The sequence below is a fragment of the Sparus aurata genome, chromosome 12 (genome assembly GCF_900880675.1).
Source record: "Sparus aurata chromosome 12, fSpaAur1.1, whole genome shotgun sequence".
In the NCBI taxonomy this organism is placed as follows: Eukaryota; Metazoa; Chordata; class Actinopteri; order Spariformes; family Sparidae; genus Sparus; species Sparus aurata.
In genome coordinates this window covers 7,401,945-7,539,305 of record NC_044198.1, presented here as the reverse complement: position 1 = coordinate 7,539,305, position 137,361 = coordinate 7,401,945, and the positions used below count along the sequence as shown (strand labels likewise).

Genomic DNA, 137,361 nt, shown 5'->3' with positions numbered 1-137,361 from the left:
GCCGAGAGGATGGCTTTAATCGTGAAAGGAGCGGCGTGGTTTCCCTGCCTTGCTCCGGATCCTAATGCTCATTTCATCATCAGACAAACTGACACCGATATATTTACATGGCGCAGAGACGGCAGAGGAATTTGGAGGCATGTTGCCGTGGAGATCAGAGGCCTGGTTTATAGAATGGAAGGCAGCACAAACAAACAACAGCAAAGGCCCCTGGCTCTGCACACACACACACACACACACACACACGCATAAACACAGACACCCACAGACACCCACGCCTATATACACCTGAGCGGAGGCAAACACACTCTCCCAGGTTTGAAGTTTGTCTGGAGTGGCAAGCCGAATAAAGCGTGTGAAGCGTGATGCCAGGTAGGAGAGAAAACCAGCTTCAAACGGTTATCAATACAATTGGCTGTGCCAGGCGCAGCAGTTTAACCTCTTTAGCACGGCGGATGTCTGCTAACTGGATGTGACGCTTTCTCTGGAAGGCGCCTTCTGTGGTGTCGTCTTCACAGAGACTCACAGGGGCCTGATGGGTACTGAGAGTCCCAGTTTAACTGTGCGGCGCCGCGTCCCTTTGACAGTCCCCAAACTCCACCGTAATAACGCCCCGAGAAAACACAACAAATTCTCCCACTTGCCGGGGAATAAATATAAAATTGAAAATAAATAAATAATAATAAAAAAAAAAACGGAAAAAAGGAAAAACACAGGTTGTGATGTGCAGTGGAAATTTGCAAAACAGTAAATAGTGATTCAAGTGCCTCTCACAACAGATGTCTCAAGTTAGCCTGTTTATGGGAATCAACTTTTCCTGACTGCTCTCATAACACTTTTTCCTAAGAATATCAACATCCTCTTACACGCGGTAAAGGACAAACACCGTGAGCCATACAAAATAATTCCAACATATTTGTAAACATTGACACGAGTACAAAGATAAACAGGCTCCCTATAAAAATCCACCACATCAAGCGTGCTTCTTCACAGTGCTGCCGCGGCGTGATTCAAGCTCCGCGGCTCCATCTCGCTTGTCTTCTTCTAATATATATTATGCAATTACTTAGCGTGTAATCACCCGTAAACACACGGTTTTAGCAGATTTAAAAAGGCTGAGAGGAATTCGTGTCTCATCGAGCGCCCAGCGGTCATCAAATGGCATTCATGTATGTCACATGTCCTGAGGCGGCGAACAGGAGGAAGCAGGCAATAAAATAAATTCATAAGAGGAAGCCTCCGGTTTTTTGCCAAGACGGAGAGCTGGGAGGAAAAGGGCAGGGGCGCAGCCTGCCAAAGATGTGGCGGAGGCATTAGGGATTGCAGCTGGTGTGCAGTCAGGCTGGCTGGGCGCAGCGGCAGCCCCTGCACCCCTTGATCCTACGCAGAGGCAGGTCTCAGCAGACCTGCGGGTGCCAAGACGGCGCCATCCAAACCTGGAATCATCAGCCTCCACATGGACGCGTGAAAACAGAAGCGGGGGGGTTGGGGAGGTAGGGGTGGGGGGGACTGCACAGGGAGCACATGAGTCTACAGTATGTATATGCATGCAGGCACACCAACATGTCCCCCTTCGCTTTGAGCACACTCCCACACACACACACACGCGCGCGCACACACACACAACCTCTGACAGGCCCTACACAGATGTTCCCGTGATAACTATGACAATGTCAACACATACTGCTGCCTAACTCACATCCTAAGTCATAATGAACTAGAGCCACTGAGCCTCCATTTCTTCTTCTGGGCTTCTCTCTGACAATTTGTAGACTGCTTCTGGCTCCAGGTTGCATCCTGACCCCAGGGATGAGGAAGAGAAGAAGAGGGAGAAATAGAAAAGAGGCTCAGACAGGCTCATAACAGCAGGTGGGTGTGTATATATTTATATATATATATATATACACACACACACATATATATGCGGCAGGCTGATCAGGATGGAGAGACGTGTTGCTCGGTATTCGGACTCTCCATTTTAACGCCACACCGGCGTGTGACCCTGCAGAGCTACTGTCCCCTTCAATTAGGCATGGGACAGGATTAGCAGCGAGGGGAGGCAGGGGGAGATAGGGGTGAGACGGCTCGGAGAGATAGAGTAACTGGTGCAGATAACGGTGTATTAAAGAAAGGGAAGGTTGAGTCATAAGACGCAGCGGAGGGAAAGGTGAGGAGTCAGCAGGGGGTGGGCAAGATAGACCGGCTGATATGAGGACCCAGGCAGAGCTGGTACAGTGTGCTTGGGGAACACACACACACACACAGACAATACAGGAGGAGTAACTATAGCTCAATTGCATAATGTTCTGAGGCTCCTATAGGAAACTGACACACGCTGACACACAATCATTCACTGTCTGAGTGCAGACAGGCAGACTGGATGTACAGCAGATGGGGAGAGTGTCTCTTTGATTCTAGTTATCAAAATCAGGCAGTTCACTATTTTAGAAGGACTTTTTCAAAAGTGCATAAAAATAGAACTTGGCTGTGGTACTTTTGTAGAGGGGACACACATGCTGTGATGGAAAAGTAATAAGTGGGTAGTCTGTTGATTAAAAATCAAAGTGTCCTATGAAAGTATTGAGCAAGATATTTGACCCATACCTGACATGTTAAATAATCATACATATAGGATTCTTTACGTTCTTTAATTTGACCGGGCAGGATTTAGTAAAAAATGTTTTCATCAGGGGCGGAGCCTAAAGCATCCTCAAACCCACTCGGTCACCATAACAACATTTTGGTATTTAACATTTTCACAAACCATGTTTGTATTCACATTTGTATGCCACATATTGACATCTCAACATGTGTCATATCACATTCACATTACATGCATATGAGCTGGCAAGCCAGAGACCACTGTTCAAGACTGTGTTTCAACATTTGTAAGCTTGAACCCAGTGGATATTTTATCATCTTTCTGCCGAGTTTGGGGAGACACAACCAGGTAAGTCTTTTCCTCAGCCTAATTAGGTGTTACTTTGTCTAAAACTAACCAGACCATAAACAGTGTTATCACGATATTAAATTATACATGCAGAAACATAACTTTCAACACAAATAAATATAAAGAGAGAATTGCCAACGTTTGTTCTGGCAATTGGGTTGCCTCAAAGGTAATGCATTTTTTATTAGTTTACTGTTTTTTTAGAGATTAAAAAAAAAAAATAGAAAACACTTTTTTTAAATACTTTGTAGACATTTCTAAATTTGGAGTCAAAGCAGTTTAATGATTTAATTCCAGTCAGATCTGGAGTCAATTTCCTCTTTTATAACAAAGAAATTACAGATTTTCCCTTTATTTACCCTGTGCCCAGTATCTAAAAGTACAAAAGTACAACTCCATTTGAAAATAAATAATAAAATAATAAAAGCTTGTTGTCACCAAACAAGTGAAAGGGGTTGGACTATGCAACAGCAGGTGTTATTTTATACTGTATTATAATGAAAACCGCTGGTACAAGCTATAATGTTTATTTAAAGGCCCCCTCCAGTCCAAAATGTGTTTTTCTTTTTGCTCCTACAGATGAATGTTTGGGCTTCACTATGTAGGATAACAGATGTGGAGAGTGCTCAGTTTATGTGCTGGATACATTGAAGTAGGAGACATTTTGTGTCCAGCATTTAAATTTGTGAAATGAAATGTTTTAATATTAATATATTTGGGAATTTTTAATGAGGGAAAACGAACAGGTAACAATTTGAGGATTTTAACGTAGTAATTATATTCATCTCCCAGGTAAAACAATCAAAAACAAAATCAGTCAGAGAATTCATATGCATGCCGGAATACATATGCTGAGGGAATCGTTAAGCATGACCTGAGAACACTGAAAAGAAGCTGACCTTTGCCCTTTAATTCAGATTTTGAGCCACAATCAAGAGAAGCTGTGGCAGCTCTACCATGAAAACCCAGCTCCACAACAAAACACTGAGTTGCTTTCCTGCTGCTCATCTCCATTACGGTGAGCCTCCGCCACGATTGCCAACAAGGGAGCACTGCGAGGCCTCAGCACTGAGAAAACCCGCTCTGACAGCTCCACTAAACCTGACGGAGGGGATGGCGGAGCGGGAGAAAGCCGCAAAGAAAACCTATTGTACAGCTTCCAGCATCTGCGTACACACAGTTAAATCAACTGCTGCTTTTTTATTTTGGATGCTTTTATCACTTTGGATCGCTCACCTGAGCTCCCCTCGAAGCTATTAATTTTAAGCCACAAAGTTTACTGCCAGTGCATCATCGCCTTACATTTCCGCCTCCGCTAAAAGAGGGGAGGGTAGAGGGGAGGAGAAAAAAAAAGGCAAAGAGTAACTTATTGTTTTTATATGAGATCTATTCCCCTGGTGTTCTGGTCAATAATGACTTGATATATCAGTGACTGCCTTGCTATTTGCACTGTTTTCGGCGTGTTGTCTCTCCCTGTGATTGAGCGGAGCTATTTTCACGCATGGAGAGAGGTGGTTGAGGACCAGGGAGGCTAACGTCTGTTTGATCAAAGTTTATGTGAAATTTCCCGGGGCCGCCGGGGGAGTCGCTGTTTATGAACTGTAATAAAAAGAGTCATTTTGACGGCGTGACCCCGGTGCACAGGCAAGGGGGGGGGGGGTGCAGGATTTGGTTATGTCTCTGTTTGCAAGGAGGAGGAGCTCTCGCAGGCCTTGGAGAGCAAGATGGAACAGAGGAAGGGAAGGGATATGGGAAGCGGAGTGAGGAAGAAAGACGAAGAGAGCGCAGAGGTGAGGGGCTGAAAAGGCAAAGCGCATGCGGAGGATGCGAGTTAAAGATTAAAAAGGATAGAAAGCGAAAAAGTAAAAAAAAATAAATAAATAAATAAAAATTATAAGTGAGGGAAGGAGGGGAGTGAATGGAGGGATTACACCCCCCTGTTGTCTTAGCAGCCAGCCAACGGCTCTTAATGAAACACTTTGGTTCAATTTCTGATTCATCTCGCACAGCGTGATCAGCTTTGTCCCCAACAATCCTCCTCTCATCTGAATTTAATGCATCGTAAATGAGATATTAGAATGCACACACTCCTGCGGAGAGGAGGACAAAGAAAAAGAAAATGAATGTGTGCCATTCCCGCGCGCTGAAGTATGTTATGAGAAAACGGCAGTCGATAAATACGTATAAATAGTAACCTTTGAGAAAATCAAATAATGTTGACCTTTCTCTCAGTCGATAGTGTAATCCTCTGTGCTTCTGGCTGCCTGCGGAGACACTTAAACAGTATCACACTTTTAATGAAGAGATGATTGGTCTCCGGTTTGAGGAGCTTACAGCTGGACTTGGACAGATGCTCTCCAAAAGCATACTAAATGATAGGTTAACGTCACATTAGCAAGTCCTCTCGCAAGATGGAATCTTAATTTAGCCTGTTTCTTCATCCTGCTTATGGCTCCTGCAACTCTCCCTTTGTTTTTCTTGACTCATGCATATGCGCTGGAAAAAATTAAAAATGAAAACTCAATGCAAGAAATCAATGATCATTCTAATTGGATTGATCAATAGTACCCCCTCCCCGCTTTCAGCTCACGCTCAGAGGAGGCTGAATTGAAAATGTTTAGCAGCAGATGTAATTAAAACACCCACAGACGACACCTTACAGTGCCACTCTGCACCGCTTCTCTAAATAAACCTCCCCGGGTCAGTGAAACTGCAGGAGAAATCACTGCGTGATCCAGGGAAGCTTTGCTGTGACAACACTCCTGTCTAGTTCCTGTCTGAGATTTATCAGAGGTTTCACAAAATCAATGCAGCTCGCTGTAAGAAAGATCACAGCAAACACTAGAGACCCATCAGCAGTAATAGCCATCTCGACACGGGCGGGGAGGAAAAAAAAAAAGGTGTTTGTCAGAAGTGGCGTATTACAGAGAAACACACGAGACAATGAGTTGAAATGTATAAGGTGTCATTTCACAATGCCGCTCTCAATATATCAAGATCTTAAAGGTGAAAAAATAAACTCCTGGATTTCAGGCCGAGCATAGAAGATTGTGTTTGTGCATCTATATGTTGCACACGCGTGATTAAAATTCGTGTAATGTGTCCTGGACTTCCTGCCAGCCCCAAACACAGACACACACATCCATCACACGGCACACCTATGGGTCTGTGGCTGTGTGCCACACACACACCCACACAAACACACGAACACACAGGCAGGCGGAGGATTATTGAGGTAGTATCAAACAGGAATAATAAAGCAGGTTCTTAAGATTTTAATAAGAATAAAATGAAACAGTAACCACCGAGGGGCCAGCAGGGTTAATCCCTTCTATATTACTGAAAATAAAAAAAGGATAAAAACAGACAGGAGGGCAGAGCTGGAGCCGGAGGAGAGAGAGAGAGAGAGAGAGAAAGAGAGAGAGCGAGGCAGGGAGAGAAGGAGAAGAAGAAGGAGGAAGAGAGGGGGCTGTGCCGATGAAATATAAGAATAGTGGTCGGCTGGTGTCAAAAGTAGAGCCGGTTAAAAGGGATTGAAATTAACATGCGGGTTTAAAATAGCACAAGCAGGCTTATAATTTCCTGCTCTTGTTTTTATTTTATTCTCTCTCTCTCTCTCTCTCTCACACACACACACACACACACACACACACACACACACACACACACACACACACACACTAAGATGACACTGTTTGACTGTGTTTAGACTTGATGAAAGCTCGGTTCATTCCCTATGCGTTCAAACACCCGTGTCAGTTCAGCAGCATATTTCCAATGTCAAAGCACGTGCGCCGGCGGCAGATGGCATGAAACAGTTGGCAAGAGCGAGCGAGCGTGAATATCTGTTTACTAATAACCCTTTAATTACTTCAGATGGGCAATGGGATCAAACATCCAGACCCACACAGGAATTAGCCTTAAATGAGACTGGACTGAAAATCTAGGCTAACCCCTTATGTTGCCATAAAGACCTTTGCCGTGAGAATTGGCGCTTGGAAAAACCCTTATAGACGGAAAGTGAAGACACTTTCAATATTCTCTTTTCCACTTAGAGGGCTTTATTTATAATCAAGCAACACAGCAGCTGCTTGTATATTAATCTAAAGTGGGGGGAGAGGAGGAACATCCACATATGGCTGAATTAAATGATTATTTTCATGTATTTTTTAATTCAGCGATTAATCATTTAATCTAGAAAATGTCAGAAAATAGTGGAAAAATATCCACCACAAGTCCCCGCAGCCAAAGGTGATGTTTTTAAATCTTTTATTAAAACAGAGCGAAGCAGCAAGCAAATCCTCACATTTCCGAGCTTGGATCCAGATACAATCTGACGGTTTTTGCTCCTGAAATGACTTCAGAGCCGCAGCGAACAATTGTTTCAATTATCTGTCCATCTGTTGATTATTTTTCTCAAACAATCAGTCATTTAGTCCGTGAAATCTCGATGAAAATATTGAAAAATGCTCATCACACCAAGGCTACATCACAAAACTGCTCTTCCCAATGAACTGGGCAGAAAAGGGGCATTCAGGTTACTGTCAAATAAGACAAACTGAAGCAACAATTTCTCAACACGTCTGTGTGCCACAGTTACAAACAAATTTTTAAAAATTGCTCTTTTGACTAAATTCCTACGGAAACATGATTTATAAGAGAGGTGAACAAAATATGATAGCCTATTGTTACATCTGCAGCTCATTTTTAAACAAATACATTGAAAAAAAACCCCAATAAGGAACTCTTAAATTCTGTTGTGACAAAGATACGTGCTGAGCGGGACACGTAACAGTAGAAAAATCCACCTGTCACCTGACTGTATTAGCAACACTGCTGCTAAATTACATTTCTACTTATTGGCAAGTTGGCAGTCACGTGTACGTTTTTTTTTTTTGGCCGGCACATAAGCAAATACAACCCAACCACACAGCAGTTCTTAAAGCCACATTATATAAAAATTGCCACTTTGTGCGATTTGGCGCCCCCCCCCCCCCCAGTTTCTGAGCGCGACACCACTGTCATTAATACAAATCCCAGGTCTGTAACAAATGGTCGGATGTAATGTTGGTGCTAACTACAAACAGAACACTACGTGATAACAATTCTGTGTTGAAAGCTTGTATTTTGTAGTAAGCATGTATGTAACGCTGTGGAGAGCGAGACAAGACACAATACCATCAAAATGATTTTGAAGCTGTTATTTTAAGGTAGATACGTGACATAGTGTTGCTTTAAAAATAGTGGCGACATTTAATTTAAAGCATCAGCTTTCATGGGCATGAATTGTCCATTTTTTGACAAAATGGAAAATGTGTCCATGTACATGGATTCTAAATATTACATTTGTCAGTTGTTCAACATTTTTGAGAATTGTGAGTTTCATGAACTGAAAATATCTGCCTCAGCCTAAACCCAACCACAGACTGGATATGTACCCTGGATGCTGGTGTGACAGTCCTGGAGTCTATAAGAAGAGTCATTAAAATTATTTAAAATCTATCTCCATGTATTTTTATCCTGTAAGTTATCTTTCCTGACAGTTTAAAGAACTGCTAAGTTGGTAAATACCAGTACACCTTTGATTTTAGAATATCAACCGATTGATTTGTTGGACAGCTTTACACGGATCCATCCCCAAAACCAACATATACAATTTCAAATTTATGTCAAATATCATAATAATATCAGAATACAATATTTTGTGAAATTATTATAAAGTGTTGTTCCCTTCTGTTTTCACTCATTTAAGGGTCATTGTAACTGCTAACAATTATAACGTATACCATGTTACCGTGAAGCTGTGATATTTTCTCAGATGGTTATTATACAGTGAAAATCTCATACCATTGTCACCCTACTCTTGACTGCAATTGAACCAAATTTAGCATCGTTACTTTTTTACATCATTAAAAAGTGTGCATAGCATCCTCTGAGCGTGCACTTCCTTGAACAAGGAGGCACCTTTAATATTTTGTACACTTAATGCATATGCCACTGCTCATATGCAGGGTAGTCAAGTTTTATGAGGGTGCTCCCAGGGAGAAAATCCCTGCTGTGTGTAAATGTCATGAAAAATTCCTTCATCTGCCAGAATAACGTTAACCTTCTCCATTTTGTTCCACTGAACCCACCTCTCGGGCAAATGTGTTACAAAGACGTGCTCGTCAGCCGGCACCTCGTTCTTCCTCTACGCCTTTCATTACGTGAACAGGGAGTGAATGCGACTTGCCGGCTGCCCTTTTTCCGGCGCGTTCGCGTTGAGAAAGCATACATTTTAATGACGGGACCTTTACTTTTGAATAACAGTGAGGAGGGAAGAAAATAAATTGCTGTTCAAAAGGAGATAATACTCCTGGCATTGTGGGATTGGCGGGGATTGGGCAGCTGTGTGGCGACGACCCCTGCGCTGAGACCAACCTGTATAAATTAAGATATAAATAGCCTCATCTAGAGAAGTATTACCAGGGGTGTGCTTGAGTGCTAGAGCACATGCTTAATATATGCATGTAGGTGTATGTTTGTGTGTGTGTGTGCGCCCTCATGAGAGAAGCGGAGAGAAAAAGAGCATGCATATGTCCATAGTGCAATCTGGTCGCATGACAATTGTGTGTGTGTGTGCGCACGCGCGTGTGTGTGGGCCCGCGTGCTCACACATACTTGTGACAGAGTGCTGGGGAAACCTAAATCCCACTCAAGTGTAAGGCAAACAGTGGTGGCAATGTGTGGTTATTGTATTTTCTTTGCTTGGATCCCAGTAAACACCCCCAGGCCTGCGCTGCCTGCCTGCCTGCCTGTCACCGCGGCCATCCTGCCATCAGTGGCCAGCTTCATGCTGCAGCCAGAGCCCTGGCGCAGGCCCCACAAGGAAATTAAAAGGGGATTAAGGCTGGCTGACACTTTGTGGCCGATTACTCATTTATTTTTTTTGTGTGTGAGAAGCGTAGGGCGGCAGGGTGGGGTGGCATCTTGTCTTGGCTAGGAAGAGCTGGGTGGGGCCTGGGGGCCGGATACTAATGCGCCTTAGTGTGATCATTTTCAAATGCATCCCCACAGCAGACATCAGATCCGTGTGAGGATACTGGGGATGAGCATTGTTATAAATGTTTCAGCGCTATTCCCAATATGATACCCCAGCTTTGGCATCGTTTTTTTTTTTTTCAATTTGACAAATATAAAAAAGTTTTTTACAAAAGCCTTTTTTTTCATTTGACAGAAGAAGTTCTGAAATGTTGAATGCTGTCTAAACACAAGCTGCTGGAAAATGACTTTCCCTGAATAAAATGCTCAATGTCAACTTAAATTTAGGAGCTATCTGTTCAAAGGATAGGTAAACAGGACTACAAATCTGGCCAGACCCTCAGTGCTAACAGTCCATACTTGACAGTTTTAAATAGCTGACTGCTAAAAATCACATTTAGGTCAGTGTGAAAGAAGTACTGAGGTTTGATGCTCAGCCCTATAATTTGCCAATTAGGGCAAAATTATTCTAATCCCTAAAATCTAGTGTTGAGCAAGTACTCGGCTGAGGTATCCGGTACAGTAAATGTCCTTTTTACGAGTAAGATCATCCAAGTAAAATATGTCAATATAACTCTCCTGATGAAGAAAGATTGAAGATTTCTGATTCAAGTTTATCAAAGTTTATTTAAGATACAAAAATATATACATAAAGTTCAATGCTGAGGCTGTTATGTAAATAACTGTCTTTAAATATAGCAACTTCTGATCAACTCGTATCAATTTTTAAGCTTAAATCATCAACTTCTGGTTAACCTTCCTAGTTCTGTTGTAAGACCTGCCAATTCTGAAGTCAGATAACTTAGTGGGTTAGCGAACAGATACAGATAAAGGTGTACTCACTCACCTTTATTCATATTATAAAATAAAGCAAGTAAGTACTCGTTGATCAGTTACATGCTCCTCTGCAGGTAGATCAAGTGAAATACGCATCGTGATCAAACTACGAAGACCTGCTCTCCTGAAAAGGTAAAGGTGCAGTAAGCAATTCTGGAGAAATAAAGTTGATTGTTTAATCTTGATTGAGTCGTGCCAACAACCCAAGGCATCGGTATTTGACGACCCGGTAATTTGGCTTGACGATCAATCCGTTTCTCCAGAATCAGTCACATTCACTAACATGCGTGCACAGCCCGTCTCGCCATCGAAACAAACAACAGAGTGGGAGCTTGACTTTCTTTACTCAGGATGCCATTACTTTAAATTGCTGCTTGCTGCTGTATTATTGTTGTTCGAAATGTCAATTTAACCTTTAAAATTTGAGATGCAAAATTAGTTTTTTTTTGTGCATAGTTTTCTAAGCCAATATCATAATAAATGTTATAATGAGTAAAAGTTACTTCTCTCATCTGTCCATTGGAGATCTAATCTACCATTTCATCCTCCTGAAATCTGTTTTTGCCCTTTATTTGCCCTATCTGGTGCATGATCCTGGCATTAAGTATGCTTAGCAGCGAGTCCCCTTTGATTGTGATGCGCGTCAGGCAGCTCAGGTTTACTGCCTCTTTGTGTTAGAACTCAATATCATCGCTGCAGGGAAAACAAACTGTACAGATGCCAGTGTTTGGTCTGCTAATTAGCAGTTTGTATTAGTAATTAATAGGCATTACCAGTCAACCGGGCTCCTGCTCGGCAGCCTCCAACAGCCTGTGAAGGAGATCCAGGCAGCGCGCTCCCCCCGCAGCGGCACAGCCCTGCGGCCCAAGGAGAAATCTCAGCGTCGAAGTCACTCATGTCAGGACGAGGGAAAGATTGTCTGTCCTATCTGACAGCCATCGCTATTTTTTTAAAGGGAGAATGCAGCTTGAAGACTAGAAGGCTTAGATGTCGGGGCTGGGTATCAGATCTCAGTTCTTTTTGAGGACTTTGAGGACCAAAATGATAATTTTTTCTAATTGTATAATATTTTATGTAGGCTAAGTTTTTGCACAGGTGCGAGTGTTTGTGTTATTTTGTCAAAAGAAAGATGTTTTTGTAGAAAAATATATTTACATTCTTAAACTATGGAGTTCAAAAAGCACTGGCACTAATGCTATAGTGCAGTATTGGCACCAGTATTAGATCATTTCAGAGACCCAGTCCTGCTGGAAATACAGTAAAAAAGTATAAAGTCCATACTTCCACTTTTCTCACTAGGAGTGAAAAGATATTTCTACGGTACAACACAACCTGACAAGCTTTTAAATCTGTGCAGTAATGTGTCCACCACTTATTTGGGTGGATGATGAGCCGACGCGTGGTGGGCACGAGGTGAGGCGAGGTGTGGTGGAGTGGCAGAGTTATCAATTATCCAGAGCGCAGTGGCACTCTGGCTTCCTCCAGATCTGGTGTTAAATTAAGTTGTCAGCGCTGTCTCTCCGATTTCCCCCATCACATGAGCAGTCGGTGATGGCGCATGACGGCCGCTCGCCGGAGCTCCTCGCCGGCTGCCGCCCCGCATCTCGCCTGCAATTCATCAGCTTCTGAGCACACTGGCCCAGCCTCAGTCCACGCCAGCGCACGCCGCGTTGCACCGGAGCCAGCCAGCCCGCCAAGCGCAGTGGCAGAGGAAAAAGGATCGGATCACCTTCCAAAAACCCGCCGTAGAGGACAGGGTGCAGTGGACTTTTGCCCCCGTGTCTGGGGCAGGAGTGGACTGTTTGAACTTGAGGGGTGTTTGTTTGGGTGTGTTTGTGCAAAAAGAGCTGGAAAAGAGTGTGGAGGGGAAAAGAGATGAAAACAGCGGAAGGGCATCGTCTTGGTAGGTGCATAGTGCACAGGAAAGCCTCTGGCCCTGCTGTCCCGTTGGGGCAAAGCCTCAGGTGAGGGCAGAGAATATGGGACACAAAGCAGGGAGGCTTGGCACATGGGCACCAACCACCAGCTCCCTCCCAGCGCACTACTGTGTTGAAGGGCACCGCAACATTCAGTCACAAAAGGGAGAGCGAGGCGGCGAGGGGAGGAGACAGAAAAAGGACAACCAGGTGACAGAAATAATGGATAACTGTAAAGCAGCGGGGTGCTAAGCTCTCAGTGCTTAAGTATTTATTTGTGATGAATAGTAATGACGGCACACTTACAAAGCACTTGTTTAATATAGAGAGGGCTCGAGAGGGGGCGAGGATCGCTCCCGCGCTCCTTTAACAGGGCCGGCGTGCTCGGAGGCGACCGCGGGGAGATGCCAAACTCTGCCCAGCCCTCCACCTCCCATCTGCATTCAAAAACACTTGCCGTCCCTTAACACTGTCCCTGCCTCGGTGCTGAATAAAACATTAAACAACATTCTGAGATATTAACCTACTTATTGAAAAATAAAAAAAGTCAGTGATTTATGTCGATTTGGTTGGCTTTCAATGCTGCCCAGCTGTCACCGCCGAGCCTGTAACCTAAATTATCCAGCGATGCTCTTTCACTCCAGTTAAGGGAATAAGCACTCCTTTAACACTTCAAAAGGCCTGACTGCGCTAACTCTGAGTTGTTGTTTTATTTTTTTTTCCCAGACTTCTTAAGTTTAGTAATTATTCAATCTGGGTGATAATGAGCGCACAGTTGACCTTGCGGATAAAGAATATTTTTCTTTTATGTTTATGCTTCATGTTTTCCGGGCTAATTTAAGAAAACAGTGCTTAATCTTTCACCAAAAGCAGCAAAACACCGGGCCCTCGCATCCTCTGAGGCGCAGTGGGAGGACCCCTCCGGTTAATAAGCAGCATCCAGGCCCCGGTGTATAACTGGCAATGGGTTCGGCAGCCATGGATCAAACAGTCGTAACCTCCTGTTCCAAAGGTAAGCTGCAATCAGATCTGCGGGGGATCTTTAACCAGGGAGGAGAGTGTGTTTGTGCGAGAACGAGGCAGAACAGACGGGGGAAGTAAGCATGAAATAGAATGAGAGGGTGGGAGGAATGTGTACGTATGCGAGTGTGTGTGTGGTTCGCGGGGAAGATGGCAGCCCGCTCATCAGTGACGTGCCTGAACGGAACCCAGAGGGGGGCCCGGACTGAGCCCCTGCGCTTAATTGGGCACTCAAATGTTACCAGGTCCCTTCCCAAACGACTTGGAGGTGACACATGGCCAAGTGAGGGAGTGGAGAGGAGCTTGTGGAGAGAGGAAATGGAGCAGAGGGTTTAGCACCTCCCGCGGCCAAGTTTTTTCTCTCCCTCTGGGTTTTTCGGTCAGGACGGCGGACGGCGTGAGTGATAGTGCATTTGGCCTCTCGCTGTGCCAAGGATGACAGAGCAAAATTAACCCCTCTGTGGTGGGGACAGATGGAAATGAGGCTAGTTTCACTTTCGGCTTTGCTTTTGTCGCGGACTGAACACATTCATCTGTTGCAGAGGCAGATGAAACTGTGGAAAGAGACTCGCCTCACGAAAAAAAAATGTCAACCCTAAAAATGTAATCCGTGCTTTGAGAATGGGTTAAAATGAAATTTAACACCAACACTCGCCTATTTGATCACACAGGAAAGCAGGAAATACGCTGCAGTTTTCCTTTAAAAAGACAAGGACTTCAAACGTGCACTCGAGCAAGATGGGAGCAAATTCATAATTTTTTTCCAGTTCATCAAAGCCTCCGTCGGCTAATCCCTTTCTTATATAAATAGCTCTTTTGGTGGAGAGGGTAGCTGCCGCATAGAGCTCTAACCCTTCTGTCCCTGAAGCTACAGCCAGGATAAGCTGTGTGTTGGATTGGCACATCGGGCTGCCTGGGGCCTGCTGCTGCGCTGGCCGCCAGTACAGATGGAGGGCAGGGCTGGGCAATGCCAGCTTGTCAGTCGGATTAAAACGACTCATTTATTCACTGAAGTATCGTGCAAAGCGACCGGCCAAAGCGGGGTGAGGCGAAAGGGGGAGAGGAGGGTCGAACAGCGGCGAGACGGGGGCAGCCTGGATATGAGAGAGGGTCTTCTGCTCTCTGGCCCTCAGCCCTCCCTCTTCATCCCGCTCTCCTGCCTTTTTGCCTGTTACTTATCTTTCTAGGGCTGCCAGAAGCCATTACCGCAGTGTACGGAAGGCGGCCGGCAGGGTGGCATCTCCTAGTGCCCGGGTGACAGATTGCCGCTCGGCATTGGCGGCGGAGGAGGTGAGGGGTGGAAAGTGATTGGCTCTGATGGTCAGGAAGTGGGCACAGAGGGCTGGAGAAGGAGGTGGAGGAGGGCAGAGAGTCAGGGAGAGGATGACAAGACCTGGCTGCGTGACCTTTGGTTTCGCGCGAGTTACTTAAAGGGGCACAGGCCCTGCTTTTAAGAGCATGCTTGGCAGTGGTGGCCGCCGTGGTGGTTGCAGGCCGAACACGGATGCCAGGGCAAGTAGAGGTGGCCCCAAAGCTGACCTCTGTGGTTGTGCCCCGGACCCCGCTGTCCCTGCAAAACCTCGGCGAGGATAAGTAGAGGACAACTGGCAACGTCTGCAGAACCATCCAAGATAGTTCACTGTGGACGGACTCACCTCTGCAACGTCAGAGCCGCTGCCAGCATCAATCTTAGAGTCCTCAAAGTCATGAAGTGTTTCGATGTCAGGCTTTGACCCAAAAGAGAGATGAAATCTTTAGAACCAGAGCAAAGTGTTCAATATTTTAGAGACCCTTGTGGTAGAAGTAGCAAAAAAATAGCCCTAATTTGACATTAAAAGAAAAAATTGTGAAGACATTTATTGATCATTTAAAAAAAAAAATGTTCTAACCAAAAAGCTCAGGGACTACAGTCTTCTTCTTCCTCAAAATGGCACACACTCAGGTCACTGACAGGCCAGAGCTGTGTGTGTGTCTGCAAGTGTGTCAAGGGGGGTGAGGCTTGGAAGGGTTTTATCGGGTCTAATTACTCCCGATAGCTGTAATTTACAGGTTGACAGCAGGGAGAAATCGGCAAGATTCACACTTCTGCGGGTCAGCATCTGTCGCCATTACTGCGCGGCACACGCTGCCGGCCAGTCGGTGAGCAGGAGGAAACAGTAAACAACAAACGGCGTGTGACAGATTAGCAGCGCGGGCTAAAGGACCTTCCACTGACACATCATTTCTCTCGCTCCGCGAGTTTGTTTCGCGGCAGCTGTCACCAATAAAATGGAAAAGCAGGAGATGGGGAGGGGAGGTAGCGGCAGCGGAGGTGGCTTTTGTTCCAGATCCAGAGAGGTGGGTGGTGGAAGGAGAAGGAGGAGGAGGAGGAGGAGAAGGAGGAGGAGGATGAAGACAGGGTTGAGGAGGAGAGAGGGGGAAGAAACTGAGATGGGAGGGAGGGCTAGCAAGTGTGACCCGTTTAAAAACTCTGGCCTCACTTTGTAATGGAGTATTAGGAGGGAAAACCAGGGCAGGGCAACGTCAAACTGTATTTTTCCGCTGACTGTAATTACCCTTGCTATTTCTCCCTTTTTGGGTCTGCGGTACAAATTGCCAGTGTCACCATGAAGTGGTAATTTTAGTCCCGTTTGCATCAGCCTGTGTGGTACAGTCAGCGAGGAGCACAGTTATTCTAGAGGGTAAGCATTATCTCAGTACATACAGTATGTGAACACATTTGTTAACACTGCAGCACTGCAGACCGCTCCAGCACACTTCCCTCTCTCCTCCCATCCCATGTGGCTTCTCCTTCTCCTGGTCCCACGCAGTTCAGAGAGGAGCCAGGTCGGTCCAGTGCCAGAGAGGGCTGGTGGGCTACACTGCTCTCCCCCTGTCCACCTCATTGCCTACACACAGCCTCTCTGGCCAGCTCCTGTACACAGGGCTAACACTGCGTACATCCTGGCAAACTGATTTTTCCTTGACCTCCAAATAGAGGACGTTCTCCAAGTTGCTGGCTCATTAACCTGGACTGTTTTTGTCGACCAGCTCCACAGAAACAAAAGTGAGGCCTTTGGAATAGTTACTGCAACTGGAGCACAAAGTCTGTCTGAAATGGGTAGTTTTACTATCTGCGTGAAGATGATTATGGCACTCCATTGGATGTAGTTCGCATTTTCTTGACAACGGCTTGTACTTTACATTATGCCCAACCATGTTTGTTAGGACCAGGTACTCGTCTTCATTTTTTGAGTTACAACTGTATTCTTCTGCCTCATGATTCAGAGGATTCCTGTCTCTCTTGGGTCTGTCTTGTCTGGGAATTGATTTCTACTTCAGCATAGCACATTAGTTTCCACCATTACAATACCAGAGAATTGTTTTGTACATTATCTGTTCCATGGCTAATTATTGTACAGATTACAACCAAATGACGTGATTTGAAAAAGGGAAGGTTTGTCTTGTGCAAGGGAGAACATTTCTGTTCAATCACTACTAGCAGAAATAATTGTGCGTATTTTTTCTTTCTCATTGTAATGGAGAGTGAGGAGTGTGCAGAGGATTTGCAGTGAAAGTGGCATACAAAGTACCAAAATCATAATATTCTACTCACAATGCTTGTGTGTTTTTTAGCTTTTGTTTCCCACATCATGCTTTTAGACAGAGCGGTTTTCGGCATGTCATCCTTCAGGTTGTTCCAATATTGCTACAGGTATCGGAAATGCCTCCCATACGGCTTAAAATGCTGGCATTGATATCGGCAAGTACACGAGTCTATGCACTGATCTGATAACTAGTAATTTATTTATTGGAAACAGGACCCTGCTACTTCCCAGCAATGTCACATACACCTGTAGTAGCCAACATCCATAAACATCAAGCGACTTATGTCACTTCAAGCACGCCCATGCAGAGTAGCAGGTGTTAAAACATTTTTTCAAATGCAGTGGTTTTGGATTGGTACACCGCATCAGCCAATACACAAAGTTCAGGCATCGTAATCATATAGTCCCTTCTCACAGCAGACATTTTGGCTTGACAAAGCAGAAACAGCACAGGTGTGACCAATGACGTTAGCGATGGCTCCATTCTTATGATTGTCCCAGTAAGCCAGGCCAGTGAGTGAGCATGCACAATACCAGAGCGTAGAACTAGCTCACTTAAATGGAATGCAGACACCATCATGTTATAAATCCCACCTGTGCTTCTTCTGCTTTGACGAGTCAAAATGTCTGCTGTTAAAAGGGTCTTTCGGGAAGGAGAAAATGGCGTTGGTGTATCACGTGCACTTAGGGATATTTTTTTGCTCTCAACTTCATTGTGCAATCACAATGTAGATATCAAGGCTATGCAAGTTGTTCTACATACCAAACACTGCCTGGTAAGTAGTGAATCTACTGAAAACCTCAACATGTTTTGGTCTCTGGTTGGCAATAACTAAAAAACATTTTTCAATTTATAGCCAATGGAGTAAAACATTCTAAAACAATGGTATGGTCCTTTGTGTGCAGATGGAAGTCGCTGGTGCAGGTGTGTCTCCATCCCCACCAGCAAGCACATCCATAACGCTGGGTGGTCGTGGGGTGATCACGTAGGTCTGGCCCTGTCCTGTTTAATTTCTAACGGCAGACTGCCTGGTGACTCCACGTGCCAACCTCCAGAGCCCCCAGTCTTCTCACAAGTGCCATATGGGCGGCCCAGCCCCATTCCATTAGCGGGGCTCGAGCAGAGGCAAGAGCAGGTCTGGACCCCAGCCCTCCTGGCCTTCCCCTGGCACTGCCACAGGGCATGTCCTGCCCACTGCCAGCTGCCCACACTAGGTCAGAGGACGCAACAGCCGCTGCCTACCTGAGTCTGGCAGCAACCAGCCACTGGTTACAGTGAGAAACATGCATCAATGAGGAGGAGAGAATATCCAAAAAATCTATTCCAGGACACAACAGACAAAATGGAGTTTGTTGCAGAGCCATCTCACACTATCAACAACAGCTGTGTTTAAAGATCCTTGTTTTGCATCACTCACAGCAAACATAAGCAGTTTCTCCTTCATTAACCAACCTGTAAACACTACAGTCATTATGTTCTATTACTGTACCTCCGAACAACCTCATATCCTCTTAGAGCTCTAAGATAGTAAATTTTTTTAACATTATTGATGCTCTCTGTCTAAAAGTTGTATCAAGTATAATAAAAGATTGCCATTAATTAAATTAATTTTGCAGCAAAGCTAAAATGGTAACATTTCCACACGTTCAGAAATGTAAAATGTTTGTGACATTTCCACAGGTCTCTCCACAAAATGATGCCAGTGCTTTAGACATGGCCATTTGATAATACTGATCACACCTGAGTCACCATAATAATGTTGGCAATATACATCATGCAAAGTTGGATATGTTTAAACTTTTTGTTTCCTTCATTCAATTATGAATTTTATAGTGACAACGCTGTGCTTCTGGTCGATCCCCTAAACCACTTGGTCAGTGTTAGGACAAGACCATGTTTTCACTTTTCCTGGTTCCATTGCCACAAATCATCTCAGCGTTAGAGCATACAAATGTTGAAACACTGTCTCCAACAGTTGCCAAGATGCTTAGCTTTTATTCTGTCAAATGAGCAGATAAGCTTGTGGTTTTATATGAAAGCATGCTGCACTGTGCACTCACTAGCAGCCATCTTCTTCCTGTGTGGCCTTGTTGTTCTGCAGGTTTAATTCTATACTGATCATTGCACGTCTATGTTATCATATATTCTAAAGGTTCTACAAGAGCAAACTTGAACTCTCCGATTCTGCTGTAAGAACAGTCATTGCATGCGGTTTTCATTTCACTGTGACCTTTATGACATTTTGAACAGTAATAAGCCCAACATATTTCAACAGTCTATTTTGAGTTTGACAGACTGGTTATTTCTATTCATCTCCAGGGTTCTTCTGTTTGATGGTATACTGATGCCTGATGTAATCATTCATAGCTGATGGCTCTATCAATTTTAGGACAACAGGGCCAAATATATTAATTCTTTCAAATGACAATCAGTATACCAACACCGTATATTTTTCTGTGGTAGAACTTATATGAGAATTGTACATGCACCTATCAACCAGCTGAAATATTATAGACCCCATACAGGCTGAAGCAAGCCATGACAACTACCTGAACTTGACCTCCAGTCTCCTTTTACACACGATTACCAGGCCCAAGTCTTTCACCTCATGTATACATGTGCTTTAGGTTAAAATGTTGGGCGCACAGGCATGTAACTTGTGTGAGGGCACTTTCCCTAAAGACATGCATAAGGAAAGCAGGAGGGGGGCGGGCAGAGGCAGAGACATGCAGCAGATCACATGGGAATGTCAGCGTGTGCCTCAGCAGCCTGTACCTGCCACAGGACCTGGGGCCTTTTTTAATTAATCATCACAGGATGAATAATTCAGCCATTATCGCTGGGAATAAATAGAAAGGCTCCTGAATCGCTCAATCAATTTCCATGTTTCCCTTAATAATTTACAGTTTAGGATTAGGGTCTGACCTCAGGTAAACATACCTTCTAGCTAATAGGTAGTGTCAGTCATTCCATATGACATTAGAACAAGACTGATATATAACGGTCGGCCGACATTAGTGGCTGATATTTTTTGATCATAGATCGGCACATATATTCTAAGATATTATTTGCTCCCTAATATTACCACAGGCCCCAAAAAATGTTTAATCAGTAAAGCTCTAATTGTTGTTTGGAAACAGAAAAGAAATGCAGTTTCGAAGTTTTGAACTTTGGATTTGAAGATTGACTTGTACGACAAAGATGTTTTGCCCTAAAGGCATTATTCTATTTCGAAACCCAAGCAAAGTCAAAGATGGACAGCGGTGAAGCAGTGAACCAGGCTAAAAGTGCAGGGATGAAAAATGTCACCAAAAGGACATTTGAATATCATGAACATTAATAGATGATTTTAAAAGTTGCAATGGGAGCAGTTCTTAAGTGTGTCAGTGAGTGGAAGATGAATTTTGGTGAGAAGCAGCTTCCCTCCACAGAGTCCAATAAAAAAAGCTTGGAGTCCACAATTATATGGTATGTGGGCAGCACCAACAAAGGAAGCAGCAAGTGTTTGCACATTGTTTGGAGAGAGCGACAACAATATATGGCTTCAAATAACTGCATCTGATGCCAGTTATTATGTGAAATCTACTACGCTGTCGCCCAGTGGCCTTTTTCCAACTGCAAACATTCAATGAAATACACTCTGTGGTTAACTTTGATGGATGAATCTGCACCGAGCAGTCTCCCTGATATACTGTAGTGTAGAACATCTGTCGCTTCTTAAAAAATGTTGGCCTATGTTGTGCTATGTTTCTTATCTCTGTGCAATGATGTTCACCTTCATCATAACTCTGAAGCAGAAACCAAGTTACAGTGATCCACAGTAAGAGGACTCCCACCAAAAACAACCAGCAAAACTAATTTAGCGTAATGCCAATCAAATCATCAGCATTAAATCGTCTTAATCCCAAACAACAACCAAAACAAAACGTCTTTGCTACTGACTGAAAATAACTCACGACTCATGTCTAATTCTTTCTTCACCATGGACATTATAACTTGTAACTGTATAGTAAGAAAAGCACAGGTGTCACAAATCACATCAACGAGTGAGCTACTCTGCACAATACCAGGATCTTGAAGCCAAAGCTGCTGAAAAGAATTGAGTCATCGTTAATTGTATTATTCACACCTGTGTTTTTCACACTGAGACATTCCGAAAATGTCTTCCTTGAAAAAGGTTTAAGAGGAAAGCATTTTGCACCAGTAAACGCAGAGACAGCCTCAAGATAGTAGAGGAGCAATTTGTAAGATATGGTTTGTTTTGGTTTAAAATACTACTGAACACCCTCGGAAATCAAGTTTCTCTCTTTTACTGAACTAAGATAAGCTTAACTGTCCTCTTCTTTCAAACTCCACAAAGCCATGAGCTAATTAGCTAACGGTAGCTAGCTACAATCAAGGATAGCTGGCAGAGAGTGGCAGTTGTCCCTTACTCTGGTGAAATGTTGCCAACTATGTTTTTTTTGGCTACCTTGAAATATACCTTGCAACAGTGCAGCTGAATTCAGTCATGTATAATTTACACCTGTGCTTATTGCACGGAGACATCAAAATGTATATCATAAAATTGCTTAAAAGTGCAAAAATTTGCTCCAGAAAACACCAAAACAACCTCAAGATAATAACACCAACAAAACCCACATGTTAGCACAAGCAGCAGTTAAGCTAGCTACTCACCTGGATGAAGTGGAACATGTCCCTGGTGTCACAGATGATGATAAATCCCTCTTTTACAAGTTTACAAGACTCCGAGGATTATGAAAACAAAAAAACTCTGGCTTTCAGTTTGAAGTGGTGCTTGAAAGTATTTGTGAATGCTTCATGAAAAGCAGCTGTAGCAACAAACAGTAATGGATGTTTTAACGTTTTTTCCTTAGCTTCTAAAGGAGCAGAGTCAGTTGTGGAGTGGGCGGGGCATACCGTCTGAACAGTCCGCCATATATGGGCATGTTCACCTGCAAATAAAGGGTCGATTCACGGAAGTTGGATTGTTATTTTTTTGAAACATTTTTTTTTTATCGTGAAACCCTAAATGTATGACTAGATGTCAATATTAGGCCTGAACAGAACTCTCCCTCAAAGTGAAATCCGCTTTATTTCAGAGACGAAGACACCCATGGCCCTCTAGTGTTATTTTTAACCAGCGATCATTGGTTTCCCTCTGGCCTACAGTCTGTTGAAACAGTTCCCAGCATGGACTGTTATTCCAGCATGAAGCTCTCCCTCTGATCCTAACATCCTATCACCTTGACCTTTAACAGGTGACTGAACATCCCTGAGGGGAGATAAATAAAAGGCCAGCACTGCGTTTCCTACTGATGTCGCTGATGTGATATCAGTAGTATCTCGTAGAGAGGGGGATTTGCTGTTGCTTTTCTGGTGTGTGCCTCTCTGAAATGCACCATAAGCCCAGTGAATCTCAGAGCGTCGCCTGGAAGAGGCTGTCAGGATGTATAAAGGGGGATGGGAGGCCTCCTTGTCCCTTCCCACTCCAAGGACAGCATGGGGGGGCAGAGGAGCACTGATTGAGAGCAACACCTGTCAGGTGAGGCTTTCGCAGTTGACGGCGCTGAAGGAGCGCCAAGTCGACTGCTATGACTGCTAATCTCTGACGTGGCAACCTGCCGAGCTCTGCCGGTCTCCAGAGGGAGAGCGCCAGGAGCCCGAGCTTTTCCAGGGCTGCAGTCCTGCTAATGTCTCCCCGAACAGAGTGAACCACGCTGATATGCTCTAAATACATTTCATTATCATCATCATGATTATATCACTAATTGTGTGTACTCGGTAATGTGCTGCAGCAGCCCCCTCCTGGGAGGTGTCTGAGAGACTGAATGATTAAAACATGTATGATGAACCATGCATCAAAACGTCCCTGCGGGCTTCCTCACAAGATACATGTAAGCAGCTCCAGTGACACTCGGAGAGAGCAAACAGCAGAGGATGTGGTCTACCGAGGGTTGAAAGGCTGAGGAGGAACCTGCAGGCAATAACAATACAGCAGGTGGATATTAGAGATGCAGGGGATTGACCTGAGGTGACCCCATCCATATCCATAAACCCACACAACATAACCTATATACCCTCAGACATGACTGCAGTGCAGCCTAAATAATTCCAGTGGCACACAATAAGTAAACCAAAGGGCTGAGGTTCAACTCATGGCTGGGCTACTTTGGCCTGCACAGGGGCCTGTTTCTGCCTTTATGTGCGCTTGACAGGAGAGGATAAAGTTTTTGTGACAGCATTTGATGAATGTTTAATCCAACATTCAGGCTGGGACCGGGTCCCCAGTCAAAAGCCACCAAAGACACACAGCAGGTGTGTGAAATATTCATTCACTACACGCTTCATTAAGAATGAAACATACCATGGTCCCCGTTCATTTATTCATTTCGATTATCGAAACAAAAGACAGAAAAATGAGAGATTAAAACATGGTGGGCGCGCTATTCTATATTTGTCTCACAGATTTGTAACAATTTGTTTTGTGACAAATAACTCTGCCTGTTGAAATCCCGCTGTCATCTTGCTGAGAGTCAGGCAGCTACTGCGAGAGGCGCTTTCATGTGAGGGCTGCAACAAATCACTGTCTGCCTGGGAGTCTCCAGCTCCACATCCCACCGCAGCAGTTTGACCTTTGACCGGTCCAGGAGCGCCCGGTGACTCAACGCATAAAGCATGCTGATATATACCTGAGCCATCAACTGAGGACAGGACAGTCTTCATATTTTCATTAATTAATGATGAAATATGACAATTAACGATCTCTCTCTCTCTGTGATGAGCGACTGCACTCGGACAGATGAAGTGACTGATGTGTTGCCTGTCAACGATCGAGCTCATTCTTTCTTTTTTTTTCTCTCTCAGTGTGGTGAATATGTCATTGTTGAGTGTCAGCGCTGCTTCAACAGAGACTTAGCCTCTTTGAGTGAATGTGTCACATAGATTACAGAATTTCCCCATGGAGATCATTAAAGTTTCATCTAATCTAATCTAATTAAAATAAGAATGTGCAAGTCCTGACACGCTGTCCAAGGCTGATGTTTTGTTCTCAGACGTTGTGGCTTTGTTGAAGTCAAAACACAATCGCTGTCCAACATACAAAAAAACCCAAACATATTTACTGTTCGTTTGAAAGGTAACGAAACAGAGTTGTAAAGAAAATGTAAATATGTCCACAAGGTATGTTACTATTTTTTACTAGTGTGACCACATGCCTAGCACTGATTTATGTTTCAAATAATTTATAAGTCACAAGCACACATGTATACAAAATACAACAATATACAATATTACTGAAAATATAGTGAAATCTAAATATTGCATGATTATAAAACATTGATGGTTTGATTGCACACATGTATAAATGTTGGATTTCATTGCTGTGATATGAAACAAATACCTTTATAAATGTAGTTATATTCCATTAAGTGGAAGTCAGTTAAATTATCAATTGTCATAGCACATTAATGGAAAAAATTAAATGGCCTTTAACATGTTTTCCCCTCTCTTTAGTTGTAACTACAGGTTTGTGACTCATAAAATTGTGATGCTATTCAAATACAGGGACAAAGGGTCATTAGAAAATACAAAAAACATACAAATTGCAAACAGTGTATGGTGATAACATAACTCATTACTAGATTTGAACAGGGTTATTGATTATGGTCAGTCTGTCAGGCGGTAATGGCAGATTGATTGGCACAAGTAAAGAAATCAAAGATGTTTTTTTTTTTACATTTGATCCAGTGCTAGTTTAACTGATAGCTACAGAGGGTTAAAGGTCAAAAACTGTAACGATCACCTTCATGTTTTTACATTATCATACCTACACCTGTCTTTATTATATAGCAGGAAGAAAAAGGCTGTACACCGCACGTTTATCTGCTCACTCAGAAACGAGGTGGTCTTATGTGTTATTTGTTGCTTAATATGACGGCTGAGCTTATCAAATGTTAGCAACCAATAAAATACATTATTACACATCTGTATCCCTGCATGATGATATGAATATTATTTGTTTATTTATTTAGCAATTTATTTGACAGGGACAGTACATGTACGCATTGTTACATATAATTGAAAAGCCGCTACTGCAATGTATATAGGACTTGTTGCAATCACTTATATGCAGTTCTTCTTTGCATGCTTACACTTTTGGGGAATATAGACAAGATTCATCTGAGGTCAAAGACATGCATGTTGTAGTCCCTTTATGCGTCTTCAGCTTTCTTAATGGTTCCAGGAGGTCTTTTCTATGCACTCAGTTCCGTCATTCCCTGTTTTCATGTTTTGGAGTACTGGCACGAGACTAGCTGTTATTATGTTACTATTCATCTGTGTTCGTTTGGTAATGCCTCGCTGCATGTTTAGTATGCAGCTGTTTTTTGTCTGAAATAGTGAAGTTTCATTTTGATCGAAAGTAAAGACAGTTGCGTGCATTAAGCTCTCTCTCCAGCGTCTTTTTTATACACAACACTAGCGACACCCGCTTATTGCATTTTCGCGCAAGCGCAGAACGTACACGCTACTGTGGAGTTGGCAGCACGTCGAAGCGGTGTGTTCAATGCAACTTTTCTGGCGAACTGGTCAGACGTGAGGCAACAGAGTGGTCGGATAAAGGCCGTCGGCTCTCGGTTTGAGTCTGTGCGGTGTGTGGGGGCCTGCAGTCTTCTACTGAGATGGGAAGCTGGACCTTTGTGACTGAAAGCTCTGTGTGTGAGTTCAACAAAATGTTTTCATTTGTATGAAACTGACAAGGTCATGTTTTCACCCAGTAACTCATATTTGCTTTGCAGCAGTTTATCCGCCGAAATCAGGTCCCTCTTAGTTTTAGCTGGTTTTAGACTTGTTATTTATTACAATGTCAAAACATATGACTGTTTATTTGGTACCCCTAACTAAAAGTAATGTAGTCTAATACTACAGTCCAGCAATAAACGTATTTATTTTAATCATAAAAACAGATGTTGAAATTGTACACACTGCACTATTTAACTTGGCGGAGGAAGTCCCTCCTTTCTCTCCTCCCGCGCTCCCCCACGTCACTTCCACCCCGCCGAAAACATGGCGGCCGCCAGTCCGTCAGATCCAGTGCTTTCACTGCCCCAAAATGTAATTATTAAGACAGAGCCAGAGACCGAGGACGGTCCACTCTTCGTTCCGGAGAATGTGCCTGTTAAGCGGGAGCCCGCCGTCCCGCTCCTGTCTCCGGTGAGCGGGCTGCAGCCGCTCGCCTGGTCGCAGGACCACCGCCTGGCTGTCTGCACCACCAGCTCCCTGTCGCTGATGGAGCTGGTGTGCGATGTACACAGCAACAAACAGGACCTGACGCTGCACAGGACCTCAATACCCGTCCCCAACGAAGCATACAAAATGCGGGTAAATATGCACAAATGTTCCCCCTTTTCCTCCAGAGCGTGAAGGAAACACGATCAAGGCTGTATCATTTAGCTTAGCTTAGTTGACACAGCTTTAGCTAACGTTAGTAAACATGACTGTGCTGGTTGTGTACTGAATCTCCAGCCAGACAACCGGCTCATAAACCTGATACGTACGCTGTTCATGCTCTCTCATGTTGTATTGGGACAAAATAACAACCAGTGCAGCTGACTCCTGATCTGTTAGCATCGCCCCCCTCTCTCTGCAGACAAAGAGAGGGAACCAGAGAGAGGGGGGAGTGTCACCACTCAGATCCTCTGCTCATGATCTGGCCTCAGGCTCTGCTGACGCATGTCAAAACATCAGGTTGATTGTAGTATGGTGTTAGTGAAATTAAATCCATTTTACTTTCTGTAACATCCCATGTTTTCTTTTTCAAATGCTTCAGATGCACTTTGAATTGCGTTTTGATTGGTTTGGAAGGTGCTGTTGATGATTTGTTGAGATTTGAGCTGTCATGTTGACACCATGTCAAAACCTAAAAATAACTAACGTTACTCACTATCGTACTCAGCTGAGACAGAATCTGTCAGGGAGATATACTTATACTCCACTTGACAATTATTTGTCTTTTCAGGTTCAATTAACTGGTTCAAAATTCATTAACTTATACCTGATCCTTGTGCCTCATGAAACATTTAGAAAGCTATGACTATGCAGTTATTGTCAGTTCCAAGTTTGTGTGATATTTCCAGTATCAAAAATGGAATCCTAAATTAAAATGAGTTATTAAGAGTTTTCCAAAATCACACTTTTTAAGTTGCAAACTCGACCATTAACGGCTTTCAAAATGTTTGAAACAAACATAATGATGCTCGTATGTACGATCGGTGTCCAATCTCCTTTTTAAAAAAAATAATACAGATTACGTTGTGATAATGGAAATATTCCGACTTGTTGGCGTAATGATGTCATGCTGTTACGTACTTCAACAACAAGCACACAATGAAGTGAAAGAAATATAATTTATGCACCAAAATTTGCGCATGTCTGCAGGTTTGCTTGGCACTTGGGTCCACAAATCCACAAAAACTAGGTGATTCCCTCCTTCCCCACTGATGGGTTTGCCTTTCTAACTTCTAACTGGTAGAGAGCAGCAGATTGTATACCTCATCAGATTGCATGCTGAAGACATTAAAACTTGTTTCACAAAAGCCTCAATAACATTCTGACTCAAACACATAGGCCTATTTTTTTGTTGATGATGGAAGTAGCTAAGCTGTGAGCCTTCTTGCTTTCTTCTCACCTCTGTTGAGAGTTGTACCGGTGCAATATCAATTAATGTTTGAGTGCTGCTTGAATGGAGACTGATGGAAAAGTGATTATGTGCCAGCATCCTTAAAGAAAACCAAAGATGTTAGCGGGTATTATGGGGTTTTTATTATGCCTCCAACAGCCGACAGCAGTGGGCAGTGGCGTTATGTCTTTGGGTTGTCTATTCGTCTCATGAACATGATATCTCAGGCATTCCATGGGGGAATTTCTTCAAAAGGGCACAACTTCCCCCCGGACTCAAGGATGAACTGATTAGTATTTAGCAGCCAAAGGTCACTTTGACCATACAAATCATGTTTTTGATCAAGACTTCATACGTTAATAATGGCAAATGACACACAAATGTCTAAAAAAAAATAACATGATGAAGTGACAACATATTGTATTCAGATGTCACTGTAACATCATAATGTCCTGCCATTATCCAGCGGCAACAGAATGCAAGCTTGTGACCATATTTCACATTTGGTCAGATAATGAATTTGTGATACCAGTCTCAGTCTATACCGCTCACTTTCACAAGACAGTGAACAGCCACTTTTGTCTTTTATCAGCTCCTCCAAGCACAGAGTATACTGATCTAATGTTAGCATGTTGCTAGCTAACCTAGGAAGAGCGCCAGGCTTTCCTGGGGGCTTGGAAAACTTTTGTAGTGGCCAAACCATTTAATTACAATGTTGGAGCACAAAATGGCTTTTTCCCATAAGCTTACATTGTGAAAGAAGCGTCTGTATAACATTTTTGTTGAGCGACACAATCCCCAGTAAACATAATTTAAGTTAAGAAGAGCTGCAAGATTAAAGCATTTTATCTCTATTCAAGTTAGCCAGACGCTAAACCAGAAGTTAGCTGGCGAAAGTGTCTATGGGCCCCACAACACGGACAACATGGTATTTTTTTCTTGGGGCTTCATCTGCCACTGAGCAGCTTTAAAAGGAACGAATGTTGCTCAGAGTCCAACACTGTGGTTACCCATCTATCAAAAATGTTAAAAACACTGCTTACAAAATCGGTAAACTATTAACCAAATATACAAATTTATCTGTTAAAGGTCTTTTACATAAGTTAGGGATGAAAAATCACTAAGATAACTGTTCATTTATAGTGTAGCACTGATGCAAAAGGACATGCAGTTTGTAAAGTGGTTATACCACACTAAATTGTACAAGTGGAGAACTGAGCTTCAGATAATGGTTGTTGCACTCTTTGACAAAGCACTCAGTCCTCTGTACTCCCATTTAAATAGCCTTCTTGTGAAAAAAGCTTGTTTCCCACCGGAAATTATTCACTAGAATCATACATGTCAATATAGTAATAACTTTCATTTAGCCTTTTAATATAGATATCAGTCTTCACTAAATGAGTCTGGACCGACATGGATTCCAACTGCAACTGTGCTGGTTGATGGAGGCATACAGATTATTCTAGTTAACAGAGTTTTTGGACAACATGGGTGTATTTTGCAACCAAAGTGCTGAAACATTACAAGTTAATACCACTGCTAACAAGTAACAACTGTGTCTGTAGGTGATTACTGATTAACAAATGACATCTGTGAGTCTACTGGAGTAGTGTTACGACAATTTGTGTACTTGTTAAGCAATTTGTGTAAACATGCATCAGAAACACAGCCAAGCTAAGACTCACTTGTGTGCTATTAGCTTGGCAGTGGTGGATGTTTCTGTATTTTCATTATTTACTGAACTGAACGAAAGATAATTAAAGTGATGAAATACAAATGTTGATGAAAAGAGAAACAGAAAAACAATTTTGCTGCAGTAAATCTGTCACCATGCAGCTGCTCTAGTGTGTAAACATGATTGTTTATAGGTTCGTCTCCACTCCAAAAATCCACTTGGCAGATAAAATACTGGATGGAGCTGAATTTTATAATCCACTTGGTACAGTGGCAGACAGCCAATGTTGGATTCCTGTTGTCCTTTATAGATATGATTAACTGCTTGTACAGTCAATGGCACTCAAAGCAATTTGATTTTTAGAGGCCACATACTATCTGTCTGGTGACACTACATGGCCAGAGTAAGTGGACATCCCACTATCACAGCTGTATGAGTTTATTAGGCATCACATTCTAAAACTGTGGCCATTAATACCATATGTAGTTGGATGGATCCACCCATCATGAGTAACACAGCCACCACTCTTCTGGTAAGGCTTTTCACAAGAATTTGGAGAGTGTCTGTGGGAATTGGTGGCCACTCAGCCAAGAGACCATTTGTGGGGTCAGGTATCGATGTTGGACAAGAAGGCCTGGCTCGCAATGTGCATTGTGATTCCTCCCAAAGGTATTCAGTGGGGTTGAAGCTTGATGCCAGTGGAGTTCCTCAACACAAAATTTGTCTAATCGTGTCTTGCTTTGTTCACGGCACAGTCATGTTGGAACAGCAAACTGTTGCCACAAAGTTGGAAGCGCCCAATTGGCTAAAATATCTTTGCATCCTGTTGCATTAGGACCCTTCACTAAAACTGAGGGACGTAGCCTGAAGACTGAAAAACAGCTGAGACCATTATGCTTCATCAAACTTTACAGTGGGTGTGATGCCATGAGGATTTTCTGATATCACCATGTCAGTGGTGGTCCCAAAATATTATAATTAATGTTGCTTCAGGACCATCATTTTCGCTTACAAAAAAGCGTCCACATATGGAGCAAGCCATCGCGGCTGAAGGTGTCAACTAGGGCTCTAATCTCCTAGTCGACTGGTCGATTTATTGGTCGATACGTTCTGGCTCGACCAAAATTCTGATTGGTCGATTTTTGGCGTGTTAAGTCGAAATTTTAGGGATTCGGTCGACCAAGGATTTCTTTGGTTGACTACAGCCCTAGTGTCGACTACAGCCCTAGTGTCAACTACAAGACTTTCAATCAGGAGACCGAGACCCTTTTCTCATTTGGAACATGGTTTGGTTAAAATTAGACCCTTTTACACCATTCTCTTCTCCCATGTGCATTTTTTTCAGGTCTTTATCCTTATATTGCAAAGCAATGACATTACAAAAACGTGTTTGGTTAGTGCAACACCAACACTGCAATATCAGATTGTGTATGCCATGTGTCAGGCAGTATTAACTTGTAATCAGCTGAAGCCAGATTTGTCTATCAGAATGCTAGGAGGTGAACCGTGTTTTAACAATCCAAAGAATAAATTTCCACTGCTCCTGAGTCCAGTTGCATCTTGCTTTAAACCACTCCAGCAGACACCTGGAATTGTGCATGGTGAGGTGAGGTGCTTGGCCATGGAAACACACTTCATGAGGCTCCTGACACACAGTTCTTATACTGATTTTGCAATGAGATGCAGTTTGGAACTCTGTAGTAAGTGATGCGACAAGTGATGGTCAATTTACACGCATGCTTCAGCACTTAATGGCTCCACTTTGTAAGATTGCATTGTCTGCCTTCGAGGCTGAGCTTACAATTGACCGGGCAGATCTAGTAGGGCAGGTATTTCACACAATGTCTTGTGGTAAAAGAGGCATGCTATGACAGTACCATGGACAGAGTCACTGAGCTCTTTTTTTCAACTCATTCTAAATGATTGTCTACGAAGATTTCATGGCTATGTGCTAGATTTATGAACCTGTTACCAACTGGTTTGGCTGATTTGTCAATGATGTTGTCTTCCCACTTTTAGGTCCCAACAGTCCTGCTGCACATACTGTTTCATATAAAGTTTGTTAAACCTGACCTTTAACCTTAATTATTGCTTTTGTTTGTGTTTTAATCCTTTAAGGTAGGACCAGCAGCGGAGCTAGCTCAAGCAATGGAGAAGTTCACCACACATCCGGACCCCACAGTAAGGCAGAATTTTTTGGCCGACACAGTGATGAACCCAGCAGTAGGAGTGCAGAAAGGAATAAAATATGCCAGTTGGTCTTCTTTAGGTTGCGACTCAAGTGGACGCTGTCTGCTCGCTTGCCTAACACTTGATAACAGACTCACCATTCATAACAGCCATAAGCGACTCGAGTGGAACATGCTTGTCGATCTCACCAAGAAGTATGGTGAGAGGCTAAAAGAGCGAGGCTACGCCAAAAAAGACAACAAGCCCCCACAGGCAAACCTACTGGACTTTGATGAGCTGCAGCGGCGCTTCCGTATGCAGACTCCTCTGAGAATGGAGTGGTCGAGCGTTTACACGATCAAACAGGTTCAGACAGACAACACATGCGTAGACATGGAGATGGTCCTCCTCTCCGTCTTAATGGAAAACGGTGACCTTGTGTTGTGGAAGTTTGTGTTGCCCTTCATAAACGGGGCAGATGTCATGTTTTATGATATCATTGAGTCAGGTGTGACTAGACCAAGTGACCTGGCTTGGTGGGAGTATGAAAGCGCAGATCGCCGGATGAGTGGACTGATCATCGGCAGTGAAGTGGGACCTGTCAAGATCATGCCGGTCAGCCTGTCTGGAGTAAAGGGCTACTTCACTCTCCGGCACCCTGTCATTCTCTGGAAGGAGTGTGACGAAATCGCTGTTGAAAACATCAAATGTGTCCCGATGATCCACCCGATCCAGAAATCCAGTTGCAGCCTCATTGTGGCCTCACGCGGCTGCTACGTCTTTTGGTGTTTGCTCATGATTTCGCCAGCTGGACTAAATGTACACAACTCACATGTGGCAGGGCTGCACTCGCTCCCTGTGGTCTCGCTAGCAGTCAGTCAACATGGTGTCACGGTGTACACATGTGCCACAGACGGGTGGATTAAAAAGCTGACACCAACATTTACAGAGAACACTTTGATTTTTAAACAAGAGGACATGCTTCAACCGGAAAACGTTACAGGGAGGAGGATACATGGGATTGCGGTAAGCCGCAATGGAGCATATATTGCGCTTGCCAGCACACAAGGTATGGTTGACGACTTCCATCCCGTTAACAGGACATACCAGGTTCACTTTGTGACCCTGAAAACACCAGAGATGGCCACAGCACTGCTGCTTAAGTCCCCCACACAGAACTTGTACAAAATGACCGACCTGCTTGACCTCATCAGGTGGCAAATTCTGAAGAACAAGTGCATCCCTGCGTCGCTGCTGGAGGAACTTGATCGAAAGATCCAGGAAGTAGACTCACCCTACTTTTGGCGTTTCAAGCTCTTTTTGGTGCGTATGCTGTACCAGTCACTACAGACACCACCCACAGACAACCGCTGGAAGCCCACACACGAAGAGAGCAAGGTGTTTGTCAGGGACGAGGAAGAGGAGGATGGAAAAGATGAAGAAGATGCCTCACAAGAAGAAGGCGAGGCTGGTGGAGTAAAACAGGAGGCCAATCAGGAGGAGCAGCTGGCGGAGGTGCAGGCTTGGATCAATGCTGTTGAGACCCACCTGATGAGGGAAAACATAAAGAAGGTGCTGGGGGTGGTGTACCTCAACACCTGGATTACTCAGAACACCAGCATACCCACCTGTGGCCTGATGGAGTTCCTCTCCAAGGACACTAACGACAGAGCTTCAGAGGTAAAACTTGATGGATAATTATTCACTTTATCTTATTACCCTGAATGTTGTGATGTTATATTTTGCCCTGATCAGAGTGACTCAGTGTCATGTATTTGCTTATGATCCCAAAGTGACATACATGCGATCCAACATATTGCAGCTGCACAGCGTTCACTTAAAGCACATTAAGATTAAGCTAAGAAATTCCAGATAGCATAACGGCTGCTTTATGAAAAATGTCAGCCTGACAATTTTCTATGTTATTTCTCAAAGAAGAAATGACATTCGACTCCTTAAAAAGAAAACTTGACTGATAAAACTCACCCTCACTCAGTTGAATACACTAATATTTGCTACTACAGCCCTCCTTGGTCTGGAATGCCAAGTATCTCATGGGGGCAACTGTTAGCTGACTTTGGATAAATATTGTCTTGTGTAGCCATTATAGATTCAATACTAAATCATTCATTACTCAGTGCCGCTTCACTGCACTACATGGTCAGAAGTACACGTCAGTCACACCAAACTAAGAAAACAGGGTCTGCCTCATCGAAAAGTTCACCCAGAAGTGGAAGTTAAGTCATTTTCTACTCGCCTTCATGCCGAAGTAAAGGTGGGTGTCATTGTCTGCAAAATTGTCCCGAGCTTCAGAGCAAAACGGCGTCTCAGCATTGCATTCTGCCGAACAACTAAAGGATAGGAGACCACAGATAGATTGATGGAGACTTGGTTTAAAATGTAAAAACAAACTACAATAAAAAAGGCCTCCATACAGCATGTCCTGTTTAACCCAAATCTCTGGAAGCCCAGAGTTCCCATATTGGTTTGAAAATAATTTTTTTACACCTTCAACATGAGGTGTCGAGCTCACGCACCTACTTCAGATGGAGTGTGCGCTAACATTTTTAGTTTAGCAGCTACAGTGAAGATTTCATCTTAAAAAAAACAAACATCTTTTCCAAATCGGTGTGGACTTTTTGGGGGGTTGTTATTTTTACATTTTAAAATTCCTCCTTTTACTTCAGTTGTTTGCTGCAGTTGCAGTGCCTTAATGTGCTGCTCCAGAAATGTTTTATGAACTATGAAACTTCACCTGACTTTCCATCTGCATTCAGAGTGAGAAGATAATGACTGAATTTTTTATTTTTGGGTGAACTTATCCTTAAAAGGTACCATGAAATGGCCTTTTAATGGCCTCAAAGTCCTATAGTCCTTTTTTATTGTCCGCACCCCACTCAAAATAGATGCCTGTTCTGCATTAATGTTACAATGCAAATTCTACACATATTGCTTTAAAAAACATGTAATCCTCTTGTATCAAGAGCTCTTGCCTTGTTTGTTTATAGGCACTTAAAAACACTTAACTTTAAAGATGGGCCTAGTCCATCATTTAATAATTGCCACAGTGCTAAAGATACGTCAACTCTGTGCAATGGTTTATTTGCTGATGCTGATTTTTATGATTATTTTTTTTATTTTCATTTTTTTTACTGACACATCTCGTATGTCATCAGGTGAAGACGGATTACATTTGGGTTAATAAAGACTGTTTAGCCACTACTGCTGATCAGCTCTCATATTATTTTTTTTAACTGTGTTGTATTTGTCTTCACTTTGACACCCTGTGGCTTTGTGTGTGTGTGTGTGTGTGTCATCCGTCACAGGTCCTGATTGGCCACGTCAAGAAAAAGATGAACAAGCAGACGTTCTTGGAGCGCTGCAGCCTGTGTCAGGCGGCGCTGCCCTTCTCGGACCACAAACAAGCAGTCTGTAAAAACGGTCACATGTGGCTCAGGTACATAGATCATTCTCTTCCATGAGTTTAAATCTAATCCACTTAAGATGTTTTTTATTAGCTTTAGCCTCAACATGCTGTGCGGGGTTCAGATGCCACAGTTGAGCCTGACAGGACATGAATTGAATCTTAATGCCAAGTGCCTTCTTTGACGGTTTATTTATCTTCACAGAGCAGTAATCAAGCCTCCCACCTTTTGATATTTACCCATACACCACTCTCATCATCTCATAAATATCCTCTGTCAAATATTTCTCCTGCTAGTGAGAATGTGCTGCCTCTGGTGGGCACTGGGAGGGAAATCTGTGCCCGTCAGTTGGCCCTCAGTGCTGTTTCTGCTCTACTTTTGTGTCTGTGTGTGAGTCTGTGTCTACTTGTGTGTGCATGTCTCTGTCCCTGCCAACCTGCTCTCTAATGCCTTTTTCTCTCGGTCTCCTCCAGGTGTGTGTTGTCATACCAGGCCTGCCAGACGCTGACGTTCAGACGTTGCCTCCTGCTGGATAGCATCGCCAGACTGCCACAGCCTGAGGGTAAGCGCCACTTTCCATCTCTCTTCCCCTCCATTTCACTGTCTCACTCTCCATCAGCCATCTCCTCCTGTCACCTTCAACGTCGGCCTTCGTCCCGCTTCTGTAGCTCGAAAACTTCATACTTAAAAAAAAAACAAAAACATGAATGACTGTAGAAATTAGCTGTGTTGTTGTTGTTTGTTTTTCTTCATTGAAAAGTGTTAAAAAAGGATTGTTTTGTCTGTTTTTGTGACTGTCTGACTTGCAATCTGTGGTCAGGCTGGGAAGGTACTGGCAGGGTGACAGGAAAGCTCAATATGGCGACACAGCGACACATCCTTGTATTCTAAATATTTCCATCCAGAGTCTGCACTACAAGAACCAGGTTACTCTGGTGCATGTTAACAGTTCTGCACAGAGGTGGAAGAGGTACTCAGATCTTGTACGTAGTAGCAATAACGCTTTATAGAAATGCTCTGTAAAATCACGTATTAGATTTTTAATAAACGTGCAAAAGCATTAGCTCCAAAATATACTTGAAGTACCTATAGCAAAAGTGCCCACTATGTAGACTCACAAATTTGAGAATAATGTATATTATATTATTATATTATAATTACTGATGCATTAATTTATCACTTAAACATTTAAGCTGGTTAACTTCTTTGTACTGTACTGTGTAAGTCCTCCGAATTTCTCCTCTAAATCTTTTAAATATCATTTATTGTATTTTATTTTGTGTTATTAAACTAAATCTGCAAATTAACTAGTAATGAACTTGGTCAAGTAAATGTAGTGGAGTAAAACATACAATATTTGCCACTTAATGTGGTAGAGTAGAAGTTTAAAGTAGCAGAAAATGAAAAGTAAAGGTTTTTTAAAGGTTTTTACACAAGTATGGTGCACGGTGGAGTAAATCACCCGTCGACTTTCCAGCACTGCACGTGTGTAACCAGATTTCTCCGATTTACCTGGTGTCTCTTGAGCAAAACATGTAAAAGCACCGACGCTGTGGATGAAGCCAGATCGATTTGATTTGTCAATCATTTCTGTGATCGTTCTGACCAATGCTCCAAGTACAAGTTACATGTTTCTGACATCTTTCCTCTCCTGTATCTGTATGTAGCACATTATCATATTGGTGTATCTAAGCCTGTCTCCATACCTGCTTTTGTTGGATGATATATTGCCTATTGTTGAGATAAAGGATAATTGTAATTGTAAGGTCATTTTATACCTCTAATATAATTATATAATAGCATAATAATTCAAATACACTCTTTAACTTTTAATTCTTAAGAATATTCAGACATTTGAATTTGACACAAATACCAAATATCCTAAATAAATAAAACATAAATAAGTAAAACCATACACCCAAAACAATAACTAGAAACATACTCACTGGCTCCTTTAACAGAAATTACCAGCAAATACAGTGGGAAAAATCGAGACCAGCAGAAGATTATTGGCCTGGCCAATGTTTATCATTTTTTGTATATTGGTGTTTTTCATCTCCAGTTGGTCTCAATCAATGTCCTGCCCACAACACATCTGATTGGATACACGTCACCAGTGGTAGTCTATCAATACTGAATAATCTGCATCTGCAAAGTAAGCAGTACATTTATCAAAGTAAGAGTAAGGGACCTCAAATCGTACTTCGGCACAGTCCTTTGGTAGATGGTATTTAGGTTCATTCCATCACTGGTTGTTATACATTTTGACACAAAGACTTTCATTTTAACTCTAACTGCAAAGTTTCCAAATATTGACTATCTGTCTCTTTGATAACTAATCATCAGAATGGGCCCTGAGAAAACATACAAGTTGATTCTTAGTAATTATCGTGACAGACTTTAGTGCAATGTGATATCACACAGTAGATTGAAGCAATCATTTTTATTATTAGAATAATGAAAAGCCTATTCATTTATAATGAACCCTGACCCTCCCTCCGGCCATGGTTTTGTTTGGTGCTGTGTGGTCTAGTGGTAGTTGTGTGTTTCCTGCCGTGGTTACAGTCAGGACAGAACCACATTGTGCCCATCAGTGTTTGAGGGTTAGCTTCATCTGACTGCTACGTGCATCCCAGGTCTTTCAATCAACATCATCCCAGCTCCTGCCTCAAAACATCCAACACATTTTTTGCCTGCTATGTTTTGTTTTGAAACCATGTGTTGCAATTATAGTTGGTATTTGACAGTAATAAACCCTTCTGAGCTTTCAAACAGGTTGAGTTTTTGAGTAATTATCAGTATCAAGGAGGAAGGCTGCATCACTGATTGCTTTTCAAACTTGTTTTGCAGTTGTCAAGGGACAGTTGTCATGTTTTCTCTGCACTGCAAAAGGGAGAGAAATCACTTTGTGCAAAGTGATCTGACACGAGACAACTTAAAGTGGCGCATTCAGTGTTTTTGTGGTTTTAATAAACTGATTTATTATCTTTGAGCATAAGAAATTAGTTTAAAGTTAGAAGATCAAGATTTGTTTTTACAAAAAATAAATGTAGAATTCATTAGACCGGTCTCAAGAAGGCGTTACAAGATTCGATTTAATATCTTTGTGTATTTAACTTTGTGACAATATCAAATTCTGACCTGTGCTGAGTGTGTTTTTGTAAACTGTAATGAGGTACGGCCTAGTCAGACTGCTGTCTTTGACTCTTGTGGGAAAAGCTTGTAATCAGATCTGAGACCAGTAAAATTCACCCCAAAGTTATGTAGCGAAGTGCAAGTTTGAAAGTGGCTGTAAAAAGTCTCGATAATGATATTCATATTTATAAACCTCCAGTTCAAACACGACTTGTTTTCTTTCCCCCACAGATCCAGAGTGGATAAAGAAGTTACTGCAGGCACCGTGCACGCTCTGCGACTCGCCCATGATCTAGAGCCGAACCGTGGGAGGAACCTCAGGGCTTCCCTGCGACCTTCAGAGCTCCGCGCTCTGACGCAGGGTCCAATTTTGTTAGACAGCACTGCTACAATTTTTTATTTCATGTATTTTGTTCATGTTTTTATCCCTTTATATTGGTATCTTAAAAATGCAAATAAAAGGCTTTGATTATATGTTCCAACTCTTATTTCCTCACGAGTACAGCCTACAGAGTGTTTAGAGAGACTGTGTTTCCCCCTGCAATGGATTTAAATTAATATTTTACTGAGGTAAAACATTTTGGACTCAAACTTTACAGATTTCTTTATTTCCTCCGTACTAAAATTAATTCCCAGTCAGACACAGTGTTTGCACAAGGGGTGCAAAGAAACAAAGTTTCAAATGTGGAGGTTTCTATTATTCAGTAGGACTTCAGGGCACCATAAATAAGCTCCCTCATTTTCCTTATGTTGACTATATTTCTGAACCTTTTGGTGTAGTTTTTTATTGCAAGTAAGTGGAACTTACTCTGCTAGTCCTATTTTAGTGAGGCCCCTTTTTCCTTCTTTTTTTCAGCGCAACAAATAATACACTCTGAATAATACATACTCTGGAAAAAACTCAACATACCTACTTTAATTGGCACTGTAAAACAATTTCCAAGCTCTGGAAGGAGGAGGGTGGAGGGAGGGTTGGTGGTGCTCAGTCATTCTCTCAGATGAGGACTTCCGCTAATGTAAACGCAGAATAGAAGGAGCGGCGAGGCAGATGAGATGAGCAAGAGGCAGGAAGAAAGCGAAAAGTGTGCTTAAAAACCCGGCGCGCTCCCTCCCACGGGAGCGGCTTGTAATGAGATTCAGCAGTAATGAGGGACAGAACATGGCGCCAGATGTGATTCTAATTCTAATCAAGGAGGGGAGGGAGGTGGTGATGGAGGGGGGGGGAGGTTAGAGAGCATATTGTTAAATACAATTAACCCTTTTTTCATATTTGGAGGGAACAAGGGCTGAAGGGAGGGGATACAGGCTCAGCGGCGTGTTCCCCCGGCCCCGGCTCCTTGTTTTGGAGACATGGAGGTCGGCGGCCGGTGATCAAAGAGGAAGCTGGACCTGAGAGACTGGGCCTGCAGCACCGCCAGCCCCTCTCATCCCTTCCATCCCCTCGGCCCCGTCAGAGGTGGGGTGGGGTCTGGCCTCCCTCTGGTGTCACTGGAGATGATAGCCTGCCCCGGGGCGAGGGGAGAGCAGGCGGCTCAGCTCCAAACACTCAGGACTCTCATGAAAGGGGGACTTTTTTTTATTTCATTCCTTTTAAACCACCACGTTTCTTTACCCAGTGGTGGCATTTATTGGCCCGAGACCCAGCGAAGATTCAGTCCAGCCGGGGGAAGAAAGGGATGTCTCCCATTTTACTAGAAAGTGAATCATTTATCACATTATCCTATGCAGGAGGAGAGAGGGCTGTTTTGGACTCATGGTGAGATTAGTTTAAAGAGTACAGCTCCATATTTTTCAAGAGTAAAAATAATACCAGTAAAAAATCCTATCGAGTCAATTTACTACTTGTTTAAACACAGAGCTGGGCAATATGTTGATATGATGTCTTTACTGTGATGTGAGACTGTATAACTTTATATCGTGATATGACATACGTGTTGTCTTTTCCTTTCTTTTAAAGGCATTTGGTCACAAATATTGTAATATTTGATTTTGTCACCCAGTCTGAGGACTAATGAAGTGCTTTTAAGATTATTTAAAAATATCAAAAAATATATAGTGTATTAACATATTACTTTGAAGTCATAGTGCCCAGCCCTATTTTAAGTTGCACTACTTAGTTTTGGAAAGAGATTTTAGTCAGAAGAGAAAGATCTTCAATGACTTCATGACTGAATAAATAAACCGACCTTAAAGGACAACACAGTTTAATACTTTGTTTATATTTGGCGGACCCTGCCACCTTTCTAGCTTCAAACTGTGTTATGGGGAGTTTGGGAGAGAAAAGCTTGTTTATACAGTCACGTAAAAAAAAACAAAAAAAAAACTTTATACTTACATTAATACCTCGCTAATATTTCAAATATTTAAATTCTGAGTTCCAATTTCTTCTTCAAAACTATATACATGTATTACATGTAGTGCCCCTTAAAACATGGTAATTACCTGGAAAAACATAACTTGCTGAAGCTACTCACTCTAGCTCTTTTGAAGAGTATTAACTAGTTGGTCCTGATCTCACAAAATCTCATCGTTTTTAGTGCAAAGTTTCGTAAAATGCACAAAAAATGTGCCGACCATGTGGCACTGTTTTCAACAATGCATACAACAAAAATGTATAAAGCAGTCGAGTAGTTTGATTTGGAAAAAAGGAAAATCAGATTAAGGTCAGGTTAATAGTGTCTCTCCAAAACCTGATAACCAATTAACTAATCAATTAATCGTCAGTGAAAATAATGATATGATTTTTCTTATATAAATATTTGGCATCCGTGGTGACTTTAACATTTTCTAGAGGAACTAATTATCAGATTGCCAAACATAGGCACAGCTGAGCCTTTGTGAAAATAAGTTCACCAGCACTTCATTAAAACTGCTTAAGTTTAGTTTACAGTTTTAGGCAGTAAGTTATGTGAAAAGTAACTAAAAGCCTTGTAATGAGCGCTCCATCAGGCATCTGGCTGTGTTAGGGGCTCAGGTTTCTTTTTGTTTTCCAGCCTGGGGATTTGGTGCTCCGTGTTATAGTTTGTCAAGTGGAAGTGGCTCCTCGGGTTGTAATGTTCCTGTCACTGATAGGTGGAGACCAGCACTGTTAGAGGTTAGCTGTGTTTGGTTGATCCTCCTCCCGCTTTAGTATAATAATCCGTCAAAGAGCAGCTCCACTAGTAATTACCTGCTTCCCCTCCCTTTCTCTCCCACTGTCTTTGCTCTCAAGACTTCAAACGGAAGATTTTTCTCTTTGCATACAATATTTATATCCTTTATGTCAGTGGCTGGATGGCATAAAACATTCATGGCACCTTTTCACACCTTAATTCCATGTGATATTCCTTTTGTTTTGTTTAGACTCGATTTTGAACGCGATCTGTCCCACTGTGTTCTCTCAAGAGCATCTATTCAATTTGTTGCTTCCAAATATTCTAATTCACAATGTAAAAAGTGGCAGCTGCTTCACCGCCGCCGACATGTGACTGCATCACCTGGTGGGATCACCGCGTTGTTTTTACAGACTCGCTGCTTTCATGAGTCTCCTGTTGCCTCTTTATACATTGTGGCACATTTCTGAGAGAAGCCTCTGAGTAGTTTGTGATGATACACGTAATGAGATGATATAAGTTTGTCAAACATCAGAGATTCCGTACCGTCTGCTGCGTGCTAGCTTTCTTTTTATGTAGTTGTATTAGATCGTTGGCGGCAAATAAATGAGCAGGGGAACTTTATGGGGATACTGAATATTTATATATTGTTGCATTGTAGCAGTTGGATTCGTGAGGCAATTAATTTGCAGTATTAGCCAAAAAAATATATTTTTCTATTTTATCCAATTTAACAGTTTCTCAGTTTATTTAAGGTGGATATAGACAACTTTACAACTTTCCCTCCCTCCTAGTCTTGTCTTATATTAATGTTGGCACCGGTGTTGCAATCAGCGCACTAGCAACATGGCTACCGCTAACAGCCTGGCTACTGCCCAAAACAAAAAACAACCATGAGAATCCCGATTTGACCTAAAAACTCAATCTCAGTTGGTATGAGTATATGTTGTAGAAAGAATGCAGGTTTTGAACCATCTTCAGTCCTGCTTGTAATGGGAAACACATATCAGCAGCGTAACAGACTACAACACAACACCGGCGCTCTCCATTGAGTGAATGCCCGTCTGTTCATTCTTGTTATACCACAGTTTCTATCACTCTCCCTCTTCACCTGACTTTGCCTACTTCGAGAGCGGGGTTCCAAAATCTTCCACGATTATTTCAGTTACCTTTACGGAGGGATAGTGACCGGGCAAAACAATGCCTCTTCCTGTTTTGGTTGCCCAATGACAGACACAAATGGACAGGAAGTTAGCTAAAAATGACAGAGCAGCTTTAACTTCACCTGTTTCTGAGCTTTAAAGTTTAATCTTCGGAATATCCAACGTGCAGCGACCTGCCTTGATCGGTCCTGTTCGAAGTTATTGAAGTGCATGTCAGGAAAATTCTTGAAAGTGCTGGATTTATTTCATCTCACGAGCAAGATTATCCTCATATTTCACGAGAGGAAATAATCTTGAATTCGGAACAAGACTCAAAATCACTTAAATTTTTCCCGCCAGTGAGTTATTTTTCACAACGGAGTCATGCTCTTTTACGAGCGGGCTGCAAAAGCTTGATATTGAAGAGTCCACAAAAAGAATAAACACATACCAGAGCTGAACAACATGGCCTGACATCTTTATAACGTTCGATTGCACAAAATGTGTTATATAAATATAAACATAATTAGCAGCATTTACTGTGGACTGTGAGGTGATTGGTTAGTTGAACATCCAGTGAGACATCACTGGTTGTTGAAGTTTCTCACTTGAACTTTATACTTTACTGAAAATGTGGTTTCTCGCCTAGCCCTTGTTGACAAATCCTAATGGCCTCAGAAAATCTGATTTCTTCTTGATAGTAAATGCATCCGTGTAGCCTCCAGACAGGCAAAAGAATGCCCTTCACCTCAGCTAAAGTGAGAGCCCAGAAGCGCAACACAGTCCTGTAAACACTTTGGCACTGCGACAACCCAGAGTTGCGTCATTGCATCTCTGCCGCAGCTGACTCCCTCCACGCCCCGGCGAGGCCTCTCTCCGCTGTTTCTAAAGTCTTCTAAACTGAGCCACATCCCCCCCCCGAACTTGTCAGTGCTAATGAAGTCAGTATGCAAGGTTGTCTTCTGCTCTCTCTGAACTGATGGGGTGAACATGCTTGTCTAACTGGTTGACTCCCTCTGCTCTGCCGTCCCCGGGGAGCCGAGGAAGGGGAGGGCGGTGACCCGAGACCAGCCGAGGGGTTGTGCGAGGAGCGTAGAGGGGGGTGAGGTTGTATGTCCATCATTAGAGTCTCTATTTGTTCCTGGCTTTGGGGGCACTGAAGTGGAACTAATACTGAACAGCAGAACGGACATGGAGAGGGAGGGCCACTTTTTACTGCTACATTAATTGAGCTCATTCCCAACATGCTCCCTGTCTCCTCTGCTGCTGCTGCAATTAAGCGGAGGGGCCGCTTTGTGTGTACGCTTGGTTTAACCTTTTCTGGCATTTAACGCGAAACCCCACTCTTTCAGAGGTGGGAAGTGACTGAGAACATGTTCTTGAGTACTGTGTTTAAGTGCGGTTTTGACTGTTATTTTCTACTTTTAACTGACTGCATTTCAGAAGGAAATTAAAAGTTTACTTGGGCTAAAACTAATGACAATTTCTAATGTTGGCATTGTGCGTTATTGCGAACCACCGAAACATTGAATTAAAAGTACCGTAAAGCAACATTCACTTAGCATGTAATTGAGCTGACTCGCCAGGAGGTGGAGGAGATGGTGATGGTGGTGAAGCCGTCCTCATTAGAAAAATGAAGGCAGCGACCCCCAGTGGTTGTGATAATTATTACAGGAGCAAAGGAGGAAGCCAGGCTAAGTAGTATGAAGAGAATGGCTAAGTTACATCGCTCACATTACACGACTTAAGTAACATAGTTGTTTTAACCCAATCTGCAATGTTTGCCTTAACATAACCAAGTAGTCTTCTTGCCTAAACCTCACCAAACTGCTGGTACACCTGTCATTTTGGGAAAGGTTACATATGTCTACACATCTTAGTAAGATGACTGCTTGAGATGGCTTTTCATAGTTTCTAAGTGCAGGATAGGACATCTTCCTGCTGTGCTTGCGGAGACAGAACCAGGTGAGCCAAAACGAGATCTTTTCCTAACCGAAACCAAGTGGTTCTTGTGCCTTAACTTCACAGGACCATAAGCACAGCATTGTCACAACATAGAATTTGAAACTGAATATCCAAGACATGTCAAGGCAGGAACACACCGGCCCAACCGTTGGACGTCTGAAGCGTTTTGGGGAGAACTGGACGCGGGCGGGAGCAAATCTGTTCGGTTTGCTCAGCTGCTTTGGAAGCTTTCGGAGCTGCGCGGACGTTGTCTGCTCTGATTCTGGCAACAGGGTTGACAATGGTTAATGATTTAAATACATTCAAATGGATGATCAAAAAGATCATTCGATTGGTTGTTTCAGTTTGTTTACTTAAACAAGAAGATTTAAACTTTTCTTGTCCAGTTATTAATATTTAATAACACTGTATCCACCAATAACGCTAAATCTAGTTTGAAGGCCTCTGTTATTTTAATGTATGGAGCATGTAACAAAATACATGCGCTCAATTAACACAAAGTAATTATTTATAACTAAGTTATACATGCAAAATGTATAGAGAGTGGAGGTCAGAGGGGGCCCACAGTCATTTTTTCCTTTAGGGCCCTCTAGTGGCATTTCAATCAGGCGACCAAGTGGCCATTGATCAATTATTAATAACATTTGTCTCATGTTTATATCTCTAACATGAACCATTTGTCTAAATCACTGGCTCCCAACCTGAGGGCCTCTGAAAGGACCTGCAATATAAAATCTGAGGTGATTAGATCAGAAACAATAGCAAGAATAACAAATAAGAAATAAAAGCATGTTTCTGCTGCAACCAAATTTTGTTCAATTTTTTCAGACGTCCCTCTAATCACTGAGTTTGTTCTATCAAATTAGAGGCTTGTTTTTTTGTTTAAAGGGGGGTGCAAGCCCAAAGGGAACTGTGAGTACATTTTACTGCTGCAATGGATCTCCAGTGTTGGGGACGTACCCTTGATTTCAAGCTGTGCCAGGAATGAGAACTTTTGATTCCTAAATGCATTTTACAGCTCATCTGTAAAATCCCACATAAGAACTTATTGATGCTTTTCCTTAAGTAAAAGATATATGTCAGTTTAATGAGGTCTGGGTGATGTTGCCTTGAGTGGGATTGATGGACAGTTATTTCTATATTGCTTCAGAACTATATTTTCTTTTTTAACATTAAGATGACAGGGACAAGTGAACAAAAAGGCATTGGTGACGGAAGCCTGAGCGTGTTTTCAGCAGATCTTAAGTGAAACATACTCTTCAGCAGTCCTGCAAGACATCACGCGGCGTGTTCGTAAATGTGGCGGATGATGGATGTCTGTCTCCATCAGTGCTGGCAGCGCCGTGAAGTGACAGCTCTCTGTAACGGTGACAAGTTAGGTTCCAGCGGAGACAGATTGCCTTCAGGTGGCTCCATTTTCAAAATCTTACCAAGAATGTGGAGCGCTTAACTCTCCCCTTGAAGACTGAAGGGCTCTCGGAGCCTTTTATATTCCCCATTTCAGCAGGAACAGAAAGTAGCGAGGGAGGGGGGGAAATGGCTCATTTGAGAGTTTGCTTTAATATCTGTCTTTCAGAGATCAGAGGGTGTCAAATTCTCACACCTCATATTTCACAGCATCTATCACAGGCCATGTAAAATTCCCTTAAAAGTGCATTATGCAATATAATAGCAGGTTTGGGTGACATTTATCTGCCAAGGGGAGGAAGGCTGGTTACAGACCTATTGCCTTTTACAAAAAGGATTTCATCACACAGGGACTCTTTGTGAATTTCTCCCGTTTGTCTTGCGATTGCAGCCGGTGAGTGAAATTAAAAATGAAATGTATGCTTCTCCCATAGACAACTATGCTAATAATCACACCTTAAAGCTGACACAAAGCAAACACCCGCTGCGTTTGGAGGACTTTCAGAATGGTGACTTATTGTGGAGATACTGTCTGAGCAGTTGATCTAGATAATCTTGTGCAAGTCTTCTGTAAAAGCGAGGAGAGAGAAATTATTTCAGGGCCTGGTTATGCAGAATCTGTAATGAGTATTTTTGTTTAGTTTTTTTTTCTTTTTTTTTAAAGGAAATACCGGTAATAACTATGTGCAAAACCATTAGGATGAATATTTATGCCGTTCGTTATGAAATATTCATTAAGTCGGTATAAAAAAAGAACAACGAAGGAGACTGGGGAGAGAGGCTGTGTGTTTACTTGTGTGTACTTGTGTGTAAAACGGAGGAAGAGGAGGGGGCTCATCACCTATTGCACAGGAGTACTGACAAAACCCCTGGATTGAATATCTGACATCTCTTAACAAAAGCAGCAGCGGTAGCATCTTCCTCCCCTTGTCTTGTAATGTTTGTCCCTCCACCATCTCTCCCTCTTTTCTCTAGCTCTCCGCCCGAGGTGATGCAAGTCCCTCCGTTCATCCGATCTCCACGTCTCTCCCTCTTTCTCCACCTTTCATTCCCTCACTTCCCCTTCGTTCCATCTACCCAAATTAAGAAATTAATGAGGGATAGGTTCTTTACCAACTGCCCCCGCAATGTTTACCACTGATGAAATTATAATGTAGGGCCTGCTGTATTATTTATAAGCCAATTAGGGGAAGTGTTACTTGATTTGATGGGGAGCCGACACACAGAGTACATTTAACTAATGGAGACCAAGAGAGTAAAGGGAAGGAGGGGAGGGAGGACAGCTGAGGCGGACTATTTCGTACGATGCTCTAGGATTACGTGGCTAATTGCCCTGCTTTATCTGTCTGTCACGGATAGCCATGCATATTTTAGCGTTCCCAAAGACTTTGATTGTTTGCACTCGTGTTGGGGCTGTAACAAGTAGAGCAGAGGCCAGAGTGGAGTGTAGTTAAAAACTGGCAGCAGGGGAGGCAGGGAGGGGGGCGACGGAGAGGAGGAAGAGGAGGGGGAGGAGGATGTAGAGGGGTGGGCGGCCGTGCACAAAACTCAGACACTGTGACAGGTGGAGGAAGAGTTTTGACAAGGAGCAAAGGGGTGTCGAGGTGGGAAAATGTAACCGGGGGGGGGGGGGCATTCATTGGAAGGCTGCAATTAGATGGCAGCACAAACAGTAATTAATACCACTTATTGTAACCTGTAGCCAATCGCGTCTCGCTGACCCGGCCCGCATATTGTTAAGGGACGACTTCATAATTCCGTTGCCTCATTTGCATGCCTCATTTGCACCGCAGCACGGCAGAAAGTAGTGACATCCAGGGAGGACGATCCCTGCGGCATGCCGGTGCACAGCAACAGCTGCAGAAGTGTGGCTGAAAAACAGCAGACTGATTCAAACAAACGACATCTGAAGAAACCGATTAGTTGATTAATTGATTAGCTTTTGTAAATGGGAAGAACTAAGTCTTTTATCAAGTAAAAATTCAAATCTTTAACACTTTCCTGCCTCTCAGCTTAGTGAAAAGTATTGCTGAAATGATTAGTTGATTAATTGATTAGCTGGTTCAGAATTAATCTGGATTTGTCATCTTTTTTTCCTGCTGGTTTCATCCGAGTTGAAATTAGTGCTAAAACGATTAGTTGATTAATTGTTTACTTGATTGACTGCAATAATGCCAACAACTTGCTGGTTTCAGTTTGTCAAATGTGAGGATGCTTACATGTTTCTGTTGTATTTCACTGTAAATTGAATATCTTGGGGTTGATTAACTGATTAGTCGTCAACCAATAATTTAATCACCAACTGTTGTTATAACTGATCAATCAGTTTGAGTAACTTTTAAAGAAAAAAGTCAAAATTCTCTGATTCTGACTTTGTGAACGTGCATATTTTCTGTTTTCTTGACTCTATGACAGTAAACTGGATAGCTTCGGGTTGTGGACGAAGCAAGACATTTGAAGGTGTCATCTTTGGCTTCTGGAAAAACTGATCGACTGCTTTCAGAACTTTTTTGGCTAGTTTTATACATCAGTCAATTGATGAGACTAATGGTTAGTGTGGTGACCAAATACCAACATTTTCGGCCATTTCAGATTCAATGATTCACAATTAAAAATAGAAAGGGGCATTAAAGTCCCAGACCACTTTTTGAAGCCAGAAACATTGCCACATTTATAACATATATATATATATATATATATATATATATATATATATATATATATATACATATATATATATATATATATATACATATATATATATATATATATATATATATATATATATATATATATATACATATATATATATATATATATACATATATACATATATATATATATATATATATATATATATATAATAACATATAAACAAAGTTAAACAGTATGAAATTGTGTTGTCCTTAACATTAGTTTGTTTATTCAGTCATGAAAAGTTTGTTTAGGCATAAAACACAGAGTCAACGAAAGCTCTTTCTCTTCTGATTACAATTTCTTCCCCAACACTACACAGTGCATCAATAAAACCCAAGCGCTACAAGTTACTTATAAAATATTTCAGATATGCTCCAAAAACAATTCCTATCATCGATCCTGGAACTGTATGTCGGCTATATCTTGCAGAATAATCGATTTTTTGCTAATTTATTTCGGTCCTACAGGGCGACCCGAGGGCCAGGACCCCCCTGGTTCCGTGCTCGAACCTGCTTAAAGCCCCTGGAGTGGAGCAACTCTGACTGATGAGCTTTTTGAAAGTTGATCAGACACTTATGCTAAGAAGGGGAAACTGGAGCAAAGGCATCCTTAATTATCTGATGAGGGGAAGCTTATCTGAACGGTTTCTTTTTCTCTCCTCTTTTATCCTGCCGGATCACATGGCAGATCTTTACATAACAAAAGAGCTACCTGGCCGGCCTGCTTCATTTAAAACGCCGTCCCGATCCAAAGAGACACTCTGCAATGTGTTAGGCCAAGTTCTGGTCTGAGGGTGACCCGTGACATAAGTCTCCGCTTCAAACTGCACATCCTCAAGCTGCTATTTCCCTGAAATATTAGGCGATAAAGATTTCAGGCCAGAGCATATTGGAACATTTATGGGTTTCTCCCTGCAATGAGTGTGTAATTAATTCACGATTAAAAGTATTAGTACAGGCTTTGTGTGGTGATTTATTTAAAGGCTGGTACTAACGCTGGCTCGGTTTCCTCCTTTAGGAAATGGGTAATAAGATCCGATGCCAGGCCTTCTTTAGCATCCCTCTGCGCACACACACACACATCCCATTTTAGTGTGTCTCCTCCATTAGAAGCCCACACATAAGCACAGGAGCCCTGTCACCACCGCCGTCACAGTCACCATGTTAACTTATTCATCCCTTTTAAAGCCCATGTAACTGGATAGCTGTTAATTAATATAGCTGTCGGGTAAATGGTTGCCGCCGGACCATCGCCACCATCCATCAGTAACATAATCTCAGGCTTGTTTTCATGCCAGGCCTCGGGCTCAATTAAGATAATGCTATGCAAACGAGGTCTCTCGCCATTAGCCTCATCACTGAGGGGCCGTTTATTGGCATAATTGGGGCACTCCAAAGAACAATTACCGTGGCACCTCCTCTCCACCTATGAGCTCAGCAATCATCCGCGAGCATGACTGAGGAGTCATGAGTCGTGACCGCCGGGCGACGCGTCGTGGCTGCAGATTGACCCGGGAGGTCCAACAGGAGCAGCTGGAGAGCGCAGACAGACGCCTGCAGCCAAGACCGCGGGCCTGTGACCCGTCTGATGGACTGTAATTACCGTCAAGTCATGCATTCATGCTGATATACATGATACTGTTTATATTGCTAACTTTTATAATTAACAAACTGACCGAACATTACAGTCTCAATCTCGGTCTCAAGCTCGAGGGGGGTGACGGGTGTTACAGCTGGGCAAGGCAGCTGCCAAGCCAGAGACAAGTGTTCAGGACTGTGTTTCAACATTTTCAAACACGTTTGCATTTTACTTGCAAAGATGTGTTACTCGTCTTTTACAGAGCTTCCCTTCGGTCCGTTCAGTGCACGTGCGGTTGTGTGTTTTGTTTTTATTCTGTGATTTCTCCAGGTTAGTTTTCTTGCTTTCGAGTTTCAACCCACGTCTCGTTAAAGTTAAATCTCAAGTTAGTCAAATAAGAGTACATTTCCTTAAAAAGTGTTACTGATACTGATGTCTAGCTAAGATTTGTTTCCACAGAATTTGCACAGACTTCGTATGACTAATTCAAACCCATATTTAGCAAATTTTCGAACTTCAAATCTCGCTGTTTCTGATGTGAAAATCAAAGCTTACCATGCTTACTGGGACAGGTGGGATACTGAGGAGCTGCACATGAAATCCGTGAAAGAGTTTTTAAAAAGGACGAGGAGGGGGCGGCAGTGGTCCGATGTTGGCCCTTGAGGGCAGATAAACAGGAGGTTGGTGTTGGCAGAACAGTCTGGCCATGGTGAAGGTCAGTGAGGTAGGAAAGGGGGTGGGTGTTTACGGGGAGGTTTGTGATGTGATTTGAAGAGGTCTGAATGAAACCTGCTGCAATAAGGAGCCTGTAAACTTGTAAAGGACCGGGGGCACCATTGTCTACAGTAGGGAAGTGAACAAGCAATCAAGATGCCAAGTCCTGGATGTAGTGCAGTTTAACATATTCTCATGCCGTATAATGACCACTAACCACACGCCACATTTAAACAAAGTATTTCATGGCTTTATTAACAGGACAGCTTGACAGATGACAGGAAATGGGATGCGAGAGAGGGGGGATGACGTGCAGCAAATGGCCACAGGTCGGTCTCGACCCCTGAGTTGCTGCAGTAAGGATAAACCCTCTGTACTTGGGTCGCACGCTCTACCAACTGAGCTACTGGGGCGCCCCACACGCACCTTTTAAGAACATTTTGCGTGTCCTTTAATGTCATTTAGCACAGTTAGCTGTAGTGCTAGTGGCCCTATTGGCTGACTGGTGTCTACCTGGACGACGACCCCACAGGCAGAGTCAGCCTGGGCAACAGGATTTAGCGTAACCAGCCTTCCAGTGAACACCAGAGTGGGACTGAACACAGCCTCTGAGACCAACAGAGGCCAGTTTGACTGCAGGGGATAGAGTACAGAAGTACAGGGGTGATCACGGCATGAAGGCATGGCAGGCGGGGACAGGGGAGAGATGAAGTGGCAGAGGAGCAAGAGAGTCAGGCATCAGCAGCGGGCAGAAACGCAGATTAGACCTGGAATATTTTCACGTCTTCCTCCGTGAATTGAGGACTTATTTGTACTATCGCAGAGATGATTGTGCAAAGACAAACCAAGACTGTTTTGGTGAGTTTTATTATGTCTATGTCGACTTTGAAATCATTGAAAGGAGAAAAACTCAGAATTGATCAGAAAAATGAGAAGTGGCAGCTCACAAACATCCCCCACCAGAAACTATGGGTCCTATCAGACTATATAGCTACTTCAGCAGACATCTCAGCAATACAATACTGAAAGTTTCTGACATTACATCAACACTGACATGTCTTCACATTCTGTTGATAATATGGCTTAAATTGCACCTTCAATGCTCCTCAGCACAGAGTAGACAGTGTTACTAAAACTGCGATTTAATAAGGTGGATCAAGAGCCGCATCATTTCCAACAAAGTTGTTTTGAACTAATTATTTAACCCTGGGCAGTTTCATGTACATCCAGCTGTCAATCACCTCACATTGTTTACGGAGAAGCTGGACTGGCGGTGGAACGCCGGCCAACAAAATCTGCTCCTCCGTCAGAAGAAGTGAGCTGATTCACAGCACCCCTCAACAGGCTGTTGCGCCGAAAAACAAGATCATTATTCTAAAGTACAATTTATGACTAAGTGTAACATTCTGAATATAGCAACAGGCAAAGTTTCACAATCCCTGCGCTGCGAACCTGCCATCCGAATTTGTAAATTTCCGGGACACTTTCTGTGTGCTGAGTCACATTCCCACACATTTTCCCTCCACGGCGCGTCTGTTGTTGATTTGCAGGCTTCTCTCCCTTCAGCAGGAGAGACAAAAGCCACATCTCTGCCATACTGAGACCCTTCCCATCTGTTGTCTGCTCACACCTCCACTTTGCTACATGACACACACACACACACACACACACACACACACACACACACACACACACACCATAGGCGGGCTCCAGCACTAGCACTGGCTATAATGATTCCTCTGACACACATTGGGGCACATCATTCCACAGCACAGCACAGCTTTGCAGCTCAAGGCCCCTAAACCTCACTCACACTTCTCACTAGCAAGATGCTCTCTGTGCGTGTGTGTGTGTGTTCACGGCCACGCGGCTGAGAAGTGAGCGGCTCCTTGGGAATTTTAAGAGTCAAGCCCCCCTAAATCTTCTTGTTTCAACTTTAGAAAATCAATAGGATAAATATCCTGTTTGCCCCTCTTGTCCTCGGCCGCCCGCCTCCAGTTCGCTCAGGTTACCGGAGCGGAGAATCTCGCTCTCACCTCAGGCTATGTTTAAAACAATCCCTGTTTTTTTCCTAAGCTCTGAATGGCCGCGGATCTCAGGTGCACCCTCTTTTTTTCTTTCTTTTAACAGCAAGCAAGAGGGAGAATCATGTTAACATATGCCATTGGAGAGCGCCACTGGCTAAGTCCTCCAATCGACCTGCTCCGTGTGTGATTAGGCTAGTGAAGCTGAGCCCAGCCCAGACACAGATCGAAGAGGGTACACTCTCAATATGGATGCGAGCCGTGCCTGCCGCGGCCACATCCAGCTGCTTCTATTGATTTTTTTGTCCTCAATTATATAATAGAAGCTCTGTTCTGGATTTGAACTTAAATCACATAGTTTGGCGAACGAGCGTGTCCCATAAATCAAGAAAAAGCTTTTTGACTCATATGAAATAGGATTTTTATCGACTGCATTTGGCCGCCCCTCTGGAGAGATTTGCGTGACTACTGTGTGAACGTGCGATACAAAAGTGTACGTCTGTAGGGTTTTTTTTTTTTTCTCCTCTCCCTATGTGTTCCAGGTGATTGAGCTAAAGACGAAGAGGCACTGACACAAAACTTTGAGTGTACAGTTCAGCAGGCCACAACTCAAGCTCTCACAAATCTGTTTTGAAAAGCCCTTGGATTAGTTCTCCCAGTACACAGTTGACTCTTCTAATTGGACGACACCCACTCACAGCCATCTGATCCATTGGCAACTTTGTTGAAACACATCCCTCAAGTCTTTATCCTACCAGGCATATCGATATCAATAGAAAGCAGGTTAGGTCACTGTGAGTGAAACAAAACTGAACACTTATTGTGTTTCACGGCAAAAAGAATATTCGGCTCGACCTAACAATCATTGAAACTTCAGTTCAGCCCTAGAACAAAGAACAAGAACAATGACCTATGAAGGAGAGAAGGTTATTTATATTCATCTCCGAGTTCATCAAACGACTGAAATCTTCCTTCTGTCTTCATTCCTGTTGACATAGAGCTAAAATGGCTGATCACTAAATAATATACTATAATATTTTCTTCCACTTATCTCAGTTTGTGATACATTTAATTAGTAGATGATGGCCTGCATAGGAGCCCAACCTATTACAGTCGAGCTGAAATGAAAAAAAAAAATGTTTTGCACAATTTTACATCACATCCATGGTCATATTGCACACCTATTTAACAACAGATGCCCAAACAATTTCAAAAATCAATGTCTTTGTATTTCTATATCAAAACCACGTCAATGTCTTGTTTTCTTCACATAAAACTAAATGTGACACTAAAGTGGGCTCACGTAAGCTTGAACCAACCGATTTCAACCAATACTAACAGCCTCTAACTGTACCAGGCTGCAAGTGAACACGCGTCTTCGGCAGGGAATGCAGTTCTGAGGCGGTTAACAGAGTTTAGCTGCTGTCAGACAGTTACTGCTTGCTTGTTTAGCCATGCAGCTAACACTAGCGGTACTATTAGCTGAAAATTAATTTTACATGTAGCTGTATGGTTCGGGGACCAACCACGCCACCAGCTACTATAAAATGCAATTAATATGCTCGACAACTTCCTTCCCTGTCTGACGGTTTTAAAACAAAACACAGAGACACGCAGAAGCAAAACTAACACTCCACCTTCCATTTCATGCAGACTTAAAAGAAAATAGTTATAATCTGTTTATTTGCTTTTTTAATTAAAGTTGGATGAGAAGATTGATACAACGTTAAAAGTTACGTGCTGTATCGATCTTGTCTAGCTCACGGCAAGAAGGCAAATACATTTTCCAAACTGTCTTTTAAAGATACGACCCCTCAGGATGAATTGTAATCAGTTCAAATTGATCCCCTCATTTTTCACCTACCACCATCGGGTTCAAAGCTACAATTTGTCCGGAGCAAATACCTGCAAAACTGATGACATTCACATTAGCCTCAGGTGTATTTTTTGTGTTTATTGCTGATTTGCAAACGTTAGCATGCAAAGCACAAAATGGGAGCTTTATATTATCGATTCTTTTTTAATGAGATTTTCAACCACTTTTGAGTATTTAAATTAAACACCAGAATCGTCCTGAGAGACACAATGCTTTTGCTGGACAGAGAATAACATCTTTCATCACTGTGTTATATGACTGTCACTGTAAACCAAAGTATTTCATGCCCTATAGACCTGGTAAACTGACCCATCGTGCTCCGCGCATGGAGCACAAACAGCGACCTAATTTAAGGCGGCCCGTCTTTCCTGCAAACGAGAGCGCCGTCATTATCACCGAGTGCCATCAGACACCTGGAGGAGGAGGAGGAGGACGTTGAAGAGGCAGTGGCCGAAGATGGCAGGGGGTTCGGTTCGGTGGGAGGGAGGGTAACCTAAGCCTCAGATGCTAATCTTGCTACGCTCTGGCATTTTGGGGGATAATTGTAGCCCTGGCCGAGCTCAGGTGATGATGCGGGCGATCCGCTGGAGTTAAGCCCCATCGTTTTTACCAGTTTGCTCTTCTTCCCCTCGCCTGTCCTTCTGCATCTGCCTGGTCTTAATCTCTATTCCTTTCCTATATCCACCCCTCCTCCCTCTATATGAATATTCCCCAGAATGCCTGACAAACCAACAGTAAGAGGGCGGTTGGGAAGGGTCGTGGGCGTAACTTTAGCTGGAGTAATGAGGCCTAATCCCCTGCTGGCTGGGGCCTGTTTAAACAGCTACTGGCTGAGCCACCCAGTAATAGAGTAATTAACCCCAGTGCCCTCTTCTGCCCAGCAGCGCCACTCCTCCACGACGAACGCCCCCCATATTCTACTCCGCCCGGGTTTCTGCTCCGTCATTGTCCTGGATGTGTTCGGGAGGAAGACGGGAAAACATCAAATCAGCGCTGATGGGAAATAAGCTCGAGATGGAAATGCAAAGTAATGCAAGCGGCCCCCTCGCAGCCTATTGCTGCTCTTCCCTGACACTGTCTTTGTAGTGACGTGTCTTTATGTGAGGAAGCAATATCATGTGTGCCGTGTGAAGAAACAGTAATGGGAACAGTTCAAGGGTCATTACGAGAGCCGTGAATCACTCGCGGCAGACAGAGCGTTCAGGTATGAAACATATCTCTCTCTCCACTGATCTGATTTCCAGACAATCATACACGGCAGATTCTTTTGTATTTGCTTTAGGTGGGCTCACGAAAACAATCAGCACAATCAAACAGCATACACTACACACAGGCATCCCATCAAGCCAATGGGAGAAAGCCTTGCGTGTTCGCGTCCCGGCTCTCTTGCCGTCTCCAGCCGGCTTAACGCGGGGAGGCACTGAAGCGTTTGAAGTAAGCAGCCACCACACATTATGCCAGATGAAATGCTATCATGCGTGGTCGCTGAATGGTTTGTGTCATTAAGAGAATAAGGCAAACAGGGAGCCGGAGCGCGCACAGAACCTGCCTGCTCGCATGCCTTTTCTGAGGGGAAGGCAAGATTAAGGGGATGCTCAGAGGCTCTCGTCTGTCAAGACTTCAAAGATGCCATCGACACTCCTTGTTTCTGCCGGCGCAGCGACCAAATCGCACACACTCTGCCGCCTCTGTGGCTGTCAAAGCTCCTCTGACATCCCCTTTATCAGGTATACAGGCTTTAATCCAGACACAGATAAATAAATCAACACACGGGGGTCCCGCTCTTTTCAGCGCCTCCTGGTGGCAGGGTATCTGCACAGCCGAGGAAAATATCAAGACGTCGTTAGTTGTCCGATGAGGACAACAAAGAAGGGCCAATCACGCGGCACAGAAAGGATCATTATTGCACTGTAGTCAAATACAGGCAAGTAAAGGAGTGATTTAACCAATAATCAGTGCGCTTCTTTCTCTCGGCAGGCACGTCAGATGATTCAGTGCAGATAACAAGCAAGAAATGAAATCAGCAGTGGCATCAAGGCTCACACTCGCCGAATTGGGCTCATCTCCTCCTACACGCCCGAATTGAATTTCAAAGTGTATCTATCAGTTCCTACAAACAGAGAAATGTGTTGCTTTCCGCCTTTTTTTTTTTTTTTTTTACCCGTTATCGGGAGCAGGGATCCATTTTGACACCCAGTGCAACATCTGGAGCAGACAGATGAGAGGGAGAACAGAGGAGTTTGAATTAGAGTTGACACCTCGACATGCAGGCAGACACGGCGCACATCAGAGCCAGCCCCGCGCTCTGGGATGGACACATCAAGTCTGTTTGGATATCGGGAGAATCCTGAGTGTGAAAAAACACAGCTGAGCGGGACAGCGGGAAGCAATCTGAGATATCGACAATGAAATAAATACAGAGGAACAAACCAAAGGAACAGCAGTGTGTACCCAATGTGACTGCTTTAACTCGCTGAGAACTTCCCGGGAAGGGAAAAAAAAAAACACACACACACACACACACACTGAAGCTGGAAAGACATAGTGTTGTACCTGTCTGGGTGTATTTCCGTTGGTTCTTTTCATTTTATTTTAACAGCAAAAGCGAGGCAGACAGAGATCACCACAACAGAAATATGATGTCTGAACTGAGAAGAGAGATCTGTTGTTCCATTGTTCTGTTTGTTTGTTTTGAAGACCGGTCTGGCAGCAGAAAGCACATCCCTTTCAGAATACAAAAGATGCCTTAGAGGCAACATAAGTGAAGTTTTATGCTGATGACTGACTGTTTGACAAACATCGGGGGTGAAGCTGCAACTCCGTTCGGTGAGGATGAAGGAAAAAAAAAATACCTGGGTAATGTGTAAAAGAAAAAGAGGAGGAAAAAAAAGGGGTTTAAAAACTGAGGGAGTGAGAGGACAAAAAAAAAACAAAAAAAACTAATTTATATCCTATAAGAGGAATGTGAGGCACCCAGGGGGGCCCTGTAAGTTGTGAAAAATTAAAGGAGACGGATTCAAACTGTCCAATTTCCACATCAAACAAACCCCGGGCTCCATGCTCCTGGAGAGGCTGCCTCATATCTCCAACACATAGCCTCAGAAAAAGGTGCCCCCCCCCCTTATCCTCCATCCTCCTCCTCCTCATCCCCCCCTGCCTCTTCATCTCCACGAGTCCACCACTGCAGCCGCCACGTTTTTTTTTTCTTTCTTTTATTTTATTTTATTTTATTTTTTTTGTACTGGTACTCTCCATTTCCTCAATAACCCTGCTCTCTAATTCCCCTAAGCACTGTACTGGTTACACTAGCCACCATCTCTCCCCTGCCTAATTATACCCTTGTGAGTCTATTAATCAACTTGTGAATTATTTAAGAAGGAGAGCTCCTCTGCCTGTAACTGGCTTTGACACTGTGAAGGAGAGACGAGAAGAGAAAGGCAGCGGGTAGGTGGGGCTGGGGGGGGAGGCTAAAGTAAAAGGGGGGGGGAGGGAATGTTAGGGAGGAATGAAGGATGGAAAGATAGAGAGAAAAGAAAAGGCAATGAAAAGACAAGAAAAAGCAAAGGGAGATGGAATCAGGGTCTTCTTGCATATGTCCCCCGAGGACGGGGCTGCCTGTGCAGGCGCTGCACCCGGACGAGACAAAACCCCCATCAGCATTCACCCTGTTTGGTTTTTTTTTTCTGTTGTTGTTTTTGTTTTTTTTCTCTCCCTTCCCACCCTCTATTTTCATGCATAAGTTTTCATGATAAACAGGAAATTCATGAATATATGGAGTGATACAGTGAGAAATGGAGAGGGGGGGGGGGGGGGCTGAAAGAGGGGTGAGGTGAAGGGAGAGAAAGAGGAGTGAACAGTCAAAGCCAAAGAGTGAGCCGAGACTGGGAGGGAATTATGTAGACAGCAGGATGCACGCGCGCACACACACATACACACACACATACACACACACACTTGCATACACATGTACACAAGCAGATGCAGTCACATACATCTACACACACACACACACACAACCGACTACGCATTGCAGACGAACTGGGGTCCTTCTGCTGTTTGACAGGAGGCAGCGTCTCCCCGGAGCAGCAGGTACGCGTTGCGATGGTGATGATGATGGTTGTGGTTGTTAGCGTGCCGGAGTCTGTCCTCCTCGCTCTCCCCTGGTCCCTCCTGCTGCAGCCGCTCCTCATCAGTCGAGAGGAGAGCCCGACCCTTCTAATGACTCCCATCGACACTGACGCCCGCCATAAGCAGCCGGGGCAGGAAGAAACAAGCGTGAAAGTGAGATCATTATTATTTTCATAATGTTTTGTGCTCTCAGTCGGACCCCTGGCGCATCGGCGCGCTGCCCGCAGAATTGTAATGAACTCCAGTCTGAGGAGTGTTTTGGGGGCCGAAGAGAAGAAGTTTATTTCAAAGACGGCGTGCCGGTTTAAAGGGTCAGTTCAGTGACATTAGAAAAACTATATATTTTCCTCAGTTACCTCTGGTGGTATCTAACCATACAGATAGTTTGGGTTTTATTTAACCAAGTTCCAAGACACCAGCCTGTAAGGTTTCTGGCTACTTCCCAGTAAAATGAACAAAATTACATTCATTGTACATCTCTTTAGTGCAGGTACGCCCAAACTTTATCCCTTGGAGGGCCAGAAATGAAATTTATTGGTGGACCATGAGTCAAAAGCAAACACTTATTGTATTGTATTGTATTGTATCAAGATGCAAAACGGCACTAGGATCTCAAGTTCCCTTAAAGGGACTCTGTGTGACTTTCTAAAGTAACATCAGCTACTGTTGCTCTCTGTTAGCAGAGCGGAGAGAGGCGGTGAGGCGAGGCACGTGCATAAATTCACGTCCTTTAGACTGTCGTGGACAATCTGACCCGACTCCTTCACAAAGAAATCAACAGTCCAGCCGCATTAAACAACTGAAACAAAATGTCCACGGGCTCGTATAGAGAACTGAGAGAGACGGGGGAAACGTCTCATTATTCACATTCACATCACATTACAGTCAGCTCACGTATGACCATTAAAAAGTGATTAATACATTGTTACATAGAGCCCCTTTATTTGACTGACTCCTCGCACAAAGCATCACTCCGAACCCCATGGTAGCTTATGAAAAAATAATTAACAATTAGGGATGCTACATATTTAAAGAGCATTTTTACCCACAAAATAAAACAACATATTTTTCTTACATTTACATTACTTTTTCTTTTTTTTTTTTTTTTAATAAAAACATCTGGTGGGCCCCACTTTGGACAGCCCTTAGAGAAACAATGGCACTGTTGATGATCTACAGAACAACACTAAATATAACATAAACGAACGAGACTAAATATAACATAAATAAACCTTTAACACATTACCGCGTCGTGTTGTTTGGATTTAAAGACGCCCACTGACAGAAATTACATACGGTGTGTTTAATCAAATAATGTTTCCTGATGTAGATCAAGAAATATGAGTTGAAATAAGAACTCATGACCTGTCTAAGCATTCGATGCCAACTTTTATACTTGACACTTATCCAAAAGTACTGAGGTTCAGTACCCAGCCCTACTCCACAGACTCTGCCCTGGTAACTCTGGATAATCCATAGAGTTTGAAATAAACACTTTTTCTTTGGAAGAACTTTCTACCAAAGAAATATTCTGTTTCTAGAAGATATATGATTAAAATGTTATTTTTTAATCCTGTGAGCACCACAAATTAAATTCCATTCACTTCCATTGCACTGGGTCGAGGCAGAAATCTCCAACCCAGATATCTGAAAACGTACCATCTTCATGCGTCTAGACCACAATAGGTAAGTGAGGAAATATATATTTTTTAATTTAGGTGAACCGACTCTTTAACGCTCTGCCCTCCCCCATGTTTATTGAACAACCGAGCCTGTGGGCTGCATATTGTGTGTTTTCAGAAATACTGTGTGCACATTTCGTGAATGTGTGTGTGTGTGTGTGTGTGTGTGTGAGTAGCACGTCTCATTAGGCCCGAGCGGTGCTGTTGTCTGCCAGGGTACATAAGTTCATACTGCTCTGTCTCTGTGGGATGTTTATTAAATTAATAAAAAGTTGCTCAAGGCGAGCTGTACCGCGGAATGCCCAGGGCTCGGCTGTGATTGGCACTCTCCGCCGCCCTGCGTTCTCTCCAGGGTCCGCCTGCGTTTGCTTTAACTAACTGGCCGTGACTTAGGAGAGCAGGCTGACATGAAGCCCCTCTCCTCTCCCCCGTCTGCACTCCCGCCCTCCCTCACCACCCCCTCCCCGCTCTAACTGGGCTCTGTTCACTTTGAAAAGGGGGCTACAGCAAGAAAATCAGGGGGAAAAAAAGACAGTGAAACCTCCAGCTATTTCTTGTTTTGACAACGACTTACTGTTTATCATCAATAATCAAGTAACAATTAGCAAAGCTTTAGATTCGGCTCAGCGGACGCTGGGCAGACATAACACGGAGAAAGTAGAACACACCAAAGTTTGAGCGCCAAAAGGTGACGATTTGGGCAAATTTGTCGGCCGTAATCAGGTTGTGAATACATTTGTGATGAAAAATGGGTCATGCTAGTGCTGAATCATCTTTTATTTTACATTTACAGTCCCTAGTTTAAGTAGTTCATTAGGGTTTGGGAGTGAAATCTTCATGTAAAGCACTCTCAGAGTTTGTTGATTGGTCTGGCCTCCTCGCTGGATGTTTTCCAGGCTAAAAACAAAAGCTGAGCTCATGAGATTTAGGCTGGCTGTGCGAGGGCTACTAATCATTATCTTCAACTTCCTGTTTTACACCCGCATGGTTATCTTTTTCTGGGATTTGTTTTTCTTAGAGCATGGACCAAATCATTTACAAATTATAACTAAGCTTGGGGTTGCCTGGTGGCTTCTCTCAGCAAAACTCGACAGGGCGGCTGAGCAGGAGGCCGAGACGAGCCAGACAGATCAGAGGTCATGGAGAGGAGGCGGTATTTATACAGAAAGGGAATAATCAGGGAGGCAGCGGCGGACCAGACTCCTGAGGGGAAGATGAGCCTTGTTTGTTGGAGAAAAAAAAAAACCCCAAAAAAAACGAGTCATTATACAACCATTTCTCACTTCACACAAACACTTTATTTAGACTACCGGCATTATGTTCCAATTAAACACAAAAGAAAAGTCTGGCATTTCAAACTCTTCAGAGAATCTGCATACTGCCTTTCAGGAAAGAAAAAACAAAAAAAAAACAAAGGGAAAAATTAAAATATATTATCATCTTTTAAAAATCCTTTTAAAAATAAACAAGACAAACACAAACAAAACACAACAAAAAAGCCCCACTCTGTCTCCTTCACTTTATATCTCTCTGTCTATCTCCCCGTCTCGAGCTCGGCTGGCCGACTCTCTGAGGAGGAGGAAGCTGAGAGAACTCATTTGCATATAAACTGTGAGAGGCAGGGATTGTCATCGGCGGCACATTAGACGCAAGGAGCGCGAAGGGAGAGGATTTTCATGTGCAAATTTCAGCCTCGCCAACTCTGTGCATTATTATTTCATCAGCGCCTAAGAAGGAAACCCCTCCGATCCCCAAATCCCGCCATCATCCCCACGGACACTTCAAGATTCAGACCAAATCCCCCCCGTCGCGCCTCTCCCCCAGAAGGCCCCACTACTGAGTAGCTGTTTACACCGGGGCCCCGCGCTGCAGGAGGAGTCAATCCGCCTCGGAGTCGGGCCTGAGATCAGATGAGAGGGAACCGCAGGACGGGCGAACAGATATACACCAGTTGTGACCAGCAATATTGGTGTTCCCTGCATTAATTGCTTGTAAACTGCGAGGCTGGAGGCTTGCTGGCTTTCAAGTTTAAAAAGGAGATTACAGCCAATTAGCAGGGCCTCTGAAAACCCTTTACTGCCTGGGGAATAGCGGCTGATCCCTAATGTGGGACAGCTGTGAGCAACAAAGGAACAGTCGCAGTCCTGCTTTTGAAAACACACTTGCAAGTGGAGCACTTTCAAAACACACACACATATTGCTGCCACACACGTGTGTCATCTCACATGCAAACAACAAAAAGAAGAAACCCTGACTGATAGTAATAGCTGCAAAGAAGTACTATTACGGGCATGAAAAATGAATGAGTACATAAATGCAACCACGCAAACAGACTCAAACGCTCACAAAAGTACGCGCGCGCTCCCAAAGTGACAAAACGGGAACAGACGGGGAGGTAAATATGTTTTAAAAGGTGAGGGGAAAACGTTTGTGGGTTGGGGGGAACGTATTTCATCCTTTTAAATCAATTTGTCAGGTTCTTCTTAGAGCCGCGTTACCAAAAGAGCAGAGTGTTTCCCTGTAAACTGCCATCTTTAATTTCTTTGTCTGACATGCTCCACTGCACCACGACACACCAGAGACCGCGCGTGAGGTGAGCAAAAGGTTCAAAGCCCAGATGGGAGCAGAGCCTGTGTACCCCTGAGCACCGTGGATTACCTCATTCACTCTCATGTCAAACAGAAGGCAGGAAGAGGAGGAACACAAGTCGAAAGATCTCCACAGGCTCCGTAATCTACCACGATTTATGCCGAGCCCCGCGACTCCCACTTTTACGACTCCCGCTCAATGATTTCCCTTCTTCCTCTTTATCTTTTCTCCCCGCGTTTCATTCCACTTTCTGTCTGTTTTCTGTCTGTGTACCTTCTTGTCACGTTCGCTGTGCACCTGCACATCCTCGGCTACACCCCACCGCCCTGCCATCCTCCTCCACCTCCTCCTCCCTCGCACCCGCGCGCACATTAGCAAAACAGCTGTCTGCCAGCTATTCCGACTTCAGGTAATCAGATGCAGATCCTCCATATGTAAAGAGCTAAAGGATAAAATCGAAGTGCCTCAGATAGCTTTATGGTTCCAAAAAAATGTACACTTAAACCTGTCGAGCGAAAGTACAATGGATTGTTCTATACAAGAAAATAAAAGATGAATATGAACTCAATGCGTGAACGTGCTTCGATTTCAAATGTACTGTCTAAACAAATGTTAAGAGTCAGCAAACTAAGCTAACACAATCTTTAGAATAAGACTATTAATCTCCTTACATACCCTTTTCAATGCAATACAATCAGGGGGTTTGCTGTATTGTAGTATGTCCGGTGACTTATGGTGGCCAGTGTTCGCCAACTTAAGATACGTATTGCTGCTGTAAACCAGACAGTAGTGGCACAGACTTAACAATTCTTTTCTACTTGTGCTATTGTTAAAGTATGTTTTAATTTGTCATAAATGCACCTTTTAAAGTGGCTCTGTGGAGCGTTTGTGTTGTGCTTGAAGTCAGTTGGTTGCTTATGTTGGTGGACATTTCTAAACTAACGTCAGCTACAGTCGTCATTGTTTAAGCTAACTTTCTGTCCATCTTGTGGTTAGCAATCCCCTCGGTCCATCATTACTGTTGGAGTATCGGGGTATTTAACAATTATTTTAATAAATGAGAACACTTGAACTAGCATTAAACAAATCGTCTCCAGGCTTGCACGCACAACGGCAGGTGAGACATAGAGCCCCTGTAATGTTTTTATCACAAAAGTAAAAGTAATCACTACTTGTAGCTATTTTGCCAAATTAACTTAAGGCCTGAAAAAACAATGTCTTCTTGATTAAATCTGCAGCATTTGTTGTTTGTTTAAATTCTTGAATCTGCCAGTTTTACAACAGTATCTCGCCATATGCATTAGTGAAGCAGAAGCAGTGTAGCATTGTGACATTGTTGTTGTTAGCTTAAAAGAAAAAAAACTGAATGGACTACATAGCTATCAAATCTTTGACTTGAACTAAATTAAATCATTTGAATCAGTAATTCTTTAACTTTCGTTTTTGTGACAACCAACAAGTGTCTCAAGAGAAAGTGGACACACTGTGATGTCACCTTTCAGGGAGGAGATCTGGGTGGATAGTCAACCACGTAAACCATCTGACACTTAAACTGTCCAACACTTCCAGTCTTGCTTCCTGGCTCCTACTGACAGTCATCTTTGTTTTCTTTTGACATTGACCATGCTCTTTCCCAAAAGTTAACTGAGTAAACTTTAAAGGATAAGTTCCCCCCAAAATAAAAATAAAAAAACAGTCATTATCTACTCCCCAACCCCATGCCGATGGATAGTCATGTGAAGTTTCTTGGTCCTCAAAACATTTCGGGAGCTTCACAGCAAAACAGTTTTGCCCCACTTCAAAGAGGGCGAGTTGTAACACTTTTAGCTTCGCAGCTACAAGATTCCAGCTTATAAAGGGTGTAAACAACATCTTTTCAAATTAATTTGGGATCCTGAAGCTTCCTATATGCTTGGATTACACTGTACGAGCTGTAAGGAGCAATTTCATGTTTTTTGGGGAGGTTTTTTTTTTTTTTTTTTTCATTTTAAAACAACAAGTCCCCATCTACCGTAGTTGCTTATGAAAATGCTGCAACACTGTTTTGCCGTGACGCTCCAGAAACATTTTGTGGGCTGCGAAGCATCATCCAACATTCCACTGGTGTGGTGGTTAGTAGATAATGTCTATATTTAGATGTCTAGAATGTAGATAATGATCTAATATTTTGGAGTGGACTGTTCCTTTGGGCAAATAAGAGACTGTTAGTAAGCAGTAATTCTGGAAGAAATGACAAAATACAAAATTGTCATTTGGGTAACTTGGAGGTTTTTTAAGAAAAGGCAAAAGGGAAGCACCCCTCAAAAACTTGAGAAGAAAAGATGCAAATAGACATTCATTGTCACATCATTTTACCTATATATACACAATTTGAACACTTAACGGATCCATTCAATAGAAAAGTTTCCTTATAATGTTGATAAATGTTTACGTTTCTATCTTTATATGTATCAACATAATGTTTAGAAGACAGGGTTAAACAGAGGTCCACACTCTGATCACCTACTTTTGTAATTTGGTGCTTTCAATCACTTTGTACGAGTAGGTGTCCCATCCTCTCTGTGTGCTCAGGGGAGTATTTGTTTATAGCGTGACCCTCTCAGGAAAGTCAACAGCTGTTTCCAGTCGGGCTTAGCGGCGACACTGCCATCCGTCAACATGATGGGTTTCGCCTTTTAATGCATCGCAGTTAACCACATCCTAATTAGAACTAATGACTTGCTCGTTAAAGAGCTCTGCAGCTAATTGGCATACTGAACTGCAAGCAGGGAAACACCGCAAGGAGGTCAGGAATTAAAAAAAAATAAAAATATGTAAGTTGTAAATGGGGGCGAGGCTGACCAGAGAAAGCCAACACTAACCTTCTTATCAAACTGCATTTTTAATTAGAGATAATCAATATTCAAGGCAATGGATTTACCACAGTTTATATATCCATCAAGGATCATAAATACTTAATGCTTTAAGAAAAAAATCAGAAACCCCAACACACCCAAATTTTTATTCCCCGAGTTTATGGCAATCTGGCAAATCAGATATGATTAATTATAAATTGAACCATTACAGTGCGCTTCAGAAGCTCACATTCACAAATTGCATCCACAACCGGGGTTGAACATGAATTTGCTCTCCTGGTATTTCTGCAGCTCGTATGCAAAGTCGCCGGGTTTGATTCACATGCAGGGTCCGTTCTGCACCCTGTAGTTTCATTTAGATCAAAAAGACTCAAATAGATAGAGAATCACAGGATATCCAGAATATCTGATCATCTCCCCCCACCTCACCTTGCCTCTGAGAATCTCAGCCGCTCCCGAGACGATCTCATTAAATCAAAGATGTAAGAACCAGAGAGAGAAATATACAACAGAAAATACTTCCCGCTATTGTCTTAGCTATAAAACCCTGTGAATCCGGGTCAAGTGTTTCATCCGTCCTCCATGTTGGACCGTTCAGGAGAACGGCAGACACAAGTGGAAGCTTTGACAGTCGCACCACATTAGTGCAGTAACTGTAAAAAGGCCTTTCTGGGATTTGTTCCCTAAAAATACTCTCACACCACTCGAAGCTGGAGCCTCTCAGGAGCCTGATTTGAAACCTTGCAGCCTGAGGACAAGGCAAGCCACAAGCAGAAAAATAAATAAAAATAAAAAAGCATGCCCCCAAACTGCTCCTATTACACGCACAACATGGCAAACAGTGGAAAACAATAGAGTTATTTCAGCGCAGAGCGGAGCAGGACAGAGAGCGATGGCATCTTGGGGCAGAGGGCTGCAGGGCTGGGTGGGGGCCTCCCGGGCGGAGGTGGAAGGAGGGGTGCTCTAATGGGCTCGGGGAGGCTGGCGAGCCCTGCTGGAGGCCCACAGGAGGCCCTAGCCTGTGGTCTTGCCTTGGGCAGGCCTGCCACAGCAGCAGTCAGGTGGGCTGACAGACTGAGGGAGAGGAGGCCCTCCCCATGTGGCCTGCCATCAACCCCCCCTCCACATCCCTCCCTCTGCACAGATGTTCAGGGTTCGGGGAGCAACAAGCTGCGCAGAAACAAACAAAGACGGAGATATAACATCTCCAAGTTGCGCCTGAGTGATACCTCTCACTGCATTGCTCTAATTGAGTCAATCTGCGGTGGTTTTTAATTCAGACTGAAGCATGTGTCGACATCTCCGCTGCCAGATTAAAAGTTAAACGTCAGCTCATGCAAGATGGATAAGACCGAAGCACAAGGTTTATTAATTAATGGTCATTTATATGGTTGAATTAAACATCAACGCCGAGCCCTCTGCGTCCACACGTTAGTACAAAGTTTGTTTTTGTGCTGTGTGTCTACAAGAGAAGAAAGGGCAGGCATCAATGTGAGTCCACACATCAACACACAGAGGCCTCTTTTCTCAGGTGTGTTATGGAGTTGCTCGGTGTTTATACAGTCGACCTTTAACCCCAAAGCTCCCGGAAGCCCCATCCATATAGCCCACTGCAGGAGGTAAAGATCAGGGCGGCCCTGCCTGGACTCTCCCCTCCTGACCGGCGAGGCGTGTGAAGCCTCTGGCATGACTCTAAGCATGGGAAAAGTGCAGCTTTATCACCGCTGCTCAAACATTCATCACACACACCTCTCCTGCAGCGCGCTCCAAAGGGAGACAATAGCGCCTCCATCAACTCCCATCTGAAGCTGCCGATTTAGGCAGAAGGTGGCAGAAAGGCGACTTCAAAGTTTCTCGCCGGCCCACGTCACACCAAAGAAGAAGAGAGGAGGGAGAGGAGCAGCTCTATCCAGTCAGGAGGGAGGTCATTATCAGGCCATGTTTACGCCGGCACAGAGCACACTGATGTGCGCTGCTGTTTTAACATTTGAAATATTGTGCTGCAGCCACCACTGCAGGCAAAGTAGTTTGTGGGCCTTTGTTTGTTCTGTGTCTATGTATGCACATGCGTGTGTGTGTGTGTGCGTGCGTGTGTATGTGCGCGTGTGTGTGTCTACTGAGAGAGCCCTTTTAAAAGGTATTTGCATTATATCCTGCATAGAAAGGTGAAGGTCAGTGTTTCCCCTGTGAATATCAACATTTCTGCACAAGCAGCAAAAATAAATACTTAATACAATACGGCATCAGGAGGATACACTGCAAAAGTATCAGATTTAATAAGTCATTTGGTTTGTTATGCTGTTTTTTTTAAATGTATTATTAACACAATAAACCTGCCTTTAAGGCAGCAATAATTGTTTGTGAATAAAAACATAGAAAATTCTAAAAACTATGAAAACCACACTCAACTAAATGGTATTGTGTTTTGAATTTAAAACACATTTAAGGACTGAAGTATGTTAGATAAAATAAGGTTGTGAATTCCTGCTCACTGTCAACAATTTATCAGGCATTAAGCTGTTGCCTCATTTCATGTATAAACATGATCAATTATTGATGAGGTAATTGTCTGAGGTGCTTGTGATTCTATTTTTTTGATTGGTTGTGAGCACAATGATATCGTTTCTTACATTGGGTTTAATGCCTGGTGAAGGTTTATGACTGAAACATTGTTTTTAAATACATTTAGTGTTTACAGTGCATGAGATCAGAAATGTCCTCTTTCTACACAGCTGTCTACCAGCTGCACATAAGACAATTACCAATGTGAGACCAAAGTATGTAACAGCATTGTATACAAAAATTTAATTATTAACAATTATTATTAGAATTACTGAGATATCGACATGTTAATGACTGTGGTTTGTATTTCTTTAGTGAATGCAATGCACTTTTGTATCAAAGTACTTGAGATTAAGATTAACAGTTGTTGCAGTGTTTAAACTATATATCCACAGATTTGCCTCAAAACATGACATAGTGCAAATGTTTGTGTTCTCAAACTAGTGTTCTCTGCTAGAAATGATTTATTAGATGTTCAAAAAATGACCTTAATGAAAACTGTGAAAGAAAGCTGAATGGTTTGGTCATTGGGCCATTATCAACACAATTTGCAGACCATTTAATTCTATGCTAAGACATCAAACAACTTTTGGATATGTGTGTTGGCTTCTGGGACATTTCTAATCTCTCACATAAAATAGACAGACACTGATGATTTCTTGCCAGTCAGGTCTGCTGTGTTGCAGTTTTGAGCAAACATCCGTTATAAACAGCTGGGAACCTTAAATATTACTAAAGAGTTTTTTTTTTTTTTTTTTACGTGTTTTGGCTGTAATCCTGTCTATGACAGAAATGAAACTGATCTACGCTGCTAAACAGACAGTTGTCTGTATAATCCCAGCTCCGGGTCCATGTTGTTTCTCTTTTTGTCCATATCCATATTGTTTGAATAAATCTTTCTTGGAATTGCCGGCGAACAATTACGATCATGGGTTCAGGGTTCATGTTCGGTGGGAGCATCCGTGTCGTGATTAGTTCAATTCACCCGTAAAGTGTGACATTATAGTGGTATGTTTTGTCAGTGCACAGAAGGTGATGAAAATGTGTAGTGTGAGTTAACCGAACACAGAAGATCGTCCAGAGTCTGCCCAGCATTACGGTGAGTAAATTGCTATGTTTAAACTATATGGGTGTAAAAAAAAACAAAAACAAAAAAACAAAAAAAACTGATGAAATCCTTTTAAGAATCAAGAACAATAAGTGTGCAGTTATTTCTCTCGGCGGCAGAGATGTTTACAGACCTGCTGTGCCTCTCCTGTATCTACAGACCAGTTAACCCATATTTCACAAACATACAGAGTGAGCGAAAATAGAAAAACAAAGTCAAACTATGCCATATCACTGGTGTCAAGTGAAGTATGATCGCACATTTGAATTGGAAATCTGGCAAAGTGACGATAACAACCTCGTGCACTCGCTCGGAAGGCGCGAAGAGGGTTAAATGAACAAAGCCTTGAAAAAGAGTCCAATTCTCCAGCTCCTGCCCCAATCCTCGCAGTTACCCCCACAAAGTACACAAGAAAAAAGAAAATAGTATCATGCATATCATTCATTAGCAGCAAATAAAAGAAATTCTCTCTAATAGTGCCCCCAAATCCCCGAGCTCCCAGCACCACGGAGCGGGGAACTAAAGAAATGGGGGAGAGAGATGCAAAAGGAAGCCGTCTCCCTCAAGTGCTTGTTAGGCCCAAATTATTATGGCGATGAATAATTTTAAAAATAAATAAGAAAATAAATAAATAAAAAAAGAAACATTTATAGATCTAAGTATTATCAGAGGAGCCGCGGGTCTGTTGCCAAGCTCTCTGGGCCCGTTTGAAATCCGCCTTTGTTTTTCACTTTGATCTTTAACTGCTAACCTATCCATCGCTTCACCTGGTCCCCTGTTAGCGCTTCTTCACCCACTTCCTCCTGTTAAACTTTTTCTCTACGTGGCAAGGCACTGCCCGCACTAAGTGGTAATCATAATCGCATCATCATCACCATCATCATCATCATCATCCCTCTCTTCGTCGTCATTAACTTTCCATTCTTTCACAACAATAATTAACATACTGCACAGGGAGCAAGATCAGGCAGAGAGAGGCAGCGGCAAATGAGGGAATATAGAGGAATTCAGAGCAAAGAGACGAGGGGAGGCGGCCATGTTGGAGGAAGAAAGAGAGGAAGGAGACATGAGAGAGAGTTGCTGCGACCAGATCCTCTACTCTGGCTTCCTTTCCTCTCAATTTCTCTGATTTACTTTCCTTTCCTTTTGTTTAATCTATCGTTTCTACTTGTTTGCTGTTTCCTCTCCTTAAACATATTTTCCTCCCTCTCCTCTGGTCTCCTTCCCTTACAGTAACACCATGTCTCCTTTTATATACCCCTTCATCCCTTTTTGTTTCCTTTCATTTATTTGCTACATTCATGTCTCATTTCCTTTTCTTTTATCACATGTTCTCCTTGTGTCCCATTCCATTTCCTCTTCTGTTTCCTTCCTTGTCTTCATCCCTGATTTCCTTTCTTCTTACGTCTCCTGTCATCCTTTCCTACCCTTTCATTTTTTGCTTCCCCTACTTCTCTTCACTTCTCCTGATTTTTTCTTTCCTTTCTTCTCTTTCTCTCCTACTGTGTCTCCTTTACTTTTCCTTCTTCTTCTAGTCATTTCGCTTATCAATGTTCATCTCATCCCCCTTTTCTTTCCCTTTCTCATTTCCTCTCTTTATCCTCTTGTGTTTACGTGTGTTTATTCCTCCTCTTGGTCCCTCCTCTCTCCTTTTGCTTCCTCTCCTATGGTTTTCCTTTTTATCAACCGCTTCCGTTCCATTTTGTTCACTCTCCTTTCATCTTGATTCATCTCATCTTGCGTCCTCTCATTTCCTTTTTTTTTCCTTGTTTCCTGCTTCGTTTTGTCTTCTCATCCGTTTGTCCTCCTTATTTATTTTTCACTCATCTCATTTTTGTCCTCTCATCTATTTCAATGTTATGTTTCCTCTCCTTATGTTAGCCTTGTCTATTTTGCTTTCTTTCCTCCTCCTCAGTTAATGTCCACACACCTACTTTTTCTCATTTCCTTATGCTTATTTTCTCTTTCCTATCTTCTTTCTTGTAACTCGTTCCCTTTCTCTCGTCAAGAATTCTCTCATCAACTTTACTCTCCTCTCCTTCATATCCTCTCACTCATGTTTTCTCTCTAATTTTATTCCCTCTTATTTCCTCATGCTAACTCTCTTTCTTTTCACTCACTGTCTTTTATCTCTCACCCTGCTGTTTCCTTCACTTTCCTCTTGCTTCCTTTCCTCTCTTTTCCTATGCACTCATCTCATTTCATCTCCTTTAGACTATTTCCCTTTCCTTTTTTCTCATTCCCCTTGCCTCCAATTTCTTCTCACCATGTCTTCTTTCATTGACTATTTTCTCCCCCAATTTTTGTTTAATCTCCTTTTTCACTTATTTCCTCTTTTCTTGCTTCCTCTTCTCCTCTTCGACTAGTATTTCCTTTCCGGTCCCCTCATTTCTTCAATTATTTCCTAGCCTCCTCTCCCCTCCTCGTTTCCTCCCCTTTCCTCCTTCCTATCACCCTCCTCTCGAGGTTTCTGACCTCATGTGCAGGGACATTCCAAACCCTGTGCTGTGCCCGGCCCCTGATTGATATTGTAATGAGACGTATCCCAACAATCCTTCCTCCCTGTACCTCCCCTCTCCCCAACTCCTATCTTTCCTGGTACCCATCCTCAGCCCTCTACCCCCTGTGCTCCCTGAGCCCCTGAGTGGCTCGCTCGATTCCGTTTCATCACACATCAAACGGGCCTGACGCTCTCCACGCAGGCAGGACCCAGGGACTGCAACATCTGCACAGGGAGGCATGCGGGGGTGTGTGTGTGGGGGGGACTCCGGCCTCTGAGGGGGGAGGGAGGACACGCCATGCTAGGAGCAGATGTCAGCGGGACCCGAACAGCAGGCTGGGGGGACGCCGCGGGGAAAGAGAGACGTAGAGAGGGACCCACCCCTGCAACCCAGCCCGGGGAGCGAGGAGAGAGGAGATGAACCTGAGTGTCTCCAAACACTCCCCCTTTTGCTCCCCTCTCCTCTTCTCACCTTGCAGCCCATCTCCCCCTCCTGCTCTCCCTTTTGACAGTACAATTAGGTAATTAGTCACCTCCGCGCTAATAACCTAATCATTACTTGTCTGTGTGTGTTTTCTCTCAATTTCAAAACCCGTGTCCTCCACAGGCGCTCCCCTGAGTCCTGACGTGGAGGTGGAGGGGCAGAGGAGGCGTACAATTACCTTTGTCTGGATACTCCCTGTGGCACAGAGAGAGCCAAGGCTCTGATCCAGACCAAAGCAAAGGCCCTTTTTAATGGAGACAGAGAGCCTGCTCTTTGCAGAGGGTCAAGATTGCTCTCACATCCATTAACACCGCAGCTATTTCATCATTGCCTCGTTCTGGCAGGCGGGAGCTGTAGAGGGACTGTGATCAGCCTCCGTCGAGTGCAGACGCTGACATTTCCCCAGTTAGCGAAAGTGGCAATCGGGAGCTTCCGCTGTCAATGAGTCATCAAAGAGCTTGTTTGAGAACAGCTGTTGACGTCAGTGCACTGCCACAAGCATTAACCCTAGTTGAGAAGTGAAGTTTTTTTTTTCCTGAATCGCTGATGATCCTTTCATCTGTATGGGCAACATGCAGATCTCAAAGTTCACAGAAATGTTATCTGTCAAAAGGGGATCATGTTTTGACAGCATTTTTTCGAAGAATTTGGAAAGGTTGAGCAGCACAATGAAGCTTGATAACTTGATTTTTTGCATGTTTCAGCTATTTATTAAAAAATATCTAATACTTTAAAAAGATATCCAACATCTTCCAAAACATCCATTTAAAAAATTCTATACTGTTTTTTTTAAGCTGTTGGATTCCTTTCATTTTAGTCCCATTTGAATCTCAATTTAAATAACCCATAATTAAGAACACCTTTTACTATAATGTCAACTTTTTAAAAGTTCAACCAGTTTAAACCAGTTCAGCATCTCACCCAGAGCTTAGGGGATAATGCTTAAGAAAAGACTGACATTAAAATGCCATAGTCCAAATTTCAAAAGAAATAAAACATTAGACAATAAAGACAAACCATGTCAACAAGAGTCTCAGCGAGGCTGTCAGCATGCTAATATGTGCACAGTGACAATGCTAACATGCTGTTTACCATGTTCATCATCTCAGATTAAAAGTTAATAAGCATATGTTAGCCTGCTAAAAGCTAAGCACAGTTGAGGCTAATGGGCCCGTATTAGAGTAGAAGAGGTGGACCGACCAACAGAAGGTGATTACCATCGCTAGGCTATTAAAACAGCTCTAAACGCAAAATGTTCATCCACCACATATTCTAATAGTATTAAGACACCTGAAAGATGTGAACGTGAGTCGTGAATTTTAATATGCTTTAGAAGACTTTACCATGTCAAACCTTCAATTAGCTCCACTTTCAGATGTGCTACCTGGCCAAGATTAAGTTAACAAATTTAAAGGTGACACGATGGTGATTCCGTATCTATCTCCAGCCAATTTCAAGTCTGCACATTGATTTTAATACTAAACTGAGCTGAAAGGAGACCAATAACCTTGGAAGGTCATAAAAAAAAATCGAAACATTATGTAGCCTTGACAACAGTCAGCAGTAAGTCGATGTAAAGCAGCAAATGGGCTAAAACATGCAGAAACATCAGCACCGTCTTTCAGTTGACCTTTTTCTAGATTCTTAAACTCGACGCACAAACCGCGTCGGCTTCTCCTTTTCAAATGTTTTTCAAATCTCCACTGACTACAAGTTTCCCAGCAGCACAGGAAAAAAAAGCTGCTCATCTTTGTGAGTGAAACGACCCTCATCCGTTCCTCATAATTTAGTCCCATGTTTTTGGTTTGTGGAGTTTGGATCCCCTGCTGTGCTCGCAGTGACAGCCGTCTTGTTGTCCTCTTTATTATTCAGATTTCTTGAAGCCAAACAGCTGTTTTGCATGGCAGACTGAATCACAGCGTGTCCTGACTCCTGACATTCAGGTGACAGATAAAAGGGCTGAGGTCTTGAATAATGGCACGGCAAGAAATACGTGAAGACAAGTTGAAAACTAGTTGATATCGTAATCCCCAGTACGCTGATGAAGAATTGCACCAGGCCGTACTTTTCAAATGTACTGTGGGGGTTGTTATGGTGAAATCTTAACATATTCTACATCAATACTTGTATATAAATTAAGTTTTACGATGAATAAACATCCAGGCTTCACGAGCAGGGGTTTTTAACTATGGAGACATGTGTCAAAGCGCAGAGAGAGAAAATTAATCGCCACAGCCAGTAACAATATTTCTCCTCTATAACAAACTGCTGCAAATGGATTTCACAACCAAGTGCATGGTGGGCAGCAGCCTTTATTAGACGGACCTGAATGCATTACTTTAACTTGACGGCGAAGTCGGCGCACTTTATCACGGTCCGGGTAATGAGAGATAACTTCCCTGCGTCTGTGGGAAGCGAGTCCGGCACCACAACCCCCATGCATATTTTATCAGCCGCAATTACTCAGAGCTTGTTGATATTTCCCATCCGTTTCATTTGGGAGCATTTGCATCAGATAACCAGAGGTTTGCTGTAGGGCTAACTGAGCCATGCTGCAGTAAATTATAGGTCTCCGACTGTCCGACAAGTCACCGGAGGATCTGCTAATGGCCGGCCTGCAGTGCGAGAGGTCAGTTGTCAACTCTCCAGCTCAACAATTCCTGGGTCAAAACTTGTGAATGTTTTCTTTATATGCTGTAAACAGTATATCAACAGACAGGAACTTCTGTTTTTGGTCCCGTATGTCTGCTTGGTTTTTTAGTATCTCAAAAACTGCTCATCTGATTTTTCTGAAAACCGTAAGAAAGTTTCGGCCAAACAAGTTGCAAACAAAAATTCCCTGGTTTTAGAAGAATCTTCCTGAATAGGCCACACGCATTTGGTAAATGGACTGCATAGGGTTTTTCCTGGGTCAAAACTTGTGAATGTTTTCTTTATATGCTGTAAACAGTATATCAACAGACAGGAACTTCTGTTTTTGGTCCCGTAGGTCCGCCTGGTTTTTTAGTATCTCAAAAACTGCTCATCCGATTTTTGTGAAAACCTGTAAGAAAGATTCGGCCAAACAAGTTGCAAACAAAAATTCCCTGGTTCTAGAAGAATCTTCCTGAATAGGCCACACACATTTGGTAAATGGACTGCATAGGGTTTTCATAATAAAAGCTGTATACAATGTGCCTCCCATTCACACACAGAGACACAGATTCCAGAGGGATGTTTTTTGACAAAAGGGGTTGTGCTGCAATGCTTTGTCCCAGCATTGGACTTGAGGGGCGTGTCATGACAGATGATTGACAGGTGCTCTTAGGGACACAGGCCACACAGGCTACACCCTCCTATAACCCTGAACTTCCTGCAGCACTTGATTGGATGGATGCTTTTATTCGTGGACTGTCTCCTCTTGGGTTTCACGCAGTTTGGAAACGTCCTCTTATATTACAAGAATATTACATGGAAAACCGTTTATGAAGTAATCTGAGACAAGAATTAAGCCATGCAGCTACTGAATCTGTCTTCATTATAGATCACTAACAGTTAGTTAACAGGTTTAGGGGGAGTTTCCAGAGGTGGTGAGTGGGGCTCGACATCCTGATTTACATAAAGTAGCCTAGACCTCAACTTAATGCAAATGTGAGGCCCAGTCTCTTGGAACACAATGCGGCTCTACCGGAATGCCTTGCACGGCTGCTTACATAGACGGTTAATGGGAAGGGTGGAATTTAAAGATCTTGTGGACAAGTACCATCACACCAATGGACGTTAGGCCTTAAATCAGGGTCAGGAGTCTCAATTACTTTTTACAGTTGAAAACTCTGTATTTGTTCATGCAGGTCCGCTGCAGCCTCAGGTTATAAATTACACACTTTAAGGACTGTGCAGTCTTAGCTAGGGTTTGAGCTCCCTTAGTTCTTCCAGTGTCGTAAAAAGAACCCAAAACTTATACTTGAGTGGAAGTAAAGACACTATGTTCAAATACTACTTTAGTAAAAGTGAACTAATCGAACTCATCAAACAACTCATTTTGTATTGAATTGTTTCACTATTTGTATTCTAATTGTTTTTTAATTGTTTTTATTATTGTTGTTCTGTAATTGCTTTTTTTGTAAGGTGACCTTGAGAGTCCTGAAAGGTGCCTATAAATAAAATGCATTATTATTATTATTATTATTGTTATTATTATTGTTAAACTCACTCATAGGAATAGTACTACTGTCTGATATTACATGTACTAAAGTATCCAAAGTATTTTTCTAGCAATAAATGCACATGTATCAAAAGTATAAGTAAAATTATACATATATTTACATGTATGAACTGTATGTGATATGTATATATATATATGTATATATATATGTATATATATATATATATATACATATACATATATATATATACATATACATATATATATATATATACATATACATATATACATATATACATATACATATATACATATATACATATATACATATATATATATATATATATATATATATATATATATATATATATATATATATGATTATTGGAAGCAATTATTTCATTGTTCAAGTTTGGATATGATGCAGGATGTGAACTGCAAACTAATTACTAACTAAAGTTATTAAATAAATGTAGTGGAGTATAAATACAAGTGCTAGTCTCAAAAATTGTACTTTATTAAAGTACTTGACAAATTCCTAGTTTATTCCGTTTATCAGACTGCCTTCCAAACTGACAGTACAGCGGAAAAAAAAACACACTGCATCGTGTGGTACTGTATGTTTCTGTGCCAGTCTGCATATTCTCTCATCAATCATAATTACCAGCAGTTCTGCTCAATTAATGCTGCAGGCTTGAGCTGGAGATGAAGGGCTGGATATCAAGATCTCCCTGACAGGAGCGGGGAGATGAGGGCTGATTGACAGGCAGACTTCTAACCCAATCGAGGTGCAGAGACCAGGGTGGCTGCTTCCTGGTGTCTCAGATCTACTGTAATTGACAGGTGTGGAGAGATGTTCGGGGGTCCTGGTGGAGCTCTGCGCCGTTTATGCAGATTAACACGTCAAAAGTACAAATGAATAAATAAACTGGTAAGCACAAATCAGGCATTTAGCCTGAGGGGATGCCATCATTACCAGATTAAACAAAGTGACTAATCACAAAAACAATCCGCTTCAGAAGTGGAGGAAGTCAAAAGACGCCAAAGCTTGAGGGTAAAAAGCTAAGTCATCTTAATTATTCAGCTATAGGCAAACAAAGATATGAATTCATAATTAATAGAGCACAGACAGATAATATTTTTTATTTTTTTATAGATTATGAAGCTGTGAGGTGACTGCTTTGATGAGAGAGAAGGTACTCGTCTACAATATTTACACATATAGGGAATCGCAAGTTTTCGACGATGGAAATGCAAAATTCAAACCAAAAATGAGCCCTGAGGATGGGATCACAGAGATGGCACAAATTCCCAAAGCAGCCAGCCAGCGTGGGCACTTGAGGTAGAGGCCTTGTGGGAATACTTTGGGTCAGTCTAAAGAAAAAAGGTGAGATAACAGATGAGGAACAAACGAGACCCACGCAGGGTGTTTTGACACTAAAAAGAAAAACCTCCTTCCTTTGAAACCCAAATGAGCTGACGCGAGGTCCTAGTTCTGATCGCACGCCGATGCCACTGCCCATGAATCCATTCCTTAGATGTCGAGTCTGAACCAGAACTGAATTTTTTTTTTTCTTGTGGTGTTTTTTTTTTTTTATGTATCACCGAGCTGACCAGAGCAGCCGTAACCTCAGCTTGAACTCCCTTCATGCCTGGACACAACTCAGCTGTAAACACATCGCTTCTCTTAAATTGGCCTAAAAGCGCCCCGGTTTCCAGACTTCCCTCCACGCGCCGCGGACACCAGCCTCCTTTGACCTTCACACCAAGCCATGGCCCGAACCTCGGCTATTGATTTTTCTAACTATCTGTTTACTCCTCGTCTGCACACTTTCCCAGCTGCTTGGAGAGCATCGTTTGCCCCGAGGCGATCAGCGGGGCTCAGCTTGTTCCAGTCTTTGATCATCGTTCAGCCAGCGGATTAACATATGCACGCTCTCTTCCTCTCTTTGTCGCTGAGCTTGATAATAAATCTGTGGTCTTCCTCTCCCTCTCTCTCCCTCTCTCTCTCGCTCCAATATGGGACGAGCCATGAATCAATCACCCCGCTTTACGCCTCGTGTCCGACATGGATGCAAATCACAGAAGGATCTGTGGGTAAAGCTCTGCTTATTAAAACCCGATGCCTGACTCATTACAACCCGCTCATGCACATGCATGTCGCCAAGATGAACAGCAGGTAGCACGCGTGAAAGACAGCAACATTGGTGGAGATAAAACGCAGACAGACGAGATTAACCGATTTCTGCATCTCTTATCTCAACGGAGGCCAAAACTAAGCCTCACCCACTTTGCCAAAACTAAAAGAGAATCGAAAGCTAATGAAGTTAATTACCGCGTCATTGTGGGAGGTTACAGCCTCGTCTAAAAGAGGCTTAATCTGAGGGAAACTGCAGTGCGGAGGCTCGCCTTCGTACCTGCCCTCGCTGTGCAATAACTGTACTAATTAAGGTTGGTTTGAGCCTACAACCACCCCAGTTAGCTCACTTAACGGGCCAGGGCTTCTGGGGTTTAGAACAACACTCGTAAGGACTCTGCAAGTAGGACACTGAGTCAATGTGTGTGAGAGAAAGAAAAAGTGTGTGCATTTCCAGGTAGACAGGTGACTTTTTTTTCTTAAGAAGCAACCTATGTGGTTTCTCTAATGGCCACTGTTGAGACACGCCCTCACTCCCTGTTGCCTTTCTTATTTATTACGACCTAATTATATCAGTGTGTCAGCTAACATAACCAGCTTCTTGCCCTAAATGCCGCAATGCTCTCGTGGCTGAGCTCGTACTTGCAGACCTTATGTTTCCGAGCTGTGTACCATTTAACCACGGCTTCTCGAGGCACACGGGGTTGTTTAGCCTGCGCTTTTTCCCCTGCTCAGTCCATCAAGAATGCAATGGATGTGGCAGAGGAGTACATGCGGTTAATAAAAATACAGTAACAACATGAGCTCAGGACTGGCAAGAGGTGGAGGAGGAGGAGTGAATTTGGACGAGTTCCCCTCCTAATCATCAGCGTGTCGGCCTGAGCGGGCCTGCGAGGTGCCGGAGCTGGGGCCCTATTAAAAACCCGAAACCCAGCTTGCCGGAAAAGATCCGTCCTCTCACCTCGGAAAACAACAACCTCGCTCGCCCCGACAGCGAGACAATCAGCCGTGCGCTGCTCAGGGTGAGGCGGCGGTGACCCGCCGTGCCGAGATGAAGCCAGTTCTACACACTGATGAGCGCTTTCACAGACATCAAACGGGGGTGCTGCAGACCTCCCCACGACCTGCCTGTGCTGCCTTGTCTCCTGCTCTCTGCTTTTATTTGAGGTTGATACGGGCAGACAGATCGGCAAATATCGATCACGGCGTGCTCGGTAAAATTCTCCCTCCAGGTTTGAGAGGTGATTACAGGCCCTGGACCCAGCTGATGCAGACTGGGTGTGTGTATGTGTGTACATTTAGGTTTTTTCCTACCCCACCTGTCAGACAAGCCATATATCCGGCCCTGTATTCTTTGGTTCGAGTGTCTCCAATCATCTGCAGAAGAGAGACGTCTTTAAAAAAAAAACACCCAGACAGACAGGCAGGCAGGCAGGCGAGCAGGCAGGCAGGCACACTGTACAACACAGAAAATAGGTTATAAAGCGCGGAGAATAATGCATGTGAATCCCAATCATCGAAATTCAAATGATTTGGATGCATCCCCAACCAGCCCTCCTCTCCTTGTCTGCCTTCTGTCGAGGCCTCAGAACTCACCAATAGGATCGGAGGGAAACAGGCTGCAGATTCAGAGGGTTTGCATTAGGAATGGCCCGTTATTAATTAAGCTTGTGGGGAAGAGGTTTTTTGACAGCGGCTCCCGAGGCGGCGAGCGGTGTGGATCTTGGCGCTGACCTGGCCCAGCAGGGGTAGGAGCTGTGTCTTTGAGGTGGTGGTGGTGGTGGTGGTGGTGGGGGTAGCGAGGTAGAATGGGTGGTGGGCGGGAGAGAAAGAGGAGGACGGGGGTGGGGGTGTTGGAGGGTTGGGGAGGGGGGGGGCTGGCTCCATGCCGACAGCCAGGCCTGCCACGTCTGCGTGCCCGCTTTGAAGTGTCACCTTGAGGGAAGAGCCGATGGCCGGGAAGCCGGGAGGGCGGGAGCCGCGGAGAGGAGTGGCACGGTTGGCATTGCCAGACATGGCGCTTTAATATTGCATGGGCTCCCGTCCATCTCTGTACACACTCAGGACATTCCTTCTGCTTGATTTAGTTTGAAAGTAGATCTTTGTTTTTTTTTTTTTTTCCTCCTCTCTCTCTCCTTTCCCCTCCTCTCTCGCCATGCTGTGGCTCAACACCTGTGCTGGTTTTGTGCTCATTCTTGCCTGAACAAATGTCAAGCTCTGCAGTCTGGGGAACTTTAACAACTCGCTGCATTATCAAAGTTGACAGTGTTGCATTCGGCCTGCTGAGTGACGCAGGGCTGTTGCATGTTACATCTTATTACTACATTAAATAATGGCACGGCAGAAATCATTTGCACCTGCTCAAGTCAGTTCCATCTGAAACTGATTTCTAAATAGCAAAGTTGAATTTCATTTTGAAAAATGAACATTTTACATAAAAAAGGGAAAAGCTGCGAGTCTGTTGAGAATATTTAAATATGTGTGTCCATTAGAAAACAAATCAAGAATATTCAAAATATGACCATGTGTATATCTTGAAACAAGATTGCAAGAACACAAAACCATCTTGTAACTCCTCTGTGTGTGTTTAACATGGAAACTGAAAGAATTATTTACCATTAAAAGGTCATTCTGACTGACGTGCACAAATGTTTTGTACTTGCATGACTTTGACCCACATCAACAGTATTTTCTCCCTTTACCTTCATGCATATTGAAATAAACAAGAATAAGATGGTTGAGAATCAAGAAAAATGAACTCTGCATTTAGAAGATGCATGAGGTGAATTAATTTGCATTGGAAAACTGACTTCTGCACTTATTTTAAGAAAAAAATAACACTTTCAACACCAAGTTATTGGCAGAAATTACTTGATAAGAAGCAGTTTGGCACCATCTTTTTGCCTCTGAATAAATATTTGGAGGCTGGTAAATCAATAATGACGTGCCGTATTGGCCCGACGTTCTGCAAAATCTAAGAAATATTTACTCTGGCGCTGCTAATTGCTAATGTTGCTTTCATCACTCCCTCAAATGGCGTGTTCCTTTACGAAAAAACGAAACCGTACCAGTGGGGAGGAAACTTAAACTTTTACTATTCCTCTCCAGTCGCGCTGTGTTTGCCTGACCTGCTGCCAGCTCCGTTACAGAGCGCGGCGGAGAATCAAACATGGCGTTAGTTTGAGGAGATGCGAGAGAGGGAGTTTATCAACAGAGGCTGCAGGAAGGAGGTGTTTTGAAGTGAGGAAAAACGTATTTAAAAAAACACTCACACTGCACGCACTTTCTACCCACTTTAACAACCGTCCCAGTTCACAAATAGCAGTTTTAACTCCCCTGATTAGCACTGACATCTGCAGCCTTTCATCTCTCCCTCCATCTTGTTTTTTTAATCAGATTAACCCAAACGGGCATCCTTTAATGGCCTCTTTTTTAGGAACGCTGAAAGAGGAGAGATAATTAAAATAATTAAACCGCTGGGACCGGTCTGTGCTCACTCATCTCCCGCTCTTTTCTTTTCTTCTCGCCTTTAAGTTTTGATTCCGCCTTGCTTACTGATTCAAGCAGCACAGAGAGAGAAAGACTCATCATCCTCACTTAATTGCGTTAAGTTGACTCTCAGAGGTCCAATTTTTCCCTCCAAAACCAACAGCCAATGTAGGATCTGATCTTTAGGTGCATGTCAGCTATCTAAATGTGGAAAGCAGAGGGGGGAGGGCGCGTTTCTAAACAGCCTTTATGGAGCATATTTATTTAGTCAGTGAGTGTATTTTGCATAAGGCCGAAGATAAAAAAAAAAAGGGGGGAAAAAAAGTATCCTCTTTAATGATTATTTATTCATGGACTTTTAAGCTTTTAATGAGGACAAATGAAGCCGTTTTCCAGAGTGTCAGTATGTAGTATGCTTACCAAAAATATTCTTGTTTAGCATTTTCTTTTTGCACTGCGTGTCCGTGAGGAATAAACACTAACATTTAAATGTAACTAGGAGTTTGGAGCGAGACTTTTAAGCGATCAGTTTATCTTGATCTTGCATGAATATAAAATATCCCACACGTTTTGATCAGACTCGGTGATGGCGATGATTTATTAATTTTCAGTAATCCTTCTAATTGATGCTAAATTGATCAAATGTAGTTGATGACCACTGCGTAGGAAGAAGCTTTTAAATATTAAGGGGTTTACCAGAGTCGGGGCGCTTTCCAAAATAAAATGTTTCCAACTTCTTTCAGGCTGAAAACACACACACAGCAACTTCATCAATGGATGACCTCCTGAACTTGATGAATATATCCTCCATTATATCAATTATTCACTCCTGCGTAATTCATTCTCATTCATATAACACATGTGTCGTACGTTTGTACCTTCTCACGTCTACACTGAAAGCCGAGGAGGGGGGGAAAAAAAATAAAAAGTAGGCTATACCGCACTGCCTGAGTTACATTTTGCATTATAGGTGTACATATCTTGAATATTATAATAACACGTCTTCAGATGAATTCAAACTTTACTTCCTGTCAAAAAGAATCTAATGAATTCTTGCATGAGGATTTTACTGAGAGCAAGAGCCCCGACATCCTCCTCGGAGTGCAGCCCCAACTTTACACAAGCTCGGATGTCTTCTCTCCCCCCCCCCCTCATACACTTTCGCTTCATTCAGATCATTTTCACAGGGCTTCATTTCAAGTTGGCACAAAAAAAAAAAAAGGGAAAGAATCCCTTTGCTTGAAATACTTAAGATTTATGTTTAAATTTTCATGGAATCTTTGAGAACATTGAGGAGCAATTTCACATTTGCACTGACATCTAATTTCTCAAGTAGAGTCTGAAAGCACAAATTGCCAAGGATTCCCTATGTGCCCAATTATCCTGCATCAATTTCCTTGACCCTGCGGAATGCTGGTAAATTAATCATACCACTTTTTTTTTCTCTTTTTTTTTTGGACTCTCTCTCGCGAAATACATATGCACGCGTTTGATAAACTAATCATACTTGGTCGGTTATACTCACAAAAAATGAATCCGTCCTGGAAGCAGGATGAGAGTTAACAGCAAGGCCCGGGGAATAGGGAGCTGAGAAAACACACACACACACACACACACACACACACACAGAGTCACGTATGTACATACAGAGAGCGCACACGTGAAAAGTACAAACACAAAATGACAGCTTTCAAAAAAGACACTATATACACATTTAAAAAATACACTCATTAATAAGACAGATTTTACTGTATAAATCAATGTAAAGGAACTTTTGTTTACGCATCAGTTATGTTGCTAGTCTTAGCTTCTTTCTTTTTCAGAAAGGCGCGATGCCACTGTTTCCTCTCCAAATAAACTCAAGTGAGCTGACATAACAAAAGAAAAAAAAATACACATATGCTGAGACGAAAAAACACTTCTCATCAATATCATCTATACTGCTGCTGCCATATATTGATCTGAACAGCACCATTAAAAGCCTGAGGATCTGAATCATCTTCAATCATCAACAGTGTAACACCATATTTACCAGCCTGCCTTTACCTGTTGATCCCAACATGGCTGTGCAGCACGGTGTTAGGTTTTTTTTGGAGCAACAGTGTCCTCTGGTGGATACGGGACAACAAACAGCAGAATTAAAGTAAATACAAACAGCATGGAAACAGGGACACCTACAGTGTGTGTGGAGAAATGACGGCAGAGATGTACTCGACTGCTTTTTATTGGATAATTGGCAGACAAGATAAGCTATTCTAAAACTGTCAAACAGGGAACTTTGGCTCAGTAAATAAAAAAGAAGGTAACCGAGGGGAAAAGAAAGCATTTCATGCACCACTGTCTTTGTTATACGACGCCATACAAGCTGCCATTACTTTAAAAAGTAACCATAAAACGCCTTTAATAAACTAGTATGGCATTATTTTACTTAGCTTGAGTGACAACTGTCATTAACGTTAGCTTAAAACTCTTCTCACAAAGGCAGCGCACACACCGAGAAGATTAACTATCATCCATTTCTTAATGACACTTTAAAAAAGACAATATAAAAATGTTTTTTATACTCACCTCTATATTTACAGACAGAGTGCGACGCGAAATATGCTTCTTAACTTACTTTCTTGACGAGATATGCTAGCTAACATCACCGCGAACTACGTACATGACGCTAGCTAGCAGCCAGGAGGCGGTCATCTTATCTTAGCTCACCTAAATTCAGCTACAGTCATCAAACCAACGCCATATGTGTTCATTACTGAGCTTTAAATAACGCTAGCTGACAGGTGGGCTGTTTTACCTTCGAACAGGGTAGAGCTGGTGGTTTCCATTATTAATGCTATACCAAGCTAACGGGGCTCTAACTGTAGCTTCTTATTTAGCTAACAGACAGACATGACAGTGGGATAAATGTTAACATGCAGCAGAGACAGTGTAGCATTCATTCTCTTCAGGAGCTACTTAACTGCAGAAAAGTTTCAGACAACTAATGATGCATTTGTATACAGGTTAACATACTGTATATATGCCATGTGAAATCCTTTTAATAATTCTGTATTTTCTATTTAGTATTAAATTACTTCTACCATTCCAGGGGTGTAGCACACAATTCTGGATGCTGGACAGATGTGTCCTCTATGGGCCCCTCACTGCAGCCACAGCTGTACAGAAGTGTAGGTTGCAGTCTTAAAACCTGGAAATCAGGTTCCAGTTCTCTAGTCTCAAAGTCTACGATTTTTCTTAATTGGTTCTCGGTTAAATGCCTGAAATAAGGCAAGTGGTTACCACAGGATTTAGTAATTTACATGTTTTGTTCTACGACATAAAATACATCAGTAAATGTCCCATAATTTAATTAAAAATCGGCTAGTGCCTTAAAAATCGGAGGCTAACAAGTGGCTAAATAAGACTGCAGAAGGTGGCACAGACATTAAATGTCAGGCTGACTGCAGTTACAAACTATTCTCACTCCAACTTTACAACTTTTACATTGATCAATTTACAGAAAATGTGTATAGTAATTGTTAAGTAATAAGTTTAGTGGTGACGAAGTCCTGTGACCCGCTGTATTCTGTTTTAGAGCCCAACATTAGCTTTTTTCTTCTAGCGATTGAATTTACGCTTCTCAAATCACAAAGGTGGTGTTCATATGAGAAGATTAACTCGCTCATCAAACCATGTAAGTATAATAAACCTGTGACTGCAACAGTGCTTATTTGAGGATATTCCAAAATAAAAAAAATAATTAAAAAAAAAACCCCAAAAGCTGTTTGCAGAGAGAACCAGGACGATGCCAATTTCTGGGTTAGCCAACAAAACTGTCATTGCTACACCACCATTCATGCTGTATCTTTGCTCAGTCCCACAGCCCTGATCACACCACCACTATTAATTATTGCAGTATAGTAGCAGTATTCAGTGGTGCTCTGACTGTAAAGGATTTCTGTAATTGTTAGTTTTATATCACAAGTTGGACAGCGAGTTTCACGACAGATGTTAAAACAATGCTTTTTATATATAAAAAAAGAGGTTTTTGAACAAAACTGCTCGTTGCGTCACCATGCAGACGCCTCATGCAAATGCTTGTGAAAGTCTTCCCTGAATAGAATAGTGTTAAATTAGAAAGTTTTGTCGTTATAGATTGTTCACCTTCTTTGATTGCAAGGTTGGTTCCCAATCTGGCCATGCACTCAATACTTAATGCTATGGATATGAGAAAAAAAAAGGGGAAAAAAATGAAAATGAAATTGATTATTCAGATAATTTTTTGTGCTTTCTTACCCAGGTTGGCCAAATACCATCAGGCCGATCAAAGGAAATCCTTAATTCTCCATGCGTCTGTATTCTATTGAGCTGTACACCAACAGCACAGTTTACTAGGATGGATCAGCTCTTTTTCATCGACCAACATCTGAAAGTGTTAAGTCCCAAACACAAACTCAACCTTCACTGGCAATAAAAGAAAAAACACCTTGACGCTTCATCTCCACAGAGGTACAAACCAAACGGAGGGGCTTACGTTCAAGCAGCAAAAATAAGCAACACTCAGGATTGTAGTGCAAAACATTGAAGACGATCTTTATTGTTCACAGTTAAACACAAGCCACTGCTTTAAGAACTTCCTTTTTGTCCCAGATTCTCCAGCTCCTGTCAGAGTCCTGGTTTCTTCAGTTTGTGCTGATTGTACCTTCTGTCTTGGTTTGCTGTAGTTACTACGGTTGGCATTTAAAGTGGATTGTTGAACATGCTTTAGATAGCGAGGCAAAAGGAAATGACAGCAGGAGTTCCCAGTGGACAACAGGATTTAGACGACTCTCACAACCAGAGTTTACTTCTAATGCCTAGAAGGAACGAGGTAACTCTTGTGTTTGTCAGACCCGCAGAGAGGGAACCTGATTGAACAAGGTGTGTTTGGTTTAATTTTCCAGGTTGTAGCAGCTGAATTGACACGCAACGTGACGAACAACACTTTCTGTTTAGAGAGGTTTGAATTCAGCCCAGAACACAAACGTTTGCATGGCACTTCAGAGTGATCAGCTGGTCGTCTTAAACGGAAAGCTTATTATTTATTTTTTTTCCCCCCGTCGCTTGGGCTCGCGTTACTTGCCAGGTCTGATTCTAATTTAGGATATGTACTTGCGAGCGCCCTTCATGGCTGAATAAATAAAAAATTAAAAAGGTACGTCGGAATGTGGAATTTATAAAAATGCATAAAACTTCATCCGTTTCTTGATTTCATACACCTTTCTCACGGGATCTTGGCTGAAATACGAGAACCAACATGATTGCATCACTAACATACACATTCGGAAACACAACACATTCTCCTGCTGAATTATTCTGGACCAAAAAAAAAAAAAAAAAAAAAAAACTCAAAGGAGTTTTTCGAATGGAAATGTTTTCCCAATTCAGTTTGGCAACAATAAGGTCACACTCCCCGAAAACAAATCAAAACATCCAAACACAGTGATCACCTCCTCCGCTCTGATGTAACATTCGCTCAACATGTACTCATGTACTCAACATGTACTCTCATCTCACTGACATTTTTTCGGCCAAAGCGCACCCAACAGGTGATGGGGACAAATGTAACATCTCTTCTGGTGTTTAATGTCTGACTTGATTAGAATTTGAGGCATTTAAAAAGGGTCAGTGCACCCACATGACAAAAAGAAAAAGACATTTTCTCTTAGCCTCACAGAGCACGATGGTTTGGCTTTTGTTTGTCCAACTTTTGAGAGGTCTGTCTCCGAGATTCCTGCCTCCACAGCCAACGTGATGGATGTGAAAGGACCTTGCCTAAAAGAACATCTAAACATCTTACAGAAACGGTGTTCGCATCGCTCCAGATAATCCACAGACCCCGCTGTGACCTCAAAAAGGGATTATTTCTTCAGTAGAAAGCAATTGTAATGAGAGGGGTTCTCAGAATGGTCTGTGGCTTACCTAAAGTAAGTGACACTGCTTCAGAATATCATTTGCTGCAATTTTTTTTTTTTAAACATGATCTTCAATGCTGCGAGGGCCACAAACAGAAAACCACTCGCGTCCTTTGTGTTGGCTGTTGAGGCAGTGATCTCACGGACTGAAACAAAATCTGGACGAATGACAGCTGAACTATCAGCATGGCTGATAAAACCAGAGTTAAGAGGGAAAATGTGCATTTATTCTTGCCTGGCCGGACTGACCCTTTAAATGTCAGGCTCACAGAGTCGCATTAAATAACTGATAACTTTGATCGCGTCTCTGAGCGTCTTTCTTTCATAACCAAAGTCGAGCATGGTAACACCTCACTGAATTTGTATCCCTGTAACCTTATCAAGAATGAATCAGACTTAAAAAAAAAAAAAAAAACACTGGGGGAAATCCTGTTGTCCACTCAGAGCAATGGGACATATAACACTGAATCCAAAAGAGTTGCTGACATGTTACTCTTTTGCAGATTTGTAGCTCTTCTTCATCATTATATTTCAGTCTCTTCAGCTCGGCCCTGCCCCCCCCCCCACCCCCCGGCTCAGTTCCATGTCTCTAACTGTGCTCGTGATGCGTTTCGTTATAGTCCATGATCTTTAGCTGCTGCTGCCGGGGGCGCCCTGACCCCGCATGACCCCGCCCTCCACCTGACCCCACCCCTGCCTTCCTGCGGGGGCTTTCCTGGCTGGAGGCCCTCTGCTTGGGCTCAGAGTGGGGCTCCTTCTTGTGCACAGTGAGAGGAGTGGCGGGGCTAAGGGTGGGGGCTGGGACGGGTGGCGGAGTCGGTAAGGGGCAAGGCGCGGGTACAACGGGTGCGATATAACCAGGGCAGGGCGGCTCCACACACAGCTCAGTCTTCAGGCCGTGGGCGAGGCCGGCAAGGCGCGGCGGCGGTTGCTCCTCGTCGCACTGGCTCTCGCTCTTGTTGCGGAACAGCTCGCGCGCCCTCATGCCCAGGAAGCTCTTGGCGCTGGGGTAGGAGCCCACGGTGAGAGGCGCGTCGGAGGGGGGCAAGGGTGCGAGAGGGTTAGTGTGGGGACAGGATAGGGAGGGCTCCACCAGAAGAGGCGGGGCCAGATCCTGGCTGCCGTTGATGGAGTTGGCTGTTGTCTTGGAAGAGTTGCTCGCCTTTGGTTGCCCTGGCGATAAAGTGCTGCCGTTGCCCCGAGGGGAGTCGTGCGGTGGTCTGCTATCCGCCTCCTCGTTGGTGTGGGTTTTACTTGGTCCATCTGGCATGATGACACTGGAGGACAAAATATTCGTAATTAATATTTTTAATGATTGATAATTCTACATGTCGGTTGGGTATAGAATTAGATAAAATATAGCCGAGGGTTTGTGAGATGATTGACAAGATAGGAGGGAAAATACTATTTGTGCTAGAATTACTTTATTTTTTTCTGCTCGTCTCTTTAGTTAGGTGTAATAATAGTGAGTAGTTTTTAAATTTCAAGGGTTCTACATTTAGTCAAATGAATTTCTTGCACCATCTATACAGTATGAAACTGTCACAAGAAGACAGGCTGGGAACCACTCAAACCCACCTGAAAGTAAGGACAAATGTCTAACCCAATACTTTGCAAAGTGGACTGTCAGACCAGATAAAATCATTTAATTAAGTCAGGTACACCAAAAATAATAAATAATGGCATAAAGTTTGACCTGGAGTCAGCACGTTTGTGTGGGTCAGCTCTGCCCCCTTGTGGTGAACCGGTGGCGGTGCTTAAAGGCGCCTCCATCTCCACTCTGCTGTAAAGCTGAAGAAGTTCGGTCTGCAGCAGCTGGGTGATTCTCCGCTGAGCCTGATACCTGCTGTCTGAGGCCTGCAGCTCCGCCCTGCAATGACAAAGACGAGACGGGAAATGGAAAAGAAGAGAAAGAAAAAGAAGAAAAGAAGATGTGAGAAGGAGAACATAAGAACAATTAAAATATAGTTGATGGAAAATATTCCGAGAGATAATGGCAGATAATAGGGGGATTAAAGACATAGAAAAAAAAAGAAGCAACAAAATTATGTGACTACTCATCAACTTAGAAAACTAATTCAGCTTCCTTTGAGGTTCATACTCACTTGGCTTGACATTTTACATCCTCGAGGAACTTCTTCTGCTCGACGATGAGGTGTTCCTTCTTGGAGAGGTGCGTCTCCAGCTCGGAGACTCTCTGCTGCGCTGCCTCCAGCTTCTGACCCTGAACCAGCAGGTTCTGCCTCAGCGTCTCCACCTCTTTCCCGTAAGACATCTGCAGCATCTGGGCCTCCTGGGTGGTGGAGACATAGTCCAAAGAGGCACAAAGAGCAGCAATGAACAAAAAACACATGAGAGAGTGAAGAGGACTGGAGGAAGGATTGTGGAGCATTTTTTATTAAAAAAAAAGTTTTCAGCTTGGTTGTTCTATGACGAGTTATTCAATGTGCATCTCTATTTGTGTGTTTCTAGTAAAAGCCATTTTCTACCATTATCTGACAGAGACATTAGAAATGTCCGAAAGCCCAAGGTGATGTCATTAAATTGCTCAATTTTCCCGTTATACTTTCCATACTGGACAAAAACCCCATTGATATCTGGCATATCTGTTCAGTGGGAGTGAGGAAAGGCAGCAGCCATTACCATTTCAAATGGCTCTGCAGTAGTCCTGACTATCTTTTGGATCCAGGTCGGCACTAATGAATAAACAACATACGCATGGACGCGCTAATTTTGCCTCGTTTTCTGACGTAATGCTGTGACGCGTGTGGAAATTAAGGACATTAGCACGTAAACACTTTTCCATCCGTCTCCCTTTAAGCATTATTCGGACATGGTTCAGTCCGCTCCGAGTGAAAAAGGAACCGGCCTCCTGATTTATGCCTCTTATTACTGCGTGTGACGTCAAATTTGACACAAAAGAAAAAAAGGAACAGAAAAAGAGAGGCAAAATCATCTACAGGTAATGGGAAAGGAAGTCATCACCTATTTTTGGCAGGTTCAGCTTGGTTTAAAAGAACCTGCATACTGTATATGTGCACATTTTGGTTAAAAGTTCTATTACACTCCAAAAACCCAAAAGATATTCAACTGGAAACAGAAAATGTGCTGTTTTTGCTCAAAATTATTGAGAGGCGATAACTTGTTTCCAGCATAGATTGACGATAAGCGACTAATTGTTTCAGCTTCCGCGAGTCTGGTAGCTTACCACCAGATCCAGAACCTGTCAGGCTTCATTCAGGGTAAAAATCACACAAATGTGCTCTTTAGATTTGCTTTCCATGTCATTAAACGTCTGTTCGCTGAGTTTAATGATGCATTTAAATAATAAAACTAGACTACATTTATTAGAAATTAATTAGTTATATACAATTGAAACTACCTTCTCACTACACTCAAGTAAAAATGCTTCAGAGGGGCAGTTTGACTCGAAGCCCAACAAACCCAATTAGTGCCCCTTTTTTCACCTCAGTACGTCGTCTCTGCAGTTGTCTGCATCTGTCTCACACACACACACACAAACACACACTCTCTCGCACACACTTCCTTCCACCGTACCTTTGTGTTATCGGCGCCTGTGTGGTGCAACTCCTGCATGGACAGCTTATGTGCCTCCCCGAGGAGCAGCAGCTGCTTGTTCAGGAAGCTCATCTGCTGCTGGGTGCTCTCGCTGTTGCTCAGCTGAAGGACACACGAGACAAACAATGACGACGGAGGGCAAAACAGCAATTACGCTACAAATCAAACCTGTCCGGAAGTACAGGGAAATGCATCAACAATGAGCACGGCAGATTTAGCCTTTAATGATCTTGAAGGATCCAATGGAAGATTCATCAGCTGCAGCAAATGAGCTGATATTTTAGTACACACACATCACCCTAAGGAGCTCCTTTCCCTGAAATAAATGCTACTGTAGGACAGAAAGTGACTGCGCGAAGAGAAATGTTTACTACACACTTACTACAGCCGTACTTTGAAATTATGTCGAGAAATCAGTTCCCCCGACACAATCTGGATATCATAAATAAGGACCCGTAATCAACTGTGCGGACGCTCTCTGATATGAAACGGCCATTTCCTGAATCAGCGGCAGGATTTCAGCCGAGTCTGGGTCAGACGAGGCAAAACAGACTTCAGACAAACCCCAGGAGGCAGAAAAACACCCCGACCCCCCGCGTCGCTGACCCAAAAATAGAGAGGGAGAGACAACATCTCCAAGGCAACCGAGCCCTGGGACAGACTACAGTCTACTGAGAGGTGGCAGGACGAGGACGGGGGTTTGTGCTGTTGTTCGTCCCCGAGTCTGACCCGACTGCCCAGCTAATTCTGTGCTGTTGGCGCTGCCCAGTTCAGACATGCTAATGCCATACATTCAGATTTGACACAGGATAAGCCTGAAGGGAAGTGACTTCTTCACTCTTTCTTGCAGAGCACTATAAATTGCCAGTTTCTGAGAGGGGCTACACAAATAAAACCGCCTTGTTTGCCTTTGTTTGAATGATAAAAACAATAAAGCGATGTTACGTATTCTATGCCGAAGAAGGGCTTGTTCATATATTCTGTCACCAGTCCAGAATGGAGGATGTAATGCGTTAAATCAAACTATGGCTCTGGTACCTTGATAGTCATCTGGTTGAGTAGGTGACCAGTGTGGCAGACTTTGTTGTTGGCCCTCTGAAGCTCCGCCTCCAGTTCATCCATCCTTTTCTGACACTCCTGCAGCTTGCTCTGGAGACGCGAACACAACCACAGTCAAAAATCAAATTATGTCTCATAAAGGTGACTAAGTCGACAATTAAATGTGTCCTGTAGCATCATTACTATTGTGAATTAATGAATTGTATAAAATGGATGTCTTTGTGGATGTGTGCACACCTGGAGCTCCTGGTTCTTGGTGTAGTAGTCGTCTCGGCCCTGCTGCAGCTGTCGGATCTGACTGTGCAGCCTGGTCACCACCGTCTCCCGGTCATCCCACAGCTGCCTGTACCGCTGCTGCTCCACCTGCAGGCTCTCCCTCAAAGACAAGATGTCCACACTCTGCAGATTCAGCTGGTCTTTCTGCACACACACACACACACAGACACAAAGACAAGTTGAGTACAACATGGACAGCAGTTAAAAAAATGTCCATATTAATAGATATAATAAAGGCAAAGGCAGTTTTCAGCAGTTTGTTTTTATCTCTCAAATGGTTCCGCTGGTCTTGCAGTGAGGGCAGGAGAGGACACAGATGTTTTTTCTTCACAAACCGCATTTTCTTAACTGCACAAATGTGTCAGTGTTCCACCCCTGTTTACATTTCATTTCTGGAGACAAACCATCCTTCATGGTGCCTCTGTAACCATCACTTGTTGAAAAGCGATCGTCTGTCTCGGATGCAAACAAACCGACTACAGCTGCATTTTTTTTTCCTGTTACGTGCTGCAGATGACACCCGACTGATCTGACAAGCTGGAGTTACGAACCGCTGCAAGCGCCTCGGCGATCAGTGCATATCTCTAAAAAATAAATAAATCCTTAAACAGGGCTAATCTGTGATAATGAGCACATGCAAACTTGCCATAGCGTTGTTCTGCTCCTCCAGTGCAGTGGCGTTGATGATGCGTCGGAGGAGGCGCCGGTTGCGGACGGCGTGCTGCTCCCTCTTGTAGCGCTCGTACAGCAGCTGGTTGTGCAGCAGGAGCAGCTGGCTGCGCAGCGTGTGAAGCTCGTCCAGCGGAGCCGAGCCTGAGGAGGCCGTGGTAATAATAATGTAATTAACACGGTCACGCGACTGACACACATGCACACCGCTACAAATGAGCTTAATTATTTCTCAGGATGGCTCAGGTAATGTGAGGAGAATATAAGAGATAAACCGCACGAAATATACAAAGCTGGAATTTCGCCCAAGCAAGAAAGTCTGAGGATTCTGGTGTTAACCTACATTCACTTGAAAAAAAACCAAAAACAACTATATAAATGTTTTTGAACTTCACAAACGGAGATTTGCTGATCAGGCTTGCACACTGACCAACTAGAAATAACACTTTTTAAAAGAACAGATCTCGGCTATAATTACACAAAGGGCTGATCACACCAGACCTCTTGCAGGAAACGTTTTTCTAGCAGTTTTTTAGAAGTTGCACTGTGTTCAACTTATCAGCACAATGCGCAGAGTAGGCACTGCTTTTCCTGTTAATTAAAGATGATGGTCGGATGCGCACAGTCCCCAACACTTTAAATCAGGGGTTTCCAACCTTTCTGACGGAGCGGGAGTACATACTCTAGTCACCTTAAAACCAAATTTCATGTAGCAGCTGTCATATTTTTTGGTTGAATTTAGCTTTCTAACTGCAGAGTCTCCATTATCCTTTTTTCCCCCCCAACAGTCCTAGTAAGAAACAAAAAAAAACCCACTTCTCTACATACATGACGAAACCAATCAAATGTACTAATTGTCATGTTAGTTATTTGCCATGTAATCTGTAATTTTATGGCTGGCATTTCCAGGAAAATGAATAACAAAAACATAATGCAGTACATATATGACAAATACATCAGCGCTCTTGCTTTCTACTGGGTTCTTGCAGCCCGGTGTTAAATGACATGCATCTTGTAATGAAGACTGCTAAGAGTGGCTGGTAGGACTAGAAAAGTGTGATCTAAATGTGTCAGTTATGTTTTCTTTCATTTAATGGCACTGAGCCAGTACATGGGCTCATGAACCCCGTTTACAGATCATTTATTGTTTGGCTCACGGCCCAAACCGCCCACCAAATGTCATGTAAATCTCTTATGTTTGAGAGATATGCCAACGACTGACAAACAGGATTGAATACAACAACACTGGCAGAAGCAACACACACAGCCGTCTGTTGGGTTACAACAGCGGGAGGCTCCACTGTTAGTTGTTAAAGGGTGACCACATTACTGATCCACGTTTATCTGACACGATTTTGCATTTGAACAGTTGATCTGATGATTGCGACCCTGCTTGGCTGCCATTTACCCAGTTAAACACATGATCGAGATATTTAAATCGTCAACAACGTTTTGCTCTTCGATCGAGCGTAACAGAACACAGAGTTTCACTTGTTAGCATGTACGAAGGGCAGAGGAAGAACATTAAGAGAAGAATTCCCTTGATAATTTGATCCGAGACCTGAACAGTCCTGCAGAGAGCTGACGACAAATCCGCCAAAAGCTCTGAGCGGACTTTTGTTTTCGATTCAATCCAAATGACATGACTTCTATCAGTCAACCAGGGGAGATGATGAAATTCATGAGCGGCCATTACAAGTTGGCAGAGGGCTTTTGACAGAAACACAGAGGCTTCCTGTATTATTTTGGGCTGCAGCTGGAAAACATTACATTCCTGCTCTGGTTGACTGAGTGCAGCAGGAGGTAAATAGCGGGTGAAGAAAATCTCGAAATGTCCCGAGTCTGGAATTTCTGAGTCGATCAGTTTCTGCGTGACTGTGGGAAGCTTGTGTGTTTTGATAAAAACCTCAGATGAACAAATTCCCTGTCCGGCGGGCCAACATTTTAACATGCCGTTCACGTCTCGGAGCTTGTGACGAATCACCAGTCATGCCTAAATAACGTTCCATCTGCGGCATCATAGTGGCTTCTTTTATCAGCCTAAGACGGTGTGGTGGTGTGAGCGATTTTACCTCCAAAGTGCGTCCAGTCAGCTGACTTACTTGGCAAAGGTAATCTGTGGAAGGAGAGAGTGAAAACACTTGATGAGAAAACGATCTCTGCCGGGTTGCTCCTGTTAATCTGCTCTACAGTAAGAGTGTTAATGACGTGATCATTTTAGTAGAGAAAAAGAGCACCGATAGAATTTAATAAGGCGATAAAGGAGTCTTGAAGACAGGGAGTCTGCTGTTAGGAAATGGGGGGGGAAAAGGAATTAAACATTAGCATGTCTGCAGCCTCATTTCACTGGCGTTAGTTGTAGTCCTAAAAAACATGAACCATGTCTTCAACCAGGCTCTCGCTGTTAGACGCCACTGCGGCAAGAAATTCAGGAGGAAAAAACTGCAGGTACTGAGGTCAGCCATGACAGCACAGACGCAACTACACTACGTGGGCAAAGGGTGCGAGAGCAGAGCACAGGTGAACACACACACACACAAAGCTTTGTCGATACGGTCCCCATGTCTCACAATGTCATGTCTGTATATTAAATGTGAAGCTATCTAAACACAGCTAAGAGACAGTTAGCTTAGCATAAAGGAGACATGAAGGAGGTACTCGGCTGGGGGCGGTGGCTTCCTGGAGTCCCGTTTGTCATCCACTGTCAGCCAGCAATAGCCATGTTTGCTAGCTAGCCATTAGCCTCTTTTTTGCGCGTGTTAATGCTAAATGCTGGGCGATATAGTGATATTCGATCGTAACTGAAATCGGACCATGTCGCATATTATTAGGATATCGTGATGGGTCATATGTTGTGTCTTTCTGTTTTTAAAAGCTGTATTACAGTAAAGTAATACTTGTCTTTACCCACGTAGTTCTTATATCCACATTACTTTTGATTATTAAAAATTTCATTGTGCTAACATTCTGTGAAAGAATCAATGGTCATACCTACAACATTGTCAGAATATTGATATTTACTTATTTATTTATATATCAAGTATTTGGTGAGAGAAACTGTGATGTTTAATATTTGTCGCCCAGTCCTAGCATCTGTGAGGTGTGTTTGAGGACATTTCAAATTATTGATATTTATGTATCATAGTATGGCCTATAAATATCAGTTTTATTTTATAGCCATATTGTGTCTGCTCATGCCAAGCTAAGCTTACTGTCTCTTAACTCTAGCTTCGTATTTAAAAAAGGACATCATATCATCTCCTCGTCAATGCCAGACAAAAAAGCAAAATACTGCATTTCCCAAAATGTCAATTTTTTGTTTTTTAAATGAAAATGATACAAAATGATGCTTTAGAAAGATACAGTGGGCTCCAAATGTCTGAGACCACATTGAAAATCTCTAATATTGTCACACAAACAGGGAATTATCATAAAATTAGAGGAATCATACAGAAAAATGACATGTCAGAAGTCCAATTGTTATTCCAAGTATATAGGCAGTTTCTCTTAGACAGAACATGGCTAGACTTAATGTTTATAGGTGCAGTGCAAAGTGACCGCAGCATAAGAAGACCAATACATCAAGCTTAGATGCCTGAGAGGTCTCTTATCCATTTTATTAATTTAATCCATTTAATCGCAGATGTAAAATTTGCCCAAATAAACAAGGCAAGAAAAGGTAGGCTGGTAGGTCAAAAGAAGGCTGCCTCGTCGTGATCTCAGGACGAGTAGCAGTTTCTAATCCACTTCTCCAGATGGAAACAAGGCCAAACACACTGGGGTTGGCTTAAAAAGTAGCAGAATTTAAGAGAAGATGATTGAAAAAAAAGTGCTATTTAGTGATGAATCAAGTTTGAGGTTTATGGCAGAAGTAATTTGGTACAGTTTTCAAAGATGCAACAAGCATTACATTTTAAACTAATGCAAATGACAGATTTCTCAGCTGACAGGTTTAGACTTTTGGACCCCACTGTATATGCTTTTGTTCTCCTGACACAAAAATTAGAGGGATGAACGCAACTCAAATGTTTTACCCCATTTGCTTCAGTGTCTGTCGTAATGTACTGATAGAGATCATTCTGTTATAGTGATCATTATTACCATATTTGCCCATATTGTGATAATTTGCCTCAGAGTCTTGGTTTGTGATGAAGACGGTAAAATGTGGAGGTGATGAGCAACTAAAGCGAGCAGAGCCGGGCTGGTCTGTGGCCAGCGCCGACTCTGCTGACACTCTCTCTGCTGTTGTTGTATTGGCTCAGAGGACCGGCTCACTCTGTGTGTGTTTGTGTATGTGTGGAAAGAAAGGGGGCGGCGGATTCCGAACAATGTCGTACTTGTTCTCAACTGGGTGTTTCCTTTCGGCTGCAGTAATAGACTGGAAACAACCCAGGCAGGCTCTGCACAGTGAACATCAAAAACACACTCCTGAGTTTCCTCAGCGTGATCAACATGAGCTTCACACTGACAGAACTAGAGAGAACTCCCACTGCAAAAAACCCCCTTCCACTGCTGTACAATCCTGCACACATGTTCATTTATTAACCAAAAATGCTGAGAGGGACAAGTGAGCCAGTGCATGACCAAAATATTGGAGGAATTGTGTCGAAGAAGACTGAAGTGCAAAAGTCAAATGATGGACACGCTCTTATGGTGGAAGTGGGTGTGAAAATAATCCCTTAAACAAATAACGACGATGAATAAAAATATTAACATAAAAAGCCAAAAAACCTGAATAAAAAAAAAAAGTCAGGCTGTGCAAATACCTCTTGAGCACTTTATCATGGGCGTCGCTCCCCTGCTGAACAAGGCGATCCAGCACCTCCAGTGGTGAAGCCGACACTACCCCCTCCTCCTCCCCGTCCTCCAGCCCCTCCTCCCACTGCGACAGCCTCTCCATCGTCGCCTTATGCACTGCCTCCGATGTCTTCTGGCCCACGAAGAGCGAGGCCGCCCTGGGCAGGGCCAGGTCGAAGAACGACTCGTAGGGCACCGGGGCCGGGGTCTTGCTGCACGGGCTCGGGGAGAACATCCCGAACTTGCCCACATCGTCGTCCGGGGCAGAGGGGCTCCGGTGCAGGTGGTGATCGATGGGCGTGAAACATGACTGGAAGGACCAGGACTGCTCGAGGCCGAGGGCTGAACTCCGACTGTCTCCTCCTGCTCCTCCTCCACCTCTTTCACTCCCAGCACCGCTGGTGTTCGTCGCGTTCTCCGCTTTGTCTGGTGTCGATTCGACATGGTGGGTGTCCCGGACGTGGCCTCCAGGCTGGGCGTTGGGGAGGGTCTTGTCCTGTGCCTGACAGCCAGTCAAGGTCTCGGTGGTGTGATAGAAAGGGGAGTCGAAGCCCCTCAGACCCGACAGCTCCTCCTTATCCTCGGTGATCTTCAGCAGCTCCTCTGTGATGGCAGCTGCAGCAAAAACAACATATGGAGGATTGTGGTGGAGTTAAATCTGCATGCATGTTCTGAATGTCAATGTCTGCGCTTAAATATTTCTGCAGGCACAAGAAGTGCCAGGTAGCTGCTGAAAAACTACAGTTCTTTCCCTAAAGAGAACAGGAATCTTTAAGTCTAAGCAGCTAGCTTTGACAGCAGAGCCGGTGCCATTTGGCAGGTGCTTTTATCCGAGTGGTTCTCAGTACTGTAGGTGCATTTATTTTTAGCACAAGTGGCTCGAGTGGGATTTAAACCAATAACTGTGCAGAGCTAGCTGAACACACGGGGATGTAAACAGGGATGTGTGAGCATCCTGGATATTTAGTCAAAGTCCATGAGCTCAGGCTCATTTAGCTTAACAGAAGAATGAATTCCAGACTGTTGAGTTCTGTTAAGACGATCACTTTACTGACTGACTCTGCCATGAAACAATGTGGTTGATAGTCATAGGAAAATGTTCGGTCATAAAGCAGGTTGCAGTCAGACAAAAGACAGAATTTGTACAAACCCCAGATCCTCTTTTGTTTCTCTTTCCAATCTGTCTTCATTTTTCATTAGCGGTTCATGTCTTTTTTAAATTTGCATGCACGGTTATATTTAAAGTTAGTCATTTCTGTTTTATTCATTATTATTTGCCATCTTCATATAAAAAAAATATTTTGTTTCATTTCCACTGACACATGCTCGGAATGAGGCCATTTTGTGGTTCAGCAGTTAAAACACACCAAAAACACAAATAATCACCACACTGAGCCTCCTTCCTACCAATTAGCTCTAGTTCCTGAATCAGCTCCATTCAAGACCATTTGAACATTGGTGCTATCTAGCGAACCTGCCCCACATTTCCACCACTTTTTAACCAACCGTTGTAATCACAAAGGCAACACACACACACACACACACACACACAAAACACTCCTCAGGTAAAGGAAACCCAGCTAATTTTTGTGTCCGCTGGGAATAAACATTTTGAGTCTTGAACTGTTTTTTGGTTTTATGTTGGTTGAAAAATGTATGTTACACGCTTATTTTGGAACACAGCACAAAGCAGTTTCACTCCTTTTGCGCGGTTCCCCACTTAAATCAAAAAGTTCAAACTATAATTCTAGGTTCATTTTGGCTTTCTGCCTCACCGTCTCATGTTTCTGGTGGATTATTTAGCTTCAGGAAGGTACGGACTGACTGGATCTGGTTCTATACCTAGAAGTCGACGCTCACCTTCTTCCCTCTCTTTCTCTGTTCTCAGCTGAAGCTCCAGCTCCTGTTTCTTCATGAAGACTGACAGCTCCGTCAGAGTCATGGAGACGTTCTCAGCAGCTCCTGCATCTGGATGAAGAAAGGTTTGCATCATAACTGCGGGTGCATGATGTCAGAAAAAATAACATCTCCAGAAAGACAAAGTATTAAAACTACATATACTATTTTCGGGGAAAGATGGCTAGAAGTTTCAGGAACTGGAGCCAAGGTACATTTCAGGATTTGATCCAAAATTAGCAACCTTCACTTTGAAATGAATAACAACGACTTACCTCTGTTTGAGGCCACTTCTGCACTCTTGTCTGTGTCTCTCACTTGCTCCTGTCTCACCAGCGCTGCCTTGCTGCTTTCTCCTTGTCGGCGATCCTGGAAAGTCGCACGGTTGATTGTTTTATTATGAACATGTTGAAAACAAATTGGTGCTTTACTCTTTCTGTCTCTTAGAACATTAATACATTCATTTACAAGTTGACAAATGCTTTGATGACTGACGGATACGGCTGAAGTTTATTTTGATATCTATATTTATATACCAGAATTTAAAAAGGACATTTATGAGACAAGAAGCCAAACACATCAGACTCCTGCTGAGAATCAATAATGTGACTATTATGACTTCCTGTTGCTTCACTTCTGAGTGCAGAATCACAGACATCAGCCACGCTTGAAAAATATATTTGCCTCCTGCTGTCAAGGAAATGAGTTTTCACAAAGAAAACATTTGATCATTTGGATTGGCTGGCATATTTTTCACATTTGTTTGCAAGATTCCTGATTACATAGAGAACAAAAAACAGATCCTGAACAGTTAAACTATATGCTTTTTGTAAGGGTTTTCTGAAAGTGATGGGAGCTCATCACCCCTCTCCATATACATGGGTATCGATTCCTTTCAAATGTTCAGAGATATTAGGTTCACACCGAGGGATTTTGAAGATGAACTCGAGATCATTGGAAGAATTAAGCATTTTTCCAAGAAGCATGGAAAAATGGAGAGGAGCGAGCGTACCTTTCTCGGTGGACTGGACTGGACCGGGTTGGCTGGTAAGGAGATTATGGGGAAGTCATCTGATAGGGTGGGAGGCGGGGAAGAGGTGGCTGGAGTGCTGGAGGCAGGCGTTCCTTTCCCTCCTGCTCAGATCAAAACAACCCCGCGGTTAGAAGAAAAGAAAAAAAATTCCGGAGCGCCACTCAGTTAAAAACATAATGAACACTTCGATAAACCGTCAGCCGAGTGGAAACCTATTGTAATCGTATGAGCGCCGACCTGATGTGCAGTGGAAGCGGCTGGGAAGGTGTGAGGCACTGTGGGAGAGCTCCAAGTTAGGCGACATGCCCCTGGAGGAGGGGGGCGTGGCCATGCCACACAACGAGGAGGGGCTCCACAGAGGGTCCTTCCCCCCACAGGAAGAGTTGAGTTCACAGGTGGAGTTCTGCAGAGATACGGAGACCAAACAGCAAAATGAGCGAGGAAACGTCACATACTGATAAAAGCTGCAGTTTTTCGAAGTCACACGTCAACATTTTGGGAAATTCCCCTTTTCTCTCAGTTGCAGGCACAAAATAATGTCTGTACACAACATGACTTAATAAGGTGCCATTTATCGTCGCTTAGCATAAAGCCTGGGAACAGCCTGGCTGTGTCCAAACGTAACAAAACCCACCTTCCACCATCTCCAAAGCTCAGCAGTAATTACCAAATTAAATACAATGCGTTAATTAGATAGGCTAGATGTTTTCCTCCTTCAGGTGTTAGCTAAACTATGCTAGCCTGCTGCCACCTGTAATTTCATAGTGAATCGTCACATTTCCAAAAATGTCCGACTATTCCTTTAAGTCCGATTTGCTGCTTTGCTAAAAAATCTAGAGCGTGTATGGGCTACCTACATACGCATTCAAGTCTTCATCAGTTCACCAAAATTACCAGAATGAAGCCCCGCAGTGTCTGCTCATGCAAATATAACCCCAAAATACCGAAAACCAGTGGAGGTAAATGGAATTTTTTTTTTGTGCTACCCAAAACTACCACCAATACTTCTACCCAAGAAATGTTCAGGCAACGTGGCAAACCAGAAATGTTGCAATGGAAAGACATTAGAGTGACCAACAGGGCCTGAGGGGCAGATTTGGGGTCAAAGAAAGGTTTCCTGGATTGTTTTACAATAACACAATAACAATAAGTCCACATTTGAATTAATGAAACAAACAGATAGAAGCAGAGGGGCTATTTCACACTGTATGGCTGTTGTTAACGATATAAACCAGTGATGATGCAAAACAAGTCTTCACACAATCATCATCATCACTCTGAGGTCATCACTCAATTCAAGATCCTGAGTTGAGCCTCTTTGACAGATTGCCCACACTGCTGAATCTTTGACCTGACTTCACTTCAGACAAAGCGTGGTCTTTGGGATAAAATGACAAATGAACCCGAATGAGCTTAAGATCCTGGATGCTTTCACCTTGCTGGTGTATTGTCCAGCAAGGACATCTTGCTGGTGTATGTCGTTATTTAAGCATTTATTCATAAAAGAGAACGTTATTGAAACGTGACTTTCAATCTTAAATTGGTCACGGGCACAGCAGCTTAAACCATAGTCAGGACTAATAATCAGCCAACAGCACAAACTCTGAAAGATGTTTTTCCTAAAATTCTGTGTCTTTCATGTTTTCCAGATCTGTCTAGGTCAAAGGGAGTACAGAGACAAATCCTCAGACAGACCCCAGGGGGGGGGCAGAAAAACACCCAGACCCCTCCCTTGCGTGGCTGACCCAATAATAGAAAGGAAGAGGCGGCATCTCCATGGCAACCAGCCCTCGGGAGGGTCTACAGAGAGGTGGCAGGACGAGGACGGGGGGGGCATGTGTTGTATTTCCTGAAGTTTGGCCTGACTGTCTTCCAGCCGGATGACTTTGATGACTCAAAAACTGTCTGCCCGCTCGCTTCATCTCCTTTTCTTTAAAAAAAAAAAACATGGAGGGTGGTCTCTGCTCTGATCGAGGGCGTTGTGCGTTTGGAGGAAAACAAACTCACTACATCCGAAGCGATATATGGAGCGCAAACATGGATTTGTGTACAAGAGGGAGCAGCAAACAGAAGCTCAACCATGTATTCCTCTGGTGTTACCCTCTGATCAGTTACTGACCGATGCTGTCTCCTAAAGCGAGACTCCTGACAGCTTTTGACCATGTTATGGATGATCTTACCTGCCGTCTGGAGGTCTGTGGGCTGCGGTAGGAGGACTGTGTCCCTGAGAGGGGGGGCAAGGACAGGGGCGGGGGCAACGGCTGCCGTGGAGTCGAGAACGGGGTCGAAGAAGAGCTTCCTGTTGTCAAGAAGAAAAATAGTCTGATCACTCTGCAGATGGAAGCACCTAACAACCTGCTTTTTTTTTGTTTTTTTGGGGGGGCACCACTGTTTGGTGATCGTTCTTTTAAACCAGTTAGAAAACATAATGTGTAATATAAAAGGTACAAAGGCATTTCACCGAAAAAGGCAAAAATGGCTGTAGTGAGGCTTCAAATAATTATTTTCATTATTTATTAATTGTAAATCTTTTTTTTTTTTCCTTCCAATAACTGATTAATGAGGGAGAGTTTCTTTTTTCACTGCATGTAAAACTACTAAAGTCAACTTTAGACAGAAACATGCTCTTAAAATGGTGCAATCATTCAACAGGGATAATCAGATAACAGCACAACACATTTGAGAGAATGCCTACAAAATATACAAAAACGTGCATATTGATAACTTTAATGCAGAAAATTCATGATTCCATTCAATGTGATGATATGTATGATATGATTGTATTAATGTCATGTAAAAACAAGGACATCTAAAATATCCAAAACTCATCCTTTAACACTCATGACTTAAAAAACTGATGGTACGGTTGATTGCAACTTCCTGTCATGACACCGCATGTGAGATTAATTGCTGCTCTTGCTTCCTGTTGCGTCTTGAACAGCGTGTTAAGGAAAGAGTTGACTGTTAAACCCACATGATTCTCATTTTTTTGCTCATCACCAATTCATTCCCACTTGCTGCACTGGTCTGATAGGGTAATGTGAATGAAAAACACATATATATTGTATTGTGTGAATATCAGCCGATAGTTAACATGAAACTGCATTTTTATCTGTCAGTGAGATTTTGTTTATTTGTCTGTGGTTATGTAAAAAAAAAGAAAAAAGATTCTCTCAAATATTGATATTTCTATCAATCTGAAAAATCAAGTATCGTGTTCAGGGTGTGTATGTGTAAGGAGATTTCTGACCGTAGCTGCTGTGGAGGTCTGTGTAGGGGCTTGAAGTGGAGTCTTGTGTTCGCAGGTGGATCTGTGGGTAAAAGTTCTCAGGCATGGTGGCATAGCCCTCCTCACAGGAGGCCTCCTTGGGGTCTAGGGACACTTTGGCACATTCGATGACGATATCGTGGATTTCATACTTTTTCCACCTACAGCAAAGCACGGCACCATCAGTCAAGGAGATGCAGCAGACTCGGGGAAAGAGGGTTAAACTCTGAACTGTTCAGAGACTTACCTGGTGGGGTCAAGCTCATGGTCCTTGGTTCCTGTTACCAGTTCTGGGTGAATACGAACGTGTTCAAGCATCGGCTAAACGGAAAGTCGAACACAAAATTTATGTCAGTAATCGTTGACCTACAGAAGCTCTTATGAAGAGGAGCAGAAGGAATAACATCCTCACTTTCACTACTTCCTCGAACGTTTCCATGTTCTCCTTCATGCTGTAATGGGAGCGCAGATAGGACACAAAGTTGCACGGGTACATGCCGTAGAGACGGTGGAAGAGTGAGTAGACGCTGGCGTGCAGGTGGATTAGGTAAACCTCCGAAACATGCCCTGGAAGAGCAGAAAGTGTCACAGAACGAAAAAAAAAAAAAGGCACACTCCAAGCAAATTCACCCCAAACAACAAGTTGACAGGCAAACAGCGAAACAATGTTTTGTCGTTGTTTTAGCTCCACACAGACTTTCGCCCCTTGGGCCAAATTTGGATTTTAATGCTCAAATTTACTGCCAGTGCAAACATCCTTTCAGAAGCCAAAGAGTGGGTGACCATTAGATAAATGATTTACATAATATTTAAGTTGGCAAAAACAGAGTTCCCCTCACCTTGTAAAACATCAAATTCAAGGACTTTCCAGGATTAATGCCCTTAAAAATCAATGACCCAACACAACATGGCCTGAGACACAGATCAAGGTTTTATAATGACTAGCACACTTTACAAGCAAGCCCCCACAAATATATAAAATTACCCATATCTACAGTGGTGTGACAAAGTGTTGGCCCCTTTCCTGATTTCTTATTTTTTTGCATGTTTGTCACACTTAAATGTTTCAGCTCAAACAGATTTAAATATTAGTCAAAGATAACACAAAATGCAGTTTTTAAAATATGTTTTTTATTATTTAGGGGGAAAAAAATCTAAACCCACATGGCCCTGTGTGAAAAAGTTGATTGCCCCCTAAACCTAACAACTGGTTAGGCCACCCTTAGCAGCAACAACTGCAATCAAGCATTTGCGATAACTTGCAATGAGGCTTTTACAGCGCTGTGGAGGAATTTTGGCCCACTCATCTTTGCAGAATTGTTGCTATTCAGCCACACCAGAGGGTTTTTGAGCATGAACTGCTTTTTAAAGTCATGCCACAGCATCTCAATCTGATTCAGTTCAGGACTTTGACTAGGCCACTCCAAAGTCTTCATTTTGTTTTTCCTTCAGCCATTCAGAGGTGGATTGCTGCTGTTTTGGGTCACTGTCCTGCTGCAGAACCCAAGTATGTTTCAGCTTGAGGTCACGACCAGATGGCCGGACATTCTCCTTCAGGATTTTTTGGTAGATAGCAAAATTCATGGTTCCAGTTACCACAGCAAGTCTCCCAGGTCCTGAAGCAGCAACACTACCACCACCATATTTTACTGTTGGTATGATGTTTATTTTCTGAAATGATGTGTGACTTTTACGCCTGATGTAATGGGACACACCTTCCAAAAAGCTCAACTTTTGCCTTGTTCTTTTTGCGCAGCAGTGGTTTTTATCTTGGAACTCTGCCATGCAGGCCATTTTTACCCAGTCTCTTTCTAATGGTGGAGTCATAAACACTGACCTTAACTGAGGCAAGGGAGGCCTGCAGTTCTTTGGATGTTGTTGCGGGGTCTTTTGTGACCTGTTTGATGAGTCGTCGCTGCGCTCTTGGGGTAATTATGGTCGCTCCCGCCACTCCTGGGAAGGTTTACCACTGCTCCCTGTTTTCGACCATTTGTTGATAATGACTCTCATTGGGGTTCGGTGGAGCCCCAGAGCTTTAGAAATGGCTTCATAACCATTTCCAGACTGCTGGATCCCAATCACTTTCTTTCTCATTTGTTCCTGAATTTCTGTGAATCTGGGCATGATGTCTAGCTTTTGAGGATCTTTTGGTGTACTTCACTTTGTCAGGCAGGTCCCATTTAAGTTATTTCTTGATTGAGAACAGGTGTGGCAGTAATTAGGCCTGGGTGTGGCTAGAGAATTTGAATGTCAGCAGTGATAAACCACAGTTAAGTTATGTTTTAACATGGGGGGGCAAACACTTTTTCACACAGGGCCATGTGGGTTTGGATTTTTTTTCCTCTTAATAATAAAAAACCTTGATTTAAAAACTGCATTTTTGTTAACTTGTGTTATCTTTGTCTTATATTTAAATTTGTGTGATGATCCGAAACATTTAAGTGTGATAAACATGCAAAAAAATAAGAAATCAGGAAGGGGGCCAATACTTTTTCACACCACTGTATTTATGTCGATATTCAAAAACTTTCAAGGCTTTAATTTTTTTCCACAAATTCACGAGAATTCAAGGATTTCAAGGAATATTAATTAAAATATCATGTTAAAATGTTTCTTTTGGGAGACATGATAAGAAGCTCCTACCGGGATTCTTCAGGTTCCAAGATGCCAGGCGGCCGAAGATGTCAAAATACTCCCACAGGTGTTGTTTCCCGGCTTGAGGGATCATGGGCAGCAGAGTGATCAGCACCAGCACTCCAGTTATCAGCACCACTACGTCCGTATCCGTCTGTTTAAGATAAAGTCATAAAAGGTTTCGAGGTTAGCGTCCCTTTCTTGATGCTTTAAATGTCTTTATGAGTAAGAACATTTTACCATACCACTCCTTCATTTTCAACAGTGTTTGATCCACTGTGCAAATCTGAGAAATGTCAAGAGGGAACTTTAATAGCAATGGCTCCAACAATCAAGTCAGGTAAATCTACTCTATCCTTAACCCTCAATTCAGAAAAGAAAACTCCTTTAACAGGAAAAAAACCGAAGAGAACTTCAAGAAGAGCAAAAGAGTAGAGATCCTTCTCCCAGGATGAGCTGATTTGCATAAATGTCACGTGTACAGCACATGCAAACTTAATACAATTATAATTCAAGAGAGAGAGAGAAAGGCCAACATCTCAGAGATTCATGCTGTAGATGCTACGTGGCTGTAGAGTGTACCAACATCAGAATAATGACATACTCGCAATGATAATGCTAACGTGCTAGTGTTTAGCCTAAGTGTCTGTACCTTGTTCAGCATCTCAGTGTAGTGTTATGTCACTGCAATATCTGCTAATTAGCACCAGACAACATGTACAGCTGAGGCTGACTGTAAAGTCGTCAGTATTTCAGTTTCATTTTCGACTTGCACAATTTCAAATTTTGACTAATTTGTGGATCACCAAAGTTGTTATAATTCATACGGAGGGGGAAGTGGATTCGTGTACCAATGTTAGTGGCAATCCATCCAGTAGCTGTCGAGACATTTCAGTCCTGACTGCAGCAGTGGGCTGACGGACCATCATTCCCATTCCTAGCGCCCCGCAGCTCGCACGGCTTAAAATTGAGTCTAATCAAGAGTTTGATGAACAAATATTTGAGCAGCAACGCTGAGTATATACATGAGTGGATAAACATGCAGTGTTTCTCTAAGGACCATCGACTGACAAGCCAATTAAAACCACATCAAACCAGTGCTGGCCGGTATTAAATCTGCAGTCGTTAAAACTACTTGTACAAAAGTAACAAAGAGGCTTGAAAGCCATTCTCAAGGATATGTACAGATTAAATAAATCCCGATATTTACTTAAGCAGCTGCTAACCCAGAGGCAAAACCTTGTAAGATATCAACTCATTATTCAATTTGTCTTTGAGAAAGAGTACGACCCGACAGAATCTCACAAATTCTTTGCGATATCAATTCTAAATTCAGCTGGATGAGATATCTCTAATCCTCGTACATCCACACTCCTCACACTGCCTTAACAAGGAGATTTTTTGTTCACATTCTTTAGTTATAACCGTGTCCTTACCTTTAGGCATTTGAGCAGCGAGAGCAGCAGAGGGTATCGGGCAATCTTATGGATCCAGGACGGCTGCTTGCGGATTACATGGCCGAGCAGGGTGAGGGTGGGCAGTCGGCAGGCCTGTTTGGTCATACACTCGTTCATCTTGTCCAGAAGGTGCTGTCAAGGGAGGGAGGGACAGTGGGGTTAGATCTGTATTTAACCCAGTCAGATAGCGAATGCGCTCTTAGTAATTTAAAGAAAAGGAGGTTATATTGAGAATTGCGGAGCATTGGAAGTTACACAAAATATCCATTAACAGCTGCAGATCACTCCTGTGATGTTGATCTGAGCACTCTCACAGATGCTCAGACACTAGGCTGGTATGGCGTTTTGATTAGACAGACATAAGTTCATAGTGGACAGAAATAAAGGTAATGTCCTAAAAGTCAGAAAGAAAGAAATCAATAAATCTTGAGCTGGCAATATGCAACAACAACAGCATGGCAACAATTGAAGGGATTTTTAAGAGCTGGGTGAAAGACTGCCAACAGATCCGAAATATTGGTTTTCCTGATCAAGTTTCCGCACATGGAGGCAAAAAAAATCTGTATGAATTCAAAAGGTACAATTTAACTTTTGCGAACTTCACCAATAGCAGGTCAGATTTATTGTCCTGTTTGCAACCTAGCTGGGCTAAAAGGTCTGCTAAATGACCGCTGGCAAGCTGCGACAGTTCCAAATCATTTCTATGTGGAAAGTGACGGAAACATATTCCCTCCTCTCGCTTCTTTCAAGCCGACGGAACCTAGATGTGTGGAAAGCTGTGAGGCTCTCAATTGTCCGGCCGGTTCGGGAGAGGAGGCGGGACTGACTTCTTGATGAGGACATATAATTAGTTTATATTCTTGTTTTATAACCGCTTGGCAAAAATACAAGATGCAGAGAAGAAGGGCTGATTCTGTTAGTGTAAGGACACTGACAGAGATAAATGATGTAGGATGTGTTTGCTACCGGGACAGCAAATCCACAGTTTATTCAAAAGAAGTATATGTACCATGTAGTCCTGTCTCGCAACTGTCTGTTACCGTTTCTCTCTTCTGAAACAGGTTTTATTCTGAAGCAGGAGGTTAAATGAGGGCACAGTGCCACACAGCTAGAGGAGGCCACTTTGAACTCTGTGGCTCTCTGTCCCCTCAAAGGCCAGCTCTGTCAAGATGTGTTATTGTTGGTCCGCAGCATAAACCCGCACGCCAAGATTCACCAAAGTTGAAGTCTACGAAAGATTCTCACAAAATAATTCTGTCTCCTACAGGGGGGGGGGGGGATGTACTGAACACAACTATTTCACTGCAGAATTTTGCCGATTTAAATCCTGGCTCTTGGGCGGGGCCGTTTCTCACCTTATCGTGTGGCTCTCTGACTGAGGAGAGGATATGCATGGCCTGGGCAGAGTTCGTTTCCAAAAAGTAGTCCACCAGCGTGTTCAGCAGCATGGACCCTCGCTCTTCAAAGGGAACAGGAAGGACAGTTTGAATTAGTTATCTAAAGATAAGCGAAGAAGCCAAACGAAGTCAGGAATCCAACAACGGAGGCCATTATGTTAAAAGGATACATGATAATAAAAAGAAATCAGGTATGGTGATGACACACACAGTATAGAATCAGTACAATTACAATTACTCCAAGCTCTCCTAAAAGTTGAACGCAGACAGATAAACCATGCTGCCGTTGAACAAGCCCGGTGGACGTACCGGTGCTGAGCTGCTCGTTGATGAGGCCTCTGATCTCTTCTAGCTGGTGGAGGTCGGAGGTCTCCAGGAGTGGGAGGAGGTCCCCCACGTTGGGCTGCTCCCTGGCCATGGTGGCGGCAGTGCTGGGGGTGGAGGCAGCGTCTCTCTCTCACGGTGTCCGTCCCAGCCTGCCTGGAGGACTCCTGGGGCCACCCACCAATACAGTCTCCAGGCACCTCTACATCACAGCAAGAACGATTCATAAACGGTGCCCAGAGTTAGAGCTCTGATCTTGGATTAGTGGTCATGTGATAGTAAAAACTCGGTACAGTGAAGCAGGGTTTCTGTAGAAGGCATTAATTAAAAATGGAAACACATTGAAAAGCTGCACTTAATGAGGTAACTGGTCCTTTAGCAAATTTACTACAACATAAAAAATGCCTCTTAATAATAAAGTGGACTTCATTGTCTGGTGATATGATAACTTTGATATGTCATCATTTCAGATGGATGTCGCTTACGTTCCCATGAAGTCATCCCATTAGAAACCCTTATGTAATATCACAGATTTTCTATAAATCTTAGTTGAACTGAACAATCCTAAATAAGTCTCTGTCTGTTCTTCAATTTAATTACCACCTTTGGCCTTGAGCGGTGTCGAGCTGCTCTAGCGCAGCTGCTAAGTGTCCGACAGATAAGACTTGTACTGGGCAACGACTACATGGGAATGTGTTCCTCTGTGTGGGTGTGAACAGGACGATAGTGAGAAATAAAAGTACTGCTCTGAAATGCTGCAGGTTAAATAATCTTTCCACAATAACACTTTTTTTTTTTTTACCACTTGCGGACAGCATCGACAATTAACATGATACATACTATTACGTTTTATATTTATATGGTAAGCTTATCATGGTTGCTTATTCACATATCCAAAAGTTACAGACATTATCATTCCCCGGTTGAAAGTAAGTCCAACAACGTCACTCTAATAGTTCAGTTTTTGGCCTCCACCAACTTCTGAGGAAAAATATCTGGCTCTTTAGCTGCTAAATATTCCTTTATGTTCACCAGCTGGTCGCTAACTGCGTCTGTCTGCCACTTGGTGCTAAGCAGGTAGTGAGCAGTTGGTTTTTCACCAAATACCGCTGCGAGACGTAGTCGAAAATTACGCCATAGTAAGAGAGGATTACCAAAAAAGACAATGGGATGGACTACTAAAGAATGATCAATACTCATTATAAGTATAAACTACTAATTTCCCTTATGTCACACCAACTTTAATCAAAGTGTAATGTATGAAAATGTTGACATTCCACAAAATGTTTTGTGAATATCACATCTTAGACACAACTGGTAATTTACACTGTAAACATTAGTAATGCATGCTAATTTTTTTTATAAAATCAAAAAGTGGTTATTAAAATGTGCAGTAAGAAAAGAACTGACTTGTGTTTTTGGTGCCGACTAGTGAGGATAGCAATGTTTAATCGACTAATCGAGCACATCCCAACTACAAACCTCTGTAAAGCAGAGGCGAAATGCAGATTCAGTTGATATTTCTCTTTAGTTTAATCAATATGAGTGACCCTTTCACACTGTCAAATTGTTTTCACATCATCATTTGATAAAAATCTTAATAATAGCCACTCTGAAGTAACAATGCATCACTTTAAAATACCACTGTATACAATATATGCAAGCTGTGAGTTGGCTTGCATGGGTTTACTCGCACATGTAGCAAAGATCCCTGGCAACCATACAGTCATCACAGGCTAGCTCGTTGAAATGCCTAAATGACTGAACAGACAAAATGAGTGACTAGCTGGTGAATGTAATGAGCATTTATCTGCTAAAAAGCCAGACTCCAAATTAACGCTAATGTCGGCCTGTGCCTGCTAGCTGTGTAAAATAAGCAACACATTAGCCCTATTCACTTTATAAGGTGATAATATGCCAATGATGTGTTTACAGCTTGTTGCGCAATCCCCTAAATGGCCAAAATGTTCACCTCCTGCAGATTTTACGGATTTACTGGTAAAACATTTGGACGACTTTAAAGTTCCCTGTGGATTTTTCAACCTCTACCAACTCTGGTAAAGTGTGTTGCGTGTGGGTCTCCAATGGTTTCACACCATTATTCCACGGATACAAAGGCAGTGAAAAAGAATACTGCTCGACAGTGAACATGGATGAATATGATGCAGGGTTAATATTACTCTGCAAATGTTTTATGAGGACGGAAATGCACAACTGTTAGATCTCAAGGATACACACAGAACATTGTGGGCCGAACATAAAAACAACTAGTGTTCATTTACAAGATAATGCAACAGGGCACCTTTCATCTGCGAGGTTGAAATAAACTCTTACCGCAATTACTTGGTGACTACTTACGAGAAATTTGAGCTAAGTGTTTGCTAATAAAGACTGGGCGCTACAGTTGATAGCTTCTGAGGAAAAAGGAAAAAGAAGCAGTGAGTAGACACCGAGTTAAGATTACGTTGTCGAGCATTACTTTAGGACATCATTTATGATGTCTGAGCAGGACTGTGACTAATAACATTGACAATGGCTCTGTTCTGTCCCGGACAGTCACGACAGCGTGACATTGAGCCAGCATGAACAAAACCAGGACCCTGAACCTGAAGCAGCGAAATGGAATTCAGCCATCATCAATTCTATGCCTCGAAACCCAGCGATAGACCATATTCACACGGCGGCCATTTGGCGGGTCTCTTATGGTTGTAATGAGCGTTCTATCATCCGGTCTCCTTAGAACAGAAGAATTCAAAGCATGTACTGTATTATCATCACTCCTTTATCTATTAGCATAAAGTATTATCAGCACTGATTAGGGGTTTGGAATATGATCACTTTAAAAAGGCTACTTAAATGCGATATGAAAAAACACACAATGAAAGTTTTCCTTTAAATTATCATCTGTGTTTTTTAGTACAATATAAATACACAGCTACAGGAGTTATCTGGAATATACCGCAAGTCCATAAACTGGTGATAATAAAACATGAACAGGGTTTGTTCACAGAGAAATCTACCATTTGTGAAAATTGGCACCTCTCTTTGTGTGATGAACATACAGCTCATGATGATACATCATTGGAGTTATTGGCTTTCTTGAGTCCTTTTCTTACAGAACAGAACATTCTTGTGGATACAATCGCCCGTGCTGTCTAACAGTAAACATCAGCTGACTTTTATTAATGAGAGAAATGTTTGTGTTGTTGGGATGAAACCCAACAAAACGCTTTTCTCTAAGATTTTTTTCTTGCCATCAGTTCTAGGTTTACATCCAAGTAGCACACTGTACTAAATGTGTAGGGCAGCGTTGGTTCAAGTCACTTATAATTAAACCAATTTGAAATGGAAAAAGACACTGCAGTTATGATAGCGCATCAATTATCAGTAACTGACTTATTGGCTGGATAACACAACATTCTCATACTGACCCCCTGCATGCTGTTGATGCCGAGCTAAACATTGTTTGCCAACTGTCCACATGCGCTGAGGTTAACTTTCACATTACCAAGTGACCGAATATCCGGGTGTATTCTTTTGTTTGCACCTTGTGTGTAGGTCCTATAGAAGAGCTTTTGACAAACAGGAGAGCAGCAGCAGTTGTTGTGCTCATCGACACAGTGCTGTTGTCATCTGTGGCCAGATGCATAAGGTTAAGCATGAGGGAATGACATTCAGCGCGACCTTTTTTTTTATGTTGATGCGCCAACTTTTTTTAAATAAAGATTGTTCACGAGTCCCAAGCCACTGAGTGTGCAACTTAAGTGCGACCCTCTGGTTGAGACCTGTGTAAATTCTGACGATTTTTTTAATCATTTTACAGCTCCTGATTGGACAGCAACTGAAAATATGATAGATAGTGAAATTCTGGAGGGACATCGGGCCGTGTTTCAAAGATAATCAACACATTTTATTTTTTAGCAACCGTTACACAACAGCTAATGTTAGCATACAACCACTTCCTAGCTAACATTACTGTCTGATTACATCCAGTGTAATTTAATTTATTAATTCTAAGAATTAATGTATGCCTTTCCTATTCCAGCAGCTAGGAAGTGGTTGAACGTTAATGTTAGCTGTTGTCTAACGGTCATTTTACCTTGGAATACAGCCAGATGTCATTACAGATTTTCACAATCCATCAGTTGCCGATCAATCAGGAAACGGCAAAATAACAATGTGTCACATTCCCTAAGTTCCTACTGAAGCACGAATCAAGAAAGATTAGCTAACAGAACAAAATGGATTCGGCAAACAAAATAGGTTGGAAAACCTCCAAGATGTAATTACGATAGTGCAACAAATCCACATATGTGACCAGTACCGTATCTGATCTTAAAATACCTCATTTCAATCGAAGCCCGGAATGAGGAGTTTAAATCTGGAGCAATACAATTTATTACTCCCCAGCAGAATTTTGCTTTAAAAATAAACACAACCTGACCGAATGTGTTTACCGTTTCAGGTTATTAGTCTATTCATGTTGTCACTGATACATTTAGGCTAGACACTGAGTCAGTCACTCAAAGTAAAGATGACCCTGCAAATCTCCATCTGAAAAACAGGCATAAATAATCCTGACAGGCAGGTCATTATCGTCTGCACCCGGCAGCTTACTCCCTAACACGAGTAATGAATCAGCACCGGCGATCTCATCAGCTCTGAAGATCTCCTCTCAACACTTAGGCCGCACACTCAGCGTACTAGAAGATGATTAGGATCCTAATACGTCCCAAATGGCCTGTTTTTTTTTTTAGAAGTTTAAACGCTACAAACTCTCCCATTAATGCAGATTACGCAACACAGAGTCTCATACGACCAAAACCAAGACAACGGGAGCTAATGTGTCGGGAAATCAACCAATAACCAGCGTATAATGTCTTATTTCAACTCGAGTCACATGTCGGATAAAAACACTCGCCTCCGAGAAGAAACATGACAACATTAATCTCAAGCCTCCCTCCTTCATAACAAATCAAAACAAGTTGATAACTGCTCCGATGTGCTCGTGTTTGTTGAGTCACAGAACTCGTCACAGGGCAAAATCGTCTCCCTGTTATCAATTAACTGCTCGGTCATGGGGCTGGGAGTCGGGGGGGTGTGGAGGGTGGATTGTAATGTGGCAGTTTTTCACCGTCTGAGTTTCATGCAGGGACAGGTCAGCGGCACAAACACCAGCCACCCTCACTCAGTGTGATCTCAGGCAGCTTGGGAACGCTCAGGAGGACACAAAGAACCTTTATGCAGCGCGAGCACTTCCATGTACACGGCGAAAATTACATTTGGCCGTGTACACGCTGTAACCAACTGCCTCCCTGTGTGAATACTTTAAAAAAAAAGGGGGACAAACAGCCTGCTCGTTGCTTTTAGAGGGGTGATTTTCATCAACTGCGCTGTTCAGTTGGCAGATTGGGGATTGTTACAGGAGATAAAAGGAAATGTTAAAGTGGTTTTACTGGACTGAACAGGGTTTTAACATTAGCTAGTCGGTCTATTAAATGTCAGAAAATACGGGAAAATGCTCATAACAAGTTCCTGGCGCCAATGCGGCGTCTTTTGGATGTCTCGTTTTCATACGCGTGTATTTACGCTGTGAGGTAACTTGGTGATTAACTCAAGGTTACAGAAAAATGATGTCATTCATCGGATACCGCGGCAAAAAATAGTTTTTTAAATGCATAAGCGCAAAAAAAACTTAAACTTGTGGTTATGTATAAATAAGAGGAGCAATGAACAAGCAGCGATACTTATGTGACTCTACTCTACTTATCTTATAATAATGATGTGTTTCTAGTATTTAGTCTTAGTTGAAACTATTTTACTTAATCAGTCCTTGGTTAGGGTTAGGGTTAGGGTTAGCCAGCTTGGTGTATTTCATAAAATGGCACCCGACTGTATTTTAAAGCGTGGAATAAGAGGAGAACTGAACTGAACTAAATCAGACAGAGGCATAACATAAACAAATGCATATGTAGATTTGGTTTGTTTGGACTAGGTTTGTTTACATTTGCATATATCCTTTATACTGGTCAAGCATCTATGTCTCTACATATATACACACACACATCTAATTTGTCGGGGCGTTACATGTATGGATTTAGTCATATATCTTTATGCGGTCAACATATTGTGTGACCTGCTGCTGGCGGGTTAAAACACCGTGCTGTTTGGTTTTCTGTTGGTTAATGAATAAATCTGTCTTGTTCACTGCCAAAATAAAACGATTCCTTCATTCACTGGTATCTCGTTGCTGCACGGCTGGTGAGAAACTGCGGCATAGGTCTGGCCGATGTGCAGAACAGTTCATGGCACAGTAAAGAGAGGAGGGTCTGCTATGATCTCTAGAAAAAATATCTATAAAAGCTGACACGACTGTAGCAAGTCAGACTGCAACAGGCAGATATCCGGCTTAGTTTAGACCGCGTCACGTTTTGGCAAAAGTTCACGTAGCCTGCTTCTGTGTTTAGATATTGCTGATGCAATACTTCCCATGTTTAGTGAAATACAACAAGAGTTTTGTTTTAAACCCATTTCCTGCGGTAGGGGATAAAGGATTGTTCCCGATAACAGTATCCAACATCTGGCATCGCATTGAGATTGATGACAGCACCATGAGAACAGTGAGGCCGTATCTGTGCCGTTTTCTGTCTTGGCATTTTAAGGCTTTAAGCAACTGGGGGCAGTTTTACATCTTCAGTCAACAGAATAATAACACTTCATGGATCGTAGTAGGGCGTATTCCATTATTTTTATACCTAATTTCTGCTGGTCAGGCTGTCTATGCTGGGGATTCGAACTCATGACCTAAGTATTTCTCGTAGTACACAGTCTTGTTGCTACAGTCCTGCTCATGAGAATTTATTATTTTTTTTTTTTTTTTTTCATAGACCAGGTACAGTGGTGACAAGCAGACGTCCGACATGGTGACAGTGAGTCCAGCACAGTGTGACAGAGGGGTCGAGCAGGTCAACCTGAGAAACTAGTGACCCATTTTGTTTCCGTCGTGGCCGCTGAGCCGCGGTGGTGACAAGTGAATGACCACATGCGAACAACAACAGGACATTCATGAACGATGTGATCGGAGAAAACTTCAATTCGAGTTGGACTGCAATCGGAAGACAAACGCAAGGAGGTGTGATGCAGAGAGCTGCAAGAGATATTCCACTGAGAGGCATAATGGGGCACCGAATAAGCATATAAATGAATAAAATCATAAAGGCCTTAATGATAAGGTAGCAGAGTGACATGCATGAGGAGAGCAGCATGGAGCCGGGCAGGCTGAGGAGCAGCAGGGCTGCTGCTGTATGTGGACTGACCACTGGCTGCTGCCTGTCGTAAACAACTCGCAGAGAACAATGGGCAGGGTTGGGTTTACTTTATCCGATTATAAAAATATGCAGGCATCTTTTCTCGTGCAAACCAAGAACCTCCTCAGACCCAGCGGGAAACGCAGACAAAGGCGTGAGGAAATGTTTAAAACATCAACGTCCACTAAATCCATCACGGGGTCTTTCCAAAAACAAGTCAGTCCCACCGCCGAGAGCTAACGTTAGCTGGAAGCAGCGACCCACACTCGGTCGGCGATTCATCTTGCCTGTCAGCCGGGCTCAATCGGCGGGGAAGCGAGCCGAACAGCTCCCGTTTGGTAAAACCCATCACATGCGCTGAGATACGCTGTAAGAAAAACACATTAGATAGAAATAATCGGACCTGTTTACCTGTTAGAGTAGCTGCACTCCACAGGGCGCCGCCATCTTGAACACCTCACAGCCCATCCCACCGCAGTCAGCCTCCGCTGTGGGGCTGCATGCAAACTAATCCCACAAGTTAGCGCCCCGCAAGTCGCAGCCGCAACTTTCACAACTCATTCACGCAAACAACATCTAAAAATAAGTTACTTAAATTACATCGAATAACCCAAGCGTGGTATTCCTTCAGTGCCCCAGTAGATTCTTCACTCTACTGCACAGCTAAGATTGTTTTTCCCATCTCCTCATTGGTGGAAGGATGAAGTGTATGTAATGCGGTTTCGCGTGACCCACATGTGAACAGCGCACGCGCAAATTATTTTTTTTTTTCCTTCTTACCAGGTAGTGGGGAGGTGTGTATGGAAGATAATTGTCACCATAACACAAATACTAATAAAACAATATGGGATGTCAGGAGTGGTAAAAAATTTAAAAAAATTAGGATGAGGTAAAACACTGAGATAGTAAGGCAATATCACCACACACTGTCACGGCTAGAGTCAAGATAACTGGAAATTAATTGAATATTTTATTGATATATTTAAGTCAGTCAGTGAGTGAGTACATATTTTTGACTTGCATACTTTATTAGAAATTTGACATTAAAAAGAAACATCCACAATAGGGATCCAAAAAAGAAAATCTAATGTCTAACTTGTCAACAATTTGCCGAAAAAATAAATACATAAATGTGACACAGTATAACAAGAAGATTCAAAACTGTCACTATGTCAGAATTCTGACTTTTTATTTATGCTATTCCTAGCGTTTTGTTTAATTCATTTTTTTTTTCTGGCAGAAATTAGCTTCCATACATACACTACACGCTATGTGCTACACTACTGTTAATGCTTGTTTTACATTCTTACTACCTGTTACATCTTATATATACATACAGTATCTCACAAAAGTGAGTACACCCCTCACATTTTTGTAAATATTTTATTATATCTTTTCATGGGACAACAATGAAGAAATGACACTTTGATACAATGTAAAGTAGTGACTGTACAGCTTGTATAACAGTGTAAATTTGCCATCCTCTCAATATTACTCAACACACAGCCAGTAATGTCTGAACCGTGTGTGTGTGTGTGTGTGTGTGTGTGTCTCAGATTAAGTTGCTGCACTTACAATATATGGGTTGATTATTTGTTTGGGTTCACTCATTAACGATATTAAGGGTTAAAATTCAGCAGAAGGCCTTAAAATTAGAATATGGGTTACAAAAAAAAGATGGATATAGATAGATTGCTTTATCAATCGTAGTAGCAATGCACATAAAGTCACACAACTCACAATAACACATAATATAACAAACAGACACAAGAATGCTGAAAATAATCAAAATATATACAAATATACATGTACATACACCTACCATACTGTCAGATTAAAAAGGTGCAGATAGAATAAATAGAATACAATTTGAATATGAATCTAAAATGTGCAATGTGTCCTCTCCCTGCCCATAGAGACTTTGCAAAGTGTTATGACAGTGAGGAGGAAAGACTTGAAAGTTGGAGGAGCCTTGAGCTGAAGTGGAAGTATGTCAGCAGGTCGTGAAGAGGATGGAAGGTTTGTCTGTGATGATCAGCAGTTTGTGCAGCATCTCTCTCTCCACGACCACCTGGAGGGGCTCCAGAGCAGTCCCCAGTACAGAGCCGGCCTTCTTTATGACTTTGTTCAGTCTCTTGTCTCTGTCCTTTCCTGTATAGAGCCTGTTCCACTGAGGTCGTGTGTGCAGTTTTACAGTGTCAAATAAACAGCAGGGTTCAATTAGATTACATTAGATTCAGCTTAACTGTCCTTGCAGCAGTGCCAGTAAAATATGGTTTAGCCTCAAAACAAAATGTGTAGAGGGTGGTAGTAAAAGACGCATATATATAAACTCAAATAAATTCTGTCATGACGTGTATGCTATGGATATGCAGAATGAATGTAAAAGGGATCATGATGACAACTTGTTAATGCCAATTTTTTCACAGTGTGTTGCAAGCTTTGGAGCTTTGGAGCTTTCTTTTTATTACCCCATGTCTGTAGAAGTATAATCATTTATTATTAACCTTAACATTTATAACTACATACCGATTGCTTTTACAGCGACACGTACCACTGAAATATAGATACAGAACAAATAGAATCACAAACAGAACAGAGCAATAAGCAAACACAAGCAGGTTTATTGGTGAAGTTTCAGAGGCCCTCATGACTTTAACCAGCCTCAGACAACATCAACTCCATTTAAACACACAGTGTGTGTGCGTGTGTGTGTGTGTGTGTGTGTGTGTGTGTGTGTGTGTGCACGTGTGTGTGTGTGTGTGCACGTGTGTGTGTGTGTGCATGTGTGTGTGTGTTTGTGGCCTGCAGTAGTGACATGTTCTAATATGGCTAAAACGTTGGCAAGTGTTAACACTGTCATTTATTTTGTATGACTCAATCAATTGACTTAATTGACTTAATCAATTAACAATGAAGCTATTAAGCTACACTACTATAAGCTAACAATCCACAAAGGCTGCTTGCATTCTGATACAGTTGATTTGAGAATATCATATTACATTATCTTAAAAGGAAAAGAGCTGTTGAAGTCATATTTGAGTAAAAGTAAAGTTATCGTCTCAAAAAAGTACTTGAGTCTTAAAGGCACGGGATGCAGGTTTTTTCGTTGAAAACACCGACAGTCAACTAGGATTATCAACAGAGTGTGAATAAATAGCAGTTTTTACATTATGATGTCTAAAAATTTTGCGGAGATATCTAATGTAGTTAGCATGCTAACCAGCTAGCCCATCCTGGTCCAAAGCTCTTGTGCTGGCTGTGTCAAAACTAGCAATTCCTTGGTCCCTGAGCTCTCAGACCGATCCGCTACCAGCATGGCTAATTGAGCTTACTAGATAGGATGGATACAGTTAGCAGCAGTGATATGATGCCCCCTACTGGTTTGAATTGGACAGGTAGCTAAATCTAATATAATGCACCCTTAAAGGATCTCATATTAGGACGACTTAAATATCAAAACAGTACATTATAAATATATATTTACACGTCTTGCATGTTTATACTATCTACTATTGGTTGGCCAATTATCAGTCTGGCTGATAATCAGATTGGACATTCAGCTTTTTTCCAGTTATCGTGATCAATTGTTTTGATTATCCGATTGCAGATTAGATACATTATATTACAGGTGTGCCACTTTGGTTCTGATACAGTGAGCCATCTGCAAAGTAACTAGTAACTAGAGTCTTCAAATAAATGTAAAGAGGAAGTACAATATTTGGCTCCAAAATGTAGTGGAGTGGAAATATGAAGTTGAAAATGGAAATACTCAAGTCAAGTACAAGTACCTCAAAAATGTACAGGAGGGTAAATGTATTTAGCTACTCTCCATCATAGCCTGACTGTTTATTAAGGATTGCCTTTAAACAACCAGTGGACAACAATCGTGGAATAAAATTCAGATTGTGGTATTTTATTAAGCAGGTTTCAATGAAATAAAAAAATCTTCATCATGCACTGACCACCTGACATGCAAAGAAATTAGACTTATTATTTCGCTGTGATTTTCACCCGACTATACACAGACATCATGCTCACAAACTAAACACGTAATATGTGCAAGTTAAACTACCGATGACTGAATAAAAACTGAATTGTTTTATCATTTTTATTTGAACCATTTAACAAAGTCCAGGAAAATGTCAAGACTACGGATACACACTGTGTCCACCAGATGTCGCACTTGCACTTCTCCCCTCCTACAAACCCTCTCCTCCTCCAAACGTTTCCCGACTCTTCATATCGATGTTTGTTTTTTTTAAACAGGATGTTTCAAGCTGACATAATTCTTAGAAATGTATCCCCCCCTCAGAATAATCTAACTGCCTGGTTGTGCCACTTCCCTCCGCTGCCCTGCCAGTCCGCGCGCACACGGTGTGTGACTCCGGAGCATCCTGCGAGGAAATCTGTCATGTCTGAAATGTTTTAATAAATACACAAGAGTCAACAGCGCTGATCTCCCAGACTGGTTTGGTGTGTGTTTTGGTGTGTTACATGGACGTGCAGGAGTCTTCTGGACACAACACGGTCACACACACACACACACACACACACACACACACACACACACACACACACACACACACACACTTTACTGCTGCCACTTCTTGTAAATCCTGTAGATCAAACAGTGAGAGGTGGAAATATTATGTCGGATTTATTGGTTGAACCTTTTTTATAAAAAAAATAAAAAAAATAAAATACAAATACAAAATAAATACATTTGTGCTTTCGAAAGAAGGCCAGTTAATTCAAATGCAGCCTATATAATAATGTTTTAAACTCTAAAATGTATTTCTAAGATCCGCAATTTAGTCAGCATTTGAGTGATCTTTCGTTTAATAAACTGAAAAGATATGTTCACACGGTTGGATTGAAGCCTCTGACCCTGTAACATCTGTGCTCAGGGGACGTGGTGTGTCGTGTAACTGTCGCACAGAGGGCCCTGTGTTGCTCTGTACGCAAATTTCCAGCGGCAGGTTGGCCTTTTCATTGGTTGAAACCACAGTCAGATTCGCCTGCGAAATTATCTGATTGAAAATCAGGGAGGGGAGAAAAGAGACAGAGGGCAGCAGGTGTGATGCTTTTACACTGCTTTGCTTTCCCGACTTTTAAGGAAGGGATTTGGCGACGCGGGGAAGGTTTTCACCCAAAGAAGAAGGAGTTTATCATCACCAGCGTTAGTTTAATTTGTCTTGAGGCCTTCTGCACGTTCAACTTTCGACGGGAGTCCTTCTGAATTAACGGTGAGAGTCCGCTGACGTTAAAAATGTAACCTAAACTTTGATAGAGTTAAACATTTTCCGTCTTGTCGAACATAAACCGTGAAAATATCTTAATTGTGTAAAACAGGCCTATTAAACCTTATAAGTTTGGGCCTTTTGAGCAAGCGGAACGAAAAGTTGGTCAGTTAAATATAGGCCATGTCAACTGTTATATTCTGGAATATGAATTAAAACAGGGTCACCTACCTGGAATTAAGAGACTAAAAAGATGTGCATTGAATATAGAAGAAGAAGAAGAAGAAGAAGAAGAAAGATCTTAGACTTTTCAAAAACTGATATGATTAATATTTTTTACAATTGAAGTTTTTATTCCAAAAAAAAAAAACAAAAAAAAAACGTATCAAGCGTTATTGTGTTGCTAACGATGATTGTATGTATTGTTTCGGGTGCAGGATCAACATGCCCCGCTCATTTCTGGTGAAAAAGAAAAGGTGCGCAACCTTCAATGTCCACCGATCATATGAGGACGAGCCGCAGGCCCCGATAAGTTCAGGTAAGACATGAGGAAAAAAAAAACAAACGTTTATTTTTTTATTATTCGAATATGTCAGCGAAACAAATGTTGGAACATTTAGATAACCAGCCTGTGGTCCAGTCTCACTGCCTTACATCGTCGGTTTGTAGCGGCTGCTGTGTCTGGTGCATTTGCATGAATTACGTTTTTCAGGCAGATTTTTGGAAAAGACACGCAGTCATCGTGTATTTAGGTGTTCTGTTAAAGGTGACTATGTAGATTTTGGGTGGAAATTTTAATCCGAAGACAAAGATCTTTTTCTTACCTAAAACTAAACAAACTGTCTTTGTCTCCATGACTGAATAAACAGACAACACAGCTTCATACTGTTTTACTTGTTTATGTGGCGGACCCTGCCACCTTTCCAGCTTCAAACAGTGTTCTGGGGACCCGATTGTCCTCTGAAAACAGCTTGTTTATTCAGATATGGAAAAAATACATATTTTATTATATATACTTTATTTTATTACATTATTTGAATAATTACCTCATTAATATTGTTTGAGTTTGAATTTCTTCTCCACAACTATGAAGTGCCCCTTTAAAGAATTCACATGTCAGTCTGTGGTTCAGCATTTCAAGGCGCTTTACCGAACAGGTGTTTTTCCTATTCAAATAAAATGTCCTCAAGAGGAACTGAAGGGTTTTGTTTTTATAGAATATTTACTCTCGGTGTTATGACACGGAGCTCGTGAATCACACTTGTATTTGCTGTGGCTTTGCAGAGATCCATGCAGAGGTGCAGAGCCCAGACTCCTCAGACTGGACTCAGTCAGAGGGACAGTCCTCGCCTCTGGACCACTCGTTTAAAAAGGAGGAGGGGGAGCAGGACCGACCCTTACCCGTTCACCCGGAGCCGACCAGACCCCCTGTGGCTCCCACACAGCCGTACTACCGAAATGGTGAGCTGCCTGTGCATTTATCTCCATCTTATTCTTCCATGTGTACAGCAGAATTTTTAACCAGTGGGGTAAAGTGTGACTTTTTTCATACGTGTCACAGAGTCTCACATGGCAGGATTCCCTCCTTACTACAAGCCTCCGTACGCCTGGGAGCCGGTGGCTTCCTCCTACGAGCTCCGTCAGATGAGTTTCAGCCCCACGGTGCTGCAGCACGCCAGCGACCTGTACGGCAGCCACATCGGCCGCAGCGGCGCACCGCCTCAGCAGCCTCTGGACTGCAGCACCCACTACTCCCCCACCTCCAACACCTACCACTGCATCACCTGTGACAAGGTGCGTGCCGCATGTTTCACGCCTGCGCACACTGTGGGAACCATGACGGTTAAAATCTGTAAATTCAACCGGTGATTTGAATTTTTTCGCTGTGGAGCTGCTCATTAAGGCCAAATCACTGTATTCTAAAGTGGTTTTACCTCTGTCTCAGGTGTTCTCCACGCCCCACGGACTGGAGGTCCACGTCAGGAGGTCCCACAGTGGAACCAGACCTTTTGGCTGCAACATCTGCAGAAAAACCTTCGGCCACGCCGTCAGCCTGGAGCAGCACATGAATGTCCACTCGCAGGTAAATCAGGCACTCAACAGTTAAAAATACTATAACTTTAATTTACTGGGACACTCTGAGGATTTAGTCTTGCGCTTCACGTTTGAGGCTCGTTAGTTTAAAAAGGTAAAAATTAAAGCAGGTGAGGCAGAGATATTCATGCTTTTCATCCCTAGTGTTGGTCAAGTTCCTACACTTCCCATAATGCAGCGGCTGTCATTTGAACATGATATGGCCTGGTATAAATGCCCACATCTGTAAATCACAATGTTTGCTGACAATGACTTCCGGATCGAAAACCCCTGCATCACATAGATGTCATTTCAATGTGAATACATCTCACCCATCCAAAATCCACGTGTGACGGGTTCGTATCTCACCGACAACTATAGACTGAAGAAGATGGCAGCTTGAGTTCATCTCCAACTGGCAGTCCACTAGACCGGCCAGTGGGATTTTGCTGTTGGGTAGATTTGTTTTATCAAAGGTGCTTGCAAAGCAACGCAGCACTTAAAATAAGCACAGCAGACACAACGGATAAGTCGCACCACTCTTGTTTTATTATACATCATTACACGTTACAGTTGGCAGATTTCATATATCTCCACAATGCAAATGATCTGCCAGTTGTCTGCCTGAAGTGAAGAACTACAGAGTTCGTCATAGCACATATTCTCAGTCTGAGTCTCGATAAGTCAGCCTTTCCTGATAAGTTAAAAATGGATGGATTGTCCCTTTAAAACTACAAGTTTCTACAGTGACCTGACCTGGTTCAGAGTTAAATCGAACACTGGTTGTCAAGCTAACATTTAGTTTAATCAATGGTAACTCGGTCACATTAATGAAAATGGCTCATCAATTTCCATACGTTTAATTCAAATATCATCTGATTAGGATTCATAGTGCTTAACGGAATAAAAACAAGGTCCATTTGGTAGCTGTGCCTTCCACAGCACATGAAGTGTGATAAGTTGTTACGGAAATGCAGATGTTCAAATTTCCATTTGACTCTGGCTCGTATCAGGACTTGTTGTCCGTGATGGCTTAAATGCAAACTCAAGAGCGTGTGATATGATTTATAGCACCAGGCCAGCCACGAGATGGAATTTATGGTGGGATTATTATTTGATCACGTGCTGTTTTAGGCCCAGAAAAGAACTTAAAAGCTCAGCTCCTCCGACACCCCAGTCATTTGTCATTGATTGTGTAGCACATTTTCATACATTTGTCTCTGATCAGGAGAAAAGCTTCGAGTGCAAGATGTGTGGCAAGTCCTTCAAGCGCTCCTCCACTCTCTCCACGCACCTGCTCATCCACTCGGACACGAGGCCCTACCCCTGCCAGTACTGCGGCAAGAGGTTCCACCAGAAGTCTGACATGAAGAAGCACACGTACATTCACACCGGTAAGTAACAGCGTGTAGATTGTTTAGGTGGCCATGTGTTTTTTTTTTATTTTTATTACACTAATTAGAAATAAATGGCTCCTCTTGCTGTATCCATCAGCTTTCCAGGTGCAGCTACAGGGGTATAAAGCTGCTGATAAATCAGAAAAAAGAAACTTAAACAAATATCCCCGTGCATTTGCATGTATGGGTTTTCCTGCTCTGTAAAAGGAACTGTAGGCTGCTGACATTTGTGCCAATAAATGTTTGACAAATCTGAACAATGGCACGGTTCTTCTAAGGCTGATACGAATGCAAACATTATCTGTCTCGTAAAAAACACTTGCCACCATTTATGGTACAGATGACAAACCTGATTCTCCAGGAGCAGCGGGGCTGCAGCCTCTTTAGGCAAATGATGTAAGATTTCATTGTATAGATTCATCGCTGTTTTTGTTTTTATTTCACAGGTGAAAAGCCCCACAAATGCCAAGTGTGCGGCAAAGCGTTCAGCCAGAGCTCCAACTTGATCACCCACAGCAGGAAGCACACGGGCTTCAAACCGTTTGGATGTGACATATGCTCCAAGGGCTTCCAGCGGAAGGTGGATCTCCGCAGGCACCACGAGAGCCAGCACAGCATGAAGTGAACACGGGCACGAGAGCCTCAACTTTACAGAAGCAAGTGTTTGTATGTGTACAGTAAATATCTTTTAAAGAAAAACAGAATAAGCTGATACTGATGTGACAAAGATGGTATTTTGGAAGGCCTCTACAGCCAAAGTACAAGAATAAGGAAGCTGTCAAATTGTCATCCACTCACCCTGCTGCCGAAAACAGGTGAGGTTTGGTGGCCCGCAGGAAAAAGGAGCTTCACAGCAAAACAGAGTTTCAGCATTTCTCCTAAAAAGCTGCAAGATGGGGACAATAAAACATAATGGCTCTGTACAGCTCATATAATCCAGATTGATTTAAAAAGACGTTATTTACCCCCGCAACAAAAAAATTAAATAGATAAATTGGTTTTTCAAATCAATTTGGGATCTTGGGGTTTCCGTACACTTAAATTACGCCAGGCGAGCTGCATGGTGCCATTTTATGTTTTTTTCATCATTCTTTTTGGAACGTTTAAAACAAATCCCCATCTACCTAAAATTATTTTGGAGCTCTTATTTGCTCCAAAGCCCATAGAAAAGCTACAAAACTTCAGCCAACTTTCTATCGGCATGGAGGTGTACAGATAACGGCAGAATTTTCATTTTTGGGTGAATTGTACCTTTAACTTTAGAAAATATACAATGAAGACCTTGAGTACTTGATTAAAATGTATTTGTTAATATATATTGGAAGTAATCTTCTTTCAAAGATGTGTTTGCATGTGGATGAATGGGAGATATGCCGGTGTCATGTATAGATCAGGAATTTGCTTTTGGTCGGGTCAGGACGTTATTTTTGTTTCGTGTAATTTATTTGAAATATGCTTTAGGGACGTACCGCATGTGTCTCCATGTGAGCTGACAAGTGCTTTTAACTGAAATAAAAGGCGAGCCGAGGAGGAAAATCTTTGTTTGTTCTTTAAGAATAAAGACTTGTGCAAAGGGACACACAGTATACTGTTCGGCCCCTTTTGCCTTGAAGGTAACCTGCACGCACTCTGTTTGTCTAAGATGAGCACTGTCAACACTGGTTTTTTTTTGTTTTTTTTCTGCTCTTTTCCCGTGTTTTTCTGAGTCACTTCCCTGTTGGAGCAGGATGCGGAAATGTGACCGAGGCTTCAGGTGAAAATCTCTCGCAGAACCAGAGATAGTGTGTAATAGAGTAGTGCTGCATTCAAATAACACTCCTGGAACACCATGCAAATCCAATGTCAGAGTCTACTAGAAAGCAGACGGTGGAAGGTTCAGTGGTGCGGCGCAGCTTCCTCGTTATGATGCAAGAGTCAGAACCAGCTCCAGAATCTCAGTAAAAAAAAAAAAAAAAATCAGAATTGCACAAACTCTCAGCTGGACCATGCTGAATTTTGGCCACACACCCTTGCATACAACCTTTGTGGCCGCCATTGAGTCTTAATGGGATACAGGGATTAATACGAGGCTGTGGAAAAGGGATTGATTACTTAGTTAACCGTCACCACACCCAGTCAGCCTGTTGGATTTACTTCAACAAACAAATGGGAGTTCTAACGAGGGCTCGCCACCTTCCTCAAACACCAAACCTGTTAGGACATTAAGCCGCTCGGGGCAAATCACATCATCACCTGGGCCCTTCAAATCTGACAAGATCCGGATCAAGTGTGGTTGAAAAAAAAATTAAAGATAGGGAAGAACCACTGGCGACGTGACATCAGCATGACGATTTTTCAAGCTTATGGAATCATAAAGTTTCTGAAATCATCAAGATCATGTAGAAATTTAAAGGGAACCTCCACCAGTTTTACACATTAAAGTGTGTCTACAGGTCTTGAGGAGTACTACTACATATGTGAAAAAAGTCGTATAAAGTGCTTTTTGGCTCCAGAGGAAGCTGCATGTAATCTGATAAATTGCCTCCAGTGAAGTCACTCAGTGGCTGAGTTGTATTGTGGGTAATGAGGGCAGTTTTATAAAGCAGTCCATTGGTTATAGCACTGGACTCCTACGGCACGGTTGGATTCATTATGGGACGTTAAAAAATAAAATCGATCACAAAAATTCAATAACATTTTTGTCTTTCTAAAACCTGGTGCCTGCATTACCCACAATGCAACTCTGCCACTCATCGACAACACTGGAGGCAATTTTTCAGTTTATATGCAGCTGCCTCTGGAGCCACAAAAAACTGTGTAATCCTTTTTTTTCACAGATGTAGTAGTACTTCCCAAGTGCTGCAAATATACTTCAACATGTGTACTTGACGTTGCCCTTTAAAGCTGCTTTATGATGATTTAATCGATAATAATGATCATGTTCGCCTATGTGTTCGGGGGAGCCAGTGCTGTAGAAATCAGTGTCTGCGGAGGGAAGAGAGGAGAAGTGATGGCCAGCTGTCTGGCAAACAAATCTGAGGTCTTTATGCAAAATGTGTTGATATAACCAGGGGTACGCTGTGATCCTCCACAACAGTTGCTTAAAATCAGCCGCTGCATCCTGGTGCGAGGGCACAGAGGAAATCAAAATCCTGCACAGGTTCCCGACAGAAAGGAGAGATGGCTGGAGGATCATCCTGGGTGGGACTAGACAAACAGGACACAAGTCCTGGAAGGGGAGGAGTGGTGCTGCTGGTGTAGCCTGGGGAAAAACGGAAGAAAATGAAGGCAGCGCGCACGCCCGCATGCACCTGAAACATTCCTCCACCGGTGTACAGGTGTCTGGGTGTGAAAAAAGCTTCATGTGGGGGGATAATTTTGATTTTCTAATATGGATGTCAGACAAAGCAGCAGATGAGGACTGGGCTGGATGTGTGAATGTGGTTACTGAGTACCTGCTCATTTGCATAGCTGTGTTGCCCGAGGTGTTGCGGTATCCTGGAAGTTGCAAATGTACGGAATTTTCTTTGCAACTGTTCAAGCTCTCTCGCTGAGCCTCACCGTGGAACAGACAATGAGTTTTCAAACAGAACCAGGAAGATTCAAAGATGCCGGGAAAAAATGACATGGAGCCAGCAACAAGAAAACATCTGAATGCCTTTTTTGAAGTGTTTCCTGCAGTTTGGTAGAGAAAAAGAGGAGTAACAGCAGTATCTGATATACAGCCCAGATCTGTCCAAACCAGCAAAGGGCAAATCAACACGTTAAAAGGAAAATCAAGACTCAAACATCAGTGCTGTCTGAGCAGTTCCCTCCAAATGCAGCTCTCTCTCTCTGTGTCACACCTACACACACACACACACACACTTACACAAACACACACTCACATACCTGGCAAAGAAACAGAGCACAGAGCTGGAATTTGTCTTGCAAATGAGTATGCAAATGAACGCTGGCCAGTACTGTGGAAACGCTGCAGGATGGAAGGATGGCTGAACAAGCTTGAGGCATCAATGACATATTCACGGAAGACAGAGTGGGATATCCCCTAAAAAGGGCCACTCTCTCCCCCTGTGAGATCAAAATCTGAGTCATTATTTACTTTGGTAAGATAGCTGGCGCTGCATGGGTCTTTTGTCGCGACTCGTATCTCCAACTGGCTCTTGTTTTGGACATAAACACCCAGCCCAGAAAATCTTTTTTACAGTTGTTGAACCCAGATTTGTTGTCAGTTCCTCTTTTTACATTCTATCTGATTCCACGCCGGCTGTTTCAGCAATCATGGATTCAAATGATTTGGCGTTTGTATCACAACGTTTGACATATAAACTTTTCCGGCCCCTTTTGTAAGATTGCATTTGACAGGGTTTGAGGCCAAGAGTGGAAACCAGTTCCGGTTTAAAGTTTTGCAAAGAAAGATATTTGAATTCAAGGTATGACTTCTAAATGAAACTTTTTCAGGTTTTTATCCAAGTGTCACATCAGCAGAGGAAAGTGACCATTCAGAAGCAGAAATGTTGCATTTGAAAGTTATCGCAGAGGTTAACTGAGCGAATAAGCTGAGTGATGAGGACTTGGAATCTACCATCATTTGCACTAGAATTTTATCATTTCCTTTTACAGCACCAAAACGCACAATATGTCATTTTTGTCATTTCAAAGCATAAAACACACACACACACACACACACACACACACACACACACACACACACACACCCACACACACACACACACACATTGGTGCTATTTTACAGATAATGCCACAGTAAAAGAAGCTAATCTGGCTGTATGGGGCAAATAAACATTTGCACAACTAACCAAAATAAACACAAATGATCCCGCGGTCGGACTCACTTCACTGGTGAGGAACACGCCATTCAACAACCACCATTAAGAAATATCTCTGACTCGACCCAGGCTCAACTGGTGGATTTGTCTGAGTTTTAATTTTGTCGGAAACGTTGGGATAATGTGAGTACACAACTCAACAGATTATAGAGCAAAGGTCTAATCGTTTGTAGACATTTTAATGCATGATTCCAACATATTACATATTTATGGTACAAGATGTCCTTAGCATATATCCCCATGAAATTTTCCAGGGGAGGTCAAAGTACGAGGCTACGGCACAAATGTTTCTTATGTAGTTACGGGGAAGATATCTTAGACAAAAGAGAAAGAAGATTTGTTTTTTGAGGCCTAAGCAAACTAAACAGAACTGTCTTTGTTTTCATGTCTGAATAAACTGAATGAATAAACTGACCTGAAAGGACAACACAATCTCATACTGTTTTATTTGGTTTGTATTTGGCGGACCCTGCCACCTTTCTCGCTTCAAACAGTATTCGGGGGACCTCATTTTCCAGCTTTGCTTATTCAGTCAATAATATGTCTGAGTTTGTATTATTGCCATGTTAATATTAAATAACTGAGTTTGAATTTCCTCTCTAAAATTACATAGTGCCCCTTTAATGTTTTTTTGTCTTCACATTCAAATTAATGTTAAACTTCTCTCCGTTATGTTTTTCAATAATAAAACCAACTCTGCCTGCCAATTAAGGCATGAGAGAATTGTGAAATAAAAAGTGTTGATTATGTCATGTAAGGTCCGTCATGTTTAGTCAGCTTCCACGGCAAACATGTAACCCCCGCGGGGCTTTTACCTTTAACATACAGAAATACAGTCATTTGCCATTAATGGGATCACAAGCTTGAAAAGTTTAGTTTTTTAAAGTCATCAAGAACATGCAGATTTTATCATTTTAAAAAAAGAAACCAAATAAATATGTATCAGTGAATACTAGGCCCCAGGATCCGCATTATGAACACAGGAAAGTTATAGAATAGAGCTGTCTTTGTAAAGTCAGTGATGAATGACATGCCATCACACACTCCAGAATCCCAATAGGAAAATAAACTGTCAGCAGATTTCCTCTTTATGACTCGACACAGGAAGACACTGTATGATCTCATCCGCTGCTGTCACACAGTGCGGGGGGGTGTGATACTATATGATTGCCAGTCATGCTGTGTTTTGGTCCAGCACGTCCTGCCTTCCCATAGATAAGTGCGGTGATGATGTGTACAGTAGGCCACGCCCACAAAAGTGTCACATAAGAGGACGAGGAGACAAAAGAGACACATTTCCGGTGGTTGCCTTTTCTGGGATTTAATCTATTTTTGCGAGCGGGCAACTCAACAATGGTGCCTTCAAGTTACACATCCAGCCTGAGCCCCAACACACCAATGTAGGAATTAAAAAAAAACAAAAGAAACAAGACAGCTTGTATCTTTGCAGATGCTTCTGTCACACTGCTATGGGCTGGGAGGAGCAGCATTTCCTTTTTCTGACACAAAGAGATGACAATAAATTGAATCTTGAATCTTGAATTTGAATCTCATGAAAATCCCCAGTGACAGCCCTTTTTTAAAATGAATTTCTCACATAATGCATCTAATCTTGTTGCAGAAGGTATCGAAGCTCTGATGCTGTCCTGGGTAACCAGACCAGCAATTTCTGTTGGCTGTTCCAGCACTGTGCCTCAGACTTAAATATCTCAACAACAACTGTCGGATGGATTGCTCAGCCATTCATGGTGATTGACTTTGGTGGTACACCACCTAGCAGAAAATGGCAGGTTAGACCTCTCTGCTTTTACTCAAATTTGCAGAAATGACTTCAGCGTGCTTAAAATACCGGTCATGTTTACTTTGATTGATGTTGTCCCTTATGTTGCTGTCCATCGCCTGTTGCGTTGTTGTGTCATTTATTGATATCTCACATTGCTTGAACCAGGGCATCAATGCAAACGTGAACTTCACTTACCACATCTCAGATGAAATACCATGAGCAACATTTCCAGAGAAAAACTTAACTTTTCATTTATCTCAATCAACAGAACAAAATAAAAATGACGTTCCCATCAGCCTCAGCTGTACTGTCTATTTAGGGCTGAATAAACAATATCTGCATGAAATTAGCACGTTAGCACTGTAAATGATATAACATATTTGCATGCTCAAAGCAGCGTCAGCCCAGCCCCACAGAGCCGCCCACATAGCTGCAAACCCTTGTTAGATTAAAAATGAGTGGAGACCTTAATTTTAATGCCTCTCAAAATCATTCAGATTAAACAGGGAAACACAATGACTCTTTGATTATCATATACAAATGGTGCAATGAGTTTAAAGCTGCTTAACAAGTTCAAAAAGTTGGAAGCCACTGTTTTACTTTACTGTGATCTTGGCATTTTAAGAGTAGCAAGTGATTGAGAAGTTGGGTTCAGCTGCAGTGTGCAGTACAAGCAATCACTGATGGGGATCTTTGGTTTTGCCTACAGAAAATGACTAGGCCGTGTAGGCTCGGCCTAAAGTCTACATCACATATCCAAATATGGCCGTACATATAGATAGCCTTTGTGACCCACTAACAGCCAGCTGCTGGTCCAGAGGTTGGGAGGTGCAGAAGCTGTAAGACAACATGACAGGAGAGGGGAAAATGCTCAGAGCGAGTGAGGGCAGGAGGGCGAAATCAGGTGGCAGCAGGCTCTTTCTGAGAAAAAGTCGGGCGATGGAGGCTGTCTGATAACCTTATCATGGCCTCTCCACACTGTAACGGCTGGAACAGGCCAGCAGAGCTGCAGGGAGGAGTGGACGGGACTGAGATAGCAGCAAGGGCTGGACGAATACGCAATGTATGAGGGCCCCCTGCAGAACGAAAGCGTTTAAAGACAGAGAGAGACAGATTGTCAAAATCTTGACTTCACCACAGCACACAACAGATTGTCAGTCAGAGCTGGGGGTGCCTTCCGACCCCTCCTCATAAATTGCTGCGGTTGTGTGCTTCATTTTGTCAAAAAGGCAGCCAATACAGCAGAACACAGATCATAATGAACCCGCAATAACACATCGATGACACAGTGAAGAGTGCACAAACTGATAACTGATTAATAAGAAAAGCATATAGACAGAGAGAGTTATCTTCAGACTTCACTGCTAGCAGAATGTAGTATAATGAATTTCAGTTTAATGAACAGCACATCTGGTTGCCTCCGGTTGACCCGACAGTAACGTTTTTTAAATTTCTTACTTTAATCAGGAGAGAAAGATCTGCACTGAATGACTTGTAATGTCCAAGCAAACAAAATAAACAAACTGGCTTGGTTTTCATGACTGAATAAACAAACTGACCATAAAGGACAACACAGTTTCATACTGTTTTTCTTTGTTTATATGTGGCGGACCCTGCCACCTTCCTAGCTTCAAACAGTTGTCTGTGGACGTGATTTTCCTCTGAGAACAGCTCGTTTATCACTTAGGCAACCAACACAAGTTTCTGAGCTCCTATTATTACCTCACTATAATTGTGAATATTGTGAATAAAAAATAAAAAATGTCTTCTCCAAAACTACATAGTGCCCCTTTAAAGTTTAGAACGCATAAAATGATGCTTCGGGTGATTTTAAAGTTTAGTGTTTCAGTGCACTGTTGCTGTTAAACTGTCGAATATCTTGCCTCTGTTGTGTATCTTTGCACCAAATGTTTAACAACCACATCTGAGGGATCATTCCAAAAAATGTGTGTATATCGGCCGATATATCAACAATGAAGTTTTTTACTTGCTAGGCAGAGGAGGAGAGACATTGGTGTCTGACCAAACACTCTGGAATATAGAGCTTAATAAATTCCTTACAGCAGCCTTAAATTATCTGATGTCTGGTGAGAGTGAGCAGTGAAGCACTAACCTCTGTTCTCATAAACTTGACTGTGGTGTCAGCTGGGCTAGCTGATTGGCTAACCTCGCCGGTGAGGCAATTGTTAAAATGATTTAAACGCTCCACAAACAGCTGGTAAGGGAGTAGATTGAAATGTTTCTTTCATATCCTGAAGTCTCTCCTTCAAGGAACCTAAACCTAATCTTTCAAAACCGAAGGGATCAGTCCTGATGTTTTTATTTAGCAGTTTATCTCCTGTGATAGGGCCTTAGGCAACAGGTCTTCGTCACAGCAGAAAACAAACTGGTCATAGCAGTAAAAACACGGGTGTGACTATTAACATTAATAATGCCTCTTATAATCAATCATCACAGTGAGTCATATAGCCTGTGTCATTCAGAGGTCCTTCCACCCGTCATGTTATTAATATCACCGTTGCTGCTATGACAGATCATCATGTCCGCTGTTAGAAATGTGTAACATCTCACCCTGAGTCACCTGACAAAATCATGATCCTAATCACATAATCTCTGTGTAACCTGTACAGAGACTGATTCAGGAACTGCCTAGCCTTGCTTGGTGCAAAGACTGCAAGCAAATCTGCCTTATTTACTTTCCATGCTGCAAGCTAACCTACAACTCATCCAAGAGCTGCGTGGATTTTTTTCAGAGTCACAACGCTCCGCGGCCTTTGAGTGCGGACACTAATCCCCAGTGGTAAGAAGTATTTCATACAGCTACCTAAAACAGATGTTTTAACGTGGTATAAGTGGAACAAACAAGGCACAATTTGAAATGAACACATTCGTTTAAAGGCATAATTTCACCTTCATCTTTCATCTTTTTCCCATTTTCCACTTCCAGCAGCATAATTTCCACGCCAGAACAGTATTAGAAACTATATCACTAAAATATCACTGTTCTTTAAATATTAATATTGTATAAATATATATAAGGCAGTGATAATATAATAAAATCCCAATAATAACATGAAAGTCATTGACAAAAGGTGAATATAAGGATATTAGGAATCCAGTGTTAAGCCTTGAACTCCCTTAAAGGCGTAAAAGAAGACAAACTAGAATCAAAGTAAACACCGTCACATCGGCTATAATTACCTGTACAACAGAATCTTAAATAACTCTACAAACACACAGACACAACTGTTTCTTCAGAGTCTTCTTTCTACCCTGAGGGATGACAGTCTGTTTACAGTTTCTGGGAGGGACAGCACACAAATCCTCCTTGCTGAGGTCCTTCTGACAACAGTGGATGTCTCTGATGTCTTCCGACAAAACAGAACATCTATAAGCACATTCGGTGTTAAAATACTCACCTCTCAATATCAAGCAATACCATGGAGACTTTTATTCTTTATTTAAATTTTTTATTTTTGTCACATAGACACAGAGCATCCATGAGGGTTCATTTACTTGAGGTGTTTTACTTCGATGGAGGTAAATTCCCACAGCCAGAGAAGCTCATTCACTCGTTGCCTTTTTTTGGTTTGACATCGCCACCATGTGGCCAAAAGCGTACGATTGTTTGTGACAGCCTCATTAAAAAGAAAAGAAAAAAAAAAACAGAAGAAGAAAATACAATGGAGGCGTAAACAGGGAGAACGAACAAGTATTGTATTATGTGAAGGTAATTAACGTTGTTATTTTAAAGAAATATATAAAGAAAAGAAAAATCTGTATAAATAGAAATTATAGATTTCTGTTACAACTTGAAA

At 42.6% G+C, this 137,361-nt stretch overlaps 3 protein-coding genes and 2 long non-coding RNA genes across 9 annotated transcripts; 3 read left to right on the top strand and 2 right to left on the bottom strand.

Annotated features, from left to right (window-relative positions):
* Positions 1 to 26,371: 26,371 nt before the first annotated feature.
* On the top strand, positions 26,372 to 38,887 carry gtf3c4 (general transcription factor IIIC, polypeptide 4). The gene is made up of 5 exons (XM_030434871.1): positions 26,372 to 26,712; positions 31,803 to 33,533; positions 35,180 to 35,310; positions 35,752 to 35,840; positions 38,645 to 38,887. The coding sequence occupies exons 1-5, from the start codon at positions 26,398 to 26,400 to the stop codon at positions 38,707 to 38,709; spliced, it is 2,331 nt and encodes a 776-aa protein (XP_030290731.1). The 5' UTR covers positions 26,372 to 26,397; the 3' UTR covers positions 38,710 to 38,887.
* On the bottom strand, positions 35,834 to 85,507 carry LOC115592281 (uncharacterized). Its single transcript, XR_003986101.1, has 4 exons — positions 85,384 to 85,507; positions 84,633 to 84,694; positions 84,112 to 84,173; positions 35,834 to 35,961 (listed from the first exon to the last, which is right to left on the bottom strand). It is a non-coding gene; the product is annotated as an uncharacterized LOC115592281 (long non-coding RNA).
* Positions 85,508 to 87,134: 1,627 nt separating this feature from the next.
* On the bottom strand, positions 87,135 to 118,935 carry tsc1b (TSC complex subunit 1b). Of its 4 annotated transcripts, none has more exons than XM_030434867.1 (23): positions 118,630 to 118,935; positions 110,897 to 111,113; positions 110,546 to 110,649; positions 109,170 to 109,322; positions 107,743 to 107,887; positions 105,512 to 105,666; positions 105,347 to 105,420; positions 105,082 to 105,260; positions 104,012 to 104,130; positions 102,069 to 102,234; positions 101,811 to 101,932; positions 101,074 to 101,167; positions 100,763 to 100,870; positions 98,872 to 99,517; positions 98,443 to 98,505; positions 96,178 to 96,221; positions 94,083 to 94,249; positions 93,398 to 93,580; positions 93,140 to 93,250; positions 92,081 to 92,203; positions 90,628 to 90,815; positions 90,219 to 90,392; positions 87,135 to 89,799 (listed from the first exon to the last, which is right to left on the bottom strand). In XM_030434867.1, exons 2-23 carry the CDS (start codon positions 111,003 to 111,005, stop codon positions 89,112 to 89,114), a joined length of 3,915 nt encoding a protein of 1,304 aa, XP_030290727.1. In that variant the 5' UTR covers positions 111,006 to 111,113; positions 118,630 to 118,935; the 3' UTR covers positions 87,135 to 89,111. The 4 variants fall into 4 exon arrangements, with proteins under 4 accessions (XP_030290727.1, XP_030290728.1, XP_030290729.1 ...); XM_030434868.1 differs by having other exon boundaries at positions 96,208 to 96,221; XM_030434869.1 differs by lacking the exon at positions 98,443 to 98,505.
* On the top strand, positions 96,336 to 104,077 carry LOC115592282 (uncharacterized). 2 transcript variants are annotated; one of them, XR_003986102.1, is made up of 3 exons: positions 96,336 to 96,625; positions 100,791 to 100,884; positions 103,491 to 104,077. It is a non-coding gene; the product is annotated as an uncharacterized LOC115592282 (long non-coding RNA). The 2 variants fall into 2 exon arrangements; XR_003986103.1 differs by having other exon boundaries at positions 103,481 to 104,018.
* Positions 118,936 to 123,036: 4,101 nt separating the features above from the next.
* Positions 123,037 to 128,548, top strand: gfi1b (growth factor independent 1B transcription repressor). The gene is made up of 7 exons (XM_030434915.1): positions 123,037 to 123,467; positions 123,899 to 123,999; positions 124,746 to 124,922; positions 125,023 to 125,255; positions 125,407 to 125,544; positions 126,763 to 126,928; positions 127,378 to 128,548. Exons 2-7 carry the CDS (start codon positions 123,906 to 123,908, stop codon positions 127,554 to 127,556), a joined length of 987 nt encoding a protein of 328 aa, XP_030290775.1. The 5' UTR covers positions 123,037 to 123,467; positions 123,899 to 123,905; the 3' UTR covers positions 127,557 to 128,548.
* The last annotated feature ends 8,813 nt before the right edge of the window (positions 128,549 to 137,361 follow it).

Excerpts from the sequence above, each read along its gene's own strand:
- gtf3c4 (XM_030434871.1), top strand. The coding sequence starts at position 26,398 with ATGGCGGCCGCCAGTCCGTCAGATCCAGTGCTTTCACTGCCCCAAAAT. Across the intron at positions 26,713-31,802 it reads ACGAAGCATACAAAATGCGG|GTAGGACCAGCAGCGGAGCT; the intron begins GTAAATATGCAC and ends TAATCCTTTAAG. Across the intron at positions 33,534-35,179 it reads CTAACGACAGAGCTTCAGAG|GTCCTGATTGGCCACGTCAA; the intron begins GTAAAACTTGAT and ends CATCCGTCACAG.
- tsc1b (XM_030434867.1), bottom strand. The coding sequence starts at position 111,005 with ATGGCCAGGGAGCAGCCCAACGTGGGGGACCTCCTCCCACTCCTGGAG. Across the intron at positions 104,131-105,081 it reads AGACCTCCACAGCAGCTACG|GAAGCTCTTCTTCGACCCCG; the intron begins GTCAGAAATCTC and ends TCTTGACAACAG. Across the intron at positions 90,393-90,627 it reads GATGTAAAATGTCAAGCCAA|GGCGGAGCTGCAGGCCTCAG; the intron begins GTGAGTATGAAC and ends TTGTCATTGCAG.
- gfi1b (XM_030434915.1), top strand. The coding sequence starts at position 123,906 with ATGCCCCGCTCATTTCTGGTGAAAAAGAAAAGGTGCGCAACCTTCAAT. Across the intron at positions 124,000-124,745 it reads GCAGGCCCCGATAAGTTCAG|AGATCCATGCAGAGGTGCAG; the intron begins GTAAGACATGAG and ends GTGGCTTTGCAG. Across the intron at positions 125,256-125,406 it reads ACTGCATCACCTGTGACAAG|GTGTTCTCCACGCCCCACGG; the intron begins GTGCGTGCCGCA and ends CCTCTGTCTCAG.